Source organism: Rhamphochromis sp. 'chilingali' (assembly GCF_963969265.1).
Source record: "Rhamphochromis sp. 'chilingali' genome assembly, chromosome: 8".
Taxonomy (NCBI): Eukaryota; Metazoa; Chordata; class Actinopteri; order Cichliformes; family Cichlidae; genus Rhamphochromis; species Rhamphochromis sp. 'chilingali'.
The window spans coordinates 11,298,646-11,404,959 of record NC_137935.1 but is presented as its reverse complement, the minus strand read 5'-3'; the positions used below and the strand labels follow the sequence as shown (position 1 = coordinate 11,404,959).

Here is a 106,314-nt window from a genome sequence, read left to right as displayed (position 1 = left end):
TTGGACTGATGACTGACCAGCCACTTAAATCACCCTCAACAAACTTAACATGGACATTTTAAAGAAGCTACCAAATGCAAAGTGACTAAAGATAAAGCGCTTCATAGCTCAGAGTTTTATTTATTTATTTATTTATTTTTTGGGGGGGGGGGGATCATCCAACTCCCCTCAGAAACAGTTCCTAATGTATTTACTCTGCTGCTGTACTTTGAGTTACACATTTTTTGAAGCCTCACAACTCCTTGAAATCTTTGAAAGGTAGCGTTTTCTTTTCTTTTTTTAATCTTTTGCACACCAGATCTGTGTCTTTAACTCATAGCCAGCATATGACGGATACCACTCAGCTTTCAAAGCTAGTGCCATTAGTGGAATATTATGAGAAAACACTCTTGCTGAGCTTACGGAAAGGTATCTTTTGAAGCACTTTTTAAGTGATGTTGATGACAGTTCTGTCTGGAGGGCAAAATTCAACTCATCTAGCTGACTTCTTTTCTATTCATTTAAAGGTGGCTGTGTGCATCTGAAGTCATTAGAAAGGCATATAAACCATGCCCCGTTTGCTTTTTCTAAAGTTTTGTTTTCCTTGCACATGATACATGATTTCAGGTGATCGATATGGAGGTTCTTTCCACAACTGAAAAAAAAATGCCATTCATAATGAAAAATTTCAAGTTTCATTCATTCAGTGCTGGAAACAAGTGTCCTTAGAACCATACACTGCAGATATACTATTTTAACATGGTAAACCACACCAACAATAACAGGAGGAAAAATCAAACTTTGATCATTTTGATTACAGAGTTTTAACTTAAGGTGATATACTGTAAACGCCGTCAGTAATTATAAACTGGTTAGAACACAGTAATGTTTTCTCTGTGGTGAACTTGAACTGCTCACTGACACTCGATACCTGCAGCCATTTATGCCCAGAGACTCCTGCCAAGGTCAGAGAAGGAGCACAAACAACGCTTCCTTCATGATGATGTCCACGCTCAAAGTCTTTTGATAAAAGACCAACGAGTCCATGTCCTGCTTTGGCTCAACATGGACTCGCCTGAGCGGACATTAGGGTTAGCCTGGGTGCCATGTGGTCCACCACACTTTGCCATACCAGTTCAGCCATGGAGATGATTAGCAAGGTGGACCATGTATACGGGCTTTTGTTCCAGCACAGACTTCAGTTTCATCTTTGTCAGCAGCGTCTTTTGTCCTGCAAGACTCAAACTGGGCAATTTTCTTGTCTGTCAGCTGGTTGTTTTGTGCTGTTCACCTCCGTGTCTCTGCATTGTTTGGCAGGAAACTCGATTATGTTTGAATATGCAGATACTTTTGTTAATAAGCTTGTATACACACCAAGAATGATACAAATGGCATAAGAAAGATGAACTATCATAAAATATTTGTAGGAGCTTGCATCCTCTAGCCTGAAAAGTCTTTTACTGGCTTGAATCTCACACTTAGGTGGTGTTTTATCTCTGTATTGTTTCCCTGAAAGGTCTCATGGGGGATTATACAGAAGAGTATCTGTAACAGCATCCAGTAGTACAGCAGGTATATAGTAACACATGATGAGGTTCATTGTGTACGTGTGTGGGTCAACATTTGCCCCCCTATAGAAAATCTTGTCCTTTTATTTACTGCCTTCTTATTTCATCTACATTTTATTCATATTTTTTAAAACTTTAAACAGGACAGTCCAGTTGGTCAAAGCATAAACCATACATTAGACATAACTGACAGGCATACAAGTGCAACAGACCAAGTGAACCAGTATACTTATACATAGAGTCTAACTCACACACAGTCAACCTCGTATATGAGGTTAGAGAGAGGTTAAGAGATAAAAATGCCCTGACCCAGCAATACATTCACTTAAAAAAAACCCAACAAAAGTCACAAAGCAATAATTTTACCCAAAATACAGAAAATATATGAGGCTTACAGGGAGTTTCCCCACAGTAGCTTAAACCCAGTGAGCAAACATATGCTATGAGTGCTGTGTTCAAGTTTTCAATGAAGACTGAGACATTTTAGAAAACAAATATTATGTCGGATTTAATGTAACCCATTTAATCTCATCTGTCACAATACTGATCTGAGTTATATAAAGGTCTAAAACTATGTCGGAATTATATATCTATGCATTTTGAGCAGATATTGAAATAATAACACTTTAGCATAACTTGTCATATGACCAGAGAAGATGGTGGGTTCAAAGCCACCAAGCAAAAGGTTATTGATCACGGTAACTAAAAGAGGCTTATTTGTTTTGGTCATCATTATCCAGCACCCACTGAGAATGAGCGACTTATTGCTGGAATTGTGAAGCAGCAAACCACAACAGTTTGCTCAACACCCTTACTCCTGATTTACCTCCTACAAAACACAGGTAGACTGGGTGGGCAAATGTCTATGCACCTCAGGATGATATAGAGCTGGCCCACCATTACACAACCAGAATGAAAGCTGTTGTTCCTCCTGAATCTGCAGTTATAATAAACAATTTGCCCTTTTCTCTAGTATCCAGGAACATGCCTTTCTGAAGAGTGTGAGTAGAGTATACATGTTATCTCAGTAGTTTCAATTATGGCCTAACATAAAACAAACATTTCTACCTTATCCATGAAATAAAATAAAAATAAAAATAGGAGCTGCTCATTCCAAAAGGTGTTAATTGTATGCTTTGGGAAAATTCAGTATGAAATGGGATAATTACTCTGGGCTACATATTTACATACATTTGCACTTCCTATATTCTTTTTTACAGCCTCAGAAACATGTTCGACCTGTTCTGTCAGTATATATCCAACAGTCATTTGTTACCTTGCACATCTAAATTCAGCTTTGTGCTTCTCCATTCATGCGTGTATTACTACACTTGGAAGCAAAGGCAATGAATGCATACACTTGCCTAAGAAAGATACAACTTAAAGAATGCACTGTGGGCATTTTGTCTTGTGCGTCTGTTCAAGTGTGCCAGTAAACATTAAAATGCCTCGTGTGAAAAGAGGGCTTTTGGAGATATAAGAAAAGAATTAGTAAATATTTAAATAAATGCTTTTTTTAAAAAAATCAATCATCACTGCAGTTTCTCCTTGTTAGATGTGCACTTTTATTCCTGAGGGTGAAAAGGTCTAAACCAACAACAATAGCTGTGCTACAATGGCTTCAGTATCAAACCAACAGGCAAACAGGTCCGAGCAAAGATTTTCAGAACTGCTGAAACCTCATCACAGCTCTCTTTATCTGCTCATAGCTCACAAACATCACAATGTTCCAGGAACCCAGGCGAAGGAATGAGGGCACAAAGCTGTGAAAGAAATCAGATGAAACAAGAATGTGTGTAGGAGTCACTCTGTCATGCTTGGTTTTCAAAAATACATTCCTTACCCCTTGTAGAAAGCTGTTGGTCCTTCTTTAATCAGCATGGTTATAGCACAGTTAACAGCACCGCTGTACTGCCCAGGCACTGAGTTCATGAAGCGTGTCTTTATCACATCCACAGGGGATGCTACAATCGTGGTGCAGAAACCGGCTGCACATGCTGCGGTGAAGTGGCACGGCATGTTGTCTGCAGGAAAAACTGATTTGTTATTTAAACAAACAAACACGACGCTGGAGAGAGCGTTAGAAAGATTTGCACTTACCTGTCATCAGGTTATACTTCAAGATGAGCTCTTTCATTATGTCATAGGTCACAAGCTCAGAGCAGTTTACGATGGCGTTACGAGTTATATTTGGAAGACAACCTGTAAGAACAGCAAACATATAGGAACACTTTTCTTTCTCTGGTGAACTCAGTCTTAAAAAACATCCTGCGCTGTCATCAAACAGTCATGAAAATCAGTCATGATTTTCACTTTGCTATAAAGAAGAAATTCTTCTACTGGCCTCAACAGTTAACAGCATCTCATTTTAAATCAGTTTCAGCAGCACACTCATGTCATTATCAGCAGAAATTTGCTATTTTTTTTTCAAAAAATGGAGTGAGAGGATAAAAAACAAAAGTAAATATAAGTTTAAATTTGTGGCATATTTGCTTATTCCTTAAAAATCTATTGTGTAACTTATTTAGGGCTTTCAGGGGAAAAAATGATCATGTAGAAGTTTCACTGGCTGCTAATTTATAAAAAATATCCACAAGTCCCTCTGGAAGCAAGTCTTGCCATTCAACAGCCATCGTGGTAACATCTCTGGGTACTTGCTGTATTTGGACTGTTGTTTTGAAGCATTGTCTAAATTAATTCTAGTTTTAATGGTTAAAGGACACAAAAAAATGCATATATTGAACTATTAACCCACACTGATTAAAAAAAGCACATAGAAATGTAATGACTTCACCGCCAAATAAGGTTTAGGGTTAAAAGTTAAAGCTGAGAGTCTGCACTCAAGAATGTAGAGTTATGAAAAATGTGTCACTGTCCAAAGATTTCTAGACTCTACTGTATGTCTTATTCACTAATAGAAATGGGAAAAATAATTGTCAATTGTGGGATTATACAGATTTGTCTTCCTTGGGGAAAACCTTGTGATTTGATTACCAACAATTCCAGGGAGTTTGTTCAGTTCTGTTATGTTGCAAGCAGCTAACGTAGTTTTAAGCCCTTTTTTAATTAATCTTAATTTTCTTCACCAAAACAAATTCAAATCACTTGTTGTGTTTTTGTCAGTCAATAGAGGAAGCACTTTTTTTCTGGAGCCACACAGTATTTTCCCAAACATACAGTAGTTTCATGAACACCTGAAAAAGACTCACATGTAAAATCACTGTGGTTCCCCTTTAGGAAGACTAATCTGAAAATGTGCTGGTTTATCCAGAGGTCATTGTGGGCTCTCTGTCAGATGCCTGAAGTAACGCAAGCGTCACATCTTTGTTTTGCAACATAAAATCTGCACATAAGGCAGCCGGTTTCTCTGAGAAATGCTCGGCCAACAGAAGACTCCGTAAAATTCTGGGGACAAGTCAGTTGAAGTCAGTCACCTGTGGTCTAATTTGTGACGTAACATAAGTGTTAGGCTGCAGAAACCATAAAAGCGCCACTAACTTGTGTAAGTATGATTTTTACTTTTGTTTCCCTCAGAGCTTATATTTTTAACATGACCCTAAACCCTTGCTTTTTGCTTTTTTCCTTTTTGTTGACCATGATGTTACAGCTCAGAGGCTGACATGAATCATCCCTGTGGCAATCTATGAGAAATATAATGATATAAGTCATAACTGCTACAAGATGACCGCTGCTCAGTGGTGTTAGGGATGTCATGTTGTGCAATAATAACACCTAAACCCTGTGGAGTGTATTTTAATATACCTTTCCAGAGGCCTTTAAAACCTTCGTCCCTGGCAATGGTCCTGTAGGCATCAGTCGTGCTGCTGTATCTCTTGACAGAGCCGCTCTCAGGCCGCAGGGCCTGAGCCTGGAACCTGACTTTCACCACGTCAGTGGGCTGAGCAAAAGCCACGGCCATCGCTCCTGTGGTGGAACCTGCCAGCAGTCGAGTCCCGAGTCCAGCATCTGTTACGCAAGCAATTGATTTATGACATGTTGGTGCCTCAAACAAAGACACACACAGCAATTAGAGATCAAACTTGGTGCAGTTCGGATAATCATAGTGAAACCTGGATGCACAAAATTTTTCAGTTATGCTTTTAATATGAAGCGAGTTAATATTTCACTTTCTATTTGGTAGATCCTCTTCTCTCAGGTTTCAAGCATCATTTCCTACTGGGGTAGACATACACTGTTTTCTTTGGTAGAACATTATTCATTCAAACTGGTTTAATTAATAATTTCACTAAATAAAGCAACAAGCTAGGCCAGAGATTATAGTTTGGAGATGTCCTCATCAAGGTCAGGCAGATGTCCTTATGCCTTTGGGAGAGTTTAAAAACAGAGAAAAAGTGAAAGAGAGGGTTGGACATGGAAATGAGAACAAGCGGGTGTGTTGTTGTGTCTCTAATTTCTGAAGTTTTGTTGATCTGGGTGGAAATCTGGATTGCTTAATAATGCCACAGCGGCATAGTTAGAATAGGTGAGGCCTCCAGCATAAACACATTCCTTGAAAGAGGACATTTTTTCTCCATGGCTTACATCATGGAGGCATTTTCTGCAAAACAAGTTCAGGCGATTACGGTTTAGACTTATACTCATTTTAGTCTGAGTCTGATTTCCGGTTAGATGATCAGGACTTTTCAATTTCTGAAGTTTATTTTCAGATATTAGGAAGGGAGTGTTTGAGCTCATTAGCCCCTTAAGAAATCTTAAAAAAATCTAAACTAACCAGTTGCTCTAAACATCAGTTAAACGTCTCTTTCTGAACATAATTTCTTACATGTTTATACCTGCCGACTGGCATGTATTTCCTAAAAGCTGTGAAACACTGACATCAAACTCACAGTAAAGGAATTTTTGCACATCTGGATCACCTGCAAGGATTTTATCTGTTTTCCATCTGTACCACCTTTAGCTGTGATAATTTTAATTATTAATCAAAACAATAAGACAGTGAGTCCTTCATAAAATAATTGTATTTGAAGCTCATTTTGGGGTTTTTTTTTATGTTTATTTTTACTTTAACCAGGAAGTGCCGTAAATTAAGATCTCTTTTACCAATGGAAACCTGGCTTTAAAAGTTCACCATTATAAGGTTTGTTTAAAAAAAATCTAAATTATAACATAAAGAGACATCGGACAGAAACAATAAATCCATCCAAACAAGGCAAATAATACAAAGTCCAGCTCAAGACCAGCAACAGGTTTAACAGGTTAAATTTGTTTGGTAGTTGTGAAACTCCTGAGGTACACTGGCTGTAAACTGCTGTGTACTGAGTTGTGGGATGTGGTTTTGATGCAGACATACTTTCTGAGCCTTGCGTGTAGAGCTGCTTCATGGTGTCATACATGCCGATGCGGATCGAGGCAAAGCTCATCTGCCTGTGCAGCCCTGCCACCAGGCCGCTGTACAGACTCCTCGGCCCCTCTGTCTTCACCATGGTGAAGATGGTGCCAAACACACCTCGGTATTCCGCCCTCTGGCCTTTCAGTAAGGGCTTGGATTCACCTTGCACCTGAAGAAACATAATAACAGGTTCAAGATGTGCCATCAGCCTCACTGCCTCACTTAGAGGGAAAATGTCCACATATGTCTGTGATCAGGCTGCTTTCTTAATTGTTAGGTTACATTCGTGTAACATGCAGCCGTGTTGAGATATTTCTGAGCATATGCTTGAACTAGGGGGTTGGACAACATGAAAAGCAGTTTATCTTCTAGTCAGCCAAAACACAGGTATTGGCTGACAACAATCTATATCTATAGTATCCTAAAAATGCTCATGTGGTAACATTATGAATAAATGTTATTTTTTATGCTCTTAGACAGATATGGCAACTTCAATGATTTTGGGAAAACTGACACTCACTGGTAATTTTGTTAGTTACGCCTGTAAAAAAACAAAAAACAAACAACATTGTTTTTAACAGGCGTTAACAGCCTGTTTCAAATAACTCCCAAGCATCTCAATAAGATTTCAGTCTGGAGTTTGATAACGCCAGTTCCTACTTTGACAAGGCCATTTGGGGTGGTTATAGCTCAGGTGCTAGAGCAGGTCATCTGCTAATCAGAAGATTGGTGGTTCCATCCCTGGCTGCTTTAGTCTACATGCCAAATATCCTTGAGCAAGATACTAACCCCAAGTTGCTCTCCGATGCATCCATCGGAGTATGAATGTGTGTGAATTGTAGATAGAAAAAGCATAGCAAAAATTGCTTGCTTGAATGGGTGAATGAGGCAGAGTAAAAAAGCACTATATAAGAACCAGTCAGTTTACCATTTAGGAGCAGGATAAGGATCCAAAACACTAGTGTGTTTCTTGCATAACTCAAGTGTTTTTGGGTTTGAAGGGACAAACTTATTGCTGGACATTCTCCTTCAGGATGTTCTGGTAGAGAGCAGAATTCATGGTTCCATTAGCTACAGCAAGTCGCTCAGAAGCATCAAAGCAGCTCGACACCATCACATTCCCATCACCTCTATACCTCTGACCCTAGCTGAAGTGAGGCCTGCAGTTCTTCAGATGTTGTACTGGGTTCTTTTCTGTGGTTCACTGGAGTCCCAAAGCCTTAGAAATGACTTTCCATTTCCATTTCCAGACTGATATCTTTCAGTGACTTTTTGTTTTACATGTTTTGTTTTGGTTTTTTGTTTCTTTGAATTGTGTCATATTTTAGCCTACTTCACTTTTTAGACTGGCAGTAATCACACCTGGGTGTGGCTAGTGAAATTGAACTTTGCTTTCTTAAAAATGTGAGTGGTCACAGTAAATTTTACATTTTCACACAAGGCAAGGTAGGTTTGGATATCTTGTGTAAAATGTGGAAGTAAATTTAAAGGTAATTTGATATACAAAAAGAGGTGTTTACAAGGGTTATAGAGCTAGTTATGCAGCTATTTGGTGGTTACCTGTTTTGGTATTTACATGTTTACACATTTGAATGTTTACACATGCATGTTCAAAGCAGTAATAAGTATGTGTTATATCTACCTAGTTGGTTTTTCTGCATTGATCTGAGTATAACATTTCCTGGCTTCTTAGAGCCCAGTGAAATATTGATGACGGCGGCACACAGGAAGTGTTGGTTTTTGTTGTTGCTGTGTGCTGAGAGTAAAGAGGCTGGTAAGACAGTTAACTGTCTCCATCGTGCTGTTCCTAATTATTCAGGGAGATTCCATCAAGTGAACCCTCACGTTACACTTGTTTCTTTAATAACTCAAATCATCAGTTAAAAACGGACTTTGGGGTTTCGGTAATTTGGTGATCTGAAACATTTGAGTGTGACAAATATGTTAAAAGAAAGAAAGAAAGAAAGAAAGAAAGAAAGAAAGAAATCAGGAAACAACACTTACACGATAAGCTGAGCCGGGTCGGGGTGAGGGGGGTGTCCCTGTGCACCAATTTTTCCACTTTTTTTATATTCTGAATTGTGTTACACTTTTTGTTATAAAATATAAAGCTCTTAATTACCGAGAATATTTTGAGGTGGCTATAGTTGCAAATACCATGAGGTGGGTGGGGCTTCCTGATGCCTCACCTGTAGCCGGACTTTGGCGGTGTCCAGTGGGAAGGTGACTAGGTCCGCCACGCAGCCTGCTGTTCCAGCTGAGAAGATTTTAACAGCAGTTGTGGGCACCAAATCAGCCGCTCTCCCTCCAACCATGATCAGTGCCTGAGCTCAACAGCAAGCCTCAGCAACAACAAAACTTAAATAACAAAGTGCGCATTGAAGGACTAATCATCATTTCATCCTTCGTGTACGGAAACGAATAAAAGCGATGTAGGTCAAGCTCCATGCAAAAGAAAGTTTGGAGTTTGAAGGGAACAGCGTCGTTGTGCCATTACACAGAAACGCTCACGACAAGAAGTCGAAAGCAAACTGAACTAAGTCGGTATCTTTGCATGTCAACAAACACCTGACTGCGCAGCCGACGAGTGAAGCCTGGCCCACATTTACTGACTTTGAACGGACCTGCTGCACCGCCCTGCAGAACTCCAGATACTCATCACACACATGCGCGGAATACCCCGGATTGTTCTTTATCGGTGTTCTCTGTCATGATCCACCTGCTTTCAAATAAAAAACAATTTCAATGTCAGCGGACAAGAGCTGAGGCGTCATCAGGAAAGTTTTATGTATCTTAGTACGGATAATGTCCTCCCATTCTTATGGGAAATAATCCTGCTTTTGGTGTTTTTATGATGGCAATGGCGACCACCAACTCACAGGAGTTCACGTGGGTGTATATCTGATAAATGACCTGTATTTGTATAGCGCTTTTCTAGTCCCTAAGGTCCCCAAAGCGCTGTACACAACCAGTCATCCACCCATTCACACACTGGTGATGGCAAGCTACATTGTAGCCACAGCCACCCTGGGGCGCACTGACAGAGGCGAGGCTGCCGGACACTGGCGCCACCGGGCCCTCTGACCACCACCAGCAAGCCGGGGCTCGAACCGGCAACCTTGTGATTACAAATTGAGCCACGATCGATAACTATGAAGGGAAATAATATGAAATAATAGTCTTTTATTATAGAAATTGCACTTTCTCTTGATTGGCAGTGACATTTTCCTCTAAGAGGGACAAGAAGACTCAAACCATGGCAAAAAAAAAAAAAAAAAAAAAAAATGCCCCCCAAAGTATAACAGAACCTCACAACATCCTCAGTACAGGAGTAAATGGTTCAGGATTAACTTTAACTGAGTTATGTTACATCCCCAAAACTACCCTGCAGTGTCATTTGGGTGTTGTATCATGGATATGTGGTTGTTTTTTTGTTTTTAGATCGATTCAGGTTTCATGTTTCTGCTATCATACATCTTAAGGATGATGTATTTAAACCCTCTATTTACAGGAATTGTAGGTGTGTTAATATTTCAGTAGGACCACTATCTGAAAATATTAAAGTCTGGAGATCACACCTCCCCACTCTTCCATATTTGTTTATCTTTTATATAGTTGTTTATTATCAACGAAACGTTCAACTTTAACTGCCACCACATATTCCATAAATATTCCCAGTTATCCTGACTTATGCCTCATTTTTGCATTTTTTTTATTTGATGCCAATTACGTGTATCACATTTCTCATATAAATACCCACACATATGTACAGGTGCCCTTCTGTTATGTCAGCTACTATAATGAGGTGAAGAGGTGATGTGGACTAGCAATGGCATTTTTAAACTGAACTTCAATGTTTTATTTCTTTAACAAATCAACATGATGGGAAACCCAAAAACATGAAATTAACATACACAGCTGTCTTATTCAAGAGAGAACCTGAAACAGTTACATCACCAAAACTTGTGGCCACCAGCCTGCAGACATTCAGCTTCAATAAAACATTTAAAAAAACAAAAACAACAAAAAAAAAAAAAACTTCAGTAGTGAAAATGGTTAATATTTATTTATAAAAATACAACATGTTACATTTAATATACATGATTATTGTTGCAGGCTGAAACCAAACGTCTCTAATTAGTCTCATCAAAGTGAGCTGCAAAAATTTTTGCTATTCTCTCCGTCTCTTTCTTCATGGATGACGGTGACATGTTGGGACGCTGCCGAGGGCCTCTGGGAGGTGGGGCGCTGTGAACCGATGAGTTCTGGTCCTGAAAACATGAAGCGTTAAAGTAAAAAAAAACAAACAAAAAAAAAAAAAAAAAAAAAAAAAAAAAACCACAAGTTCTGAACTGCTAGCACACAGTGTACCAAGACAGCTTAGTTGCAGGGGAGGCTGAAGACAAATAAGTTAATTGATCTGAATCTTTTTTTGTGATTATATGACTCACAATTCACACACAACAAACCTTTGTTTGGTTAGCCTTCATGTTGTGAGACTGTCAGCTGCATGTATCAGCAACAAATGGCATGCCTGAACTAGTTTTTTTGAAAGGTCTCGTCATCATGCAGGGAGGAGAGGTGGTGCCAACAGTCACACCACCTCTCCAAATAAGTTCTAACTCTCAACTTCTCTGTTTTATTGTGCTCTTCAAAAAGTTGTAAAATTAAAAAACAGGAGTGACAGTCATCTCCATTGATTCTTCTTTTTTGCATGTGACAGCATCTTATTGTATTGTACTGCAGTATTATATTGTGTTGTATATAAGACTTTTATTTTATTTTTATCTTTATATTGTTTTAGTGTACACTGAGGGCCGTGGGACCGTTTCAATTTCAAATTCTTGCGTATGGAATGTACATATGGTTTTTGACAATAAAGCTGTATTTGATTTATTATTTTTGTTTGTTTTAAATTGCATTAAAATGATCAATTACATTAGAAGAGAGATCCAATCAGTGGTTTTAGAATTCATACTTTTTACTTAATCACATCCAAAGTTTGCAAAAATACAAAAATGTGTTGTTGGTTTAAAAAACAAAACAAAAAAACCCCAACATTTAAATGCTGGGCAAACACTGTGAATGAGATCAGAGAAAGTCAACCTGTTAGTGCTGCAGAACTGAGTGTTAAATTACACCGAATGTCAGTCTGGCATCACGCACATCACACATCATGCGAAAGATTATTCATAACACTGTGTGTACAGAAGGTTGGGCAAGTATATTTGCAAAACCATTAAATTATGCAAACATGAACAGATACATCAAAGGTAAAGGTTAATCTCTAACACCACTGACGGCCAAAAGCACTGCCCGTGGACAAACACTCACCGGGTTGCTGGATGCCTGGGAGAACGTGGGTGCTAAACGTATAGCTCTCATCGACGCCTCCAGTTGGTGGGAGGGGAGGAAGAAGTTTAGAACCTCTGCAGGAACAGAGCTTAATGGATAAAGTTAAAGAAAACACGTTCTCAGTGTGTTTTGAGGCAGTTACAACTGAAGAGGAGGGGAACTGTGTTTAAACACTCCCCAAAAACATGAAAGTAAATGTTCAGAAAAACAAAACAAAAAAAATATCTGTTTGACCTCCACGGGAAAACTATATTAAGGGGAAGCGCATCTGAAGGTTGCCGGTTCGATCCCCGGGCTCTCAGTCCTGGTCGTTGTGTCCTTGGGCAAGACACTTCACCTACCGCCTACTGGTGATGGCCAGAGGGGCCGATGGCGCGATATGGCAGCCTCGCTTCTGTCAGTCTGCCCCAGGGCAGCTGTGGTTACAACTGTAGCTTGCCTCCATGAGTGTGTGAATGTGAGAGTGAATGAATAGTGGAATTGTAAAGCGCTTTGAGTGCCTTGAAAAGTGCTATATAAATCTAATCCATTATTATTATTCATTATTACACAGACTGTGAGCAACCACATGGGATTTAGTGTGTGTGAGTTTATGTTCAGCCTGCTCAGCAGGAACGTTTTCGCACTTCCACCTGTCAGTCTCCTTATGTCTAGATTGTTGAGATGAATGTTGAAATAAAACCCTAAAGACGCCACACAAGATGAAGCATTTACACACCTAACACAAGTTTTATAATGAATCACTGATTTGAACTGGCTCAGAAAAGCAAAAACCAACAGCATAACCTAACGGCCACAAATGAATCATGAAACACATTTAAAGATACCGTTGGAGGTGTGGCTCGTCTGAGGAGGCGGAAACACTGTGGGTGTCTGTGGTGTGCTGTTTGGCTGGTGATGAATCTGTGTCATGTGACCTCTTGTTAGGGCTGTTTAGTTCTTGTTGTTGTCTTTCACCTCCAGCATGTTGCGACGTTTCATCACCTCTCTCCAGATCTGAAGCATCTCCTGTGGAACCATTTAAGCTGCAGTCGTCTTCACTTTCCTCTTCCCTGTGCTTCCCACTGGGGTGACCCGATTCCATATCTACCAGCAGTTCCTTCTTGCCCTCATCTTCACTCAGGTCCAGGTGCTCTGGTCCCTCCAGGCTCTCCAGAGAGGCCAATTCAGGATCTGACAAGATGCTGGTCCAGGGACTGGTTTTGTCTGTTAATGAGGTCACCTCATTTAAAGGCCTCAGCTTCACTACAACCTCCTCATAATCCTCATCTGTCTGCTCATCCACATCATCGTCCTCTTCCTCTCTGCAACCTGTTTCTTCTTCATCACTCTCAGTCATTTTAGCCTTGCCACTTCGTCTGTCCTTTTCTTCCTCAGGCTCAGAGTCTGTGAGGTCCTCAGACACTTCTGCTGGTGTAAATGACAGAGGAGACGTGACTTCTGGGGAACAATGTGAAACTCTGTGAGGACTGGACGATCTCTCAGTGATTGCTTGTGTATTGCTGTCTCCAACAGGTGACACTGTTGAGCTACTCTGTGGGTTTGAAGGAATTGTTTCCAAGCGGTGTCGTTGTAGACCTGTGTAAAGAGACAGACAAAGTTTGAAGGGTTTGAGAAACACACATGCATGCAACATGTGTCTAAACCCAAAGCTGAATCTTTTTAGTTTTGTCTGGCTCACACAGAAGAAGTTAATAACATAAATGTAATTTGCATATAAAATAAATATAATGGGATATGAGAAAAACTGTACAATGAGCTCATTTAAATAACAAGCAGCAGAAGACTGTCAGTCTGCCCCAGGGCAGCTGTGACTACAACTGTAGCTGCCTCCACCAGTGTGTGAATGTGAGAGTGAATGAATAGTGGAATTGTAAAGCGCTTTGAGGGCCCGAAAAGTGCTATATAAATGCAATCCATTATTATTATTATTATTATTATTATTATTATTATTATTATTATTATTATTATAATAAATGGACTGGTTCTTATATAGGGCTTTTCTATTCTGAGCACTCAAAGCGCTTTACACAACTCGTTCATTCACCCAATCACACAAGCACTTTTCTCTTTTCTTAAGTTTTTTAGTTCTGTCTAACTAACATTCATACACACATCCACACTCCGATGGATGCATTGGAGAGCAAGCTGGGGTTAGCATCTTGCCTAAGGTTATTTGGCATGCAGACTGGAGTAGGGCTGGGCCATATTATACCGTTCACGGTAATACCGGTATAATGTTAGGCAACGATAGGAAAATGAAATATCGCGATAGAATGGGAGTAAAACGCGCATGCGCAGTGCCTTTGTTTTCATACGCACATGGCCGATTGTTGAGTGAAACAGATGAACCAGAATTGGTTTGTAAAAATGGTGCAACTTCCGTGATGTGGAACTGGTTTGGTGTTTGTCCGTCAGATACACAACAAAGCACATTTTTTTGCAGAACATGCAAGCGGCCGTTGTTATTGTCGTATTTGTCGGACTAAGATGCTCTTAAATCTGGGAGTAATCTGGGTCCTAAACTCCGTATACTTCAGGTCAAACAACACTGCAGCATCACTTAGAGTTAAAAACTGTCTAAATTCTTTCATCTTTAATAAAACGATCAGCATTGCTGCTTTACCAGGTGTAACTATAAAGTTTAACTTCCAGGCATCCATGAAAACAAAAGTTATTACATTTAACGGAGTTAGAAGTTAGCAGGAAGCTAGCGGAAGTTAGCTCGCTAGTTTCGCTAGTTACCTAAGCATGATATTGCATGTTCTGACTGAGAGATTTCTGAAAAAAATCAAACGTACAGCTCTGCTATCACTTCCAACATAAATGAAGACAGGAAACTAAACAGCAGTGACGTTTGTAGGGTTACTGAAGTTGGGCTAGCTGGTATATAATGATGTGCTACGTGATCGCTAGCGACACAGCTATGTTAGCATAACATAAACAGTGAAGCTGGAGGACGAACACTAACACTTTTCCACTTATAAAAGTTAACGTGAAGGTTTTTCATGGTTAGAGACAAATGCAATCGCATGGCAGGATGCTGTAAACGGACCAAACTTCAGTCAGGAGAACAACTGAGATAATCCATCCACAATACGAGGTTAGTCATTAATATACTGCAACAACATGGGAATAGAGCAGCTGCCAGAGAATTCAACATTAATGAATCAATGGTACAGAAGTGGAGGAAGCAAGAAGAATGAGTTTAATAAAGTTTGATTTATCTGACTGCTTTGTTTCGCTTAATGTGCCTTATAATCCCGTGCACCTTATGGTCCGAAAAATGCGTACTGCACACTGCAGTTTAATGTTGCAAAGCACCTCTTTTTAAACTTCAGTGGATATTATACATGGTTATGCTCAGGATATGTCAGCCCATTTCTACTGGAAATGCCTTTTGGTTAAACTTTCAGCAAGGAATTTGCATTTGCACTGTTACATTTTTATAAAGCTTTAATGTACATAAAAACCAGCTTCTTGTTTAAGTGAAAATAAATGGAAGGTTGTCTTTTTGCGCTAGTAATGTTGTGGAGTTGTATTTTGTCTCGCATCAATTATATCGTCGGTTATATCGTTATCGCAAATTTTCAAATATATATCGTGATAAATATTTTTGGCCATATCGCCCTGCTCTAGACTGGAGCATACTAGGACCGAACCACCAACCTTCTGGTTAGGAGGTGACCTGCTCTACCAACTCTGCCAACTATGCATAAAAAAGCAAAACAAGAGAAATTAATAAAAAGCAGATTTAAAAAGTTTTGTTTTTAACTGGCTTTTAAAAGAGTCCACCGATCTTAAGTCTTGAGTCTGTGGGCCACTAAACAGAAGAATCTGTCTCCTTTTGTTTTCAGCTTAGTATTGGGCACCATCAGCAGGCCCTGGTCACAGAACCTCAGGGGCCTGCCATAGACATATGTTAGTGAAAGCCCTCTGGTATAACCTGGTGTCTGTCTGTGAAAAGCTCTCCAAGTTTGCCAAAGAACCAAGAGGTTCTAATTATTTCATTTTTCTCTTGATTTAGCTGAAGAGAACTGCCTGCCATCCACTGTTTAACAGTGTCTAGGCACTTCAATAAACTGCTAAGTTTTCAAATTTCATTTGGGTGAAATGAGGTGTAGAACCAATTATCATCTGCAGAGCAGAGATAAGAGATGCCCTTAAAGGTTGACAGAATGTGCCCAAGGGGGACCAAATACAATAAAAACAGCAGAGGCCCCAAAACAGAAACCTTGAGGTACACCAAAATGAACTGGATAAGGGGAGATCTGTGCTTTGAAGTAGCTACAGAAAATGATCTGTCAGACAGGTATGAAGAGAATCCCTCCAACCAGATACTGATATACCAACCTAGTACTTCAGCCTATTAAGCAGAATGAAACGTTCAGCTGTATCAAAAACTGAGGTAAGGTCCAACCTGAGCAGCAGAGAACAGTTTCCCCTGTTGCTCGGCCTCAAAATGTCATGTGATACTCTCAGAAGAGCCGTTTCAATTCAATGAAATCTACAAAAACCTGATTGAAAGTGGTCAAGAATGCTGTGCTGATCCAGAGCAGCAGTTAACTGGTTGACCACAACGTCCTCTAGGACCTTAGCAGTAAATGGATGAACTCACCACTGATGATGTTGTGGACTTCTCCGACTAACTGGTTTGACTTTAGTAGAAGCTGAGATGAGCTGTACTCCGAGTCCCTCCGTTTCTCATGTTTATTGTGACTTTCCTGCTCTGGCATAGGTGGGAATGTAGGAGTTGAAAGTTTGCGGCTGAAATATTTCTGAATGTTGTCAAGCTCGCTCAGTTTTTTCCTGTAAGAAAAGAAACAAAGCTCAGGCTCTGCATCAGTCATAAATGGTTAAACAATGCAGTGTCCATAAACTGGTACCTGAGTGCTGAGAACAGGATCGAGCTGGAAGGATTGATGTCACCTGCACTGCTGCTGTGAAAGGACTGAGACGCTGTTTGCTCCTGCAGACTTTGATGGTACAGGCGTACATTGTCCATGTGCTCAGAATGACGGTCACTCTCACTGGACCTGCAGCAGTCATTACAATAACATATAAATACAGTTGCAGACTTTATATTGTAGCATGTGGCAATGAATAAAACTATGCAAGGACCGGTTCTGCAAAGCACCAGTTCTGTGCCAATACCAATGTTTAAAATAATCTGATAGCAGACGCTTGTGTTCTTTTGTTTTGTTGACATTTTGTGACAGGAAAACGAATTAATCCCCATTGCACAAACACAGTATTATACACAGTACTTACACTACACTCATTTATTTGTATTTTGTTTCCAAAGGGGTCAGACTTGTAATTTTTTGAAGTGGTCTTGTGCAATAGTTCTCCAGACTTTCTGAAGGTTTTTGGAGGACATTGGCTGCTTTAAACTCATTTTCAGTCCATATCATTTTCAGAGACCAGTGTTTTTTTAATTTTATTTTTGTAAAATATTATTTTATTTTACACAAGAAGTGGAAACTAAACTAAACTGTGTCACCAATGTTAAAACTGTTTTTTTGCCTAAATGCTTAATTGTTTGTTTCCAGATTTATACGTTTCAACAAATCGCTGCACATATTTCTGATTTTCATGGCAAAATACAAAGAAATGAGGGGAGGCTTAAGGCTTACTTACTTACTGTAGATATACAAAAACCTGCCCTAATGTTTTTCAGTCCTCAATGTGTCTAAACTAAGTGATACACATTTATGAGACTGGATCTCAGGAATAAGGACCACAAAAATGATGAAACACAGCTGATGAACATCTTCCATTGCCTTACTGGCTGCAAATATTCTAACAGATGATCGGCACAACCATGGTGTGAATAAAAACCTTTCAGAGAACAGCCTGTCCGTGTGGTCGGGTGATGAGATCTTCTGCTCAGGGAACCTGCTGATGTGAGAGGGAAAGCTGCTGTATGTGGCTGTAGTCTGGTAGCTGAGAGGAAAGGCCTGGAACAAACCCTGCCAGACAAACACCTTCTGGTTTGTTTCAAATTTTGAGAAAGCCATCAAGAGTAAAAAAATCTGTTCAAGCAGTCTGAGTTCTCTCACCAATGAGTTTTTGGCAGCTTCTTCACTCACAGATAGTCTCTGCCAGCGTAAATCTTGGACCCCCTTCAGTGGAGTGATGGACACTTTAAGCTGGCCGTGACACTGGCCGCCAAAGTCTGTGATGTTGTACCAACCGCACACTGATGGGAAGCCACAGACTAAAGGGGACAGGTCTACAGAGGCAAATCCAATCACCCTGTCCAGCTCTATGGAAGCAAAATGAAAATGAATAAATTAATCCTTCAAAAACATTAAAGCAACACAAACAACGGGGTGAAACAGCTCCTGTACCTCCTTTATGCCAGACTTTAAACACAAGGGATTGTTGTGGATCAACCAGGAGCTGCTTTGATAGCCTGGAAATTTGAAACAAACACATTAGCCTGATGTTTGATCAGTAGGTTATTTAAGTTGAGGTCTGTGAAGTTATTCAACCTGCACTCGTGCTGATGGTCCCACACAGGGGAGTCTGTGTTAGCTATCACAGCCGTGGACACTGGTTCAGCAGAGTCAGCAGTGGCGTATGAAACACAGCAACATGGCATCCCTTCACTGCGTTCTGCGAGGGGACAGCCTGATGGAAAAGACAAACATGTTGTTGTTAGTGAACTGTACGTTTTGTTTCTGTTTTGCTTTCTTTTTTTTTAGAAAAAAAAAAAAGGCACAAGACATCAGGTCACACCTTTCAGGTTCAGGTGCATGGCCCGATCCACTGTGACTGTCACAGGGAAAGATTCATCTGTACTCTGTTCCGTGTGCTGCACAGATGAGATGTCTGGAGTGGCTCTGGAGGATTTATACTTGTGTTTGCTCTGTGCTGATGATTTTCTGAGTGTAGATGGAGAAAGGACTTGATCTCTTTCTTCCATGTCCTCTGATACCAGTTCTTCCTGACTGTCAGAGTCCACCTGAGTCTCAGCTCCAGTAGGTATTTCTCCTGGATCTGAACCGCCTGTCAAGGTGATGTGTACCCTGAGAGCTGCTCCTTGTAGATCTGCTGCTGAGCGCCTGAACAGAGGGTACACTCCTGTGAAAATACAAAATTTATTACACTCTGAAATATGGAGACGATTTTACTAAAGCATTGCTGAGCAGTTATTTCATACCACTTAGCGTCAGCTTCTGCTTGGAAGTCTTTGCAAGCGAGGACAGATCGACGAATGCTGAGCCCACCAGTCGGTCTGTGTCACTGGGCCTTCTGGTTTTATTTTTCTTAAAGGCAACCCACACCTGCACCTCCAGCTTCTCCTCCCTTAGATACCACATTAAAGGCTGCGTACGTCTCAGTTCAACAGTCCTACTTCCTTCAAAACTCACTGTGGCCTTGTCTTCCCCTGCGCCTTCATCAGCAGATGGGTGTTTCAGGTGAGAACAGAAGGCGTCTCGGTCATAGAACTTGTACCTGATGTAGCAGTAGGTGGAGCGCAGCAGCTCACTGTGCCCAGGTAGCAGCAAACAGTGGATGGGTAGCCACACTCTAGGCATGGTAAAGGTCAGCGAGAGTTTTCTCATGCTCTCTTCAAACAGTTCTTCTTCATCCTGCATCATGGAACTGTCAGTCAGGGTATTTTCCCAGCCTAAACCCTGAGCAGCTTTAATGACCCTTTCTCTATCAGAGTGGTGAGCGAAGCTAATGGAAAGCTCTAGGCCTCCGACCAAGATGTGCTGGTGCTGAGAAGAACTTGCTTCAAGACTTATATAAACTCCAAACCAGCCAGAAATACCTACATATGTGGAAAAAGAAAAACTCTGACAAAGTCTTAACAAAAAATAACTGCTTTAACTATTTTAAGCCCAACATACCTGTTCTTTTGTTGATGAGCTCAGACAGAGGTATTTTCACAGTCCCCAACATTAAATCTTTAGATTTGGAAACGTTCACACCTACAAAAGAAAAAAAAAAAAAAAAAAAAAAAGGACAATATTAGAAACAAATACTGCTAATAAAATTTTTACACAATAATGTTTCAAAAATTTTAAATACATGTTTGTTTGTTTTTTAACTTGACATTATGCTGCCAAAAAGCAAAGGTATCCTCCAATGTCCCATCCTGGATCAGCTCTTTTACAAACTTTTCCAACGCATTGATGTTTGTCTCACTGTTAAATGGTGTATAACGAAAAATATTCACAAACTAGGGCTAACATTCATGACGATTCTTAATATCTAGATCAGTCAGTTATTGCACGGGTGTATATGATATAATATAAAAAAAAAAAAAACTATGACAATTTCTTTAAGGCTCCACTGATGGGTAAAGAAAAGATAAATAAAAAGTAAAATAAATGATTAATGGTCTCAAGTTAAACATAATCAGAAAACTGTAACATAATATACTTTAGGCAAGTTAAATGTAAGAGTAACCTCATTTCACAAAGAGTGCACTGAGCTCACTTAAACTTTTACGATTGTCTCGGTTCCACACAGTGAAGACAGCAGAAGCCTGTTCCAGCTGCTCAGCAAGGCTGAAGGTTTCTCCGCTGCTGGTCTGAGCAAGCAGATCACAGGACACCTCCATGTGGTGGTCGAACTCGGGGCAGAAAGCCTTTGCTGCTGTGCGGGTGCACCTCCTTTCACTCTCGGGCAAGAAAGAAAGCTGGACTGTGATGAAAGTGTTCAAACCAACGCCGACAAAGTAGCTGAACCTCTCATCTTGTTCTGATAATATCCTGAAATAGCAGAGGCAGTATTTCTAAATACTAATTTGGGCATTATGGTTTCAATACACATAAAGAAGAAATGAGCGAATACTTTTATTTTGATCAGATGAAATTTGCCACCAATCTCAGAATGAACAAAAATAAAACAGCAGAGTCTCAACAACTGTAGATTTGGTGCACATCATCAGCTCTTAATCCTACATCCTAACCCAAATATTTTTATCAAAGTGAGCAGGTGTACAGAAAATCTGTTCTAATTAATGAGCTTTATCATACATAGATGAAATAAAAAAGGCAAATTGTCCAGAGGTCAGTAATAGTGATGTACCTTGCGGCAGCCTTCAGACCACATGCTCTGTGCACTTGAACCACGAGTGTCACAACTCGAGAGGCAGCTCCTCTTCCAGTGTGTCCTTCAGGTCTCACAGGCCTGTGCTTGTATCGAATGCAAACATCTAACAGTCCTACAAAAACAAAAGCAATAACATTCAGATACGGCCTGTATCTATATATTCCTATTAGCATGCGTGCATAATTATGTGTGTATACCTGAAGGCTGAGGTTGGTGTACTGTGGGACTCTCTGTCCTGGGAATCAGGGGCAGAGAGAACATCTGAGCCTCATCAGGAGTTTGCCTCTGCATGGTAACCATGGCACACAGCTTGGACAGTGGAAGCATTCCTCTGGCCACGAGCTGATCTCTCACATTTGGATAGTAATATCTACAGAGAGACATTATATTGATCACAAAAAGAAAACAAGTTGAGCCAGTTACAATTAAGACTGATTACTTTCACATAAATTCTGATTTAAGTTAGTGGATCTCAAAATTCTGTCTGGCATGCCCCCACTACACCTGGTTGTCTGTACACACACATGCAGCTTGAGAATCACTTCACTAAAGACACTAAAGAGTAATGCTGCAGACCTGTATATCATTACCGTATGCACAACTGAGCATTTAGAAATAAAGTATTTTCCTTAACAGGATACAGTGTGATACTCACTGATTAAAAACATACAAAATGCACTAGATTTATGTAATGAAACAAAATTTACAAAAGCTGCCAAGGAAGTAAAGTTTTCTGTGCTCCTTGTACCTAATGAAACTTTAAGTAAAGTTTAAAACCTATTTTTACAGAGGGCACTTCAGCTAAAACAGGAAACCAAAACATTACCATTCCTGGGGTAAAAATATTAGGCTTATAATCAGCATTTTAACTGTGGTAAACATCATTTCATTATTTTATTAAAGTTTAAATGATACATGGATGACATAACAGCATCCACAAACCTGCACCACACTTCAAACTGGATGCCTCCACCGCTGCTGAGACCTTGACTTGAGAGAGAGCTGAGTAGCAGCCTCTGGACAGGAACTCCTTCAGGAGCCAGGAGCACATGAGTCTCTGTGTGACCAAACACCGGGTCAGGAACACAGAGCGTTGTGGTGGTACGAAATGGTTTCAGGTTCACAGCTGTTGGGATGTGATTAAGCTTGGAATGATTCAGAGGGAATAGAAACATCTTATGATGAAGATTTGAAATGATTAGGTGGCCTTACTGCTCTCTATGAGGTTTTGGTCCATGTCTGCAGCAGAGTTGCCCTCCTGACAGGGGAAGCTGTACTGGATGTAGCAGTCTGCCTCACCCCACACTGTGGACTGCAGAGGAGTCATCCCACTGACCCTCTCCACCCTTACCACAAAAACATGCTCTCTCATAGATTCTACATGTGCTGCAGTCACCTGAGGGAGCAGAGCAGTTAATGTTTGTTTGTTTTCATACCAACACATTAGAGAAAGAAAGGGAACAAACAAGTTGTGTTGAAGTTTTGTGTTAACGTTTTCATGAATATTTATTCTACCAAGTCACATTCATGAGTTGTGAGGTTTTAAGGATCTAAATTAACAAAAAACAACAACAACAAAAAAGCATTGCAGCGAGTTTCCATAAAAACTCAATAGGGACAAATGTAAATTGTGCAGATTTATTTATATTTATATTTTGGTCTGTATTGTGTGCCAGCACATATTTAAAGTGGAATTTTCTCTATACTTTCTATTAAAATAAAATAAAAAAAACTGCCAGACTAATCTATTTGACAAGTATTATGCAGCCAATGGTAACACCAACCTTTGTTTGTGAATGTGGATGGTGATCAAGCAGATGAACTGGTCTCACAAGATGAGGCAACGAGTCATATTCTTCATCTCTCGTACGCTGGAGGGAAACGATCTGCTCTGATTGGCCCATAGCCAAAACAACCCTGAGGTTTCCTTTACAGCTCCCTGAGAACACATCAATGACAGGCATGTAGCAGTCCACCCCTAAAACAGGGTACTGCGCCTGCAGGAGGAGGTGGGTGATCTTTGGATCCCTGAAGGGGACAGACATATTTTAGTAAACATGTTAGTATGTTTTATACTTTGTCATATATTTTAGGAATCCACTTAGTGACTAGAATGTAGGGTAACTGCCTTTTACAATACATTCTTGGTGTATGTAAACCTGGGATACTAAAAGTTTTCACTGCTCTTCCCTCTCAGATATTATTATTGTGATTCCAATTTATAGGACTGTCAGCTAAATAACAATTACAATTGTTAATCAGTGGATAACGTTCTCAAAGCGTTGGTATATGAACAGTCAAAAAAACTAAACATCAAAATATAATTCCCAGGCACAAATGGTGTAGCATTCACATTTAACTAATTCCTTCAGTCAAAAACTCAGAGATACTTTTTGCAAACAAATAAATGGTCAGCTGACCAGCTAGCAACTGTAATATTTCATAATTATCCTATATTATTGTTTACCTATCTTACCTGAATGACATGTAGAACTGATGAAGAGGCAATTTAACTAGGCCAAGGAGTCGATCCTGCCCTGAGCTTCTAGTCTTCTGCCACACTTCTATGACCATCATATTATTCTTCATCCTCTCCAGCAGCTTAGCTGTTAAGGCCACAGGTGTCACCTAAAACAGAGAAATGTAAAGAGTGTATTTAGATCAAGCTGCAGGCACTGAGAAATCATCAATGATCCCGACAACTAAAAATGCCAGACTAAAAAAAAGGATTAAAGCCTGGAACATAAAACAGTTTTAAAGATAATAATAATAATAGTAATAATAAGTAATAATTATAATAATAATAATTATAATAATAATTATATTATTATTACTACATTTAATTAATCTACATTTACTTTTCACTAATTCTGAAGTGTCTGTTTGTTGCATCCATGTAGTTTTAATTGATTCAACAAACAGCTTCCAAATCTGGTAGCTTCTGGAATAAACAAATAAACAAAACGCCTGCCAGGTAAAACAGACTAATGTATGCATTGATTTTTATGTCAGATGCCTTTACTGAAGGAACCCCAAGAGGATTTGTTTCTCCTCCTGGTCTCCAACCAGGGATTTTTCCCATGATAGACAAACAGATAAACCACTACTCTGTGAAGCCACAGAATAATTTCTAATGCTAGTTTATGCTAATTTATTCTTATGTTAATTTTACTACTAGTTTCTTGTAGAATAGCACAGTATCACGTACATAAATAAAATATTAAAAAAACCATGTAACAATATGTAAAGCTTTTAAAACAACAGTCAAAAATAAAAAACTCATAATGCTCCCATATACTCCTTTATTACAAAAAACAGCTTTGTGCAAACTCTTTGTAGATCCAGAAAAAAGACTTAAGAGAAAAAGTAAGTTTTATGTCTTTTGTTTTGTGGATTCAGTTTGCAAAAACATTATAGTAATTTCCCTTCATAAATAAGATCATTCCAATGACGTACAAAGCCAGGCAGCAAACTTTAAATGTGGTGAGAATAATGGACCTGCAGCACTTACCTGAACAAAGTTAAACGTAGGGTTTGGCTGACCCCAGCTGACAACAGATCTTGCCGGCTCATCACACCAAAACAGTTTACAGTTCAAATAAACATTCGGAGCCTGCAGAGGCCCACAGTTGAAGTTCTTCCCATCTGGTACCATGAGTAAGGCATGCAGCAGGGCCTCAGGTTCCTCCTCCACCTGCTGCCACGATTTAGGGGGAGATGTTTGATAGCCGGAAATAGGAGCAGGTTCCCTGGAGGGTCTCTGAGGTGTCCAAACATTCAGCCTGGCTTCTTCAAAAGAACTAGCCGGTAACTCCTCTCTGCCATTGGTAGCATGCTGGGTTCTGAGGCTCACCTGTCTCTCAGGACTTTGTGACGGTGACATGTCTCTCCAAGTCACCTTGCTTTTACTTTTTTCAGAGGAGAAACCTTTACTGTGTGCTCCAAGTTCTAGTGAAACCTGCAAAACACATCAACATTACTTCTGTGACAGTTGCTTCCAAACATTACTTCCTGAGTAAAAGAAGCAAGCCAATGAAAATATATTGCCTTGAGAGGTCCAAACTCCCATGTTTCACTGTTGCCTTCTCTCTGAACAGGCAACACGACAGACTGACTCAGCTGCTCGTTCTGCAGCAGACTGCGCAATGGATGAATTGCCTTACCAATGGCAACAGGCTGCAACACAGGATATAGTGATTTAACACATAGTACACCCAAGCATTTAAAAGAAAACAGCAATGATCTTTTTTTATATTTAATGGAATCACAGCCATGTGTTTGTAGAACATGTTAGAAATACAATAACAGACTCTTCAATATTTTAATCACACTTGTGTTATTGTCTGAAAATGTGTATGTCAAAAATATTTTAACTTCAAAACAACCAGTTAATTAAAAATAATCATAACGTAAAGCCTTTGTTAAGAAAAACAGTAGCTCACATATCATGAAATAATTGACAAATTTCAACAAAATCAAATTACTAATAGTCAGCCTGAAGATACTTACTTTCCTTTGGTCACTCTTTCGTGAGTAAATCTTGAAAATCAGATCAGTTCTCCACCACTGTTCAACTGTGGCTGTACTGAAGTTGACAGGAAACACAGAGAGATGATGGAAGTTCACCACTAAAAAACATAATGTTTGTCAGTCACAAACCTGAAGCACCACAAGCAGCACTTTTCACTTGGGATGATTTCATTAAAGCAGATTCTCAATGGTCATACCTCTTCCTGTGACTTTACTGGAAACAACTCTGGTCACTTCCCCATCTCGGCTTGCCTTACTGCAATCATGTCGATTTGAAGTCACTGGGAACGAATACTCAACAAAATATGTACTAAAAGAAGAAAATGACATACGGTTTTGTCCCTAAAAGTTTGTATTTTTTATAACAAAGTCAGTGATTTGCATCATCATCATTATTATTATTATTATCGTTATAATTATTATTAGCATTATGATCAACAAGATTTTAAATGTTTTCCTAACCATTTCCTGGCAATTAATGGCCGAAGTGGTTTTCCTTTATTTGAGGTTTTTCTGGGTGTTGTGGGTGAGCTGCCAGCTGGTACAGTCAGAGACTCAATCGTCACTCTTGCCAGCCGCACCGAACTCAGCAAAGTCAGCTGCTCTGCACTCAGGAGAAAATGGATATTCCCACCATCTCCTGACCGCTGATTCTCTGAATTGTGGCTGGACACAGAAAAACACAGTTCCCAACCATTTCATGCATCTAAGAACAACCTGAGCCTCTGAAAGAAGCTCTAGCTCTGACTTAAAAAGAATACGTAAAGGCCCTCACCCTTCACTAATCTTGGGTGCAGACTCAGTCAGCTTTTTTGCCTGATTTTTACTTGAAGACACGATCCCTTGGCACTCCTCCTCAGTGTCAGCTAATGTGGTACCTGTAATCTGAAAGAATGACAGTTATACTAGAAAATCTGTTAAACTGACAAAGCTTACTTTACCAAAATTTAAAAAAACAAACATATAAAAGTCATCTAGTTACAGGAGTTTTGTAGAACAAATTTTCCAGCAAGCTCTGATCATACTGTGGATCATTGAGCTCGCTATCGCTACAGACACTGCTATGACCAGAAAGAGAATCAGGGCAGGGGCCTTGTCCATCCCAGAGAGGAAAAGCAGAAGTAGAGCTTTAAAGAAAAGAGAAAAAAAGGGAAAACTTTAAGTAAAAATACAACATCGTACATCTGCATCTGGATATAAATTCAAACATGGATACCTGCCAAGTACCAGATCCACAGCTCTGTTGTCTATGTCAGCAGGTCCGTCCAAGCCACTGTCTGAGATTACAGTAACATCATCAGAGTGCTTCAGAGTTAAATCAGTGTGAAGGATATTTTCAAGAAACATCCCAGAAGGAGAAGACAAGGGCCTGCAAAGAAAAGAAGAAAGTCTTACAGAAAGTGAATTGGTAAGAGAGAGGAAGCACTATTTTTTTTCAACACTAACTTTGGCAGAGGTTGGATGTTATCCTTTGGTAGAAGCAGTGGAGTATCTTTCAGAGCCGCCGCACTATCGGTGTCAGATTTCAAAGCTGATATAACCATTGCATTTCTGAGTTTGTTTCCACGGTCGAGAATAACTGAGATGAAAGAAATAAAATTTCAAAATATAGATATGCGTTTCTGCAAACTGATAATGCATGGATGCTTAAACAAACCTGAAATGATATCATTAGTTGGTTGATTTAAAGGATTCACAGCTGTTTGACTGTTCTGAGATCTGTTTGTTGTTGGCATCTGATTTTCAAGCGTCTCTTCTTCGTCCCTCTGTGCATTTTGGAAATATAAGTGGTCCTTCCCTCTGAAAATATTATAGCAACGAATAAAGTAAGATCACTGTCCTCTGATTTAAAAATGGCACTGCGTATGCCAAGATATGAGATGCTGTGCAGGTGTTTGAATTCAACTCTAAACCTTGGTGTGTTTCCGCCACTGCTCTCGGCTGATTCTTTCCCGTTGTTGGCTGAAAGCAACCTGTGCTGTGAGGGCACGGTCATTGGGGTGACTTGTCGTCGCTCGGTGCTGAGGTCTGTGTGGGGACCGGAGCCGCTGCTGTCATAAGCTTCTGTCAGTGGCTCCAAACTAAGAGCTACCTGATGAGGGGTGTAAGAAAAAGCTTAGATGTGGACTGTCCTCAATGTCACAAACTGAGTGAGCAAAGCCCAATTTCAATACAGCCAATAATACTCAGATCCAAATAAGCACTTGGCAAGTAAATATGATTTTAAGTCTACACTCACCTGTAGCTCTCCCAGCTTTTCAGACGTTGGAGATACAAGAGTGTAAAATCCACTGATTGACTGTGATAGTGACAGGCGGGAGATGCCAGTGACCTGAGCTCGTGCAACTGGCAGATGATCTGGTTTAGTTAGGGCTTCCAGCACCAAAGAGCCCATATCTGTTGATGAACAGCATAATGGAGATTAAAAGGAAATCGAAGCAGCATAGCAAACTCAAGAGCATCAACCTCTCCTAACTACCTGTAAGGTAAGAGGTGAACTGTTTTGGGCCACAGCGGATGGGGAAGCGAGCTGTGGTCTTGATAGTTTTCTGTGCCAGCTGTGATCCATCTCTGGGAAAGAAATGTGTACCGTCGGACGACTCTCCCCACCAGCGCAGCCTGATGAACGTTGCAGATGGTGGCTTGTGAACTGTCCATAAAACTCGGCCTATGGTCACCTTCAGGAAGCATCTGAGCTGGCCCTCGACCAGAGGTGGGAGACTAGTGGATGGGGACACATCACTGGGGACTGCAAGAGATAAAGTGGAAACACAAAGAAAGTAATAAAAAGAATGGGATGTTCAGTTTACCTATATTTTCTTTTATTGCCTTGAAAAACATTGGACAAATATAACAGATTGGATATGACAAATTATATCAAGCCTTCCTCTAGAAAGAAAAACATGTACTGAAAGATTTTACCTAATGTTTTTCTTTAAACGAATGAAAAATATTAGGTTAAAGAGGGAAAATTTTACTGTCAAAGTTACTTTAACCCAAACTAAAAATCACACTGACAATACTGTTCTAACTTCAACGGGATATAACTGGTTATATGGGGCTTTCAGTTAGGTCGTATGTTACAACATAGATCCACAGAGATTTAAATCAGACCTAAATAAATTTACAGCAAAAAACACCAATGCTTATACGTTCAATGGATATTTTATAAGTTCTTTTAATATCGCCCATTGCTCTATTAGATTGAGATCTAATGACTGTGAAGGCTAGTTACGTACAATGAACTCTTTGCCATGTTCAAGAAACCAACATTAGACAATTTGAGCTTTGTGACATTGTACCCATCAAAAAATGGATACAATGTTCAGTAAAGGGATGGACATGGCCAGCAACATTTACAAAGGAAGGCTGTGTTTTGTTTTTTAAACAGTTCTCAGTAAATACATACTAAGGGGTTCAAAGTGTGCCAAAACAATATCCCCACAGCCTTACACCACCAGCAGCAGCCTAAACAGGCGTACTTTAATCTTACACCAACTTGCCATGTATTAGCAAGTATTTTGGTATCTCTTATGAAATCAATACAGTCTTGTTTATGCATAAACACCACAAAAACGAAAAAGGAATAAAACAGAAACCGATTGAAGGCGCCCGTTTTAAAGAGAGATTGTATACTTTGCCTTTAGCTTTAGCATATTTTGACAAAACCACAAACAAAGGTTGCATAAAGTTGACTGCTAGAGCTACACGTAAACAAACAAAAGAGATTTGTGAAGACCGGCGAAACAAACCGAAAGACAGTGCATACAAAACAGACAGTACATAGAGAAATGTAACTAATAAGTAAGTAAACATTTGAGGCTAATCTGAGGCTGACAGCTGTCGGTAACATTACAGTAGCTAACGGCTAGCTAAACTGAGTTTACCTTTCTTTTTGCTGCCTGCAGTTCTGGCAGACCTCTGCTTTCTGCTCTTCATCCCTCAGCTCAGTAAGCATGGACTGTAACTAACAGCCAGGCCAAAGCACAGTCAGAGACGTTAGCAGGCATGTTATCGCTCTGCAGCTAACTTATAATCCGTTAAACGCAGCTGAGTGAGCGGCACACACACACACCCACAGACACTCATAATACAAACAGCAGCGCGGAAAACTGTTCCCGAGCAACGAACTACCCCGCTTCCGCTGCCGCTGCTTTTCACAGAGGCATTCTGGGAAAGTGAGTTAATTTTTGCTGCGATGTTTTTTTTTAGAGCTATTGAATAGATTCATTCATAATAAAAATGTGGAAAACTACGACTACACAATTACTGAGCAGCATGATAACCGCCACGAGGGAGGATTTATTACACTTATATTTATGGCATTTACATTGTGTTGTACTAATACAGTAACTAACAGTGTACAATGTCTATCTTAATTATGAGGTTTTTAAACCATAATGTTTAAATAATTGCTGAAATGGAAGCAGGAATACAGAGATTAATTGGGATGGGCGTGGGGGCAAATAATATTCGGTTTTAAGACTTTTCTCTGCCATTTGCTTTTTAGCCACAGTGGACACTTTTACTTTTTGCAGCTCAACCATTACATTGAATTGAAGCGATTCTAAAATTTGTGAAATATGTATCACAATGTATGTGACACACACATATGAAAGCTTTATTTGCAATCATTTTATTCAGAAGTGTATTTTATTGGCACAAAAGTGTTTTTTCTTGTACCCAGTGTCCAACAGTCCTTTAAAACAACCATAAGTGCAGCTTCAACAATGCATCCAAAACTGTTCAACTGTGTAAAAGCAAATAAACAATAGATTAAAAAAACAACCAAACAATATATATTACTGTGAAAAATTACAAATACACCTCCGAGCTGTCTACCAGTAGAGGGAAGCCCTGGTCTTTCAGTCAAAGCTGTTCACTAACACAAGTCTGTAATGCTCCCCCCCCCCCCCCCCCCCTTTCTTGAATCTGAGATTAAAAAGACTTGTTATTACCTATGATTTGCTTTTTATGTTGCTACTTATCTGTATTTTCCATCAGTTGTGCAAACTCACTGACTTTAAAAAGTGTTCATTTAGTTCTCAAAACTTAGAAAGACCCATAAGGCTCTGAAGAATTTGTTTTGTGAGGAACAGAATCACTGTGTGCTCTTGACAGTGTGCCGAGGAAGACCTACGCATGACCTGATATTATGACCTCTGGTTATGTGAGCTTCAAATAGTTTGGACTTTACGCTTGCAGAGCAGCAAGTCCATCTGCAGCTATATTTGCTGTGGAAACAGTGAGAACCAGTGATAATGAGTACATCCAGAGTGCAGATTAAAACTCCTTCAGTTCTAAAAGAAACAGTAAATTTTAAAACAGACAGAAAGAAATGATTACTTTAAACCATTCTGATTATTGAGATGTTTGATTTGATGAAATAAAAATAATCTTTTTATTAATTTAAAAAATAGATGATTTAGATGATTTTTATAGGTAAGAAAATGAAACTAAATACCTAACCCAGCTTGTAACTACAGTGTTTTTTAATATAGTAGTATTTAGTTATTCTTTAAATGAAATAAATTTGTGTTCTAAGATCTTTTTGCTTTGAGCATTTCCTGTGACTTACACATGACAAGCAAAGCGTTATTAGAGCTTCAGAGCAGTCGAGCCTGTCTATCCATCATCTCCCTGGGAAAACAATCCTGCTCTTTACTGTGCATGCAGGAATGTGAAACAGGCTGGTTTATATACTTGGAAGTACTGTCTGTGTACACTGCGGTGAGCAAAGGTATTATTCAGAGATCCTTTCCACTCAAGCAGCAGGGCATCTCCAAAATGTCACATACATCCAATCCTGCTTTTCCTACCTCATATAGTGAATTTCAGCACTGTTTTATGATGGGTTATGACCTACTTAGACACTCATATCTGAATAGTATGCAGTCAGGATTGTTCATGTGAGTTTACACAAGTTCCAACATTAATGAAGAGCAGAATCTGAACCTCAACTCTCTACTCTTGCTGGTTCATTTGTTCCATGAGACATTCAGTTAAATCCAACCAAATTCAAAGAGTCTCCCACAGACAGCAATGACCACATCATTCAGCCAGCTGGGAATGTGCAGGCACATTCACAATTTCTACTTCCTTTGACTCACTGGCACCACCCTGAACTTCGAGCCTGAGCTCTGACAACATTAATCTCTGGTGACTCGGATTTTAACCTCTTGAAACCTGATTCTTTCTGAGACACTGATTATCTCTGTTGACTTAGTATTTATTATTAATTTACTATTTATATTTCAAAATAAAGTTTGATTTGTAAAAGCAGATCCCTGAGTGAGCCCAGTGTAGGAACAGGGCTGTATAAGATCTCTGTTTAAAGCTGTCAGGAGGTAAACAGCCTTGCACAGTGTACTAAAGCCAGCACAGTGTGCAAAGGCAAAGGCCTCTATCCATCTGCAGGAACTGGCCAGAAAGAGCATTTCGCCCTTGGGGGCTGGCTGCCAGATGCCCCACTCCTCCTCTGCCTCCTCCTCCTCCACCATGTCCACTGCAGCAGTGTCCGCTGTACACTCCAGGATCCCTGGGGCTTTAGGGCTCCAATCACAGATGCATGCTTCCCCAGCTCTCGCTGCCCTTGCTTGTGCATCAACTTTCCTGCTGCCTCCTTCTCTCTCCCTGTAGATGTGGCTCACAATTGCAAAGGCTTGCACTCCAAAGGGGCCCAGCAATGGCTCCACCCCTTCACTCTTGAGGATTCAGACTGCAGCGATGTTGGAACTCTTGACCATACTCATGGATCCATTTGTTTGCCACTGGAACACAAAGACAGACACAAATCATGTGAAATTATCTTCTACAGAAAAAAAAACAGTATCATGAAAGTTTTTTTCTTTTTTTTTTGCTGTTGAATATTTTCAACTTGTACTTGGAGTCATTGTACTTGGAAAGTGTAGCCTGGAGGTTAATATCTGGCGATATATATGGCTGCTAAAAACAACACCTTCACTAAATACTTCTGCAGCTGTTTTTCAATGATTAATATCTTTCTGTCAGCTTAACTGAGTCCTGAACACACGTGTGATGGCCTGGTTCCAGGCATCAGCAGATGTTTACATTCCAAGTGTCTGAACTGCTCTCTGCCACATCTCTAAATGCCTAATGGGGTACAGATGTGCACCAGCATATCAGGAGAGCTGAATGCTGGATAAGCGATGGTGACTGATTTGCTACTTTCCATATTTACGCTACTTTTTCACAGCCCTGTCACATCATAATGCACCTGGGTCTTACCCCATTTGTCTCCAATAAGTACGGGGCAGCCAGCATGCAGTGTGTCGTCGTTTCCTTCACCATTTCTGTGCAGGTTCCACCAGAAGATAGCAGCTTTCTGTGACATGAAAAACAAAACAAATCATTTTGAGTATCTTAAAAAAAGAAGTGTGGTTTAAACTATGGTCAGTAACTATCAGTTATTTTAAGTACTTAATAATAAGTTCTATAGTCTTAATTTTTGGCCTATATAATATTATTAAGTAAACAAGTTTAAAAAGTGGGTATTTTATTGCGTAAGTATTTTATTTTTCCTAAAAAAAAAAAAAAAAAAGCACACTGGATTCTGCTGTTGTGCGAGGCAATTTGCTGACATGGTCCACTTGTCCCCTTAAACAGGATGTCTGCAAGTCAATACAGTCGCAGGAGGACGATATTACATCCTAGAGGTCAGTAAATGGTTTATTGTGTCTAAAAATGCTTTAAACCGTGCTTGGCATTCACAGTAACCACAGCAAACCAAATTTAAAACCTGTGGTAGATTTGGACTACCATGTTAGACCTTGTCTCCCCACGGCCATAATTAAAACACCAAAGGGGGAAATTTCTTTTCAAAGAGCATTTTTCAAAGACTTCCAGAGAGTTGAAGAATCAATGCCAAGGTGTTGGCATTTGAACACCTTGGCATTGAATATGCTGGCATTGTTTCCTAGTATTTTACTTTTTATGGTGGTGTTTCTTTTAATTTGTCACCAATGTGTATGGCTTCTCTTTCTTACTTTTTTTTCCTTTTTTTGGTCACTTTATCTTTTTCTGAAGTTTGGACAAGAAATGAGTTCTAAGGTGAAAGGTTAAACCCCAGGAATGGCCTGTTAAACTTTACACTGCAGCTCATTTATCAACCAGAAAAACATACCAAAAAACAAAAGATAAAAAAAAACCTCCACTGACTTTGCAAAGTAAAGTAGTAGTGAAATAAAGTAGTAAATTCATCTCAAGGCTATTGTTTCTGTGATCGGACATTTAGTATTTTGACACCAAACTTATTTAAATGTGTAAAAGGGAAAAATATGAAATAAAAGTAACAGATACTAAGATATTTGCAGTGTATTTACCTCCACAACAGGAACGCTGAAGTTGGCGTAAATGAACGCTGTGGACCCACCTGCCTCCACCGGGCTGAGCTGTGGAAAAGGACATTCCTTCAGAGCTGTGTCTTGTGTTTACGTGCTCATGTTATGAAAAGCCGCTCTGTCTGCTGCAGTGTTTGAAGACTCAATCTTTTTCAATCACCACCCAGTTTTACTTTTATTGTAAGGACAAAAGCACTCAGCAGAAGAACAAATTGGTTACATGAACACAAATAAAGGTTCAAATAAATGTGTTCTCCCACCAAATATTTCCTGAAGCCACCGCATCAGGACAGATAAGAAGGTGACTGTGAGAGTTTGTTTCAAGTTTGTTGCGTGGCAGAATATCCCTAAAGTGTAAATGTAGTTACTGTTGTCAGTTTCTCAGGCTTGCTGTCCAAGTTGGCCAGGTTCTCCAAATGTGTTTATTTTTAATTTAGACTTTTGGACAGCTGAAAAAGAACTGCCAAAGAACTTTTAGCTACGGGGTCAAATAGGGTCAATAGATGGTTCGGCTTTACTCACATATATCATAAATGTAGCCACCCGATTCCCAGTTTTCAACTTGAACACGGGGCTTGAAGGTGACTGTTTTTACAGAAATGCAAACAGACATTATAAAGGCAATTAAAATATCCACGATCACCATGTAAATAAGCGCTAATCAACTAACGCAACAAACTTACAGTAGCATGGTCAAAATGAGGTTCATAATGGCCACCAATCCCATAATTCACCACCTGGAGGTACTCGCCGTATGGATGCTTCACATTCAGACCTGTGAGCAGTGAGATCCTCTGGTCCAACTTCCCAACAATAGACTGTGCTGAGCCCTTCAGCCATGCACTAGCAATAAAAGATATTGATTAATAAAATGATACGGTGACTGAAAAGAAATACCAGCTGCATGTAGTAGTAAACCTGCAGCAGATGTTTTTATTGTTATGGCAGTAGTAGAGTAACAAGAGGTGATGTTTGTACCTCTTACTGATCCGATAGTCTGCTGTTGCTTGTTTCTCTCCAGCTGCCACTACAGACCTTCTCAGCTTGTTAGCAAAGACAGAAAAAAGCATCTTAATTTTGCGAATGTTACAGCAGCCAAACTTTAATGCATCTAAGGATGGGTTTCCATTAATCCTTCTTTCTTTTTAGGGCTTCGGAGGAAAGTGAAGCAGAACCTGAGAAAAAAGCACCGCAAATATATTTGTGTAAACCACAGAGCTTCTCCGGTTTTCATGATTGTTTTCCAATTTTCCAACAGGTATACACAAACATTTCCATGCTGAGAATCAGTAGTGAAATATTCAACTCAATATATACAGTTCAAACAATTAATCACCAAGAAAACCTATTTAAACTGTTTGTTAACAGACCTGTATTCTGGGATCTAGCAACAGCAAGCTGGAAACCATGCTCCATTCCACTCTCTGCTCCAAACTAAGACCAGGGGCCTGTTTTCAATCAGCCTACAAGCTGACATAATGATGAAATAAGTACAGGGGTTTCCATCTGAGCAAGAGATGGAAAACCCACTGAACAATGCCAAAACCTCACAGAAACTATAGGGGCAGCAAATGTGTTATCCCACCAAATATTTCCTGCATCAGAAGACTGAAGAGCTCTCAGGACGATCCACTGCAGTAAAGTTTCACTTTACTCATTGGATATTAAGACTCAGCTATCGTGGACTGAACATTTATCGGCCCCAGCTCTGTTGGTTTATTTGGACAGTTTGAGGAATTCAGCCAAGTTTTTGTGGTAATGTATTCCTCTTTTCCTTAAGCTTTGCTAAACGTTTGGAAGCACGCCAACTCTTCCGCTATATGATCCCTCCAGAATCTTCCCAGTAGGAAGTCTGGCTTAGACGCCAGCAGTCAGAGGCATTTTGTAACACACCTACACACGGTCTAGATTCAAGTCTCGTCTTTGCAAAATTAAAGAATGATCAGCAAAAAGCACTAAAATTAATAGTACTCATTATGACCTACATTTCTATTCACAGCATTTTATATACATCTATATTAAAATATTAGATTCCCTCTACTCATGCATTAATTAAGTGTACCAAATTTTAAAAACGAAATGTATTAACTGTTTATAACAATTCAGCATTTGATGTTTTTCACCATCAAGAAACATGACTTAAAAGTTTACTCTGAATCTTTATCTGTTATAAATAAAAGCTCCAAAGGCCGAAAGATGTGTTTCGTTAAAGAAAAAACTTGTCAAATGATAATGTTTGTTAGTGACACACACATATACATATATATTGATTTAGTCTATTAGAACATCTATTATATGCTTCAGTTTGGCAGTCCCACACCTTAATGTGACTTTGCAAAGGAAAAAAGTGTTCATTTAGTGCTTTTGTTGATTTGACTTCTTGTTGCTAAGTTAACATTTTGCAGATTCATGTTTTGTGAGTCCCATGTGGGAAACCCCCTCCCTTTGTTGACAAGATTCTCCAAAAGTTTGGATTACAAAACCATTCAACAATCTGACGGAATCAACTAAAACACAAGACGTTAAGACACTGTTTGTTTGTTTTTTAATTCCCAAAAATCTAACGTATTGAAGGCACATGGGTTGTTTGACCACACGCGATGAGCACTCACTCCTGGCTGGGCGAGGCTCTTGATGTCTTCAGCCTCTGTGTCAGTAACAAAGTCATGGTAGAGGACCACATACGGCTGCAGGCTCACCACCTCCCGTTTTGCAGGCATCAGTATCAGTGCAGGATTGTTGTTGGTGAAGTAGTCACAGAAGAGTTGGGGATTTGCAAAATGCCTGCGCTGTAAGAAGCAACGACCATATGAAGTCTATTAACAAGATCAAAACATGGATATCCATCTACAGTTACTCATATAATGGATCTTGTCACCACATAAAAGCTTAAAAACAAAGACGACATTTAGAGTTTTTGCGGTGCTTTTTAAAGCCAAGAAAACATTTTACAGACCTTAAAATGTAGAAATTAAATGAAGTTGTTAGAGTATGCTAGGAGCGAAGCTTTATGACTTCAGATCGGCACTTTGGTCAAGACTTACATTTGTAAACTAATTTGATGGATTCATGTGTTTTTGGACAGAAATTAAGGATCCTCAGAGGATAAAATCAAATCAAATCACTGAGATTTTCCTCTGTTAGTACTGGTGGTGTTTTGGTTTTTTTTGTCAGCAGTATCTTAGTGTCAATTTCCATGTTTGTTGTTTTTATTTGATGTGAAGTTTGTGCTTGTGCTTTTATCTTGAAAGAGGCTATGTAAATAAATACGTATTTACTTTTGATGAAATAATTTCATGAGTGTGGCAGGCATGTTTCAGGTGAAAAAAGGTGAAAAAATAATTATTTTTATTGGCATACCGATGTGAAGATTTTAAAAAAGGCTCTCCAAAATTGCCTCAACTTTTATCTCACATGACATCTACATACACTGATGTAAATATTTAAATTGTAGTCCATGTAAAAATGAAAAAACAAAACATCCTCTTAAATAAAGTGCATCCTGAAACACTGAACATCCAGTGACATAAAACCCTGTAACTCAAGGCTACATTACTGTATATACATTTAAAAAGTTTGATGTGTTCCTGTCCTGATCTGCTCCTCATTATTGCAATACCTGAGAGCCTCGAGTCCGGCAGAGTCTCTCATAAGTGTCCCTGGTCCTTAAAAAACTGGAGGAGGGTCTCGTCAACCCAGTGCCTCTGGGTGGACCAGCAGCAACCAGGAGCTTCTCGTATTTCTTAACATTCTGCAAAACTCTTCCATTCATTGGATCTGAGAAAGAAAATGTGTAAACAGTCTGAGAGAGGGATGACACAGTTCACTGAGAAAAGGGGTTTTAAGAGCCTTACTGTGATGCAGTAACTCCTGAGATAGACTCAGAGCGTAGGAGACGTTTCCTGTCTGAGACAAGAAAAGGAATTCAGAGAAATCTAAATCATCAATCATGCAAATTTCCTCAGTCTGTCTGTTTACTTACTTTAAAGTGAGAAAAGGCAAGGTGATCCAAAGCATCCTCCAAAGTGCCTTCATTTTCAGGGCTCCACTCCTCTCCTGCTCCCCTGAAAAGGCGCGCAGACTCCTCCAACCACTGCACTGAGTGATAATAGTCTTCTTGTTCATAGGCCACCTGGGTACAATAACACCAAAAAAAACAAGTACTTCACAATTTAAACAGAGTCTGTCTAGAACTGAAGAGCTGAATACTGCATCCATGTCAGCCAGAATTTGTGAGGTTTTGTGGTTGCAGGGATGATTTCAGTAAGGATCACACTAACAACTGTAAGACCAGCCAGAGTCAGAGTCAGCAGCCAGAGTCAGATAGTTTCTCATGATAGTCAGCTGATATATGTTTGTGGCTGGCTGAGCCATTTTAGCCATTTCAGCTTGACTTGAATTCTTTTCTTTTGGATTTACTGGGTTAGGATCTTGTTTCATTTTTTTGCATATCACCGCCATCCTTTTTCTTAGGGTTTACTCTTCTGTGTGTCCTGTGGTGCCTTGTACCTCCTCAATTCTTCTATATGTGCTTCTTGTTAATTGCTTTCCTTTGTTCTTGTTCCACACCTTTATGGCTATTTTTGCTTTTGTTGTCTCTCCCTCACCTTCACCCTATTGTCGGCCCATCTGTTCACCCACCTGTGTTTATTCCTTGTGCTCTTCCACTTTCAGTTTTTGTTTAGTCCCCCCTTTTATCCTGCGTGTATCATGTAGCAGCTTATGTTCTACAGCTGCCATCAAGGCCCAGTTTCAGAAACCTTTCGCAGCACACTGACACCTGGAATCAAATCTCTGATAAACACACACAACCAAAATAAATGAATTCCTTCTTTGTTCTTTCAAAAACTGACTTTGTCTTTTGAATTTCTCTTTTCCTTGGGTCTCATGATTTTAGAGAAGCTCTGCAAAATCTGATAAAGTACTACAAAGTGGTGTCAGCTGAAAGATATAATTGGGAAAAAAATCTAGGTTGCAGAGTCAATAAAGTAAACCTAACAGACCTCTGCAGCCTGATTCTCATCAGTGCCTGAAGCAAGTAGATAAAAAAATAATCTGGACATTTCTGTAACCGAATATGGACGGTAGATTTGCATTACATGTAGGCATGTCTTCCACAGAGTGTGTCCCTGCATCACATTTTCATGTATGATGTGGAAATATAAAACTGGACTACAGCATTTTTAGATTTTGAAAGTCACAAACACTAAAGGTCTCCTTTACTTAGGTTCAAAGCAGTTTAGCAGTTGACCTGACTTGATGAAGTAGGTGCTGACTAAAGGGCTGACAGCACCCACACTGAAAGTGGGTTGTAAGAGACTCCTCCCGTCACAGATTACATCCACAACCACAGCTCCATGTGTGCTATTTAACCCCCACAAACACACACAGAAGCCCACCAACTCATCACACATGCTGAGTTAATCCACCACAGGTTTACACCCACATTTCACTCTTTAATTTAAGATCAGCTATTCTTAACAGAAATAGCCTAAAGAGCAATAAATGTGTAAAAATACTCAGCTGATGAGGTAATGAGCCTGAGGGAAGCGTCAGCTGGCAATTACCTTAAAGGGCCCTAAACCTCTCCCCACTAAAACTGAGACACTCAAATTTGTGTTAAATGTGTCTGGTTTTGAAGATCAGTTTAAAAACTACATGATAGCACATGCATGCAGGAGCTCTGTTATAGAGAAAACCCTAAAACTAAGCATCTCTGCTGACTGACCGCCTCACATAATTTCAGCCCTGGTACAAGTGAAGACAAGCTTCTGCAGCATGACTTAATGTCTTTTCCATACAAGAGTATGTCTCTCCCACACAGTGCCCTACCCTTACACATAACCACTGCATGAAAACAGTGGAATTTATTGTGGGGAAAATCTCCTTTTTTTCCCCTTCTATAGAATATTATATTCATCTGCGCATGAAAAGAATTCCCAGGCACACAATGGAAAGAATCCCAGTTTTCTAGTCTAGGTTCCCACAACAGAACTATTAACAAGTCTGGGATAAAACTGCAGCCCTCTGGAATGGGATGTTAACCAGAGTGAAAACTTTTCAGGACACCAACTTCCAAATACGTTAATTTCCTTCAGTGACTCCTCCTACCTTATGTTACTCTGACAGCTGTTCCAGAAAGAAGACAGATGTGTACTTGCACCACACTTCCTTTGTTGTGCTTTTAAGAAATACAGAGTTGGCACAAATACTGTATACTCTACACTGCTTTCATTTTATGCTTCGTCACATTTTATTTGAAAACATTTATAACACAGCTATATTTTCCTGTTTAAAAGAAAACAATAATCTTGCATTGTTAAAGATTAAAGCGGGTGGTGCAGCCAACACATACAGCTGAAGCTAACAGCTGCCTGTTTAGATGTCATCTCTACTAAATCAAGTCACTGAACCTTCTCTCTCGACTTTGTTTCTGGTATTGATTTTGGAGGATTTTCACTGCAGTAATCGGACAAATAATATGGCCTGCTCTGTGGTTAACTGCACTAACAGCCTGCCAAGAGGTTTGTGCACCACTTTTATGGTTTTCTCAGTGTTTGCACTAACTGAAAGTTAAGTGCAATGCCCCTTTACAGTCCACAGATAATTTAACTTCAAATTCATTTGTTCACTTCTGGCTCAAAAAACCCCAATATGGAGATGGTCAAAATGCCAGACTCAAAGCTTTAAACATCAACCCGCCAACTTTTGAATGATGTCATTGTGGCTTTATCCATCTTTTATGTAGGCTTAGGTCGTTATTAGATTCACTGATGAATGGTTTGCCTTTCAGGCAATTTGGTAAAAATTACTTTTTGATCTAAAGTGTAAAACTTAGACAAATAAGACAAAATTGTGAACACGTATTTGTGTAGCAGTAGAAGATTTTCTTTCCCAACACATTAAGCATAGGAGGAGAACATACATGGCATCGCCCATCACATGACCAAACCCTGGGCTGGGAGCCAGACGTAAAAAAAGCTACATAGTAAAACAGCACCATTATTTTTGTTACTTAAATTTTCCAAATATTTCTGTTCTTTTACATGCAGGATTGTGTTTTTCCAAAGTACATAATTTTTTCAGTACCTTCCCAACCAGAAAGCAGTCATCACCAGAGAGCTGGACAGATACTGCAGGCATGTAGACATCCACAGACTCGCCATTAGTGACTCTCTGGAAACGGCCCCTTACAAGGCTGGAAACTTGCAGAGCATATACATCCTGCAGCCTCATTAGCCCCTTAGCAGCCCCTTGGAGGTCTTCCAGATTGGGGAGATCAGCCTCTTCCTCCTCGTAACTGGACCTGAGAGCTGGACAGCAGAGGGGCAAAAAGGTGAATGGTGAGGGGTTGGGTGGTGACAGTAGAGGGGGGTGGATGCTTAGATATCATCACCAGATGTGTCTTTGAAGAAGGCAGTGGGGCAACCTTGTAGGTTCTCGAGGGCTTCATTGCTGTAGACGACATTCAGCCACTCTGAATGAAGACGTTTGATCAAAGTAAAAGCCACCAGAGGGTTGGCCATTGTGACCGCTGGGCCTTTGTAAAGTTCTGTGTGCAGGTTGGATACTTTGGCATAAAAACTGTGTGAAGATACAGAATTATTAAACAGGGTCTTCAGACTGGAAACAATAAAAACTCAATAATTAAAATGGCATTTTATGCACAAAACATTATTTTCACCAGAAGAAAAATTAGAAGCAATTCTACAAAAAAACAAACAAACAAAACTACAGTTATTTGTATAAATTAGCGGGAGGTGACTTCGTTTTGTAACAGTGATCCTGCATACAACATTGTGAAATAAAGCCACGAAAACCTAGTCTATTTTTTCTGCTTTTTAATGACATACATATAAGGTTTATGTAGTTCATTATATGATCATTTCACTATCAAGCCTCACATCTGCAACGCTTGTTCTATTACTATTTACTATGTGTGTGTGTGCAGTGTCTCCCGGGTTAATTACCACCTCTGGAAAACTCGAACAAACCGAGATAACAATACCTATGGGGGTTTCTTTTAATTCTGTGTGATATTTCCAAGATACACATCGTTTAAATCCTTTACAATCAAATCTGTTTCCAGTGTTTCACCATTACTCACCGTTTGATGTCTTCAAGTCTGTCCAACTCGTGGTCAATGTAAGTTCTCAGGTAATCGATCAGCTTCCGTTCAACTCTGACCGCCTGCTTTACGTTCAGCAGCGATGTATACATTTCCCCTCTAACGACACTCAGGAGGCCCGAGAGAAAGCAAACAAGAACACAAAACTTCATCTCCGAAAGTGAGCTGTCCGCTCTCTTCCTCGGCAGATTCACCAGTTCTAATTGCGTCTCTCAGTTTTGCTGAACAGCACCGCTGAGCTTCAGCATTTGGAGCAGGCTCTCAGCTGATCTGAGATCAGCCTTCGCCCTCTGTTCATCATATCATACGTACAGCCTGGATTCATTCAGAACAATTAGTTTGCGCTCATGTACTCACCAACATCATCTGATTTATGGGGTTTCGATGAAACCCCATAAATCTGATGAAATGAGTTCAGTTTTTGCAAATAATGCGATGTAATATATTTGCAATATTTTGTTTAGTTTTACTTTGAAGTCAATTTTCTAAAATGTGAAAATCAACGAGAAACCATCTGCTCTTCAAAAACTGAGTTTGGAATCACAGCGACATCTGCAGGACAAAGCTCTGCGCAACAACCAAGCTGCAGCAGCGAAGTGCCACAGCAAGGATCCCTAAAAGACGGACTGCGCCTCCCTGGTGGTGATTTTTGATCAGTACAGTGGAGGAGGAGGAGGAGGAGGCCAGGAAACTAGCAGTGAGAATGGAATAGATAAGGAAGTGTCAAAAGCGGAAGATGGCATGGAATATAATCTGTGCAATCTAGGCTAAAAAATAACTGATGAGAAGGAACTCAGTGATGAGGAGAATGGCTATGTTGAGGCTGTTGTCACTCAAAGAAGGGGAAATCCCCACCTGAGAATCAAGTTTGGCTTTCAGCTAAAAATGTCATCAGGATGATCACAGAACCAAAAAACCATGACGTATCCTGGACTGATGACATCAATTACTGCTTTGACCTATTCTTGACTGAGTCCAATAGTGTTTATTGCAATGAAAGTGGAGGGGAAACAGACTTATAAAGACAACTGAAAGCAAGTAAATCAGAAAGACATCAAAGCATACATGCCTCTTTTTATTCTGAGCAGTGTGTACCTTTCCAGAAATGAATCTACCAGCAGTGTACAGTATGGGATGCAAAGTCATTTCAGAAATTTTATTAACACAACAAATAGTGATAAAATATTTATTGTTATAATTTCTCTAAAAAAGAAAAAAAAAAAACAGGTCACCTGCCTAAAAAGATCATCAAAGAGGGAAAACACAATGGGTTTCAAAATTTCCATGCAAATCTCACAGTAGATTTTAGAACTGATCCTGTGTTTAAAAGTATGCATATTTATTTATTTTATCTCTGTTGTCCTCTATAATAAAATTATTCCCCATTTGTTTCTTTATTTTTTGTTTTTTGTTTTGGTGGGGGGGGGGGGGGGGGGGGGGGGTTCTTCTAAAGTGAGATTATGTGCCGAAAATATGTATCAAACATGCTAAATTATTAATATTTTTTTAAGTTTGACATTGCTGTAAACGATCTATTTAAATATTCAGCCTGCAGTTAAAAATGAGTTAAACCGAACCAGAACAAACTCAAATGTATTTAATTCATTGTAAAGACTATTTTAGTCTTGTGTAAAGATTTTCTTTTATTATTAATATGAAGATATTTTCAGATTGCCATTGAATTGCGATGCCATGTGCAGCAAAAGTAACAAGCAGGAGACAATGACTTATTGTAAAGTAAGGAAGGCTGTAACTGTGATATTAATGATGAAGAGATTCATCTGAAAAAAGGTGTTTTTTTCTCAGATTAAAAATTTGTGGAATTACGTTTTTAAGACTAATCTACAACAAATTTGTTGGGTAACCGAGAAGAAAATTTTTTATCTACTGCTGTAGACTTTCAACAGCTCTATTCTGTGTTCAGTTTTATTAACATCACGTGATAATCATCCTCAAAGAAATGCAGTAAACATCAAAGTCTGATAAGAAACAATATCATTATATGCATTCAAATGTTCTGCATCCAAATACTGTTGCAAGGATTTCTTTATAATACTGACAACATAAGATTTTAAACATGTGATTACTAAATGTCAAACTTATCAATAATGCTTAAATTAAAAGGTCAAAGCATTATGGTTCGCAAATTTCAGATTAAAACGGCAGAAAATGTTCACAAAGTACAGCTTTTTAAAACAGAGTGCAGTTTAAGATGATTTAATGATAATACTAACCAAAGTGTTTAAGAATAAAACTGAGATGATAAAGGCATTTTATCACAATTTTGTAGAATTTCCTTTCAGTATAAAGTGACATCTTTTAATAGTGCAGTTATTTTTTAACAAAAAAGTATTTTCTGAGATTCACTCTAAACTATTGTAGGTTAGAGATGTAATGGAGCTGTCAAACATTTATTAGTGCAAATATCTGACACAAACACATGACCAACATGAGGAGTTTCTTATTAAGATTTTAGACACCATTTATTAGCCTTTTTAAGGAAAAGAAGTCAAATCAATATTTAAATTACCACTGAAATTTTTTTTTTAAATTTACTGTAAATATTTACTGATAATTACAGAGCCCCTATCATGAGCCAGATTCTTTGATCTGTGCAAAAATATGTGAAGGTAATATGAGGCTTTAAAAACATTAGTCAGACAAATAAACTGGATCTGTTAGATATATTTTTAAATATATTGCCTGTTTGTGTTTCCAGATTGAGCTTTAGAGGAGGAACAGTAATACAAAGAGTTTGTTTTCTCTCCAGTGTAACTTTTTCCACTTACTGTCATTTCATGAAGACTGGTTTTAGGTTATTAGTTTGTTCCACGTGCAGTATAAGAAGGAATCTGTTATTAGCCAGTGTGAATGGAAAAAATAATTACAGCGTAAAAAAAATTGCTCGGTGTTCATTCGGGCAACTGACAGACAGAGATGCAGATACTCTGAACAGGTTTTCTGCAGGAGTCTAAACTGTTTTTTTTTTCAAGAAGCAGACAAGCTGTCCTGCTGTTTGCTTCTGAAATGGGGCTTGACTGTGTCTAAGCAGCAGAGGAATGTTTTCCCAATGTAGCCCCTCAGACTGTGATCTCTGAAGCCGTAGATGAGCGGGCTAAGAAAGCGTGGGATTAGGATAAAACAGAAAAAACAGAAATAGGTAACGTCTTCTACTGGCCAGTTAGTGTACAGCAATATGAGAGTTTCAGTGATGGGGAGAGTGAAAGCCAACATGCACAGAAGCAGCTGAAAGCCGTGCAGCAGCACAGTGTGCTTGGCTTTATTCACAGATACTCTGTCCTGTCTCAGCTTCCTGGTTTCCAGCAGGATTCTCACATATGTGAAGAAGATGACAACAGCCACAACTGCAAAGAACATCACACTCACAGCAGTTCTGAATAATGCTTGGATTGGAGATGAATTGATAAATAAATTTTTGCAAAGTCGAGGTGTAGAGAGGACATCTACAGCAGGACGCTGCTTTCCGATGGAGTACTCGATTATGAGGAAAATGCAGCTTGTAAGCCACAGACAAAGATTAATGATCCAGATACGGCCTGAGCGCCAGGCGGCCGGGCGCTGCAGGGGATAGAAGATGGCAACATAACGCTCCAGGGACATTGCAGCCAGGATTAAAGGTGTGTTCTGATAAGTAACAGTGGATATGAACAGCAGAGGAAAACAGTAGAAAACGGGAAATTTTACCTGACCCATTACAAGTAGGAAAAGCAGCACAGAGGACAGAAGCTGCAGGGTGTCATTGATCAACATGTGGGCAAACAGGATGTAACGTGGAGTGTTTAGGAACTGCCTGTGAGATGCAAACACATGCAGCATGACAACAATGCAGTAGAGGAAGGTGCAGAAGAAGGGGATAACTGCACATACTTTGATGATAACAGACAGGCTTTTCTGGGAAGTTGCATTAAAAGGAAGTTCAGTCAGATTCTGCATTCTGCAGCTTTAAGTTGCAGCACACCTGTTAAAAAAAAAGCACAACTTAAACTTCCATATACAGAAGATAAAATAAAACATAATGCATACTATCATTTACATTTACAACAGAAATTAGCTGCCTCATGTTAATAAAATAATCAGTAAAGTCAAATCACCCTGTAATACAAACCATTTACCCATTAAAATGAGACAGTGCCTCGCTCACCTAATAACAATGACTTTGTCTGACAGAAGAGCTCAGATTTCTCTTCTTCTCAGCACACAACATGTTTTCAGCAATCAAAGTGTCAAAGATGGTCTTCTCTTGTCTGATCTGTTTGGCATCGGTTATCTTATGTTTGACTCAGTGCTGATTCCCCAGAGATAAATTAATTTCATGCTATCGTCATTAAGCATCATGGTTCTCATTAACTACAGATTACTGTAGGGAAAAGGATAAAGCACCTTTTATCACAGGATCCATGAAAGGAAGTTAAACAGACAAGTGATTCTATATCGCAAGGCATCCAAAGCAGCAGTTGCAACAGTCAAATTAGGAAAAATGTTCTCAATTTGTATTTCTACAAATTGTTTTTTCCTTTTCAGAGCACCAAGCTCCATCTCCACCTCCAGTTTCATGCGTCCTCTTCTCCTCACCTGCAGTGCATCGTAAGTAATTAGCTCACCTGTATTTAGGACCAGCTCACACCTCCAGTCTTCGCCAGTTTGTCAGCTATTCTTTAGCAGTAAATCAGCCTCAATGCTTCGTTTAAACTTTGTAACATCCTGTGTTAACCTATTGTTCTCTTTGTCTTCAGTCTTTGGCATTTCTGGATCACTACCCACACTAACCAGTTCTTTTCTTGGATTTCCTGGTGCAGATCTGCTACCCGTGACTACTCACCTGCCCATTGCTGCTGCCAACCCATTGCTCATTGGAAATCTGAAAAGGATCAAAGAACTCACCTGCCTGCCGTCCTGCCCGCCGACACACACCCAGCAATATCCTCGATATTTCTCAGTGCCTGCTTATAACCCTCCTCTCCTTCTGTAACAGTTGCTGCTGCACCTGCATGATTACCTTTCAATGCCCTGCTCTTATCCCAGACCTCTTTGTGTTGAATAAAGATTTCAGTGTTTGGAAATCTTGGTCTGTTGTGTCTGCTTTTGGGGTCCAACTCTCTCTCTTGGCCCTCACATTACACTGACTTTGCTGAATGGACACCTTGCAAATGATCATGGTTAATTGGGCCAGCTGTTTCTTGTATAAACTGCGGCTATGTCCACACGTACCCGGGTATTTTTGAAAACGCAGATTTTTCTATGCGTTTGCACCTTTCGTCCACACGTAAACAGCGTTTTTGGTCACTGAAAACGGAGATTTTTAAAAACTCCGGCCAGGGTGGATATTTTTGAAAACTCAGTTTTTGCATTTATGTGTGGACTAGAAAAACGGAGAAAACGCAGCGTCAAAGGTGTGCACATTTTTTGACATCACACTGTGCGCCACGTTATTGTTTCGGTGAAATGAATTTCTACAATACTGTTAATAATAATAATAATGGATACTTTATTGATCCCCATGGGGAAATTACTTGTTTTTCTCTGCATTTGACCCATTCACTCAGTGAAGCAGTGGGCAGCCCACTAAGCAGGCGCCCGGGGAGCAGTGTGTAGGGACGGTACCTTGCTCAGGGGTACCTCAGGGTAGCCGTTAAGTGGTTAAGTGTTACTGTTAATTCTACTCTCTGCAGTGTTTAAATGCTTACAAATACACACAGTTACTGTCCCTCCACACATACGACTCGGTTCTGCTTCTATGCCCCAGCTTTGTTTACTTTTTCCCACCGAGGCTTCTAGACTTCTGATCAGTGTTGCCAACTCCTCAGTAAGGAAAATCGCTATTGGCTGTCCTAAAAGTCGCTAGAAGTCGCTAAATGACGTCATCACCTAATTTGCATAATTGGTCATGCTAATATAATTGTAACCTACGCTGTTGGAGAGAGAAATAACATCGTGGAAGAGACATAAAGTGAGCAAAAAACGTCCTAAATGCATTTAGAACTACAAATTAAATTTCTTTTAGCAATTATTGTTTTTTAATGTCACAATTCCAACCCTGCTCCTTTATCCGGGCTTCGACCGGCAAAAGTGACCCGAAATAGGCACTCTGGTGGAGTTACTTTGTGTGTGTGTTTATAAGTAGTTTTAAACCTTGTGATCCACAAAACAGCATAACAGTAAAAGAAGAACTGACTGGTTACAGACAGTGCGGAAGCAGCGGCTTCGCTCATGCGCGATTCATTTGCAGTTTGGACGCATAGGTGTGAACATCTCCTGCAGCTGGGGGAGGACTATCCTCCGCCCGTGAGTGCTTTAGCAGGTGAGGTGCCCACGGCAGCACCGCTGCTTGTTGAGAGTAAGAGCAACACGCTCTTTCACGTCAAAAGTCGTCAAAAATAAGTCTCCAATAACAGCAGAAAAAGTCGCCAGATTTGTCGCTAGTCGCTTTTGAGAAAAAAAGTCGCTAAGGGGCCTGAAAACTCGCTAAATATAGTGACAAAATCGCTAAGTTGGCAACACTGCTTCTGATTGGCCAACATTTCTGCACGGTTAGGAATATATCGCCACCTGTTGCTTTGGCATGTTCATAGCAGTGATTTCCTTCATTTCTGCCTTTACGTGTGGACGGGATTATTTTTTAAAACGAAAACGGAAAATCGCCGTTTTCAAAAATACCCGTGTAAGCATGGACGTAGCTTGTGAACGTCTGGGCGATGGCATTTGACCACATTTATGTACAATTAAATTTTAAGAATGACTGTGGAAGTCAGTGTAGAGACAGTTTGTGATGTTGGTGAGGCCTCTTTCATAGTGAGCCTGTCAGTGTAGGGTTATTGAAAGGTTAATTTAAGGCAGACTTCTGTATCATTTTTTATAATTATTTTCTACACAGTTGCATCAAAGTATTTTTAATTTGCCTATTCATAGTTTTTCCTTTTAGTTTAATCCAGCTTTTAGGTTTAGTACAAAACAAGTTTACTATATTATCATATTCACTCTGAGCTAAGAGTAAAACATGGGCCTTTAAGTGTTTCTTACTAACAATGTAATAAAGCAGGACTCATTTTGTGCCACATGCAGTGCAATTTTACCTGGACCAGCAAAGCAATTCCCTCATAATACTGTCAGTGTTATAGTTACAGAGTTTATATTGTCTTGATGCATGTTCAGTCATCCAGGTAAGGAAACCCCCTCTAAATTATTCTGTTTATCTGGATGGGAGAAAAGTTTTGTTGCTCAGCCAAGTGACTTCTTCAGTCTCAGCTGACTGCAGGGTTCTCCAACTTTATAAACAGTACATATGCACAATGCCTGAAATGAGCACCACTGACAAACAATGGGCTGTACGGTCAGTTTCTTCATCTTCTGATATGCAAATTCAACAGTTGCTGTGAGTGCCACTTATATTACTCTGTTTCCTCTGCTTTCCAACCCCAAAACACACTGCAGCAAAAACTGGTCCAAGGATCTGGCCTCTAATATGGTAATATAGCGTATGCTGTTACAGTAAGTGCCAGGAGGATTGCAGTGATTTATACATCAGGGAAACCAAACGACCTCTGGCTAAGAAGATGGCACAACACAGAAGAGCTAACTCGTCAGGCCAGGATTCCGCAGTCCATTTACACCTACAGGCCAGTGGACAGTCTTCCAACGATGAGGATGGACACATGAAAAGGGAAAGACCATCTCTGAATCGAGGAGGGGCCTAAGGGTACATCTTTCACCATCTTACAGTACTGTGATTGCAGCCATTGAGTACAAGTCACTCTCTGTGAATGGTACTCATGGCCATTGATCAGTGGTGACTAATCAATTTGCATTTTAATGATCAATAAACTGACCTTCCACCCATTATTAATCAGTGGTGCCGGTTTCAGTCATTATCCAAATGTTCTGTTTATAAAGTTGGGGAAACCTACAGTCAGCTGAGACTGAAGAAGTCCCCTGGATGAGTGACGAAATGTTTCTCCCACTGAAAACGTCACGACCAGATGAACAGAATCAACTTTTTGGGAAGACCTTTGGGAAAAGTCTTAAGGTCTTCCAGTTTCAAGATTAGCCTCTTCCTCCTCGTAACTGGACCTGAGGACTGGACAGCAGAGAGGCAAAAAGTGAATGGGGAGAGGTTGGGTGGCAACAGCAGAGATGAGGGGACAGATGTGTCTTTGAAGAAGGCAGAGGGGCAGCCTTGTAGGTTCTTGAGGGCTTCATTGCTGTAGACAACATTCAGCCACTCTGAATGAAGAGTTCTGATCAAAGTACAAGCCACCAGAGGGTTGGCCATTGCGACCGCTGGACCTTTGTAAAGTTTTGTGTGCAGGTCGAATACTTTGGCATAAAAACTGTGTGAAGATACAGTATTGTTAAACAGGGTCTTCAGACTGAAAATAAAAACTCAATAATAAAAATGGCATTTTTATGCACAAAACCTTATTTTCACCAGACGAAAGGAACAATATGAAAAAAAGATACAAATTCTGGGTATAAAGTATTAAATTAACATCTGCCAAAGTCCTCCATGGGCAAAGTATCAATTAGAATATTAGACTGATTTCAGGAAACCCGTATCTCATATAAATACCATAAATATTGAGCTTATTCCAGCTCAAACACTGCAAAAATCCACCACAATCTGTCACGGCCAAGGCCGAACCCGACAACCAGATTCAAATACAGATCATACACAGAGGCACGGACGAGCGTAATAAACAGAACTTTATTTCCTAGGGCCTGACTACGGAAGAGGATTAGGGCCACTGGGGGAAAAAATAATAATAAAAAAAAAATTCTGAGATTAAAGTCAGAATTCTTTTTTTTTTTTTCTCTCCTCTCCAGTGGCCCTAATCCTCTTCCGTACCTGACAAATACTGTGAGCTATGAGGAATAACATGGGACTTCAATTACGGTGGTAAACAGGAGTGACGCTAAACTATGAGAAACACTAGATTTACGAAAGCACCAGAGAATTGTGACGAGGGGATATGTACAGGGGCAAGGGGCAGGAAACATGACCTGGAGGCTCTGAACACTAGAATGAGAGGAGACAAGTTTTAGTGACCGAGTCTGTAAATCCTGGTGAGTGTGAACCATAAAGAAACATTCTTACTTTGGCAGGTGGAGGAATGGCAAGGAAGGGGTGAGAGGTCCAAGTGAGCAGTCTTTGGTCTACAGGAGATGGTAGTCTGATTGAGTACTGTGACAGGAGGGCAGGCAGGCGAGTGAATCCGAGAGGTGCTGTGACGCAAAGAGCTGCCAAACCAGCTTCAGGATGAAAGTGTGTATTGCCAGGAGATGGAGGTGGCAGACAACAGGATAGCTGATGGAAGAAAAAGCACAGGTTGAATATAATCCTCTTGCAAACAAAATCTCTTTCAGTGAACTACTATGGTGACCCGCACTAACTGTGATTAGCTGAAGACTTAGCGAAGAGGAGTGGTGACCGCTGGTCTTAAGTACTGGCAGCTCAATTGCCAGCAGGTGTGGAGACATGCAGGAACGCAGCGAATCCACCCAGGGGTGGAACTGTGGCTCAGTGGAAAAACCCCAGCACTCACCCAGACCACGACACAATCAAGCCAAAGTTTGATTTCTCGTGACCAAAAGATTCCTTCACAAAATTAGAAACACTTCCACAGAAGAACTATTGAGTCATTTGTATAAATTAGCGGGAAGTGACTTAGTATGTTTTGTATCAGTGATCCTGCATCCAACATAGTGAAATAAAGCCACAAAAACCTTAAATCTATTTTTTCTGCATTTTTTTAATGATATCATACATATAAGGGTACGGGTCTCTCCATTGACTTTAATTGCGTCTCCCCGTTTTTGCTGAACAGTACCGCTTCTGCATTTGGAGCAGGCTCTCAGCTGATCTGAGATCAGTCTTCGCCCTCTGTTCATCATATCATACATACAGCCTGGATTCATTCAGAACGATTAATTTGCGTTCATGTGCTCACCAATATCATCAGATTTATGCGGTTGTCAAGGATGCTGTTTCTGATTAAATAAGTTCAGTCTGAGCAAATAATGCGATATATTTTTGCGATATATATATATATATATATATATATATATATATATATATATATATATATATATATATTTGCAATATTTTGTTACGTTTTACTGTGAAGTCAGTATTTTAAAATCTGAAAATAAAAGAGAAATCATCTGCTCCTAAAATCAGTTTAAAAACCGTGTTTGGAATCACAGCGACATCTGCAGGACAAAGGCAGTGAGCCTGAATGAGCTGTGTGAGATTGTACAAATGTGTAACGACGCACTATGTCTATACACTTGCAGTAAAGGCAAACTCACAAAGCTACACTGGTTTCAATTCATCTTAATATGTGCAACATATGCATTCAAAAGTTCTGCATCCAGATACTCCTGCAAGTATTTCTTTTTAATACTGACACCATACAATTTTAAATATTTGCTATAAAGTCCAACTAACTCACAGAGAGCCAAAAAGCATTTAGAGTTACCTTGAATGCAACTCAGTCCCTGTTAATCATAAATCCTCACTGAAAGAATGAGAGGACGTGTCCCTTCAAACGTCATTAAAGTTACGTTAAATTCACTCCCACAATTGAGTAATCTTGTCTGATGGTTCTGGCACAGATTTTTAGTCTCTGCTGGTTTATGTTTAACAGCCTTAGATCTCTAAAACATTTGGGGTCATGATTGTTTTCACAGACAGTCCGAGAGATTTAGCCAGTTCATTTTTTGAATCTTATTTACATATTAAATTACTAATGTCAAAATTATCAATAAATCCTTTGCTCAAAAGGTCATTTTCACTAATTTCAGATCGGGAACATTTTCCCCAGTGCTGATCAAGACAACTTTTTAAACCAGAGTGCAGTTTAAGATGATTTCATGATAATACTAACCAAGGTGTTAAAAAATGAAACTGAGATGATAAAGACATTTTATCATAATTTTATAGAATTTCCTTCCAGTATAAAGGGACATCTTTTAGTGTTGCACTTATTTTTGTTAACAAAGTGACAAAATTGAAACAAGAATAAAAAAGTATTTTCTGAGATTCGCTCTAAACTCAAACAACTCTTGTAGGTTAGGGATGTAATGGAGTTGTCAAACATTTATTAGTGCAAATATCACACTTTTAGTCAAACATGCAATCTGACACAAACACATGACCAACATGACGAGTTTCTTATTAAGATTTTAGACACCTTTTATTGGCCTTTTTAAGGAAAAGAAGTCAAATCAATATTTATGTGCTCAAATTACCACTGGAATTTTTTTTTTTTTTTACTGTAAATATTTACCTGATAATTACAGAGCCCCTTTCATGAGCCAGATTCCCTGTTCTGTGCAAAAATATGTGAAGGTAATATGAAGCTTTAGAAACATATTAATCAGACAAATAAAGTGGATATCTTAATTTAGCATTTATATATACATGTATATATGTTGAGCTTTAGAGGAGGAACAGTAATACAAAGAGTTTGTTTTCGCTTCAGTGTAACTTTTTCCACTTACTGTCACTTCATGATATTAGTTTGTTCCACATGCAGTATAAAAAGGAATCTGTTCATGGCCAGTGTGAATGAAAAAAATAATCACAGCATAAAAAATTGCTGTTCATTAGTGTTCATTCGGGCAACCGACAGACAGAGATGCAGATACTCTGAACAGGTTTTCTGCAGGAGTCTAAACTGTTTTTTTCATAAAGCAGACAAGCTGTCCTGCTGTTTGCTTCTGAAATGGGGCTTGACTGTGTCTAAGCAGCAGAGGAATGTTTTCCCAATGTAGCCCCTCAGACTGTGATCTCTGAAGCCGTAGATGAGTGGGCTAAGAAAGCGTGGGATTAGGATAAAACAGAAATAATTGAAAAAGGCAATGTCTTCCACTGGCCAGTTAGTGTATAACAATGTGAGACTTTCAGTGATGGGGAGCGTGAAAGCCAACATGCACAGAAGCAGTTGAAAGCCGTGCAGCAGCACAGTGTGCTTGGCTTTATTCACAGATACTCTGTCCTGTCTCAGCTTCCTGGTTTCCAGCAGGATTCTCACATATGTGAAGAAGATGACAACAGCCACAACTGCAAAGAACATCACACTCACAGCAGTTCTGAATAATGCTTGGATTGGAGATGAGTTGATAAGTATATTTTTGCAGAGTACAGGTGTAGAGAGGACATCTACAGCAGGACGCTGTTTTCTGATGGAGTACTCAATGATGTGGAACATGCAACTTGTAAGCCACAGACAAAGATTAATGATCCAGATACGGCCTGAGCGCCAGGCGGCCGGGCGCTGCAGGGGATAGAAGATGGCAACATAACGCTCCAGGGACATTGCAGCCAGGATTAAAGGTGTGTTCTGATAAGTAACAGTGGATATGAACAGCAGAGGAACACAATAGAAAATGGGAAATTTTACCTGACCCATTACAAGTAGGAAAAGCAGCACAGAGGACAGAAGCTGCAGGGTGTCATTGATCAACATGTGGGCAAACAGGATGTAACGTGAAGTGTTTAGGAACTGCCTGTGAGATGCAAACACATGCAGCATGACAACAATGCAGAAGAGGAAGGTGCAGAAGAAGGGGATAACTGCACATACTTTGATGATAACAGACAGGCTTTTCTGGGAAGTTGCATTAAAAGGGAGTTCAGTCAGATTCTGCATTCTGCAGCTTTAAGTTGCAGCACACCTGTTAAAAAAAGCACAACTTAAACTTCCATATACAGAAGATAAAATAAAACATAATGCATACTATCATTTACATTTACAACAGAAATTAGCTGCCTCATGTTAATAAAATAATCAGTAAAGTCAAATCACCCTGTAATACAAACCATTTACCCATTAAAATGAGACAGTGCCTCGCTCACCTAATAACAATGACTTTGTCTGTTAGAAGAGCTCAGATTTCTCTTCTTCTCAGCACACAACATGTTTTCAGCAATCAAAGTGTCAAAGATGGTCTTCTCTTGTCTGATCTGTTTGGCATCGGTTATCTTATGTTTGACTCAGTGCTGATTCCCCAGAGATATATTAATTTCATGCTATCGTCATTAAGCATCATGGTTCTCATTAACTACAGATTACTGTAGGGGAAAAGGATAAAGCACCTTTTATCACAGGATCCATGAAAGGAAGTTAAACAGACAAGTGATTCTATATTGTAAGGCAGGGGTGTCAAACGCCAGGCCTCGAGGGCCGGTGTCCTGCAGGTTTTAGATCTCACCCTGGGTCAACACACCTGAATCAAATGATTAGATCAATACCAGGTCTTTGGAGAATTTCAGGACATTTCGAGGAGGAAATTTAGCCATTTGAATCAGCTGTGTTAGATCAAGGACACATCTAAAACCTGCAGGACACCGGCCCTCAGGGCCTGGAGTCCGACACCTGTGTTGTAAGGCATCAAAAGCAGCAGTTGATACTGACTAAATGTTATCAATTTGTATTTTTACTTTTTTTCCTTAAATTCACTTTAATTTCACTGCTCATATTGACAACAAAGATCATTAAAATTTCACAATTACTGGTGCTAAAATATTAGCGTACATTAAAAAAGTAAATGTTCTTTTTTTTAAACAGTACAAAACACAAATACCCTGAATATAAACTATATTATATTTAGTGGAGGGGTATGTGAGCCAGTGAGCTTTCCTGAGCAGCAAAATACAATAGCAAAAGTAAAAATGTATTAAGTAAAACCACAATAAATGTAGATCATTATCATCTGAGCTTTGCAGTATTTTTTGGTGTAGCAATGTCTTAGTAGGATGAGTTTTTTTACCTAATAAATTTTGCTAACAAAATTATATACAGTTAGACCTTAATCTGGGTGTGACTAATGAGGGTGTGGCTGCATTTGTTTACAGTACAAAAAAGACATAACTTCTATAGATTTTTCTAAATTGACTAAAAGGCACAGTTCTTACTCCGATTATAAAATAAATGTAGCTACCTTGACCTCACCTAGTGACCCAAAATGTGGTTTTGAAGCACTGATATATCATGCCTTCTAGCACAGATTGTATGAAAAAGATGGCTGTAGCTGTTGTGGTCCAATCCAGTGGTTTTAGATAATAGGAAGTCTCAGCATTAGCTTTTCAGTAGCTGCTATATAAAGACAGAAGAAATTATGCTGGGGTGTCAAGCCTGGCTTGCAAGCACAGGAACAAATGTCTACTAATAATGGTTAAGTAACAAACCATTATTGCACAAAGACTTGATAGTTTTATTGAAAAATATCAACTAATACATGAAAACCAATTTGGATTTCGAAAAATAGGTCAACGGCATTAGCGTTGTTGACTTTTATTGAAGATATTTCATCTGCAACACATAATAATAAATACACAGTGGGAGTATTTGTTGATTTAAAAAAAGCTTTTGATACGATACAACATTCTATTTTGATTTCTAAATTGTATAACCATGGAGTGAGAGGAGTAGCATTGAATTGGTTAATGAGTTATTTAGAGAATAGGTTGCAATATGTTTATTATTTTGGCAATACTTCTGAAAGACTGAAGATTGTATGTGGTGTTCCTCAAGGTTCTATTTTGGGACCTAAACTCTTTAATTTATATATTAATGATATTTGTGACGTATCTAAAAGGTTAAATTCGATTTTATTTGCAGATGACACAAATTTTTATTGCTCTGGAGAGAATTTGAAAGACTTGGTTGAAATTATGACTTCTGAGATGTTAAGAATAAAAAAATGGTTTGATGTAAATAAATTATCTTTGAATCTGACAAAAACGAAATATATGATATTTGGCAATCGTGTAAAGGAGGATAAAGTCATTATGTTTATAGAGGAAGAATTGATTGAAAGAGTTACTGAATTTCGTTTTTTGGGTGTAATAGTGGATGAGAATTTGACATGGAAATCTCATATTGAACATATTAGAAAGAAAATGGTCAAAAGTATTTATATTTTGGGTAGTATAAGAGATTTATTAAATTATAAAACAATGCGTATTTTATATTTTTCTTTGTTTTTTTTCATATATCAACTATTGTGTTGAAGTTTGGGGGAATACATATGAGAATACCATAAAACCTTTAAACCTATTACAGAAGAAAGTTATACGAATAATTCATAATGTTAAATATAGAGAACATACAAACAAATTATTTATAGAATCAAAATTATTAAAATTAGGAGATTTAGTGAAATTACGGACATTATTAATTATGTTTAAGGCTAAAAATAATATTTTGCCTTTTAAGTTACAAAGAGTATTTTTGATGTGTTCAAGGGGAGAAGAGAATAGAAGGAAATTTTATTTTAAACATCAGTTAGCCAGGACTACACAAAGATTAATGAGCACAACGGTTAGGGGTATAAGACTGTGGAATTCACTTCATTATAATTTAAAGAATTGTATAAATCTACAATGTTTTAAAAAGTGTTATATGTTTAAAACGATAACTCAGTATGAAGAATGCGAATGAATGTGATGTTGGTTTGGGATTCGACCGGAGAGAAATGTCAATATTAGTTTGTTCCTGATTTTTGGTGCCCATCGGTGATATAAGTTCGATGGTAGATAGGGGGCAGGGTTTAATAAGAATATTTTCTTCTTCCTGCTCCTTTTCACACATGGTTGTTGTGTTTTGTTGATAGAAGATGTGGTTGTTTTGTTTGATTTGTAGTACCAAGTGTGAAATAAATAAAAATGAAATGAAATGAAATGAAACAGTATGCTGTCATCATTATTTTTTTACTGGAAAGTTTCATTTTAGCAACATGCTTTTGGGACTAGCATTAAGATCATCAGGCCTCAGTCCTACGCTATTTCCTTTAAATGTCCTCCTGAAAAGACTAGGGATGGGTATCGTTTAGGTTTTATCCGATACCGGTGCCAAACCGGTACTTTTGAAACGGTGCAGGTGTTTAAACAGTGCTCAAACCGCTGCTTAAAGAATGGAGAACACAAACTTTGTCCAAAAACCTCTCATGTTTAGCTGTTTTTTTGTAAAAAGATAACAATGTTAGCCTTTTCTGCAGCTATAGGGCATATATGGTATCACTTTTGGCTGGAAGCAGTGCTTAAACAATGGAAAAAACACAAACTTTGTCCAAAAACCTCATGTTTAGCTGTTTCCCACTTTTTCTTTGGTCATTTTTGGCCAGGGTGAAGGGAGTATCTGCCATCAAACAAGAGGACAGCCGCATGTAACTACGATGGTGTTTGCTAGTTCACCTTACATGCATTAATGTAATAACGTGGTGAGCCTACTCAACGTAAATTACACACGAACAACATTAAGCTACTCACGCAGAGAAGAACGGCTGCTGCTGCCATCATCATCCATCATCATTTCTGCTACACTGGCAGGGCAACAGGCCAGGACTCTCCTCTTCGGGTTCTTGGGGGATGTTGCTAACTCCGGGTCCGATAACAGGCACCACACCCGCAGTAGATGCGCTCGGTGTGAGGTCTCGCAGCAAGCTATCAAATACGGTGCATTTCTTGGCTTTTAAAAAAACGCTATGCATCGTCAGGTGTTTCATCAGATTCGAGGTGTTACCTCCTTTGCACAGTATCAGCTTAAAGCACTTGTTGCAGGCTGCTGAGTTTGCATCTTTTGCTGTGAAGTACAGCCAGACTTTTGACCACTTCGCCTTGGGCATTTTTAATCTGTAGCTCTGCTCTAAAAGAATGTACGTACCTGGGCCTGCCTACTATCCTTGGAAAGGTAAAATGATTGGCTAGAATCCAAAGTGTATACATCTCAGTAAAAAAAAGCACCGAAATAAAGCACCAAAATGTGCGCTGCTTTTCAGTCTGGTTACTATCCGGTGCATACTGGTACCCATCCCTAGAAAAGACTGTAGGGTCAAAGAATTTAATGTATATGTTAACCTTCATAATCAAGATATATAAAATATTTAAACCAACAGCCAAGAATTAAAAAACACCTAAATGATCATAAACCAGAACAGTAATTACCTTCCTAAGCTCAGTGTTTTTCCATCCCACAGGCTTAAAAGTTTGCTGAACTTGGCTCCATGTTGGAAGCCTCTTATGCAATGAAGGTTCATGTGTACCAAAAGCTGTACTTTGAGGGCACGGAAAAAGGCTCGAACACAGTAGAAAAGCCACAAATGCTGATACTGATGAAAATGCAGATGTAGGTCCAAAATGCACACCACTTTGTTCTTAAAATTTCCACATTTTGTAAACCATCCACTATGACAGATTGGACATTTGGTGGGCCAGTTCTGGTTATATGTTGGACATAATTGTTAGAGAAAATGCAAGAAAATGTAGTACAAGAATCTAATGCTTTAAGATTTTTTTTATATTTAAAAAAACATTTGATAAAATGTATAGTTAGCTGCAAGTTAAAAATAATTTGCTTGATTATCAATAAAATAAAATGTTTTAGAGTTTGAACCCCTTCAGTCAGTATTTTTAACAAAGTGGAAAATGGAAAATGGTTGGTGGGCTAGATGGCACACTATTGCTCACATTTGGTCTGGCAGCTCTAAATGCAGTATCACTGGTAAAGAATTTAGACATCTAGCTAAGATTTGGCTTTGGGTTTTTACCAGAATCTAAGTTTACTCTACCTGGTCATACTATCTTAGTTTGTAGTGGATTGTCCAAAACTGTCAATGGCTCAAAGCTACTTAAACAGACCATCAGACTCTTGATGAAGTCCAGGATTATGTTCAGACATGTGATTAAGTGTTCAGTAAGGTTTTAACGATGATAATTGCTGGTATCATATGAGAAGTAATGTTTTTGCCAGATAGGAGGACAAATATGTGGACCTCTGTATATCAGAACTCCAGCAGGAATGGCCTGAATGTTTTGAACACAATGCACCATTTAATTTTTGTTTATCCTCCAACTGTGATTTTCAGGTCTGTACTAGTATATGCTGCTTAGATTTTTGTCCTGGTCTTGTAAAAATGGCAAACACCCTACTGGCACAAAACCTGTGGTATCTTTGACATAGTGCATTATCTTTTTGTGACAATGTTTAACATTCTTGCACAACATCACTCAAGTTGGTAATCAGAGCATAGAGCTGCAGGTGCAACAACAGTATTGTTTTTTTAAAAAAGGTGATGAAATCTATTAAGAGGTTTTTCTTCATTGAGTGTTGAATCTCCAGAGGGCCGTTAGAGGGCATGTCCCAAGTCCCCCGCTTAGTAATTAACAGACTCGCTGATTATTAACACAAAGCTCTCGAGTCCCATTGAGCAACCCGAAGTTTTCTTTTGTTTGGCAAACCAGTTGACTCTATAGAGAGCAGCTCATGGGGGTTTGTCAGCTGTTTACGTAAGTTCTGCGTCAGTAATGAGGACCCCAGAGGACTGGGCCACAGTTCTGTCCAAAACAAACTTTCTGTTTTTTGAACCCAGCTCAGCAAATAACTTTCATTGCATCAGACAAAGGGCAATTGCCAGACTTTTGGCCAGTTGAGTTTTAGTGGAACATTAAATGGCACACAGAGAGAAACGCAGAGAAGGTGAAGTATGTGTGTAATGCAGATTTGACGAAGAAATGATGCATTATTTTGCTACAGTGTTGGCCCAATTGTATGACCATCCAATGTGCTCATCATGTTGTAAAGTTTTCCTGAGATTCAACACCTAAGTATATAGTTTCTCCAGTCATTTTCCTCAAAGTAGTTTTAAACCTGTTGAAGTCAATTTATTATCTGATCATATCAGCTTATTTAATGCAGTACTTACAAAGAAAAAAAAAATTAAAACCGAAGCTTATGACATCAGCAGTTCCTCATTTCCCAACTGAGGCCCTCTTTCTCCACCATAAACAACTGTAGTCTCTTTTTGGATTCCAACACAAAAAGTTTATTTTGGAAAAGAAAACATTTGTAATGTTTTGTGCATCATTTTGAAAAACTACCTGCCAAAATTCATCTTGGCATATTTGATATCTTAAGATTTGCATTAGTAATTAAAACTTTCTATTTTAACATTGTTTGTTTTGAACACAGTTTAGATGACTTGTACAAAACAATGGACTCAGTGCTGCACTTATGTCATATTGTTCATACAAGATTAACTTGATCCAAAAGGGGGGGGGGGGGGGAGGCGAGAAAGTGTCTGAAAATAGTGCAGCAGAAATAAACCAAATATCTGTTTCAGTTATGTTCTGTATTTTTTTAATCGTTGATGTTTTTGCATACTTTTCACATTCTTAGTGAACTTCAATATTGCTCTCTTCCCTATTTCAGTCCATTTGTCAACCGTTCGACTGATGTATAGGCCATTTACACTCAGTGACATGCAGTTAGTGAAAACCCCTCTCCCTATGAGTCTGTATGGAAATCTGTATGCAAAGTGATAGATTTGCAGTACCATAAATTACACACAACATAGTGATTTTCACAGTGGTAGTTGATGAAGAAATGCTGACGTTAGGCACAGACAGCAAATGCACTACATATGCACCACAGTCTACCCGAATTGTGACAAATCTACCTCTTCAAGGAGTATAGTGTGCCATGACCAGATGTGGTACACAACTTACAGTCACTTCCTTCTATTTTGGAAACTTTCCCTTATGCATCTTTTGTTTTTTTCTTGCTACATTTGTCTTGCTTTACCTGTAATTCCCTAATTATTTTCACTCAATCCTTGGTCTCTCCTGTCTCATTTCCTCACCAATGTGAGCATGCACAACAGCCCTACTTCCAATCTTTGGCTCTTGTGTTAACCTGGGGTGGTTTCATTTGAAGTTACTAGCTTCAATAAGCCTGTTCAAAACACCTATATTACCCACAATGCAACTCCCAGTAGTTTGTTGTTCTAGGTAGTGGCTACTGACTTTCGTTGTAGTTATGCAACATTACAAAAAATGATAATGAAAAATGAAAAACAGAGTTTGGCCCTTGTGCTTTATCAATCTTCTGCTCTGCCCTAACCCTAATTGTACATTATGAAATAAAAGCCCCTTTTCAGGTGTGGGAAATTGTATGAGTAAAAATAGTTGTTTTGCTTTTTTTTTTTCAAATTAAAATGTAATGAAAGTTGGTAAACTTTTTGCCATTAACTACATCTAGCCATACATATAAACCCTAAGCAGTGATAGACATAGTAAAAGATAGAAAGTCCACAACCAGCACAAATGGTCTCTAACCTGCACGTATCTACAGGGTTTTAGAGATAACACCAAATACGCACATTTGCAGGGACAGTCAACAGATCAATGCCTTTTGCGTAATTGAGTGGTGCTGAGTCACTATAAATACTGACAAGACATGATAGTTTTTATTCACAGAGCAGATTCAAACCTCTCTAGCAGCAAGTAAGACTTTTACTAAGGAAAGGCAACAGTGAGAAAAGTGCAAGGTTTAAACTGAACAGAAAAACCTCCAGCCAGGAACTTATTTTACAGATTAGATAAATAGACTCTGTAAGTGCAGCAGATCAAATTAATCTGCAAAATGCAAGCTGTTCGTCAGTGTTCAGTGTGTGCGAGCCGTGCCGCTACAGGACTTGTGCGGAATCAGATAGATATTTCAGTGCTGCGGACCAGCAAGAGCGTGCTGAGGAGAGGAGCAGCCTGCATTCGTTTCCTCGGGTAAGTTAAGAATAAATATTCAACAAAATGCTTTGCAAAGTTAAAGCCGGACTTTGATCTTTGGTACTAATTGATATTTACCACAAGTTGGTCCAAATCAGATCATAGGACAATAACTCACAGCATTTCAAAATGAAATATCATTAATTTGTTTGCTGGTCCTACTCCTAACATTCTGCACTGTTTCTACAGCAGCTCTGAGAGCAGGATACCTGGAAACCAGAAGTTTGGGGAACCGATAAAGCCTTCACACATGAGCATAGCATCTTTAAGCGTTGCCCGTGGGTTTTGCACTGTCCGTTTTACACAGGTGGGTGAGTCTCCAAAAATATCATAGAAGTATGAATTAGTACAGTCACCTACAACTAGCACTAATGTTGACTCTTCAGGAAAATTTCTTCTTCTTATAGATAATATACATATGGAGAAATTAAAGAAAAGACTAAAAAACACTGATTTGTTTGCAGCAAGTGGAAAACCTCTCACATGACTCTCTGATCAGAAGAGCTGCCTCAGTGATTACAGACAGCTCATGTACTTTCCTCTCCCAGACCACCTTGGCTTACTTTGATGCCCTTGCAGACTATTCAAAGGTAGGTTTTTACAGTGTGTAAGACATGGTTTGTAAAATTTCATATCCCAAAAGATTTAAAAAAGCTTCTTTTAAATTCAACACAAATATGAGAGGACAAAAACATCTGGACACATCTATTCAGTAATATACTGCAGCAGTTTTCAGCCTAATATTAAATATGGTGACAATAAACTTTGGAATTTAATTTACTTGGACCAATTTACAAAAACTGAGAGACAATGGATAAAATTTGCAAAAAATCTAAAATAAAGTCTTGTATGTCTGATTTGAATTTACACAAGTAGCCCGAAATACTTTTCAGTGTCCTACAAACTCTTCTGAGTTTGTAATTCAAATGTTGCTGTGTACTGTAACTGACTGCTTTTGTTCCCTCTGTTTACTCACAGGCTGTGCACTCACGCATTGCTTTTCAAAGACAATATTTGGCCTCACTGGGAAAAATTACCCCAGCAGAGGAGGATTCACTCCAGCAAGCGATCAATGGCTGGCGTGCAGAGGTTGGTGTGTGTTGTCCTCTTTGTTCTTAACCTCTTAAGCCCCAAGCCTACCTGATCGCCTGCCTTTTGCCCCCGTATCAGCGGGCGTTGGGGCTTAAGAGGTTAAAACAAATGTTTAATGTACTTTTGTGTTGAGTTTATATTTTGGAAATTAGCTTTTACACCACAAAATTATTGAGTTTGTCACTTCTCTCTGTCTTAACAGGCTAGTGAAAGACTAGTCGAATGCAAACGTTATGAATCAGCTTGGATCAATGCCATCAGCCTGTGTAAAATGGCAGCTGAGGCAGCGTGCACTTCAGGTGAGAAGAATATTTTCCTGAATTATGGATGAATGAAGTCATTACAATCAAATTTGAAACATGTGCTGTTACTTTATAAAGTTCTGAGAATAGTTGCATACACCTATATTTTTACTTAGAAATCTGACAAAATGAATCTGTGTTTCCAGGAGCTCACCAGGCATCCATCTCAATGAGGACAAACATCCAGGTGGCCCAGTCGCAGGTGGAAGAAGCACAGAAACTTTCTGCAGAGGCAGATAAGAAGCTGGCTGAGACAAAAGTAGAAGAGATCCAGAGGATGGCAGAATATGCTGCCTTCCTTGAGGATAGTGATGGGCCTGAGGTGCATGAGGCTTATCTACGAGAGGACTAACACAGACATATGGGAAAACAGGAAAACAATGTGCAAGTGCTATTGATTTCAAAGTAATATGAGCTCAACTTTGAAAACTTTTTCTACTCTTTTTGCTGTAATAGCTTTCCTGCTGTGAGATATTTACATGTTTACTTTCACAGAAGAACAAAGCACAAAAGGCTAATTTTGAAAATAAAATTAACAATAAACCACTTGCATATATTTTTATTTAAGACTATTTATTAGGGTTAGTAAATGTAGGAAAACGATGGAATCACTAATATTTTGTTCCAGTGATTCTTATCCATCAGTGGATTACAATATATGTTTTGCTGTAACAAAGATTTTTTTTAAATAAAATGACTGTGTCCTCCTCCTTGTTTTTAAAGATTTAATTTCAATTCAATTTTATTTATAGAGTGCCTAATCACAACAACATCAAGGCTCTTTATATTGTAAGGTAGGCCCTACAACAAAACATACAGACAAAAACCCAACAATCATATACCCTATTATCCCCTATTATAACTATCACGACAGTGGGACGAAATACTCCCTTTGTGGAAGGGAGCCAGAGATTAATAGTAATTAATGATTCAATGCCGAGACTTCTATTAACAAATGGTGAATGAGAAAGGTGACTGAAAAGGACTACTCAATGCATCATGGGAATCCCCCAGCAGCCTATGCCTCTTGCAGCATAACTAAGGGTGGATGGGGATCACCTGATCCAGCCCAAAATATATGCTTTAGAAAAAAGAAAGGTTTTGAGCCTAATCTTAAAAGTAGAGATAGTGTGTGTCCCCCGAATTCAAATTGGAAGCTGGTTCCACATAAAAGGGGCCTAAAACTGAAGGTTCTGCCTCCAATTTTACTTTTAAATACTCCAGGAACAACAAGTAAAGTGCTCTAATGTAGTCATATAGTAGGGCTGCACGATTTTGCATAAAATGAGAATCACAATTTTTTGGCTTAGAATTGAGATCACGATTCTCTCACGATTTTCTTTTCCAGTATAAATATTTATTGCACTTATTAACTGCACATCAACTTCGTAACAGTTGAGACTGAACATAAAAACAATAAATAAACATAAAAACAACAAATGTCTCACGTTTTGTTGTTGCCGCAAAATGTTGTACTGCTTGAAATTCCGTCTCCACCGTTGCTCGACACTGCATGTATAGAGCAGGTAGTGCAACAATAGAAAAATAGTTGCGGGACGGCACTGTGTAGCGTTTGTCTAGGGTGTTGATCATTTTCCTAAATCCCTCGTTTTGCACAGTGTTGATGGGAGCCGTTAGCTTCGAGCTAGGGGGTGTCAGATCTCCAAAAACGTCGGAGCACTTTTGCAAATATGTGATGTCTTGTAAACTGAGCAGGTATCTGACGTTTACACAACTACATTCACGCCTCAAAATATCTTAAAAGTGTATTTTGTGACCCAGAAAGAGTAATATTAAAACTAAGTAGCTGCCGCCATTGTTGGAATTCAACTTTTGCGAGATCTCGCAAAACTTTTGCGAGATCCCGAGTTTGTTTTGCGAGATCTCCCAAAAGTCCGTCTTAATTTTTTTTTCTCCCATGTCCCCTGCGGGGCTCCGTACTAAACCAATGTTGTCTGCAGTTTTGGTTGTAGCATGCAACAAAGTTATACTGATTTTGATGATACTGCTAACAGAACTTCAGCTCTTTGCAAACATCTGCAAGACGGCATGCTAACGCAAAGCTAGCCAAGAACCCCAAGTGATAAGATAAGATAAGACTTTATTGATCTTATGGCGGGAAAATTTATGCTTTACCTCAGCTCAGGTACAGAAGAAAAATACAAAAATACAAATAAATACAAACAAATACAAAATAAGTAAGATAATATTATAAACAGTAGTATACACAGTATGTGATTATGGATATAGAGTTCTGGAAATATGCAAGACGTAAATGATATTAAAGCTGAGTGTATGGACACCACTGCCCAGCAGCCAGAGCCTGATTGCTAACAGGTAACAAAGGCAGTAATGAGCAGTCAGGCTTGCAATCTCCATTTCTACCTGTTCATGTGTCTACAGTAAAATCATTGTGGTGTCTTTAAAGTCTCTTTGAGCTGGTTTTCAACTTCGCTTGCTGCATTACTTTTAGGAAAAGTAACACAAACTCACCAACAAGCATTTATTTCATTTGTTTACTTGAGGTTTGATACAACCTTTAATGAAGCCAAGTGTATTAATGATGAGTTGAACCAAGAACTTTCTAAGTTGGATAAATCGTTACAGCTTGTTACTATTAACTTTCAGTCCCGTTCTTATGTAATTTGGCATACTTCAGCCTTTTCTTGCTGTTTTTCTTCCTTAAGAATGACTTCTTGACAGACACCATTCTATCTAATCCATAAGTGAAATATAACATGTGTTTTGCTTTAATAATATAACAAAATTATTGTGTGTTCCATTGTTTTATGACATCTACATAACAGTAGTAAAAGAAAATGTGTATTTGTTACAATTTATAATTGTTATGATATCGGTTGTGCATCCACATTTGGTGCCCTATCACATAATGCCAAATTGCGATGACATGATTCAGGTGTTTTAATAATGAACATATTAGATCCTGGAAAATTCCATTTAGTTTTATTTATATTGTGATAAATAATCATGAAGTGTTTGATCTTGCTGATTAAATATGTCTATGCCTAAAGACATTAGAGAAATAAATTTGTTCAAAAAGACATTTATTCTTATTTAGCCTCTTATGTTAGACTTGATAAGTGGAAAACACCACACATACTTATTATTTTGTTTATTGTTCCACATATTGTGTAGATATTCTACAGTAAATTCTGTCAAATGAGATGAACTAACTCTTATTATTTACATTTTTTTTAAACCTCAGTGTAAATTGTACCTGTTAAAATATATGAAGTTAATCATTACATGCTTGTCGATATTGTCCAAATTAATGAATGTTTTGATTAAATATGGATGTTACCATTATTAATAGTAGTGATGTACTTTGTCAAATCACATGTTTTTTTGAACAGGATGAAGTAGGCATGAGATTTTTCAAAGAAAGAAAGAAAGTTTCATCCCTGAGGCCATAGATGAGAGGACTCAGACACCTTGGAACAATACTAAAAAATACATAGTTAAAATATCTGAAATCTCTAAACAAGTTGACGTCAATCTGAAGGACAGCTGTTTCTATGAATGGACTCCACAGCTGAACAAGACAGAGAAACAGCTGGAAAGCATGAAGGATCACTGTTCTCACTCCTTTTTGTGTTGACTTCTTACTCTCTCCTGATGCAGCTTTGGCCACTTTCATTATTTGAACATATGAAAAAACAATAGTGATGCCCATAGTCATGAAATAAAACTGACTTACAGCTGAGCGAGCATGATCCTGCCATCTATAAAGCATAAACATTTCAACAGAGCAAATAGTGTATTGATTGTAGAAGCTAAGTGAAGCAGTAGCAAAGAACATGGAAATGATAACAATGCATGGCCCAGAGCTGAGGCCATGAATAATCAGGATACAGTACATAGTGCTGCGTGTGGAGCACAGCTGTCCATGACGAAGGGGCATACAAATGGCCACATAGCGCTCCAGAGTCATTGCTGTCAGAGTAACTGGTGTGACAATAGAATACACAAGCACAAAAAGACAGATAAATATACACAACCAAACTTGCACTGAACATCTGGTTAAAATAAGCAGGATATCGGTCATGAGTAACAAAAAGCTGTCTGACAGTAAAGTGACAAAAAATAAAATGTAGCGAGCAGATGTGTGAAAACATTCCTTTTTTACAAAGGTCACAATGAGCAACATGTTGATACAAAGAAAGATTATGACCAGGGTGTGCACAATCATGACCCGGACTGTCAATAGTTGGTGCAAGAAAGCACAAATTAGTGAGCTGTTACCTGCCATTGAGAACAAACACGAGTATTTAAATAACTTCTAAGAGTCAATCATTGTCATTATAAATGTAAGATTTACTCTAAAGACTGAAACCAAAAAATCAGTCTAGTGGAGAAACCTTTCGTCCTTTTCCAAACACAAATTTCCTCTTCTGACCGCTGCAGTTCTCTTATAGATGACAGTGGAACATTATTTTAAAGGTTATATGAAACTGAAGTTGTCATATGGTGTCATCATCTTTCCTAAGAGATCATTCCCCTTGATAGCTGTACACTGTTGATAGATGGAGCACTCAGTCAGGAGAGTCTACAACTAATTAAAGTTTTGAAAACTTCGTTGCTTGTTGACAAGTTAATCAATTGGCATGGTTATTGCCAGAAGCAAGACTACATCCCATTATTTTTTTAAGGTATGTCTTATTATGCCCTACAGTGACATGACCGTGACAAGCAGTAGGCCTATTTTGTGCAATATTCAAACAAGTCAATAGGAAAAATTATTTTCTTCCCTACTTATTGCCTTTAAGGTATTTATTGCACACTGGGCAGCGTAAATGATTTGTTGTTGTTTTTTTAATAAATTGCCAATACGTAGGGAATAGGACTCAGACACCTTGGAACATATCCAATAAATACACTATTCTCTTACATGTTTGTCTGAAATACCCTTATCATGGTGGCGGGGTTTGTGTGTCCCAGGGGATCCCAGGGGTTATGTTGTCTGGGGACTTCTGCCCCCTGGTAGGGTCTCCCATGTCAAACTGATCATCCTCTGTTGTTGACTTGGCTGTCTCTGACCACTACTGTGTGATTTTTAACATCACCGGTTTTATTCAGCGGGAGACCTCGGTGCGAACTGTGAGGAGGCGCTATCTAACCTCTGAAGTGGCTGCAAATTTTACCAGGGTTTTAGACGAATGCCCCCCTGTGATTTTATCTGCACCCTGCGATTTGATTTTTAATCATTTCAACAGCAAACTGAAGAAAAGCCTTGACTCCGTTGCTCCACTCACCACCAAAAAGATTAACGTAAAACACGTATCACCCTGGAGAAACGAAGAAGTCAAAAAACTCAAAAGAAATTGCAGGGCAGCAGAAAGGAGGTGGAGGAAAAATAAAAATACTATCAACCATCAAATATTTTGCGAGCAACTTAAAATGTACAATAATACATTAAGGAATTCAAGAAATTCATACTTCGCCAAAATAATCAGTGATAACAAAAATAATCCCAAGGTCCTCTTTTCCACCATAGATCATTTATTTAACCCTGATTTTAACAGCTCCCAAAGAACCCCCACAGACTCGCTCTGTGAGCAGTTTGCAGACCACTTCAGGGGAAAAGTAAGCGCCATCAGATCTGATATTTTATCTAATCGCGATATGTTTGTATCTGAGGGCTCGATTGTACCTGAGGAGACACTGGACAGCTTTGTCCTGGTTAATGCTGAGAACCTTCAGAAAGTTTTCTCCACAGTGAGACCCACCACATGTCTTTTAGATCCAATCCCTTCTTCACTCTTTAAAACACTTTATGGATTTTTTGAGGCTGAGCTTTTATACATGATGAATTGCTCTCTTCAGTTGGGTGTCTTCCCTGCTGCCTTTAAAACGGCGGTGGTGAGGCCCCTTCTGAAGAAGAGCAATTTGGATTGTAATGATTTTAATAACTACAGACCTGTATCCAACTTACTATTTTTAAGTAAAATCTTAGAAAAACTTGTTTTTACTCAGATTAATGATTTTCTAAATGATAGACAGATCCTGGAGATATTCCAGTCTGGATTTAGGGTGAACCACAGCACAGAGACTGCTCTCCTAAAGGTTTTAAATGATCTTAGATGTAACTGGGACTCCCAAAAGCTCTCAGTCCTGGTGCTACTGGATCTAAGCGCAGCCTTTGATACAGTAGACCACGCTATTCTTTTAAACAGACTGAAACACATGGTAGGCCTCTCTGGTGCTGTACACAACTGGTTCACTTCCTATCTCTCTGACAGAACTTTTATGGTGAGTATGGATACATGCTCCTCTAAGATCCATAAAATGACATGTGGTGTGCCTCAAGGGTCGGTTTTAGGCCCTGTACTTTTTAATTTGTATATGCTCCCTCTCGGCGGTGTCATCAGGAGGCATGGAGTGAACTTCCACAGTTACGCTGATGACACGCAGCTGTACATCTCTGTGTCTCCCGATGACACCAGACCAATGGATGCACTTTTTAACTGTATTTTAGATATAAGATCTTGGATGGCAGAAAACTTTTTACAGCTTAACCAGGACAAAACTGAAGTTTTAATCGTCGGTCCTGAGGCTCAGAGAGAGAAACTCTTGTCTAAATTAGAGGCATTTTCACTATGTCCTTTGCTACAAGTGAAAAACCTGGGTGTTATTTTTGACTCTGAGCTTGGCTTTATCCCACATATTAAACATGTAACCAAAATTGGATTTTATCATCTAAAGAATATAGCCAGAGTCCGCCCTATTCTCTCTCGGGCCAACACGGAGATGCTGATGCATGCTTTTATTACCAGTCGCATTGATTACTGTAATGCCCTGCTCTCTGGTCTTCCTAAGAAGAATATTTCAACTTTACAACTTTTGCAAAACTCGGCAGCTCGTGTGCTGACGAAGACCAGAGGGCGGACCCACATTACACCGGTTTTAGAATCGCTGCATTGGCTCCCCGTGTGTTTCAGGATCGATTTTAAAGTTCTTTTATTGGTTTTTAAATGTCTTAATGGTCTTGGGCCTTCTTATCTCTCAGATCTGCTTTTACCATATGAACCCTCGCGGACCCTGAGGTCCTCTGGTACTGGCCTTTTGATTGTCCCTAAAGTCAGGCACATACTCACGGAGAGGCAGCTTTTCAGTGGTATGGTCCTCGTCTGTGGAACAGCCTGCTGGAGGAGCTCAGGGCCGCAGAGAACGTACATGTTTTTAAGAATAGGCTCAAGACTCACCTTTTTAATTTAGCTTTTACTTAGCGTTTATTTATTTTATGCTTATTTATTCTATCCTGTTATTTTATTATTAATTTAGGCTTTACCTAATATTTATTGATTTTATTCTTATCCATTTTTTAATCTTCTTACTCTATTTATATTTATATTGTATCCCGTTCTTATTTATTTTATCATTTTACCCTGTATATAGCCTATTGTGGCATATCTCCAGTGTTTCCTCGGAGGGGGCTCTCTGCACCGGGGCTGTGATCGACCGTGGCTGCTGCGTCTCCGGGGGTCCTCTCAGCCTGGCTGGGGGGCTCCTTTGCCTCCCTCCTGCTGTGTGCCCAGCCTGGAGGCTGCGGTCTGTGACCGGCTCTCGGTGCAGACGGCTCCCTGTTATAGTGTTTCCTCACTTGGCTCATGTGAACCCAGCCCAATTTTTACTCTTTAAGTGTGCGCGTGTGTGTGTGTGTGTGTGTGTGGGGTGGGGGGGTGGGGGGGGGAGATATGTGTGTATTCACATCATTTATGTTAATGAGAGTGTGGGGAGTGAGTTGGAGGGTGGGGTGGGCTGCTTTTAACTATGTAAAGCACTTTGTGCTACATTTTTTGTATGAAAAGTGCTTTATAAATAAAGATTGATTGATTGATTGATTGATTGATTGATTGATTGATTGATTGATTCAGAAGACCCCTATGAGCACAACACCAAGGAAACCGTTCACCCTGCCTGGGAAGGGTGCCAAGAGTGAGCGTCTGGTGGCCAGTCCTTAGTCCATGGGAACCGGCTGGGCAAAGCCTGAAAAAGGCAGATTCGGCCATCCTCCTTCAGGCCCACCACCCACAGGAGGCACCATAGGGGTCGGGTGCACTGTGTGCCGGGCAGCGGCCAGGAGCAGAGGCCCTGGCGGGCCTACCAAGACTGGCAATTAGGACATGGAATGTCACCTCTTTGGTGGGGAAAGAGTCTGGTGGGGAAGGTGCCTGAGTTAGTGGTGAGGTTGAGAGGTACCAGTTAGATATAGTCGGGTTCACCTCAGTACATGGCTTGGGTTCTAGAACCAGTTTCCCGGAGAGGGGCTAGACTCTGTCTTAGTCTGGAGTTGCCGCTGGTGAGAGGCAGCAGGCTGGGGTGGGTATCCTAGTATCCCCCTGGATTGCAGCTGTTATTTTCTTAACGTGTTTTGTAAGTTTAAGTCTGCGTCCATCACTACACCCAAATTTCGTGCCTGGTTGGTGGTTTTTAGGTGTATAGATTGAAGTTCTCTGGTGACCTCTACTTGTTTTTCTTTGGCTCCAAAGACTATTACTTCAGTTTTGTTTTTGTTTAGCTGGAGAAAATTGTGGCAAACCAGTCACTAATTTCCTCAATGCATTTACCAAGAACCTGTACAGGGCCTCGGTCTCCTGGTGACATTGTGATATTTATTTGTGTGTCATCTGCATAGCTATGATAGTTTATTTTGTTGTTCTTTATAATCTGTGCCAGTGGGAGCATGTAAATGTTAAACAGAAGAGGTCCCAAGATGGAACCTTGGGGAACCCCACATGTGATACTTGTCTGCTCAGATGTGAAGTTACCTATTGATACAAAGTATTTCCTGTTTTCTAAGTATGTTTTGAACCAGTTTTGTACAGTTCCTGAAAGACCTGCCCAGTTCTCCAGTCCTTTGAGTAATATGTTGTGGTCAACTGTATCAAATGCTGCACTGAGATCCAGTAAAACTAAGACTGACATTTTTCCACTGTCTGTATTCAGACATATGTCATTAAACACTTTGGTCAGAGCAGTTTCAGTGCTGTGGTTCTGTCTAAAACCTGACTGCAAGGTATCATAGTAGTTATTCTGTGTTAAGAAGTAATTGAGCTGTTGAGAAACTGCTCTTTCTTTTTTTTCTTTTTTTTCTTTTTTTTTTTTTTTTGCCTGTCCCGTTTGGCTCTTTTGCCATCAGAATTGTTGTCTAAAGGCAAAGAAAGATGCCCAACGGATTTACTTTACCAAATTGACCATCCCAGCCTTGCCATAATGGTCCATTTGATTCACCTTTTATTGTTTATTTTATTTTCACTTACTGAACATGGGACAGACTTGACTGGGGGAAAGAAGGGGAGAAAGAAAGAGGGAAAGAGAAACAGCTGAGAAGAGGGACGGGGGAGAAGGGCAAAAACCAAAAACCAACAGAATGAGCAGAAAAAGAAAAAAAAAGAAGAAAAAAAGAAAAAAAAATGCATATATCAATCACCTGGGTCACCTGCTGAGAAAGAAAAAAGAAAACAAGCAGAAGAGAACAAGAGTAATAGAATAAACAACATCACAATGATATATGGGAATATGACAGTATATACTAAATATTAAACATTATTGTGCAGCACATAAGATCAACAGAACCAACACGTTCTCACTCCCAACTCGTCAAACGTGTGACGCATGGTCAGGCTCCCTCTGCTGCACTTATGGACGCGCAGGGTACCCCTCTTGCGTCGGGAATTGACGTGAAGGGTCCTCCGATTGAAGAGATTGCCGCGGAAGTGCCTTTTGTCGGTATATTTAGACATTTTCCAAATCACATTGTAGTGACATATACAGAACACAATAAATTATATAATGTAAACAACTACCTGAAAAACAGGTAGAACGATACTTATGTATGGTTTATTGCATTTACGGAGGGAGTGATGTATGCTGGGTAATGGCACAGCTAGCTACTGGGTGACTTTATTCGCCCGCTTCGGCTGTTATCAGTCCATACAATGGGCGTTATTAGCACAAACCAGTCCCATAGATATGGGCCATCTCCTGCTAGATTGTTCAGAAGGTTGTTCTCATCCATCCAGATGGAGGATCACTAACAGGAGCGTGGAAGACTCCAGAATCCACTCTGGCTGCAATCCGGTGGATATACAGTGTTTACAGGTAAGACCATTTAAACGGACAGCATTTATAGAATGACTATTAAAAGTCAGCGAGTGTCAGTAATGTTAATGTGGTTATGTTAGTAATACACAGAGTGCTAATATAAGAGCTTTAAGATGCATTTGTAGATATTATTACGTGTTTTACCGTCTTTATGGTGCTAGCTTAAAGTTACGGTGTAAACGTTAGCTTATATTGGAGTAAAGCTGTTACTGGTTAAACGATGTTAGCACAGAAATATTAGCTTCTGTCATGACTGATGAAGTTACTAGTTAATAAAGTTTCCAGTAAAGTGTTTAATCGCAGCCACAGATTGACAGCAAATATCTCGATTAGCTTCAGTGCATCTGTAATAAATATGTGCAAGTTTCAGTGCTTCGTTTAAACTGTATGATACTTATACTGACCCAGGGTCAGTGTAAAATACAATCCTAGCTGTGTGAACAAAGCCTGGCTCCTTTAATCCTGCATGACAAACCTCAGGATGCAGGTTATTACTCTTTCCTGCTGGCACACCTGTCACACCTGAGAGTCAGCTAGAAACTTACAGTGACGTGGACATCATGCAAAGACTGCCAGACTCTGTAATACTGCAAATGATCAGTGACTCAGGTTATCACTAAACTTTAAACGGTACCTCTGTGTCTCTGTGCTGAACATCTAGGATTGGGTCAGGCTGCATTGACTGTGGGACTTTAATGTGTTAAAAGCAGGTTGAAGACGGCTCAGAAACATTTGAAGATTAAAATTTAGCATTATGGCTGCTGGTGGTTTGTAAAGCCTCTACTCAGCTGTATTTTTGTTACTAATTTATGTTTGTTGTTGTTTAACACAGATTTCAGAAGAGCAAATATGCTTAATAGTTTAACTAGATGTCATTTGTCAGTGTGGGACTGCTGAGTCACCGGAAGAACTCATTTCATTCATTCTCCACATGATGTTCATTTACAGAAATGTTTCACAGGAACTGATTTCTCCCAAAGGGTGAACTAGTGTGTTTCCATAGATTACCTCTGTATGAATGTACTTCTTAAATGAAGGCAAGTGTTTGTCCTTTTTTGTTCCTCAGGTACAGTACGTGATATCAAGGGCAGGCGGTCAACACTGGGGGTAGACAAGAAGCAGACGTACTTCCAAGAGGGAGCTGCAGTGAGGACACAGCCAGGTCACTGAGGTCAGAGATCAGAATCTGAAACAGCTCAGGTTTATATTCTAGAGGTTATAAAAATCAAAATGTATTATTTAAAGAAACCTTTAAATAATAGTCATAATTATGATTATTATAACAAATATAAAACATTTAAGTGGATTTTCTGTTGCACATATTGTGTTAGCCCTGCAATAAACTGGCAGCCTGTCTTTGTCCTGTATCAGCTGGGATAGGCTTCATCCTCCCGCAACCCTGAATTGGATACATTGTATTCCAATTATGCAATCTGATCATTTACAAACTCAAGGTATCTAATCAAAATGTAAGTAATAATTATAAAATGGGAAAGCAGAAATAAGTGTGACATAAATGTAAATGTGTGAGCTGACATAGAGGACAGCTACATGTAGTCTGAAAAACCTTTGTTGTCAAGTTTGCAGGTATATCAGCACGAGACATTCTTACACAGAAGAGACGTTAAAGTCTCTAACTCAGTGAAGCATTATTGGTCCCATCTGTTTGGATAAATATAGTAAGTTGATGTATGTCCATTTATTGACACATTTCCTTAAGTGCTTATCCAGCTCAGGATCACAGTGGAGCTGCAGCTGGATATGTTCAGTAAATAAACCTTCCAAAAGTTAACAATAAACCTGCATCCATGTACGTTGTTGTCCACAGGATGAGAAAATCAAACTGGAAGACTGTGGAACATGTTAATAAATGTTTGTGTGTTTATGCCTGTGTCTTTCACAGGTGGCGCTGGAAGGTTTCCCTAATAGTTCCTGGTGAATCAAAGCAGAACCATAAAGGTTGCTGGACTGCATGATGGCCTTACCCCTGAGCAGTCATCCTGTTAAAGGAGGAACCAGTTAGAAGCTGTTTTCAAAGTAGCTGAGCAGATTTCATCTCAAGTAAGCAATTAACTGTTTGTTCGTTTGTTCTGCCACTTAAAGAGCATTTAAGGACATCTTTTAAGTGTCCAGTTGAATTAATTCTACTGGCTCTCATGGTCATTTGTTATTATAGACATATTTTTCATCTTCATCCAGCTATTTAGTAAATTCTATCTATTTAGTAATATCAGTCAGCTATAAAATGTAATATAAATATAAAAATATCTAAATATCTCCTGCTCCTTATATTTTAATGATGTAAGTCTGTTATCGTGTTACATTAGCATTCCTCACATATCAATGAGATGCTGTACAGTACAATCCTACTGACACAGCAGAGGGATAACGACGGCTATTCAACATCGTTACACGACACATTCGAGCTGCATGATGCAGACAAAGTGACTAAATCATCTTTTTGTGGTTTATTGTCTTCAAACCAGCAGACAAAGCTGATGGCAGAAGATGTCAGAGAAGAACTTCAGGCCGTGGACTGAAAAGGTATTTTTTTCTTGTTATCAAAAGACATTTGGAGTGGCAGCTTCTACAAGTGGTTGTGCTAAAGTAAAGCTTACAGTCTAAGAAATCACAGTGTTGATATTCAGCACAAAGAGAAAAGCTCACTTGTTTGAATTTATTTACAATCATAGTTTTATAAATTCTGACTGTAAACAGCTTTTACAGCTTTGATATTGTTTGACACTCGATATCAGGTTTAATTTAAAGGTTTCTGTGTCCCAATGAGCCATTTACACTGATCAGTGTCAGTTTAGCTGTAACACATTCATTATTTAGATTCAACAGAGAAATAAGTGAATGTAAAAATGGCAGCCCTCAGGCCAGGTTTATAGAGATATATGCATGCATTATGAAATTTATGTATCCCAGATAATTGTTATTCATCTAGTCATGGCAGACCTACCTCTTCCTCCCAAGTTAACTGCAACCCAAAAGAACTAGTGGGGCTATTTACACACTCACAACCAGTGTGGGGTAAAAAGAGCCACCAAAAAGCTGTCAGCCACAGATGTGCTAGAAGAGTTAGAAACTCTACTTATGGAGAAACTTTCTAAGTCTAACAGAGGACAGGTACTCCTGCCCAAATAACATGATATAACCCCACATACAGCCCAGCCATAAAGTGAACCAAGTCATTTAGTTAAAGACAGCATGGGACCAAATGCATGTAACCAGCCTGCACCAACCTGACATTTCTTCCTCCTGAATTAAATGAATGAATGGATGAAAGTTAAATGACTACAAACCTAAAGCCACTAGTTCCCACACTGGAGCTCCCTGACACTGTGTGTTAACCGTATTTAGCTTGTATCAACAGTTGTAACAGGCTAAGCCACCTGAGACACTGCATTGAATTTGTTCCTGTCTTAATGATTTCAGCTGACTGGTTTCAGCTCAGATGTTCTGCTTTTTCATTTCAGTAGATCAAAGCAGCTCGTGCTCCTTCTGCTTCCAATTTAGAAGAAGAAGAAGAAGAAGAAGAAGGCGAAGGCTTCAGCAAAGTGGCGTTCATGGTCTCAGTGAACAGTCACGGTCACACACTGCATGTGGTTTTAAAAGCAACATGTCTGTTCACCACAACAATGGAGATGTGTAATATTAGTGCAGCTACGGTTTGTTTTTGAACATCAGTTCTGTTTTCTACTTTGATCACTTAGACCAAAAAAGTGTTGTTTTCAGATTCTTTCTTTTAAATCTATAAAGCACCTGCTCATTTTTTTATTACAATTAGTTTCACATAAATGTTAGTGTTTCCTTTATGATCTTTTAATGCTTACACTACACTGTACACGTCTACATTAGAGACATTTCTGTTACCTGTTTCTGTTGACTCAGAGTTGTGAAATGTTCTTTTATTTGATGCTCAATATGAAGCTCATAATTTTCTTACAAATAAAACTCTAATGACAAACATGAACAGCTGTGCTTATTTCTGAGACATGAGTTTTTGAATGTGTTCATATTTAGACGGTGTGCATCTGTCTGCTGAAACTGTAATGGTGAACCTGAGGTGATGGTCAACAGAAGGCAAATATATATCAGTATAAAACAATATTGAAGTAATGTCTTTACCCCCTGCAGCGTGTGCACGCAATCACCTTATTCACTGTAGTAAACATGCACCGCTAGCTCACGTGACTGACTGTCTCCATGGTTACATCGTATATTATTAGCTATGTAAACAGCTTCCAAAGATACCGCCATAGCTCTCTGCAGCTGTAACACTGTCACACTTTGCAAATCATTTTACGTTTTTGATAGTTATGAAGACAGAATGTGTTTTTAAGGTCATGCTAGGCGGTTGCTATGGTGGTTGCTGTGGACTTGGGTGGACCGCGTCCGATTCCTGTTATTAGCTGTCCGCCGTAGGAAGGCTGCGTTCCATTTACAAGTAGCGACAGTCTGCCGCAACTCGAACTCAAACCCCGCTTTCTTTAATTATAGGCCTTTTATAGCCGTTCATGACACGCACATACACACATAAAGCACTTTGCCTCACCATGAGAATGCAAGTTTACCTAACCTAACCTTAAAGTACCTGATATAGGATAGAAAAATGAAGCAACCAGAGATTTAATGATGAAGACTCTGGGTTCTGTAGTTCACGTTTTACAGTCCTGAATGACTCTTTGCATATGATTTATTGAAGAGGACTTTAGAATGCACTTTACATTTAGACTGTTGCTGTTTCATTTTTTACATTGTTGCCGTGTTATGTCATGAATAAGGTTCACCTGCTGGGGGTTTGATGGATCAGCTGGACAATACAGTCAAAGACAGACTTCATTCATCATATGCAAGAATCCTAGTTGGATTTTTGTTGTCACTCGTGTTTTTGAACCAAATATTGAAAACAATTCTGACAGACTGGATACCTGGTCAGGGTGTACATTACCTTGTACTCAAGCATCCCAGGACAGAGCCCTGCCCCACCATGAGCCTGGGTGGATCCGTGGTTATAATATAAAAGGACCGATACTGAATATGAATATTTCATGAAAATTGAATTATAATACAAATTAGTAATAAGGGTTTCTCTGCGCCCTTATCTACCCCATACTCAAAGAGCTGCGGGCAGAGAGGGTGACAGGAGAGGATGGCACTGAAGAGAAGATGCTCGGTTTCTGGAGTCTCCTGGTCCTGTCAGTATTAGTAGGATGCATCTGCTGTGTCTTCTCGTGGATGCTCACCTACCTTGACTCGTTCCAGCCTGGTATGGATTTACCAACACTGCGGACAGTGGCCCACGTCAGAGACGTTTAATATTGATTACATATGTCTGAATTGCTAACCCTAACCCTAGCTCAACAGACCACAATGCCCTGGACTGTCAGTATTATTACATGCTGTGAACATAAGTACCTTTGATCACAGTTTAAAAGAGAAGGAATATTGGAAAGAAAGATCAACATTGTGATATTATTTCTTCCAAACTGACCAGAAACATGCTTGTCAGACTCTCACAGCAAAGGATCAGACTCACTGTGCATGACAGCTCAGGCCAATGATGTCTGTTAGATTGTCAGTTGTTTAGTGCTTCTGTACAGTTAGGGTCACGTCTCTATTTCAGAATAATTAATATGCGGAAAACACAAAGTTGATTGTCTTCCAATATTCTAGCATAATTAAAAAACTTTGACTTTGTAAGTACATATTATTAGTCCTAATGCCAGTATGATTCTTCATAACTCCTGCTTTGAAATACTGAACTTTAAAATTTACCTGATGAAAGATAATTCACAGTGGCACTCTGTCAGGATCATTCTGACTGTAAGATCACTGTATTAATCTGAATCCTTCTGAAATGTGCTGTGAATGAATGCTGATGCAACTCACTGTGGGAGAGCTGTTAATAAAATGAATCTGTGACACATGCAACACATTCACAGAGGAAGAGGACACAAAGGGAGGACACGCAGAGGCTGTGTTGAAGTCAGAAATCCAAATCTTTATTAAAAAACAGGCGGCGGTTACAAACAGGAAGACAAGCAGTCCATCAAACAGTCTACAGGGTCAAACATACAGAGAATTCAAACAGCAGTAAAAAATAACTGGACACTGAAAAACTTAAAGCAATGTGTGACGCAATAAAAGGAAGCAGCGCAGTATATTCACTGAATTATCATCAATTACAAAAGAGAAAAACGACTATTTCTAAGGATTATTTTCTTAAATGCAGTTAGAGTGTGGCTGGTAAAGATGGAAACATACAGAATGTAAACTGTGTGAGTTTGTCAACTTTGTTAGTAACAAATGAGGTAAAAAAAAACACAACCAAAACAGACAAAACACAGAAAGAGGCTCTCACTATTCGTTCATAATTAGAAAGAAACATTCTGGTCGTGGATTTTTACAGTCTTAGTTCCGCTCGCTGTCATCATTATAATCATCATGATCAATGGCGAGGTCCTGAGGTGGGCGGGGCTGTCTCTGGTGATGTCACCATGAAGGAACAGCATCTGGCACGTGTTGGTGAAACATCTCAGTACGCTGGTGTAGTTTCCTCTCCAGCTGTTTGACATGTGACACTTGAACATTAAGGGGAAGAAGAAGAAACAGTGTTAGGTCAGGTGACCACATGGTTTCTAAAGTAACTGACAGGAAGTAACCAGGCCGTTAGAAATGGATGGCATGTGTTTAGAGTTACTGGAGTTGGGTAACTCTACTTACCAAAAGCAGAAGCACACAGATGAAGGATCAGATGCTGAATGTTGCAGGAACATGCTCATGTGTGGTGGTCATTCAGTGCTGCAGGTTAGACAGTCCAAGACTGATATGCTGCCCATCTGAGAGTTTGAAAACACACATGCAAAGATTTATTTTGTGTTACAGTCAAAGTTGGATGTTCATTTTTGTCCTTTAAAAATGTTTGTGTATTTGAAAGCACTAACATCTAAGGATAACTTGGATCGTCCCCTTTAAAGGGGAGACAAGTGTGTCCACGGATCCACGTCACTTTACCTGGATGATGACTCCTCCCCCCTCACTCAGAAACACTCCTAATATAACCAAGCAAATAAATAATATTGAAGATTTACTTACATCATTACAAAAACATCAAAAACATCTCCTTTGATTCTATTTCTCCATTCCTGCTGAACATCAGGCAACAAATATCTCAATAAATCACAGTAAAATGTAAAGCACGTTTTCTCTGCTTTGTCTGACCTCTGCAGAGCCTCTGTCAAGAAAAACATATCTGTAAGCATAAAACAAATATACATTCATAACACGTCACTGGACAAACCTCGGTCAGCTGATTTCCTCTGTGCAGTGCAGACGAACATCAGTCAGCAAGTCAAGGTGGTGAGATGGACTGGTGCCCTTTGTGACTCTGCTGGTTCTTCTGAGGAAACACCACCGTCTCTCCACACCGTCACCATCTGTGAGCACAAACTGCTGCTCTGCCAGCATGTAGGAATCACATATCACACACAGGGGTGAAGAAACATCAGAGCTCAACTTTGGATACTTTAGATCTAAACAGATCAAAGTAGCTCTTAGTTTCAACAATCAGTGAGCAGACAAACAATGATACCAAACTGATTCTGTATGAATACAATATGGTATTTTCAATACAGGTGTCAAATTAATTTATTAAAACTAATACAGATATATGTATATATATATTTTTTGATAAATTAGTTTGCTAAATTATAAGAATATATATATATATATATTTTTCATTTAACAATTGCAACTGAAAGAAATTAAATATTGAACAAAAATATATTGTCACATTCTGAGCATGCTCAGCACGCTGACAGACTTGAAGTTGCTACAGATTTTAAGAAGTGATAATTATAGGGAAGAAACTTCTCTTTTTCATCCGTTTAATCAAACATTTGATGCCTCAGCTGTCTCAGTCTATAGCGTTCTGCAACTACAACTAACCTGAGGCTTGGATTTGGCTGCAGGTGCCCCTGTACATCCTTCTCAGCAGCACACATGTGGGTACCATTTAATCCCACTTCTTCCTGAGCTTTGCTTCATCACAAGACCAAAGGTGGCATCCTGTGTCACAGTCTTATCATCATCCAGAAGAAACATTTGAAGAAACATCATGGAGAAGAAACATTTACGCGCCTCCTGGTTTTGTTTTCTGATCCTGCGAAAAGACCGAGGACAACAAAGCCCAGAGAACACGAGATACACAACATCCAACATTCAGACTCAACAGCCTCCATAAATGAAGAGCACCAGGTTGGTTCAGTTATAGTAGATATAAGCATACTTCACATTACTGGGTATGAATAATAATGAGGAGGCAAACTTTGAAGATGCAGAGCATGATGTCCCATCATCAGACTGTAAACAAACATCCACCAGGCTTCTTTGTTGCCAAAATTGATGATTCTCCCATCAGGGATCAGTAGAGTGTATTAACCTGTGGTATAAGCAGCAGTCACTGAAATATTACTCTTTCATATAAGAAATCTAGCACATAAAAGCCAGGGTGGGAGGGATCTCTGCAAACTGACTTACCTCTGCAAGTGTGAAGCTCAACAAAAATCTGACTCTCCAGTCACTGACAAACAAAAACTCCAGCTGGGAGATAGAAAACGCTGTCTGGGTCCTGCTGGATGTTGCTGGTCAGAGTCCCACATTAGCAGAGTGCTTCTTGGTCCCACTGACCCATGTGGACAGCGACTGTGGAGAACTGTTCTGGAAAACAGAAAAGAGAATTAAAATAACAAAAAGCCAAACACGATTTCCACAAAGACTCTCTTGGAATCAGCAATCAAAAAAAAAAACACTGGTTCATATTTCAATTAAATATGAACAGGTTCCTTAAATGTACGCAGTTCAGATCTGATTTAATTTAATTTCCTTCACACAGCACATTCGTCCAGGCTGACAGGTAAACATAGAATTAATCTCAGGTAACATGACTCATAGTAGAGATTCAGTAAGAAAGATTGCAGGCTCTAATATTATTACCACACAATCCAAGGACACACCAACAGCTCAGATTTGTAGAACTATTTAAACAAATGTCTTCTGAATATTCAATTCATGTTCACAGTGGGAGGGGGGGGGGGGGGGGGGGGGGGGGGTGTCGTGGAATTTTTTAAATAAAGTCTGCAACACAGAAAGAGCTGTGATCAAGCTATTTATTACTGCGCCAACACACATCAAACATCACAGTTCAGTCATGTCAGCGCTGCCACAGAGGTCGTGCTCCTGCTCCTTTATGCATTCCAAGGAAGAGGAAGTTAAACTGATCACACCACACTTCACGTGTCTCGCTATGAAACCTAACGTATCAATGGTTAAGCTGTTTTGTGCCCTTGGCCTTATCAGCACCTGTAAAGGGAGTTGTTTTCTCAAACTGCTGACGCTGAAGTAAGTTCATCTAGTTTTAGAAACTTTCACTGAACAGTAACAGTGTCACAACTAAGCACATGCATAAGCACTTAAATACTTTAAATGAGAATAACAGAACATTTCTATTACAGAGGCTAGAGCCTGTCCCAGTAGTCATAGGTAGAGCACACCTGGACAGGTCACCAGTCTGTCAGAGGACTAACACAGAGACAGACATCAGAGTAACAAATCTATTTAAAATTAATGTAAGTTTGCTGCAGCTGTATGTATGAACATGTGTTTCTGTGCTCACAGTCCACCTCTCAGGAACCTGCAGTTCACTTTTAGTCTACTTTAAACAGACCTCACAAAAGGCTGATGTGGCTGGATCAGTAGTCTGATTTAAGTACGATACCTTTGGCCAGGGATTAATCTGGTGCATCGCTTCACTGCAGTCTTACGTATTTTCCCCACACCTGAATAAAAAATACTGATATATACAAATAACAGCTTCAGCTGATGCAGCCTGACCCAATCCTAGATGTTCAGCACACAGAGACACAGAGGTACTGTTTAAAGTTTAGTGATAACTTGAGTCACTGATCATTTGCAGTATTACAGAGTCTGGCAGTCTTTGCATGATGTCCACGTCACTGTAAGTTTCTAGCTGACTCTCAGGTGTGACAGGTGTGCCAGCAGGAAAGAGTAATAACCTGCATCCTGAGGTTTGTCATGCAGGATTAAAGGAGCCAGGCTTTGTTCACACAGCTAGGATTGTATTTTACACTGACCCTGGGTCAGTATAAGTATCATACAGTTTAAACGAAGCACTGAAACTTGCACATATTTATTACAGATGCACTGAAGCTAATCGAGATATTTGCTGTCAATCTGTGGCTGCGATTAAACACTTTACTGGAAACTTTATTAACTAGTAACTTCATCAGTCATGACAGAAGCTAATATTTCTGTGCTAACATCGTTTAACCAGTAACAGCTTTACTCCAATATAAGCTAACGTTTACACCGTAACTTTAAGCTAGCACCATAAAGACGGTAAAACACGTAATAATATCTACAAATGCATCTTAAAGCTGTTATATTAGCACTCTGTGTATTACTAACATAACCACATTAACATTACTGACACTCGCTGACTTTTAATAGTCATTCTATAAATGCTGTCCGTTTAAATGGTCTTACCTGTAAACACTGCTGTATCCACCGGATTCCAGCCAGAGTGGATTCTGGAGTCTTCCACGCTCCTGTTAGTGATCCTCCATCTGGATGGATGAGAACAACCTTCTGAACAATCTAGCAGGAGATGGCCCATATCTATGGGACTGGTTTGTGCTAATGACGCCCATTGTATGGACTGATAACAGCCGAAGCGGGTGAATAAAGTCACCCAGTAGCTAGCTGTGCCATTACCCAGCATACATCACTCCCTCCGTAAATGCAATAAACCATACATAAGTATTGTTCTACCTGTTTTTCAGGTAGTTGTTTACATTATATAATTTATTGTGTTCTGTATACGTCACTACAATGTGATTTGAAAAATGTCTAAATATACCGACAAAAGGCACTTCCGCGGCAATCTCTTCAATCGGAGGACCCTTCACGTCAATTCCCAACGCGAGAGGGGTACCCTGCGCGTCCATAAGTGCAGCAGAGGGAGCCTGACCATGCGTCACACGTTTGAGGAACGTGTTGACAGAACACAGTGTGCTTTGAGGTAGGAGCCAAAAAGGGTGTAGTTTGTGGGTGTGATCACCCGTGTGTACACCTGTGAGCATGGACGCGCTTGTTTTTTGTTTTTTAAAAGGTTCCTTCATGTAATGATCTGCTAGAGGGTGTGGGGGGGCACAGCCCCGTCCTCCAGGGCATGAAGCAGGTATGGAGGAGATCAAAACTCCAGACATCCAGAGGCCCCCAGAACACAAGAGACCAAGGAAGACCAACAGAGGGGCAGCCGCGCCACTGTCCCAGAAAGAGCTGAGGAGAGTCCCAGATGAGGGCTCACTCAGCAGCCGCGGAGCAGAAGCCAGGGGGAGTTGCAGTGACGCGCCCGTGAGCTCCGCCGGCAGCCAGCCGTGCCTGAGTGACCGAGCCCCAGGCCGAGAGGCCGGGGGCACCCCACCTCCGAAGTGGCCCGAGCAAGCCCCAGGCTCCAGGCCCCGATAAGCGGCAGCCAAGGAGTGAGCCGGTGTGTACCTGGACGCCCATCCCCGGACACAAAGAACCACCAACGCACCGACGTCTGAGGGAGTCCGCCACTGGCAGGGGAAGTGGTGGTAGGGGGAGATAGGCCTCCATACCTTGGAGGGCCTGAGGTGTCCCCAGAGAGGTGGCGCCTGACACCCAACCTGACATATAGACACAGAAATACAGGCACACACATATACAAACATCCATTCCCACCCTCATGCTCTCATATACACTTACTCCACACTCAACCAACGTGGAGACAGACATAAAGAGACGCTGTACACACGATCACACTCCCCAAGCGTACTCTAAGCCCCGGGTCTAGGTACCCTTGCCCCTGGAGGGGGGGGGAACTGCACCCAGACCCAGGTGGTGTTACCCTTTTCCCTGCGGTGGGGGGAGGCAGACCGCCCCGACTCCGCAGCAGCAGGGAGGCCCCACACTCCAGACCGCAGTCGGACGGCCAACTCCTCCTCCTAGCCCCCCCGCTCCAGCAGGTCGCAGAGAATGGGGGTGAGAGAAGACTCCAAACCTCCCTCCACCCGCTCATTGTAGTGTTGATGCATGTGTGTTCTAAGGTGCATTTAAAACCCAGGAGGGCATGGAGCTACCTGCCAGAGAGCAGCAGGTAAGCGCATGGTCCCTCCTGCTGGCCCTCAATGTCTACGTGTATTTAACATTGAGAGGTGGGCAACGACGCCAGGGGTGGGGTGTACACCCTGATGGTACTTTGGATTCCGTGTATCGTGCCCACCCCCAAGATCCTATATGTATGTGTAATGAGAGTGTGAGTAATGTGAATGTCTAAGTTGTGGGATAAAATTGAGGCAGGGGGGGGGGGGGGGGGGGGGTGGCCTCCTCTGCACCCTGGTGACATACCCCTACTCCAAGGTCCTGCATGTGTGGGTGGTTGTGATGGAGCGGGAAGAGGGAGGCAGCTGGAGATGGGGAGGGAGAAACTGCTCTTTCAACGATCTTACTTAAAAATGGGAGATTTGAAATCGGATTTTGAGATAGTTGTTCATTTGTGTCTTGTCAAGATTGTCCTTTTTCAGTGTAAGTGTACTTACAGCAGTTTTTAGTGGTTCTGGAAACAAACCTGACATTAAAGAACAGTTGACGATCTGTAACAGGTCTTTGAGACCTTTTGCTGTTAATAGGGTGAAACTGTTTCATGGTGTTTAAGCAGTTTTTCAGTGGACACAGTACATATCCTGAATATGCCGTTGATGTACCAATTGCTTGTCTAATCTTTTAGATTCTGACAGTGAAGAATTTGGCAAAGTCATTGCAGGGCATGGTCGAATGAAACTCTCCTCTGCCACTGACACAGGAGGGTTTGTTAGCCTGTCAACTGTAGCCTTCACCTTAATGGGAGCAATAGTGTCCACAACATTTAATATTTTAGCATTGAAGCTATTGACGAGCTCATTGACCGAAAGTCTCGACAGGCCAGGTGTTAATGGGAAGACCTGGTTAAAGATCTCACTACTGTTTTCAGTTAAACACTATTTTGTGATCACTGCTGTTGACATATTTGTGTGGGCTGAAATTGTACTTTCAAAGAAAACACAGTAATGATCAGACGGGCCCACATCAGACACAGTAACCTTTGAGATTGTATAGGAATTTCTTTTACTTATGTATTAATCACATTATTTTATTGTATGATGCCTTGGTGCCACTGGATTTTAACACGTCTTACACTCATACAGTAAGACAAATGGTGGGGGTCTAGTAAGGAAGTTGGGGGAAGCAGACAACTCCACAGGAAGAGTCTTTTGTCTCTTTGAGGACTCTGGGAGGTAGCAAGGGAGTGTGAACCTTAAGGTGTGAAACAGCTGTGTACTGCCTTTTGTTCCTGAAGGAGGTATTTAACTGAGAGCCATGCTAGGCTCAGGGAGACTGCTCACCGTCTGCCCCGCGGTCATGTAGGCTCTCCACAAACTTGGTTGTCTGTTCTTTGTGTGTTTTGATTAAAGAATGTTAGCTACCGCTCATCTGCAGGCTTTATTTAAATGGAAAACCTCCACAACAAAATACTCAGGCCCTTGGAGATCAGTACGTCAAGAGTGTGTCCTCTATTATGCGTGGTCTCTGTTACATGCTGAGTCAGCCCAAAGTTGCCCAGAGTAGACTGCCCAGGAGACCATTGGCTGTCCTCTACCCTCTCTTGAAGATCTCCTTAGGTCCTGCTGCATTAGGAAAACCAAGAACATTTTAAAAGATTCTTCACACCTTGGTCACATTTTATTCCAAGGAGCATTAAATCAAGGACAAACTGACTTTCTATCTATCTAAACATTATCAATACCACTAGGCATCAAAGTCAAAAGTCAAAGTCAAAGTCAACTTTATTTGTCAATTCTGCCACATGTACAGGACATACAGAGAATAGAAATTTCGTTACTCTCGTTACTCTCAAACCTCAAACTCTCAAACAAATCAAACGCTGCCTAGCACCTAGTAAAACAACAGCCGTCTGTGTGCATGGGTGTTGGACTTCCTCACTGGCAGAAATCAGGTGGTGAGGGTGGGTAGATGTGTCTCTAACAGCATCATCATCAACACAGGAGCACCACAGGGATGTGTCCAGGGGCGGAGCATGGGGGTGGCTTACTGGGCTTAAGCCCGGGTTGTTTTGTCAGAAGCCCGGGGTCTTTTGGAGTGTAATTTTTTCATAGTTAGATGCCTGGCTGACAACTGTATAAAACAAAAAGTACACACAATATTCGAAGCACATAGTGCACACTGTGGGAATTTACGACTGTGCGTGAATCCCCCCTGATATTGGTATGATCCGAGCTCAGACACTAAGCGACTGAGCGAGGGGGCGGGGCAGCTGCTGCCTGTGAGTGCGCTGTTGGAGAAACGGAGCCAGCCATACTAAGGAGAGCTAAAGTTTGACCAGGTACCAAAGCAAATCATTCATACCGTACAAATAATGTAAATATGACGGTGCATCACGAAAGATTGATATCAAACTGATCACTTGACCAATATTACGTTACTTGCTCTTCAAGTGAATCAACAAATGGCGAAATGAAAAGCCGAACAAATGCTATTTTTTTAGAGAGTCTTAGCTTACGTGTGTTTATTTCATATTTTCAGTTCGTACTCTCCCCGACTAAATCGGTTTCAGTTATGTACTGAAATATAAGAATGGACATTAGAGGGTTCTTTCAAAGAAAAAACTCAGGTAAATGTTATTTTATATATTATGCTTTGTATGTTGTTCAGTATATTTCTATGCAAAACAAGAGGAATTTCAGTACACAGCAGGATATTCACATTTGTAACCAGATATTTACATACACTTTAGGGAGAAAACATAAAACATTTTTACTGTACAACATCAATTTAGAGTAAACTTTTGTTTTAGATAAATATTGAAATATCTTTCGAATTAGTTAAATGTCAGAATAAAGAGAGACAGAGCTGTCTATTTTTTATCACTTTGATCAAATTTAGGAGTACATATACACTAAGTTTATTGTTAATTAATAAGAAAACTCCAGACGATTCCATTCTGAGCTGAAGAAGCTTCTGATAGGTTAGTAGAGTCCATGTGAGTAAATTGGTGGCACAGCTGTGGATGCATATAAGGCAAAACACAGAGCCTGTTTCTTTGACATGGGAAAATCAAGAGATATCAACCAAAACACCAGGAAAAGAACTGTGGAGCTCCATAAGTGTGGCTCAAGTTTGAATACAATTTGATGCCATTTGCAATTAAGAAATGCAGATATTTTCTCTCTTTACTCTTAAAGTTAACAAATATGTTTTTTATATTTAGCAATCTAAAAAAATAAGCATTTAGTCTGATTTGATGTTACAATTAAAAAAGTGTTTGTGTTTTGATCTGAAGAGTACATAAATATGTGATTTCAACTGTATATTTGATGATTGTCAGCACAGAGAGGGAGAGAGAGGAACAGAGAGGGAGATGGAGAATGAGGACAGAACAGAGATGGAACAAGAGCAGGTGAGACACACATGTTAGTCAAATGGTTGTTTAGCAAAAGTATCACCGTATCATAGGTACTCATGTATCTAGTACCTAGTGTTTCTTTTTAGGTTTGCTATTTTTCAAATTCGATATTTATTAAGTTATGCAGGCTTGTTTGCACAACAAGGCTAAATAATTATATGAACTTTTCTCAATCTAAATAGTGGACTTTGGTAGAATTAAAAAAATAAGTGTAGTGCAGGCCTATGATGATTTTTAGTGCTACTATCATCTAGTTCTGATTCTGGTTCTGTCTTGGTTAAATACCAAGTAGTCCTGATTTTGAACTGTTGTAGTCCTGTTTTCATTCCGGATCAGTCTTGGGTCTGGTTGAATTGGGGTTTAGTCCTCATGTCTTGATAAAGCCCCGATTTTGTTCTGCCTTGCTGCTTAATTAAAAAACTAGTTTAAGGTGTCCTGCACATGTGATATATATTTTTCTCTATATGAAGTCATTCTTTTTTGAACAAAACTCAAAACGGAGCCAATTAATCTTTCAGTCATTTCTACCCCCCCCCCCCCCCCCAAAAAAAAAAAAATCCCACATACATACTACCCTTTAGGGCATAGGTGTCAAACTCTGGCCTGCGGGTCAAATTTGGCCCGCAGCCTAATTACATTTGGCCCGCGAAGCCATACCAAATTACTATTAGAGCTGGCCTACTGGTATTATACAGCTAATATATATATAGCTGTATAATAAAGCTGTTTAGTATTAAGCTTTGCTTGTTCCATATTCAGTTTTTCAGCAAAACTTGTTTAAGTCCATAAGAAAAGAGTCATTCTCATATCGGGGTGGCTGAAGCTCAGGTGGCAGAGCAGGTCAGCCACTAATCAGAAGGTCGGTGGTTTGATCCCAGGCTGCCTCCTGGCTGCATGCCAAATATCCTTGGGCAAGATACTAACCCCGTGTTTGCCTACTGGTGGTGGTCAGAGGGCCCGGTGGCGCCTGTGTCCGGCAGCCTCGCCTCTGTCAGTGTGCCCCAGGGCAGCTGTGGCTACAATGTAGCTTGCTATCGCCAGTGTGTGAATGTGTGTGTGAATGGGTGAATGACTGAATGTAGTGTAAAGCGCTTTGGGGTCCTATGGACTAGAAAAGCGCTATACAAATGCAGGCCATTTACCATTTACCATCTGGAGGAATAAATATATTTCAATAAATATATTTCAATAAATATTAACGTTAGCCTGCGACTTTTTTCCAGTTTTGAATTTTAGCCCACTGTGTATTTGAGTTTGACACCCCTGCTTTAGGGCTAAGCCCCGGGTGTTTCAAATGTCTGGCTCCGCCTCTGGATGTGTCCTCTCGCCACTGCTCTACTCCCTCTACACCAGCGGTCCCCAACCCCCGGGCCTCGGACCAGTACCGGTCCGTGAGTCGTTTGGTACCGGGCCGCGAGAGTTGAGGCTCAGGTGTAAAAAGTGTATGGTTTTCAGGGTTTTTATCGGTTTTCAGCGTTATTTTGTTATCGTTTTTATCGTTTACTCGGTTTTCCTGGTTCTTTTCACGTGTGTTATGAATAAATTTTCTTTTTTTCGGTACCGGTACTAGTTTTATTTCGTTGTATTTATCCGCGACACCTTAAAGGCATAAACCGGTCTGTGACGCAAAAAAGGTTGGGGACCGCTGCTCTACACTTCAGACTGTGTAGCCGCCCATCGCTCCAACAGCATTGTGAAGTTTGCTGACGACACAGTGGTGTTGGGCGCCATTCAACAATGAATGAATGTATATGAATAGATTAGATTAGATTAGATTAGATTAGATGAAACTTTATTAATCAACAACACACAAATTAGTGTGTTGTTACCTGCCATAGAGAGCACTTCTAAGAGGGCATCGGAGTGTAAATGTAAGACTTATTCTTTTCAGGTTTCCTGTTCTGGTTTTCTGAGAGATGACAGTGGAACATTAATTTAAAGATCATATGAAACTGAAGTTGTGAGATGGTGTCATCACCTTCCCTTAGCAGCCATTCCCCTTGATGGCTCCACATCAATGATAGATGGAGAACTCAAGAGACTCTACACTGAAGTCTAGTTCTGAAAGTTCTGAAAAAGTTTTTGCGTGTTCAGAATTTAACTGTCATAGTTATTGCCAAAGAGAACAAGTATATCCTGTTATTTTACATTTGTATATTCCTACCCTCATATGTCTGTAACAAATAATAATCAAAACCTATTGCCTCTTTTAAGGTATTTACTGCATGCACAGCACTGTAAATTAGTAAAAGAAAATTGTCTTCTCTGTTTCAGATACTAATTAATTTTTTAAATTGTTCAGTTTTATTGTGATAATATGTAACATGAAGCATGCCACATGCCATGACATTCCAGCAAATTTGCTGCAATAGCCCAGTATAACTCTAGATCTTAACCCTGAAATGCTGAAAGCTAAAAAAAAAAAAACAAAAAAAAAAAACAACAACTTTCCATAGCATGCATGCTTTCTATTATAGGATGCACCAAAATACTATAGATGTGGAAAAGTCTGTACAGACTATCCCAGAAGGTTGTTTCTGTTCATCTGAAAGTAGTGTTTTCAATGGAAGAAATGTTTCATCACTCATCGAAGTGACTTCGTCAGTCTCAGCTGGCTGCAGGTTCCCCCAACCTTATAAACAGTACATTTGCACAATAACTGAAACCAGCCCACTGAATGAAAAATGGGCTGGGAGGTCAGTTAGTACAATTAGTTAGAACAAGACAATGCTATTGACCAGACCTCATACCACAGGCTATACCCAGGCGAATCTACACCTAAACTGAATGGTTTACACAAATAGGGTGTTCCTTTAAGAGCAATTGTCTGTATGATAACTTGGTCACCTATAGCATCTCAAAGTTTCTGGCCTCAATCTTCAACCTGTTGGTAGACAGCTCTGAACACCAGATCCAGAACACCTTGGACCTTGCTGAGAAGGTGAGAGATGACATTATGGAGGCAGGTGAAACAATGGACTTGCATGATGTTACATCACTCTTCATTTGCGATCCAGTCACTGAAGCGTTGGAGATAGTCCTTGAGAGATTACAGGATGACCACAACCTCAGCAACAGGCTCTTATGACATGCATAGGTTCTTTCTCTTCAGCACCCTCTGCTGGTCATACTGGGAATAGTCACCAGCTTATATTTTGGTGGGGTTTTTCTGTGTTCCTGTGGGTAGAGGAAACAGGAAGCTGGTCGCTTGTTAACCTGCAGAATATGTTGTTGCTCTTTAAAACGTTTTATTACTGTATTAATGTACAACATGTTTACAAGTTTATTTGGTGCATTTCTATTACAGAGATTTGTTTAGAAACCAGTTATTTCATCTGTTATGTTTATCTTTGAGGAAGCTAAACTCACTAAGTTGTATTGTGATCAATACTGAGTCGCTGTTGATTACACATACTATATAACAGTACAGTTCATATCCTAGAAGTGTGAGTTAAAAGGAAAAGACATCTTGTAACATTTACTTTGCGTTTGTTTTTAGTTTTACGGAAAGAAAAGGATGTCAATCATTGAACTACTGACGAAGTAAAAAGCCTTAAACTTACTTCCGCCTCCAATGTTCATTGAAACCGTTAGCTGTCTGTCAAGTTGGGCAAAGGGACGCACAATAAGGACAGAGCAAGGACTGTGTCTTAATTCCACCTACAATGGCTTGCAAAAGTATTCGGCCCCCTTGAACTTTTCCACATTTTGTCACATTACAGCCACAAACATGAATCAATTTTATTGGAATCCCACGTGAAAGGCCAATACAAAGTGGTGTACACGTGAGAAGTGGAACGAAAATCATACATGATTCCAAACATTTTTTACAAATAAATATCTTAACAGTGGGGTGTGCGTAATTATTCGGCCCCCTGAGTCAATACTTTGTAGAACCACCTTTTGCTGCAATTACAGCTGCCAGTCTTTTAGGGTATGTCTCTACCAGCTTTGCACATCTAGAGACTGAAATTCTTGCCCATTCTTCTTTGCAAAACAGCTCTAGGAACTAGGTCAGTTTTAAAAACAACAACAACAACAACAACAAAAAAACCTTCCCTCAACAAGTGAGCTTCTGTAAATACTGTTCACAAAAATACAATAAAAAAGAAATCATTCTTATTATTAATGATAATAACAATTTATTTACTGTTAAATATCGTTAATATTTTTGTTGTCATGATTGTTATCAACGGATTATGATCAGTACTGAAGATGTTTTTCAAAATAATATTATTCCAACATTCATCATTGTTCACCGCAGCAATAAAATGATAAAAGTTGTATTTGTTGTATATGTATATATCATTTGTGGATCTGTATTTATTACCCTATCAGATAATACTGAGTTACAATGATATTCTTTAGGGCTGCCATGTAACACATACTAAATCATTTGTATATTTCAGATAAAATAAATGTATGTTGCACCAATTCATAACAATAGATCAAGCTAAACCGATCAAGCTCCAACATTAAGAAAACTCAACAATTCATTCTGAGAAAAAGTTAAGCATCTCATATTAGGGGAAAAAAATTCTCTTGGACAAATAGCGTAGATAAGTACAATAAACAAATCCCTTATTTAAAAATACGATAAACACAACATTTATTTTAATTGTATTTTCTGATTTTAAGATTTTGTGTAATTTGCACCCATACAATTCACTGTTCACTGCACCTGAAATTGCTGTTTACATCTCTTAGCAAAAAGTCCCTGGAGCGCTTGCAGATTTTCCAAAACGCTGCAGCAAGGCTTCTGACCAAAACATCTAAGAACTCTCAGGTGACACCATTGCTAATACAGCTGCACTTGCTCCCCATGGAATTTAGAGTCCATTTTAAGATTCTGGTTCTGACCTTTAGAGCTCCAGCCTACATCATTGAACTTCTACAGCCCTATGTCCCTTGCAGGCCCCTGAGGTCATGTGATCAGGGCCTACTTGTTATTCAGCATACAAGGCTGAGAACTAAGGGAGACAGAGCTTTTGCAAATGTGGCTCCCAGACTGTGGAACTCCCACTGAGCTTAAGATGTGTGGACTCAACAACTAAAAACACATCTTTTAAAAATTGCATTTTGTTAACTTTTGTCTGTTTTTGATTTATACTTTGTCTTCCCTGTGTGAAGCACCTTGTCATCTTTTATCTAGAAAGGTGCTATATACATAAAAATTTGACTTTACTTATTCACTAAACAGTGACGTAATACACAAAGCACAGTTTGTTTTAAATAAAAAAAATGCAACCACACAGAACATATACAGAAAAAAAACTGGAAAACTGGAAAACTACTAATAATTTAATCATCCATACATTTTAACATGAAATATAAATGACAGCATTTATATTTCTATTGTGATTCAAATTACATTTATTTTGAACAGGATGAAGTAGGCATAAGATTTTTCAGTACAAGAAAAATATTTTCATCCCTGAGGCCATAGATCAGAGGACTCAGGCACCTTGGAGCAATGTTAAACATGATGTAGTTAAAATATCGGACATTTAGAATTAAACTGAAATCAATCTGAAGCACTGCAATTTCTATGAATGGGCACCACAGTTGAATGAGACAGAGCAGCAACTGGAAAGCATGAAGGATCACTGTTTTGAGTCCTTTTTGTGTCAACTTCTTTTTCTCTCCTGATGCAGCTTTGGCCACTTTCATTATTTGAACATATGAGTATGCAATGGTGATGCCCATAATCAAGAAATACAATTGATACACAGCTGATCGAACATGATCCTGCCATCTGTAAAGAGAAAATGTGTCTCCACTACATATCATGGATTGCTTGTAGAACTTAAGTGAGCCGGAGGCAAAAAACATGGACAGAATAATTATACAAGGACCAGAGCTGACACCATGAATGATCAGGATACAATACATAGTGCTGCGTGTGGAGCAGAGCTGTCCATGACGCAGGGGCATACAAATGGCCACATAGCGCTCCAGAGTCATTGCTGTCAGGGTAACTGGTGTGACAATGAAGTAAAGAAGTACAACAACAGAGATAGTTATACACAACCACACTGGCATTGTAATTTCAAAATGGGTCAATATAAACAAAATATCTGACACCAATAACAAAACACTGTCTGACAGCAGTGTTACAAAAAACAAGATGTAACGTGCAGATGTGTGAAAGGATTCCTTTTTAATAAAGATCACAATGAGCAACATGTTGATGCAAAGAAAAATTATTACCAGGATCTCTACAATAATGACCCGGTAGCTGACTGGTCGTGGAAAAAAACCATAATTCACTGAGTTGTTACCTGCCATAGCAAACAAACCTGTTTGAAGTACTTCCAAGAGTTCATTAAAGTTTTGTTTGATAAATGTAAGATTGTCAAAACTCAAAATCAAATCCAGTGGAGAATCAAATCCAGAGCCAAATGTCTTCTGCTGCGTTCCCTGCAGTTTTCTGAAAAATGACCGTGCATCATGAAATTGAAGCTTACAGCAACTAAGAATAACAATTACACATGAAACTTCGTTCTACTGTGTTGTCATCGTGCTCTAGTACCCAATCTCCTCTGATCAATGCCTCTAAATAGGTAATTGATGGTATACTCAGGAGACTTTGCAGTAAAGTCAACATAACAGATCTGAAAGAACTGAAAAGTTGTTGTTTGCTGTGAAGGTAATCAATTCTGTAATTAGTGCAACAAGTGAGACTAAATCCCATTATTTTAGTTTTATTTGCTTGCATTTTATTTGCTTATTTTGGCACTCATCTACATCTACTATCTGACTCCTGTTTGAGATTTGAAGGTATTATTTTGAAGGCACGACTACCTGTAAAATTGTTGTCTGTGCAGTTATCGGGCAGTTTGGAGGAGAGTGTTGTAACGGAGCACGTGGAAGTTTATTTTGTCATTAGCAGCCCCCTTGATAGAGGCAAAAAGGTATGGTTATGATGTAAATAAGTACATCTTTAAATATTTTGAGTGACAGAAACGGCAATTGTTAAGTTTGTCATTGTGGGAAGGGATGCTTGTGTGATATGTTGATTATGTACTCATGATTTTATATACAGTGGCTTGCAAACTCATAACACATCTATGTCTTTGCCTGTAGAAAACTTCCTCATATTTGAAATACAGTGGCTTGCAAAAGTATTCGGGCCCCTCGAACTTTAGAAGACTAGCAGCTGTAATTGCAGCAAAAGGTGGTTCTACAAAGTATTGACTCAGGAGGCTGAATAATTACGCACACCTCACTTTTCAGTTATTTATTTGTAAAAAATGTTTGGAATCATGTATGATTTTCGTTCCACTTCTCACGTGTACACCACTTTGTGTTGGTCTTTCACGTGGAATTCCAATAAAATTGATTCATGTTTGTGGCTGTAATGTGACAAAATGTGGAAAAGTTCAAGGGGGCCGAATACTTTTGGAAGCCATTGTATTTTCATTGTAGGCAAGATTAGAGAGCTAGATTTAAACTTGGGTGATTTTATTTATAGTGCTGAGATGAGGAAGACCGGAGGCAGGACAGGACAGTGTAAGGGGGTGGTACAATGGGCGGGTTGTGACCTAGACCTCAGTAGACGTAGTTGAAGCAGGCTAGTTAGCTCCAGATGAATCTGTATTTTATTGTGAAGTGTAAACACAGATGTCTGACTTTATAAGTAAAAGTTTCCACCTGATCGCTACCATCATAAAGAATCTGTGAAGTCGGTGTACTTCAATATCACGTAGAGTCATTGGTTAAGTTATTTGTTCTAAATGTTTACAGTTGTAAGAGTATGGACTTTTAACTTACACGCTGTTTTTATGTACACTTTCCCAGCTCTTACGGTGAAATTGAATGGTTATTACCAATAAACCTGAGGATTCATCATTAAAGTGTCATCCTTCATTCTACAGCATTAGTTTATGGTAGCTAACTAATAACAGAACCAATAACTCAGGGGAAAACAATGGGATTTATATTAAAAGTGAGTCTAAGGGGGGCACTTTCGCACTGCCACTAGCTGTAACAGTGAGGTTTATGTTAAGAAACCAAGGATATACTGTCCACTCTGATTGGTCTCATTGATATGCTCTTCCCTGGGCACTGTAAGTTCCAGATCAGATCAGATCAGGGGCCCGTTCTTCGTACGTCGCTTACTACATCCAAGATCAAATGACACATCCAAGACCAAATCATCGCGCTAACCGTGAGCTCGCTAATCCGGTTCTCCGAACACACCTGCTGTTGACGATTGGATGAAGTAATGTGACATCACTGGGTGTCGTAAAAGGGGCTACGCATCGATAGTAGAAACATTGATCGGCAACCCTCTGATTGGTCGGCGAAAATGTCGAAGGAGCGCGCTCGGTATTTTTCGGCAGCAGAGCAAGAACTCTTGAGTGAGGGATTTCAGGAGTTTCAGAGTTTAATTAAAACGCAAGGGAACACTGCAAAGGCTGCAAAAGCAAGGAGAGAGGGCTGGCAGAAAGTTGCTGACAAATCAAACTCGTAAGTAATTTAATAATGACAATAATAATGGAGTGGATTGATATAGCGCTTTTCAAGGCACCCAAAGCGCTTTACAATGCCACTATTCAGTCACTCTCACATTCACACACTGGTGGAAGCAGCTACGGTTGTAGCCACAGCTGCCCTGGGGCAGACTGACAGAAGCCAGGCTGCCATATTGCGCCATCGGCCCCTCTGGCCAACACCAGTAGGCGGTAGGGTAGATTTATCATATCACACTATATTATCCAATATTATATTACATTATAATATGTTATATTATATCCCCTTTCACATTAGAGCCACAACAGGACCCACTAGAACATGGGAACAGGTAAAAGTGAAATATAAGAATATTCTACAGAATGGTAATATTTATCACTTATATTGCTTTTCGTCTCTTGGAATGAGACCCTGGAATACTCTGTTTGTTGGTTCATAACAGCAACCAAGAAAAGGGCAGAGCAAAAAAAGACAGGTGGTGGTCCTGCACCCCCTCGTCAACAAGTTGGTTAAGTGAATAATACCCTCACGGGAATATCGATATCTCTCAATGAGCACACTGTTGCGCTGAGCTGAGGGATCCTGTCTATCCCGCAATATACGCTGAATTCTGAGGACTCTCCTTATCAATCTTGCACCTTTCGCAATGGGTTGCTCGCGTAAACGGACAGGACATGGCTGCGACAGGCTTCCCAAATCCACCTTCGCTTTTATAGCCGTGGTCTCCCATCTTGATTGCACAAAGTAATTTGCAATTACTACTCTGAAATATGAATTACATCTGAAATAATCACATACATGTAATAGAATGTTAATAGTACATTTCCCTTTTTTAGGAAATGACCTGTATATATCTGTGTGAAATCAATAAATGGATCAAGTGCTGCATTATCTTTAGTTACATTGATGTTATTTATTTATGGTGAAACAGTGGTGGAATATCGCTGTTGCTTTCGTATAAATGAAGCGGACATACCTGCGTGGCCGCGATCTAATCCTGTTTACATAAAGTAAACCTGCTCCCGAGCAGGTTTACGCTTATGGCTCTGTTGCTATGGCAGCAAGTCCCGGATGAGCTTCGGGGAACCGAACGATCCAAGATCACGCGAAATCGTCAACAATCAAATCCAGCTAACTTACTTAGCGAGGTACGAAGAACAGGCCCCTGATGTGCTGGTGGGAACTTTAGCTGTTTACTCCGCTCAGCCTGTAGCTGCCAATCAAGTTGAGCAGGCTGGTTGTTAACCGTGGCCACACCTGGGGTTTCTCTTGAGCCTTAATGAAAAGAAGTCTCTTCTTCGGAGCATGATGGCGCTTGCTGGTGCTCATTGCTGGGGCAGTCTTCTCAGCAATTACTCTGAGCACCTGGTTGTGACGCCAACAATAACGACCATTGGCCAGGGCCTTTGGGCAGCTGCTGAGGATATGTTCTAGGGTGCCCCTTCCAGAGCACAGGGGACAGGCCGATATCTAGCTTTTCCACGACACATGGAGGTGTACTGGGCTTGGTAGGGTATACTGCCTGCACGAGGAATCGGACATGGTGGAAGTCTGCCTGCATGATGTTTGACCAGGTGACTTAGTGCTGCAAGGTGCTCTTCCACCTTATCCACACTCCCTGCGACTTGAGTCCTACGGCCCTGTTTACTTGCTCCTCCTCCTCACCTGCTAACGGGGGAAACATCTGGGTTGACTATTCTTCACCTGTAAGTTGAATGCTGAACATTTGCCTGTTTAAGTCATAATAACTGTCACTATACAGAGATGTGCTTCTGAATGTGGACGATGTGTCTTCTGATTCTGTAATGCAGTTCTGCTTGTGTTGAGTGATGTAAACAACTGATCGATCTAAACTCTTTAAACGTCAAAATTGATCATTCGATTTTTTATGACACAACAGTGGTGAGTGTTACCACCTTCTCCTCTTTGTAACTTAATGTGATCTTTCCGTTTTCGAGTTTTGGACATGATTTTGGAGTATATCTTCGCAGTAGCGATTGACCGCAAAGTAAAGCTACCAGAAATGTACAACCCCACATCCGGTCTCAAACCAGGAAGTTAGCATTTTCTTGTGCACAGGGTCTATCTGGAGTTAAATTCACCACAAAACACGGAATACAATACACACTTCACAGAGCAGGACATTGATCCAGAATTGAACTTTTTTAACATCAGTGACACCTGCTGTTATTATACTGAAGAACAATTCAATAAAACTGCCAAGGCTGACTGCAAAATTTCCACAATCCACTTTAATAGTCGAAGTTTATATTCCAACTTTCACAACATAAGAGAATATTTATGCAAATTTGCACATCCATTCAGTGTGATTGCAGTATCTGAGACGTGGATTAATACGGATAAAAAAGTGGACTTTAAAATAGACGGATATTAACTAAATTTTATGAACAGAAAGAATAAGAACGGTGGGGGTGTGGCTTTGTTTGTGGACAAAAATTTTAAATACAGGGTGGTGGAAAAAATGACGGTGGTGGTGGTGGACAACATGTGTGTAACAATAGAAATTCGTATGGAAAAAAATAAAAATGTCATTGTAAGTTGTATATATAGAACACCAGGTCTTCTAAATAATGACACTAGTGATCATCTACCTGTTTTTGTAGCGTATGACAGCAATTACAGGAAGGTCAAACAGGAAAATACAATAAAATACAAACAAGTGAGAACCGAGGAGTCCATAAATGCATTTAAAGGTGATTTACTAAAGCAAGAATGGGAGATGTTGTATAAGGAAAAAAATATTGATAAAGCTTATGAGACTTTTTAGGAACATTTAAACTGTTATATGATAGCCGCTGCCCAGTAAAGAAATATAGCAAAAAACAAAAATATGCAGCGTGCCCATGGATCACAAAAGGATTACAAAATGCATGTAAAAAGAAAAATACCTTATATAGAGAATTTATAAAGAGTAGAAGTAGTGAAGCTACATTTTGAGGTGATGTAAAAAGGAATATTATGAGAAATTATTAAATATGAATAAAAATAACATTGAAGGGATTTGGGAAACATTGAATGCCATCATTAAAAATGGTTCCAGGCAGTTAAATTATCATTTGTATTTCATTAATAATGATAGAAATATTAGTAACATGAGTGATGTGGTTAATGAGTTCAATAAATTCTTTGTAAGTGTTGGACCAGATTTGGCTGATACAATTCATGATATAAGAAATTCTGCAGAGAAAGAAACTAAACCTATTGAACGTAATCCTCATTCAATGTTTTTAATGGTGGTAGAAGAAAAGGAAATCATTGATATTGTTGGGAAATCAAGAACAAAAAAATCTACTGACTTTGATGACATTTATATGGAATTGTTAAGAAAGTTGATGGCATCTCCAAACCCTTAACATACAGATGTGTGAAAGGATTCCTTTTTAACAAAGATCACAATGAGCAACATGTTGATGCAAAGAAAAATTATTACCAGGATCTGTACAATAATGACCCGGTAGCTGATTGATCGCTGAAAAAAACCATAATTCACTGAGTTGTTACCTGCCATAGAGAACAAACCTGTTTGAAGTACTTCTAAGAGTTCATTAAAGTTTTGTTAATAAATGTAAGATTTTACTTTTAATAAAAATCAAAACTCCAAATCAAATCCAGTGGAGAAACCACCCATTCTGTTCCAGAGCCAAATGTCTTCTGCCTTCCCTACTTTTTTCATAGAAATGACCGTGCATCATTAATTTGAAGCTTACAGCAACTAAGAATAACAATTATACATGAAACTTCCTTCTACTGTGTTGTCATCGTCCCCTAGTACCCATTCTCCACAGTATCGAAGCCTCTAAATAGGTAATTGGTGGTATACTCAGGAGACTTTGTAGTAAAGTCAACATAACAGATCTGAAAGAACTGAAAAGTTGTTGTTTGCTGTGAAGGTAATCAATTCTGTAGTTAATGCAACAAGTAAGACTACATCCTATTATTTTAGGGTTATGTCTTAAAAACTCCTACACTAATGTTACTGTGACAGGTACGAGGCCTGTTTGTGAGGTATTCAGTTAAGTTAAAACTGTGCTGTCTTTCTTTTCTCAGCGTTGTCTCTTTTAATCTGTTTATTATAAATGTAACGTGAGGGTTCACTAGATGGTTTGGAATCTCTCTGAATAATTAGGAACAGCAAGATGAAGACGGATAACTTTTTCAGCAGCCTCTTTACTCTCAGCACACAGCAACAACTAGCACTTCCTGTTTACCACCCACATAAATACTTCACTGGCCTCTCAGAATCCAGGAAATCTTATACTCAGATGAAAACTGGGAAAACAACTAGGTGGATATAACACATACTTATCACTGCTTTGAACATGCATGTCTAAACATTCAAACGTGTAAACATGTAAATATCAAATCACGTAACCATCAAATAGCTACATAACTAGCTTCATAACCTTTGTAAACACCTCTTTGTACAGTATATCCAGTTAGATTTAAATTTACTTCTACACTTTACATTTTCCTCCCCCCTCACATAAGTAACGTCCCCGTTTCCCTACAGAAAAGGAAAAACAACATGCTGTGAGCAAGGGGATAACAATAAAAGAACAGCAAAACCAAAAACAAGTTCAGTTCAAAACATAGTCCTTGAGGTATCTGGGAGGCACAACTTGACGTCTCCCACATCGCCGTGAAACACCAGATACTCGATGAGGAGTTGAGGGGACAATGTCTGATTGGTGTATCACCACATGGCCAGAGGGGGAAGTCGTTACAGTCTCAGACAGAGGAGAAGGGGACAAAGGAAAGTGGGAATGGGGTTGTGACTGGTTTAGAGGTGGTGGCTGGCAAACCTGAGGGTCTGATGAGGTTGCAGGGCGGCCCTGAACATTCCAGCTCCCTTTAGCTCCAGATTTCTAAGCTGTGAAGGGCAAAGCACCTGATAATGCAGTCAATTGTGGAATCTGGGGCTGTACAGGTATGTCACCAGCAGGCGAGTTGGTTCCACCTTTAGGGACAGGTGCATTGTAAGGCCTGAGATGATTGTAGTGAACAATTTGAGTCTTGTCTGATTGGTCCAGGAGGTAACAAATCTTGTACATGACACCAGAGTTTTCTCCATCTGTTCCAAGGCACTCCAATATCTCAAAGGGGTCCTTCCAATGTGGAGCAAGTTTTTGCTTTGCTGTAGTGGGGTCATTTAACCACACCAAGTCACCCGGAAACATAAGGAGTGTGTTTGATGCCCCTATCGTACAGTTGCTTCTGCTGGTTGCGGGCCCAATCTCTGTTCCATGCAGCAGTGTTGAAGGCAGACTGAAGTCTCTGAGTCAACTGGACGTAGTCAGCAGGAGAAGCAGAAGTAGATGATGCTGGCATGGTGGTAGGCAACAGCATATTAGCAGGCATCTGTGCCTCATGTCCATGTGTGAGAAAGAATGGCATGAACCCCGTGGTAGAGTGAGGACTGGTGTTGCCAAAGCAACTTGATTGAGGCAGTCATCCCATTCGCCAGGCTGCTGAAGGAGTAACTTAGCTAACTGGTCAATAAGTGTTCAGTTGAACCTCTCGACCATCCCATCACATTGAGGGTGATATGGGCTGGTCCGTGTCTTCTGGATGCCTAGCAGCTGAAACAGGTGTTTCACCACGTCAGATTCAAATTGACGTCCTTGGTCTGTGTGCAGCATTTCAGGGACGCCGTGCTGACAGATGAAGTTGTCAAACAGGCATTTTGCAACTGTTGTGGCACGTTGGTCTGGGATAGCATAGAGGTTGACATATTTCGAGAAACAGTCTTGAATTCCCAGCGCATACCTGTTGCCATGACTCGTAATGGTGAGTTCAAGTAAGTCAGCTGCCACCTTTTGAAATGGTTCCGCTGCAACAATTGTTTTCATTGGAGCTCTGTGATGAGGTGTGGGATTCCATCTGGCATCACATGGAGTGCATTGTGTGCACCATATTCTGATGTCCTGTGACATGAATGGCCAGTAATATAGCTGCTGAGCACGTTTCAGGACCATCTCTGCTGATACGTGACCGGACACTGGGTTGCCGTGCAGCAGCTGTAGGACAGTGTCTTTTAAAGATTCAGGAACAACCAACTGATGCAACACTGAATTTTGGGATGGGTTGAAAGCTCTACGACAGAGTAAGCAATTGTGAAATGTAAGTCTAGAGTACTCATGCCATAGCACTTTTTTCTGAGGTGTGCATTTTTCATACACCAGTAGGGTGGTTTTCGACCCTTAGCTTTCCAGCCAATGACTTCTGACAGTACAGGATCTTCTTGTTGTTCACTTTTGAGATTATCTTCAGGCAGCTCAAGCACAAATGTGGAAGACACAGATAGCACTGCACACAGCAGTCGTGGATCAGGAAAGTCATTGCATGGAATGTGTTTTTCGTCAGTAAGGCAAAGGCAAAGGCAAATTTATTTGTATAGCACAATTCAACAACAAGGGGATTCAAAGTGCTTTACAGAGACATTAGAAACAAAAACAAATAAAAAGCATGATTTAAAATTGATTAAAACAAGCAAACAAACAAACTAACTAAACACACACATTTCACACCTGTTCGCGCGATCTGAACCCTTATCGTAAGGGGATCTACCAGTCCTTCTGTGGACGAGCTACTTTCTATTTTAAATTCCCTGAATTTAAAATACTCTCTAGACCCAGTCTAGACCCAGTTGGGGAGCTACCCAGAGCTCTAATCCCACACCTGTTCGCGCGATCTGAACCCTTATCGTAAGAGGAGCTACCAGTCCTTCTGTGGACGAGCTACTTTCTATTTTAAATTCCCTGAATTTAAAATACTCTCTAGACCCATTCTAGACCCAGCTGGGGAGCTACCCAGAGCTCTAAACCCACTTAACAAACAAACAAACAAACAAACAAAACAGTATATAAAATCAAAACAGATAAAATCAGAACAGTAGATAAAATCAGTAGTTAATGTAAGTTTTGAAATTTAAGCTTAACAAACAAACAAAACAGTATATAAAATCAAAACAGATAAAATCAGAAATAGATAAGATCAGTAGTTAGTGTAAGTTTTGAAATTTAAGCTTAAAAGTGTGGATTTGGTGCTTTATTCAAATGCAGCTGAGAACAGGTGAGTCTTCAACCTGGATTTAAATAAACTGAGTGTTTCAGCTGATCTGAGGCTTTCTGGGAGTTTGTTCCAGATATAAGGAGCATAAAAGCTGAATGCAGCTTCTCCGTGTCTGGTTCTGACTCTGGGAACTGATAAAAGACCGGATCCAGATGACCTGAGGGATCTGGAAGGTTCATACTGGGTCAGGAGGTCACTGATGTATTTTGGTCCTAAACCATTCAGAGCTTTATAGGCCAGCATCAGAACTTTAAAGTCTATCCTCTGACGGACAGGCAGCCAGTGTAAAGACCTCAGAGCTGGACTGATGTGGTCCACTTTTTTGGTCTTAGTGAGGACTCGAGCAGCAGAGTTCTGAATGAGCTGTAGTTGTCTGACTGATTTTTTAGGTAGACCTGTAAAGATGCTGTTACAGTAATCAAGCCTACTAAAAATGAATGCATGGACTAGTTTTTCCAGGTCCTGTTGAGACATCAGATCTTTTATCCTTGAAATATTCTTGAGGTGATAGTAAGCTGATTTTGTTATTGTCTTAATGTGTTTTTCTAAGTTTAGGTCTGCATCCATCACTACACCCAAATTTCTCGCCTGGTTTGTGGTTTTTAGATGTATAGATTGAAGTTCTCTGGTGACCTGTAATCGTTTTTCTTTGGCGCCAAAGACTATTACTTCAGTTTTGTTTTTGTTTGTTGTTAGCCTGTCAACTGTAGAAAATAAGACCCGAGCATTATGGC

The 106,314-nt window shown here is 39.6% G+C and overlaps 8 protein-coding genes and 1 long non-coding RNA gene across 11 annotated transcripts; 2 read left to right on the top strand and 7 right to left on the bottom strand.

The window, feature by feature from the left end:
- Positions 1 to 1,641: 1,641 nt before the first annotated feature.
- LOC308401445 (dicarboxylate carrier UCP2-like) lies at positions 1,642 to 9,488 on the bottom strand. The gene is made up of 6 exons (XM_080889653.1): positions 9,087 to 9,488; positions 6,859 to 7,066; positions 5,310 to 5,513; positions 3,648 to 3,749; positions 3,391 to 3,571; positions 1,642 to 3,310 (listed from the first exon to the last, which is right to left on the bottom strand). The coding sequence occupies exons 1-6, from the start codon at positions 9,210 to 9,212 to the stop codon at positions 3,211 to 3,213; spliced, it is 921 nt and encodes a 306-aa protein (XP_080745779.1). The 5' UTR covers positions 9,213 to 9,488; the 3' UTR covers positions 1,642 to 3,210.
- Positions 9,489 to 10,289: 801 nt separating this feature from the next.
- Positions 10,290 to 30,348, bottom strand: c2cd3 (C2 domain containing 3 centriole elongation regulator). Its single transcript, XM_080889549.1, has 33 exons — positions 29,745 to 30,348; positions 28,337 to 28,606; positions 28,097 to 28,254; positions 27,771 to 27,949; positions 27,515 to 27,657; positions 27,304 to 27,436; positions 27,074 to 27,226; positions 26,840 to 26,984; positions 26,633 to 26,742; positions 26,320 to 26,523; positions 26,055 to 26,167; positions 25,837 to 25,955; positions 25,375 to 25,503; positions 24,839 to 25,285; positions 23,804 to 23,955; positions 23,112 to 23,355; positions 22,540 to 22,723; positions 22,270 to 22,453; positions 21,525 to 21,697; positions 21,304 to 21,439; positions 20,710 to 20,984; positions 20,118 to 20,198; positions 19,421 to 20,038; positions 18,997 to 19,341; positions 18,750 to 18,888; positions 18,606 to 18,670; positions 18,315 to 18,520; positions 18,094 to 18,224; positions 17,139 to 17,288; positions 16,871 to 17,061; positions 13,080 to 13,830; positions 12,232 to 12,340; positions 10,290 to 11,168 (listed from the first exon to the last, which is right to left on the bottom strand). Exons 1-33 carry the CDS (start codon positions 29,794 to 29,796, stop codon positions 11,031 to 11,033), a joined length of 6,627 nt encoding a protein of 2,208 aa, XP_080745675.1. The 5' UTR covers positions 29,797 to 30,348; the 3' UTR covers positions 10,290 to 11,030.
- A 143-nt stretch (positions 30,349 to 30,491) lies between these two features.
- p4ha3 (prolyl 4-hydroxylase, alpha polypeptide III) lies at positions 30,492 to 42,629 on the bottom strand. Its single transcript, XM_080889550.1, has 13 exons — positions 42,325 to 42,629; positions 41,647 to 41,801; positions 41,307 to 41,530; positions 38,200 to 38,349; positions 38,072 to 38,123; positions 37,837 to 37,994; positions 36,830 to 37,006; positions 35,196 to 35,260; positions 34,901 to 35,060; positions 34,740 to 34,802; positions 34,200 to 34,268; positions 33,106 to 33,202; positions 30,492 to 32,627 (listed from the first exon to the last, which is right to left on the bottom strand). Exons 1-13 carry the CDS (start codon positions 42,495 to 42,497, stop codon positions 32,557 to 32,559), a joined length of 1,614 nt encoding a protein of 537 aa, XP_080745676.1. The 5' UTR covers positions 42,498 to 42,629; the 3' UTR covers positions 30,492 to 32,556.
- Positions 42,630 to 45,333: 2,704 nt separating this feature from the next.
- LOC308401453 (odorant receptor 131-2-like) lies at positions 45,334 to 46,299 on the bottom strand (the record flags this gene model as incomplete). The annotated part of the gene is made up of 1 exon (XM_080889661.1): positions 45,334 to 46,299. The coding sequence occupies one exon, from the start codon at positions 46,297 to 46,299 to the stop codon at positions 45,334 to 45,336; it is 966 nt and encodes a 321-aa protein (XP_080745787.1).
- A 7,748-nt stretch (positions 46,300 to 54,047) lies between these two features.
- LOC308401061 (odorant receptor 131-2-like) lies at positions 54,048 to 55,013 on the bottom strand (the record flags this gene model as incomplete). The annotated part of the gene is made up of 1 exon (XM_080889121.1): positions 54,048 to 55,013. One exon carries the CDS (start codon positions 55,011 to 55,013, stop codon positions 54,048 to 54,050), a length of 966 nt encoding a protein of 321 aa, XP_080745247.1.
- A 7,616-nt stretch (positions 55,014 to 62,629) lies between these two features.
- Positions 62,630 to 65,015, top strand: LOC308401434 (diablo IAP-binding mitochondrial protein-like). 2 transcript variants are annotated; one of them, XM_080889639.1, is made up of 6 exons: positions 62,630 to 62,920; positions 63,116 to 63,230; positions 63,388 to 63,513; positions 63,902 to 64,012; positions 64,218 to 64,314; positions 64,464 to 65,015. In XM_080889639.1, the coding sequence occupies exons 1-6, from the start codon at positions 62,784 to 62,786 to the stop codon at positions 64,667 to 64,669; spliced, it is 792 nt and encodes a 263-aa protein (XP_080745765.1). In that variant the 5' UTR covers positions 62,630 to 62,783; the 3' UTR covers positions 64,670 to 65,015. The 2 variants fall into 2 exon arrangements, with proteins under 2 accessions (XP_080745765.1, XP_080745764.1); XM_080889638.1 differs by having other exon boundaries at positions 63,113 to 63,230.
- A 2,651-nt stretch (positions 65,016 to 67,666) lies between these two features.
- Positions 67,667 to 68,587, bottom strand: LOC308401060 (odorant receptor 131-2-like; the record flags this gene model as incomplete). Its single annotated transcript, XM_080889120.1, has 1 exon — positions 67,667 to 68,587. The coding sequence occupies one exon, from the start codon at positions 68,585 to 68,587 to the stop codon at positions 67,667 to 67,669; it is 921 nt and encodes a 306-aa protein (XP_080745246.1).
- A 5,400-nt stretch (positions 68,588 to 73,987) lies between these two features.
- Positions 73,988 to 78,359, top strand: LOC308401346. Of its 2 annotated transcripts, XR_013972537.1 has the most exons (6): positions 73,988 to 74,067; positions 74,361 to 74,439; positions 75,509 to 75,613; positions 76,346 to 76,503; positions 76,929 to 76,986; positions 77,925 to 78,359. It is a non-coding gene; the product is annotated as an uncharacterized lncRNA (long non-coding RNA). The 2 variants fall into 2 exon arrangements; XR_013972538.1 differs by lacking the exon at positions 73,988 to 74,067 and having other exon boundaries at positions 74,190 to 74,439.
- A 17,027-nt stretch (positions 78,360 to 95,386) lies between these two features.
- LOC308401059 (odorant receptor 131-2-like) lies at positions 95,387 to 96,301 on the bottom strand (the record flags this gene model as incomplete). Its single annotated transcript, XM_080889119.1, has 1 exon — positions 95,387 to 96,301. The coding sequence occupies one exon, from the start codon at positions 96,299 to 96,301 to the stop codon at positions 95,387 to 95,389; it is 915 nt and encodes a 304-aa protein (XP_080745245.1).
- Positions 96,302 to 106,314: the final 10,013 nt, after the last annotated feature.

What these genes read in the sequence shown, in the direction of transcription:
- LOC308401434 (XM_080889638.1), top strand. Translation starts at nt 62,784, where the DNA reads ATGCAAGCTGTTCGTCAGTGTTCAGTGTGTGCGAGCCGTGCCGCTACA. An exon ending in GCCTGCATTCGTTTCCTCGG is followed by an intron (nt 62,921 to 63,112) that starts GTAAGTTAAGAA and finishes CTGTTTCTACAG; the next exon opens with CAGCTCTGAGAGCAGGATAC. An exon ending in GCACTGTCCGTTTTACACAG is followed by an intron (nt 63,231 to 63,387) that starts GTGGGTGAGTCT and finishes ATTTGTTTGCAG; the next exon opens with CAAGTGGAAAACCTCTCACA.
- LOC308401445 (XM_080889653.1), bottom strand. Translation starts at nt 9,212, where the DNA reads ATGGTTGGAGGGAGAGCGGCTGATTTGGTGCCCACAACTGCTGTTAAA. An exon ending in TTTTAAAGGCCTCTGGAAAG is followed by an intron (nt 3,750 to 5,309) that starts GTATATTAAAAT and finishes CTGTTCTTACAG; the next exon opens with GTTGTCTTCCAAATATAACT. An exon ending in CCAACAGCTTTCTACAAGGG is followed by an intron (nt 3,311 to 3,390) that starts GTAAGGAATGTA and finishes TTTCTTTCACAG; the next exon opens with CTTTGTGCCCTCATTCCTTC.
- p4ha3 (XM_080889550.1), bottom strand. Translation starts at nt 42,497, where the DNA reads ATGAAGTTTTGTGTTCTTGTTTGCTTTCTCTCGGGCCTCCTGAGTGTC. An exon ending in TGGCTACATTTATGATATAT is followed by an intron (nt 34,269 to 34,739) that starts GTGAGTAAAGCC and finishes CCTTTTCCACAG; the next exon opens with CTCAGCCCGGTGGAGGCAGG. An exon ending in TCAGCGTTCCTGTTGTGGAG is followed by an intron (nt 33,203 to 34,199) that starts GTAAATACACTG and finishes TTCATGTCACAG; the next exon opens with AAAGCTGCTATCTTCTGGTG.
- c2cd3 (XM_080889549.1), bottom strand. Translation starts at nt 29,796, where the DNA reads ATGAAGAGCAGAAAGCAGAGGTCTGCCAGAACTGCAGGCAGCAAAAAG. An exon ending in GTGGATCTGGTACTTGGCAG is followed by an intron (nt 26,985 to 27,073) that starts GTATCCATGTTT and finishes TTTTCTTTAAAG; the next exon opens with CTCTACTTCTGCTTTTCCTC. An exon ending in TAAAGTCTGGCATAAAGGAG is followed by an intron (nt 18,521 to 18,605) that starts GTACAGGAGCTG and finishes TTGCTTCCATAG; the next exon opens with AGCTGGACAGGGTGATTGGA.